The sequence below is a fragment of the Astyanax mexicanus genome, chromosome 12 (genome assembly GCF_023375975.1).
Source record: "Astyanax mexicanus isolate ESR-SI-001 chromosome 12, AstMex3_surface, whole genome shotgun sequence".
Taxonomy (NCBI): Eukaryota; Metazoa; Chordata; class Actinopteri; order Characiformes; family Acestrorhamphidae; genus Astyanax; species Astyanax mexicanus.
Window position 1 is genome coordinate 34,998,145 of NC_064419.1, and position 104,104 is coordinate 35,102,248.

The 104,104-nt window shown below is 37.8% G+C and overlaps 2 protein-coding genes across 2 annotated transcripts; one reads left to right on the forward strand and one right to left on the reverse strand.

Moving 5' to 3' along the window:
- Positions 1–5,625: 5,625 nt before the first annotated feature.
- On the forward strand, positions 5,626–42,350 carry adra1aa (adrenoceptor alpha 1Aa). The gene is made up of 3 exons (XM_007247208.4): positions 5,626–5,955; positions 25,260–27,197; positions 39,018–42,350. Exons 2-3 carry the CDS (start codon positions 26,276–26,278, stop codon positions 39,533–39,535), a joined length of 1,440 nt encoding a protein of 479 aa, XP_007247270.3. The 5' UTR covers positions 5,626–5,955; positions 25,260–26,275; the 3' UTR covers positions 39,536–42,350.
- Positions 42,351–62,709: 20,359 nt separating this feature from the next.
- On the reverse strand, positions 62,710–103,879 carry dpysl2a (dihydropyrimidinase like 2a). The gene is made up of 14 exons (XM_007247209.4): positions 103,488–103,879; positions 82,632–82,720; positions 80,485–80,669; positions 77,893–78,057; positions 76,395–76,456; positions 73,732–73,812; positions 73,562–73,630; positions 71,892–72,012; positions 69,847–70,003; positions 68,671–68,812; positions 68,339–68,509; positions 66,935–67,114; positions 65,309–65,474; positions 62,710–65,186 (listed from the first exon to the last, which is right to left on the reverse strand). The coding sequence occupies exons 1-14, from the start codon at positions 103,527–103,529 to the stop codon at positions 65,095–65,097; spliced, it is 1,722 nt and encodes a 573-aa protein (XP_007247271.3). The 5' UTR covers positions 103,530–103,879; the 3' UTR covers positions 62,710–65,094.
- Between the last annotated feature and the right edge of the window lie 225 nt (positions 103,880–104,104).

Consider the following 104,104-nt stretch of genomic DNA (forward strand, 5'->3'; position numbering starts at 1 on the left):
AGAAAAAACAAAAAACAAAAAAAAATAACCAGACCACTATTTTTTGTTTTTAGAATTAATATATTTGGCTTTGCAGGGTTAGACACAGAAGCGCATTGATGCCACAATATTCTTTCCCGTTCCAGTCAGTAATATTTCTGCTTTTGATTTTAAGTTTTAAAACTTAAGAATGTATGCTTTAAGCAATACTATTGTAATTGTAATCTTTTTAAACATCTACAATCAACCCATATGTTTTTAACATAAAATAATAAAAACAACATTTAAAGAAACTCTTCAATCTCCATGCTTTTTAATTTCCCATACAAACCACACAACTGCAACTAAGAATGACTTTCACCGCTGAGAAATATCCCGACTGGCATGAACTTGAAAGCACAGTGAGCCCAAGGTCTCTTCTCAGTCCAGGCACGCCTCTGTTTACTACTGTTGTGCTTTCTCATTTCTCAGACCCCCTCTATCCCACAATGGCGGGGTCCAGAAAGTTTCCCCCTTTCTCCCCCACCCCCATGAACAACAGGCCCAGTTGTCCTATCTAACATCTCGAATGTATGTAGCAGCACATTTGCTACTCCATCAGATGATTTATCTGGTGGATCTTTTTCTCTGTTTGATCTGAGTGCCTCTCTTTAATCTTTAATCTTGATGCTAAACTTGTAGTACTTTAATCATAATTGAATTATATCCGGTGTGACCCACAGCAGGATGGCTTCTTCTTTTGAGTTCCTCTCTGTTTCTGCAGCTCTTGGGAAGTTTTTCCACCACTATCACTATTGCTTACGCTTACATCAAATGCATATTATGGTCTGTAACACTGCTCTAGGTCAGGGTTTGTTGTGAAAAGTGCTATATAAATAAACAGGAACTTAAATGAATATGTGTAGGAATTATGAAAACAGTAACTGTAGGGATCCTTCCTTTAAAGCCTCAGGGGAACTGGAATCTGTGTTTTCACTGTAACTAGGTTAATCATGCTTGCACTGGACAAAGTGTACACATGGAGAAAATACACCCAATGAATAATGTTCTAACAACCAATAACTGATGCATAGACTGTATAAGCAGTATTTCATGTTGCTTTAAGATATATTTCCCCACTGTTTCACTCTGTTTATTGAGAGAGAATTAAAGCTAACTAGCAAGCTTAAATGTCCCGGTTTTCCCAGGACTGTCCTTCTTTTTAATATTTGCTCCAGAAAGAAAAACATTTAATGTCCCATTTTTCACTAGATTAGTTAACTGACTATTTAGACTTTTTTTGCCTGCATTAAATCTGTATTTTTTTCCGTTGACATGCACCATTGTGCGTCGTTGGTGCTGGGGGATCATGTGACTTGCTCTCTCTCCTTAACCTTTTTGCCAAGAGGGTTCAAAAGCAAGCACAAAAGCAAGCACACAATAATCACACCAGAACTTAAATCATTAGGTAAGCAACAGTTCCTTCTCATGATTTTTAATGTATTTGAAATATTCATAGCTTTGAACGACCCTACTTCTTAAAGCCATCTCTGATTCTGTAACATCAACCGTATATTTATGGGCAGCTGTCTGTATGAACCCTGTTTTTTTGTTAGACAAAGGTGGCAACCCTAAACCCAACCCAACTTAAAGAAGAACTCCGGTGTAAAATGGACTTTTGGTGTAATAAAAAATGATAAAAAGTCCTTACCTTTGATGAATAGCACACCTCCGTTCTCCCATCATGTTTTACTATATTAAAAGTCTATTTTCTCCTTTCTCCTTTTCCTCAGTTCTCCTTTAACAAATCTCACTGTTCCCCCTTCCACCAGTCTTCTATCCAACTGCCTGTTCTCCCAAATGACAAATGTCCATAACCCATGGGCGTTAATTAATGCTGCATTGGCCAGTGGGTGTTTTTTTTCCAGAGTGACTCTTCTGTTTGCATGCACAGTTCTAGCCAGATGCCACCAGTCACGATCAGTACCACCCACTGTGCTGTCCACTCTATGTGGTAATGCCTCCTATGAGACATTTCTGGTACACACATGACACTGTGGATCAAGGAATGCAAAATGCCGGCAAAATTTCAGAAATGAAGTCTCCTCCCATCAATTTCACACAAACTTCACATCTACTTGCCATGAGCACAGGTGTGGGTGTTCCCAAGCTGCTACCTGTGGAGATGCTTCATACATATTGCTATCCCATATTTCCTTCTATAGTTCCTGCGAGTCAATCCTACATGTTTTACACAGTCTGGTCAGCTGTTTTTAAACACAATCTGCAAACATCAGCAAGACTATTTATCTACAGAATTGCTCTCTTCCATCTTGTGAGGATAAAGGTCTCTGTGTGTAAAAGATTCATATTACTGTTTTCATGATTTCACAAGTTTTAAAGGTCATTATACACTGATCAGCCATAACATTATCACATTTCCCAGGTTGACATGAATATCATTGATTATCTGGTTCAATGGTGAGGAAGATATATTAGGCAAGTGAACAGCCTGTTCATAAATGTGAAAGTGAGTTAAAAGCAGGACAAAAGGGCAAGCATAAAGATCTGAACAAATCTTTGATGTTCTAGATGACTTGGTAGGAGCATCTAAAAAAAAAAAGGCAGGTATTTTGGGAAGAAAGGGAAACCAGGTAAATGACAAAAGGCTCATTGATGCAATCCATGTAGATTCCACCTGATAACTTATAACTTAAAGGATATGCTAGTATTGTCTTGGTGCCAGATACCACAGTACACCAATAGAGGCCTTGTGGAGTCTATGCCTTAAATGGTCTTTCAACGGTCATGGTCTTTGTTGTGGCAGCACATTGGTGTAAACTATGTATTATAGGGTTTATACACAATCTGGAGCTTTCTACAACTTAACATAACCAAAAAAGGGACATTGATATACAAAGCTGCTGTTTGACCAAGCTGTGGATGAATCAGTCTAATCAGAATAAATTGACAAAGTCTTTAAAGTGGATGGAGTGTCTCAGCATTTTCTGGGTTAGCCACATTTGACTGGAATGAACCTGTAGATGACCAATCAAAATACAGCTGACAATTCTTTCCAGTAATTTAACTGAATCTCCGGCATTATACACAAAGAATGACAGCCATTCTGTACTCTTGAAAGCCCCCATAATTCCAGTCTTGACCTTCCCAGCAGTGTCACCTGGGTGATAGTTGTGCTGACCACTGCACAAAATGACTGCAGCTTCTGGACTGCAACGTACTCTTCCATTGATGCAGACAATTTATTGCTTTTTTTTTTACTTTTACAGTTCATTCCAAATGGAAGTTCCGCTGATAATAACAGGTGAGAATGAGGTTTGCAGCAGCTTATGGCTTTAAATAGAAACTGCATATATGCTAAAACTGAAATTAGATCTCATTTGGTCAGACATTTTAGAATCTGGCCAAAGAATATCTGGATACGATCCAGGCAAAATATATATATATATATATTATATATCTCCGAATGTGGTCTGATCACAGAGCATCTTGTGTGTTTACACCTGGCTTTTCATATAGTCAAGGGAAATCTGATGGTAATTTAATCACAGAAAACACATGTTTATGCAAGGGGAAAACAGCATCATCAAGGCACATAGTGTGATGTGCTGCACCTGCTCTTGTACGTACATCTGCTCCAGAGTCTCTTCTAACTGGAGGTCCACACAATACCTAAATTCACCTTACTTAAAACAAACATCAAATACAGAATTATTGGATTTGACAGTGTTGACAAAAACATCAACAAAATATACAACTTAAAATAAAACTTTTGTGAAGTTGGTGTTTCCTACATTTACATGCATAACTTTTATTTTACTGCAGACAGCACAAACCCAAGATATCTGATATGTTTTTATATTTTAACATTAGTCCACTTGTTAATATATATCCATGCCTGCATTTCAGAACTGGGCAATTTAGGCCTAGCAATGATGATGTGATTTCAAACAGGTGACGCAACAGGTGAGTGCTGGCTCAGATCAGGGGATTGGTCATGGTATAGGATTGTGTCAGTACATTAATTAATGGCAGCATTAATGCAGAAACGCACAAAGAGGTCAAAGAGAGCAACATATGATATCTTCAAGACCACATTTTTTCCAAGGATGCTCTTGTGCTTCTCAAAAAGATCACATGCAAAACCACATGCTGCATAAATTACGCAATGAATTTTGAAAACCTTAACTAACATGCGCTTACAGGAGAATGGGTCAAAATAACACCCTGGTATTTTAAGTGGCAAAACATCTTTTAAGTGTTGTGAGAATGAACGGCAATATTACACATTAGTTAACATGTTATTGTTTAAAATTTTTGGGAGTGTGAAGGAACTTAAGTGTTGGAATGGATGAATAAAATGTACATAAAATATAATGCAATATTAAATACTATCCCAACATTTTCTTATTCAGGGTTACACTACAGCTATATGGTTGTTGCTAAATCCACCTGGATTTAACTAAGCAGATGATCAGGGGTTGCTGTAGTTGGTCAGGTCTAGCTTCAACAACAGTATGTGCTGAAAAAAAGAGGTCAGCTGACTACCTGAATATACTGAATATAGACCAGGTTATTCCATCAATGGATTTGGCTGACCACCGAATTATTACAGGGTGTAACCTTTTTTTGGTGGCGACTTTTTCTTTGGCCAGGCAGTTTATCATGGTATACAGCTCTGGATAAAAATTAAGAGACCACTTCAGTTTCTGAATCTGTTTCTCTGGTTTTGCTATTCATAGGTATATGTTTGAGTAAAATTAACATTATTGTTTTATTCTAGAAATTACAGACACCATTTCTCCAAAATTCCAAATAAACATATTGCCATTTAGAGAATTAATTTGCAGATAATGAGAAATGGCAAAAATAACAAAGAAGATGCTGAGATTTCAGACCTCAAATAATGCAAAGAAAACAAGTTCATATTCATAAAGTTTTACGAGTTCAGAAATCAATTTGGTGGAATAATCCTGTTTTTTATTACAGTTTTCATGCATCCTGGCATGTTCTCCTCCACCAGTCTTACACACTGCTTTTGGATAACTTTGTGCCACTCCTGGTGCAAATATTCAAGCAGTTCAGCTTGGTCTGATGGGTTATAATGGGTGATAATTCATCTTCCTCTTGATTATATTACAGAGATTTTCAATTTGGTCAAATCAAAGAAATTCATCATTTTATGTGGTCTGTATGTGGCTTTATATTTTGATATTTTGATATCTGTCTGTTCTTCAACCACAACATCCTCAGGAAGGTGTATTGTTTCTCAATATTGATAAAGTAATGATAGATTCTGCTACTTTTAAAAACATCTTTGACAACATAGACAAAGTAAGGCTCAAATACCTGCTATAATCCCACTCCCCTCACCTCAACTCTCATTACAAGTATATTAATATGGACAGGTCTAGCAGTTGGAGCCTATTTCGGAAACCTGCATTTGGAGACTTCTCACAGTCGCTGCCAACACTTGCCAACAATTTCAGAGAAATGAGTGGGCATCTGGCTATGCATGCAATGAACGCATTAGGGACTTCAGCGTGCAGTTCCGACCAGCCTCAGATATATTGACAGTGACAGCCTTCACCCTCCCTTCTCCCTCCCTTACCTCACATTATGTCACGCAATAATAAGATGGAAAAGTCCAGCTTTTCTTCTTGGTGCCTGTTGGAGATGGTGGTGGTGCAGCATGCCCATCCCTGGGCCACCTGCTGGGCTGTGGTTCTGTGCGTAAAAGAGGAGGGGAGTCTGACAGTGAGTCAGTGTGGTGTCACCGTGCAGGAGGAGCTGCTTTTCCCAGACATCAGCACTATAACAGTCCCAGCAGAGCGCACCACACCACTACACTACAATCTGCATCTGCACGAGCGCACAGCGTTCGCTTCACGAGCACCAACTAACAGAAGAACACGGCAACACGGATTCAGTACTTCAGAGCTTTTGGACTACAGGACGCAGAGACGCACGCATAAGGTAAAATCCTTTTTTATTTTATTCATATATCTGGACAGAAGCCAGCAAACCACGAGGTTCCTAACTTATCTTTTCGTGCGCACATGAATCTTTCAGTAGGGTAACGATAAATTGTTGGCTAAAACATGGCTAAAAAAATTCACCTGTGACTCACCACGCTTTATTTATTTTGAGTACCTAGACTAGATAGCTAGCCTAATGGAGATCCTTCTATACTCTGGAAGGAGGTTTTTTTTCTTATAGCTTATAGACTAGGTTTATTAACCACCTGACATTCACTTGAATATAGGTGAATATGACTTAACGTGACTGAAAAACTGAAAATTACTCCGGATTACATTACATTTAAACATATTTAATTAGTTAAATCCTCATTTTCATTCATTGTTCATCATTCAATCCCCTCAATCAACTCAAGCTCATAGTTTATGGCATTATATTCGCTAGCTAGCATGCTAGCTATGTCTTTATGTTTGGTTCTTTTGATAAATGTGGAGCACAAACACAGACAGACGCTCATTATCAATTATCAAATTACTGTCAAAATAAACCTGTTCAAGCTGGTTTGGTTTAGCTGGTTGACCAACTTAAATTGTATCCTGACCAAGTATGACCAACCTTGACGCTACACTACACTGGCCAAGAGCTGGTTAACCAGCTAAATAACTAGTATATAATATGTTTTTGCATTTTTTTTCAACCGCCTTGACCCTCCAAAGACCAGCTTTCAGTAAAAGCCAGGTTTAACTGATTTTTTTTTTAGCAAGGAATCCAGTGTACAAATATTTAAACACTCTTTCTCAATTTCTCTTTTACTACCTGAAGATAAAACGACGTTCAACGTTTAATCTATTCTAATTGTGAGAGATAATTAGTACATTTCACGCTTAATTAATTAAAAAGCTCTAAAACACAGCCCAGGGCTCTGTTTCAGTCAGCATTGTGTAGTAATAGGCTACAGATCGCATCCATGCCACCACGAACACCATGTCATTATTCATGTCCACGCGCTGCAGTGAGGCAAAAAATCGAAAAACTCTCTGTTTTAGCACCTCCAGCACTTCGTAAATGTCATCTTCTTCCAAAATTGTCGCTACAGAAAACCCCGTTTACCTCAGAAACCCGCCGAATCTGTTCACAGGTGTTTCGAAGTGTCCTCCAAGTGTTACATATGTATGAAACGACGGAACCGTGTGGAAATATCTGGATTGGTTGTAGCCGCGGAATGCTAGCGCTGAGGTGCTCTTTCAGCTCTTTCAGCTCCACGCTGTCTCACACTCTTTACAAATCGCTTTGGCTGAGATTACAGAGGTCTAGAGCACTTGGTAAATGGAAAGTTTTGATGTGAAGTCCAGCAGTGACCGAGCATTTTGTCCTTTTATGAATATGAGCTCATTCTGTGCCTCAGTGCTTCAGAGAGGAATTTGTAACCCCAGGACCAGATATCAGATTAAGATCTGGAGTGACTTTCAGCCTTTCAACATCACTCATACTTTAGTAAAACTGTGCCAGCCTCTCTTAAATTAGGTTAAAAAACAGTCTGGAAATGTTTTGACAGTAACTGAGCGCATGGTAAGTGCTTGTATACAGCTAAATAAAGAGATCAGTTTCTCGATTTTGCTATTTATAGTTATATGTTTAAGTAAAATGAACATTACTGTTATTTTTCTCCCAAATTCCAATTAAAAATATTGTCATTTAGAGCATTTATTTGCAGAAAATGAGAAATGTCTGAAATAACAAAAAAGATGCAGGGCTTTCCGACCTCAAATAATGCAAAGAAAACAAACAAAAAATGGTGTAATAACTGCGTTTTTTATCACAGTTTTCCTGCATCTTGGCATGTTCTCCTCCACCAGTCTTACACACTGCTTTTGGATAACTTTATGCTGCTCCTGGTGCACAAAATCCAAACAGTTTAGCTTGGTTTGAAAGCTTGTGATTATACATCTTCCTCTTGATCTTCCAATTTGGTAAAATTAAAGAAACTCATCATTTTTAAGTGGTCTCTATTTTTTTCCAGAGCTGTATATTATATGTTGGGAAACACCCCCTAAATTGTCTATACAAAATAATGTATAGTTTATTACAATGTGCACATATAGTCACATTAGATTGGAAAATGTGCAATGTCACATTAAGCAAATTGTTCCATATGTCATGCTTGCTGGATGCAAAAGGAACACACATTTATTCTCATATAACATGGTTCATCGACCAGATTTTCTACCATCTACCAGATTCAGATTATATCTGTCCAATATTATTTATTATTAATTTCATCACAAGTTGGATTACTGGGGTCTGGAGACAACTGGTTAAAAAATCCTATATTTTAAATATTGAGATGTTGGGATATATTGTAGAAAAACAAAATATCACCATGTCAGCAATGTCAGTTTTCAATATCATGCAGCTCTAAAATGCAATTTATTGTGTTCATTGCGTATCATTCTGTGAGACCTCTGACTTATCTCTGTTGTATCTGGGCTTAGAAAGTTTCAGAAGATCATTTAAATCATTTATTTCTAAGGTGGATCTGCAGCTGATCTGGCTTGTTTTTGATCACCCAATGGGCACAGAGGGCACGCTTTAAAAAGAAAACAGGAACATGCTTTAAAAAGAAAACAGGAAAACCTCTTTCCTTTTTTTCTCTCTTTAAACTCCTGTTCTATTGTTTGTCCATTTTTGTTACTTCAGTAGTAGACAAGTGTAAGCATGGGCATTCCAGTATGCTAATCGATCTGCAGCCATACACAGCCCCATAAGCAGGGAGAGATGACTAGCCATCATTACAAATCTCTATAATTTGCACCACAGTAGCCATTCTGTTCAGACCAGACTGGACAGCCTTCACTGCCCTCGCACCTCGATGAGACTTTAGCACCCGTCACCTTCTCTTCAGTACATGGTTTGTCCTCAGACTACTATCAGTAGATCTACTGACTGCAGCTGACCAAATACACCACACACACACACAGTCCGCTGTTTCTGAGATACTCAGACCCAATCTTCTGACCACAATGATTCAATTCTTGTTAAAGTCACTCAGTTCTTCACAGCTGCCGATTTCTCCCACTTCTCACACATGTTGATTATAAGAATTGATTCTCAGCTTCAGTTACATATTTTCCAGACTTTTATGTGTTGTTCAAAATGGAGATATTCAGCATTATTAATTTCTATTATATATATATATATATATATATATATATATATATATATATATATAATGAAAGAAGGGGGTGAGAAAGAAAGGTAGATATGTACTGTCACATCGCACACACATGTATATACGTATACATGTGTGACGTGTGTGACAAGTGGTCATGAACTCTGTCTGTTGTGTATCTCCATTTTTCACACTCAGTTTCACACACGTATGTCTACATAAATAGACATACAAGCACACACGTTTAAATAATACATTTTATATTACGCTTATATACGCTCATATTTCCATTTTGCAAAAAAAAAAAAAAAGTACTTTAAGTGGAAGTCAGTGTAAAAAGATGTTATTCCAAAAAATGTTACACATTGATGTACTAAAATCTTAGCAAAGTAGTTCACTGTACCTAGAAATTAAAGTAGATAATTTAAGTCTTGTAAGTTATGAGGCTGTCCACCTGATGTAAAATATAATGGTACTTATCAGAACAGGCAATCTTCTTTTTCAATCGCTCCAAATTCCTGTTCACATATCCTTTTGCAGCACTTTCAAGAGTGGACAGGGCTTAGCATAGGTACTCTCACTCACACTCACATCCACTCTCACCTTTACTGCCTGGCAAAGAAGGATAAATGCATCATTAGGATCACAGAGCATATCCCTCTCTCCGGAGCTTGCAGAAGGAATTATCCTGAGAGCCAGAGACTCGAGCTCTGAATGTGAAAATGCTCCCCTGTCTGACTGTCAGCATTGTGTTTATATTAAATCCCAGTATAAGCATATTCTGTATTTATCATTGTTCCTCCTTATCATATCACCCAGGTGGGGTCAGTTAACATTTTGCTTCCTCTCTCTTCGTTAAAGAAGTGAAGCCCATTCTTTGTTTACTATTGATGTCAAATCGTACTGTTACCATCCATTTCTTGGCATTCTTAAAAGACAGAGAAGGCAGCAGCCCTGGTCGCTGTGCACCCTGACGGAATGTGATAAGCGTTCAGCACAGAGAGCCAATTATGATTTCATCTCAGTCAGCGTGACGGCAGACCCCGCACTCGAGCTTTACAGGCTTTAACGTGATCTTTAGGAGCTACCTGCAGACCCCGGAGACCCTCCCATCTGCAATGGAGAAAGTAATGAAGTAATTAAGTTAATTAAAATTCACATGAACGAAACATGCACCTCATTCCCCATTAATACATTATATTATATTATCATATAAGTCAATTAAATGCGTTAAACAGGGCTATCTATGAGATTTCTTACCTTATTTACTTTTAGATTGTTTTTGCCACTGTGAATTATATAAGTAATTGAGAAATCATCCATTATGTATTTCAATTAATTAGTGTTAACTCAGGAGATGGCTTGACAAGTTGTAAGTTGTTTTATAGTGAGTGAGGTTGAACACTGGCAAGCGTGTTCATGGCAAGGCGACATGAATTGTTGTGTGAGGCCTAATAGTTGGATGGATGGATGGATGGATGGATGGATGGATGGATGGATGGATGGAACTATCCATTTCCGACCAAGAACACGTCATACAAGGCATTACCACCCACACAGCTTAATACAGTGGGTAATAATAATCATGACCAGTGCCATCTGGCTAGAATTGTATATGCAAACACATAAGCAACCCATAAACGTAGCTCGCTGGTAGGTGCAGCCTTATTTAGCATTTCCATGGGATGCGGCAAAAGTAATTTCTGGTTTTATCATTGTGTTGGGTAAGGCATTCTCTGAGGCAACCCCCACTTTTCATTTTTGTTACATATAAGAGTTTTCTTTTTATAAAAAAAAGCATGCTATTTTGCATAGGTCACTGTTTCTTATTTATTTCTTGTTTATTATTATGCAGCTTGTCAAATAATGAATCTAGCTCACGAAGTAAAACATTTAAATTGATATTCCGTTTTAAATTAAGTACTTGAGTCTTTTATTCAGTGTGTGCTGTGAAACCAGGCGGAATCTTCAGCTCTTCCTGACAGGATTAGAAGCCAATCTCCGAAGCTTGTCTGAGTGCTCCTCAAGATTGCCATTTCCCCCCTTCTCCTCTCTGTTAGTGGCAGCTGGACTGAAAGAGTAAACGTTTGGCTCGTTTTACTCACAACATTTATGGGGGTCTAAGCCAGCTAACCTGGGGTCAGTCAGTAATGGTAGTCTGCTGGCTAATGCAGATCACCCGCCTGTCGCTGCTGTTTACTGCTCGCCGCAGAACCCGGCTTGAACACGTCTGTAGCTCCTATGAGGAATTCCGCACTGCATCTCTCTCAATCATCCATCTTTCAGAAGTAATGGAGGATGCAGAGCACATGGGTTGCTTGTATTCCCACATCTTATTTTTTTCATTTGCCTCTGTGCCACAAACCACACCCCCACCTCCCCAGACCCTGGGCATGTCTGTTTGTTTGTTCATGCTCTGCGAAAGCGTGTTAGGTGTAGTGACTCAACGGATTCATGAAATATTTAAATTTCATCTGTAGCTTAAACCTTTACTGCTGCATTTTACTGTATTTGCTGAAATAAAACATGAAAACATATTTTCAAAATGAACAGCATCAATTTTTTTTACTATTAAGGCATTGATGATTATATGCAGCTAATGTCTAGCAGTCTAGCACAAACATTCTTGCCCGTTTTGCTTGTTGTAACACCACATTTTATTAGAACATACAGCTATTTACCTGTATATACTTGTATTTGAAACCTATTGATTCAAAATGTGATTATAATCATGCTGGAGCAAGTGTTATTTGATCATGTGAGCTCACACGTTTAATAGCGTCAGGATAACAGATGTTAATGCAGCTACATTTAAGCTTGAATTTGTGATTGAATCAATGCTATTGATCTGTTACACACTCACTGAGCAATTTATTAGAAAGACCTGTACGTTCAGGCATTAATGAATGTACAGATCAGTCATGTGGCAGCAGTGCAGCGCATAAAAATCATTGTGGATATGGATCAGCAGCTTCAGCTTATGTTTACATAAACCATGAGAAAGGAGAATAGGTGATCTCATCGAGTTTGAGTATAGCATGATTTTTGGGTGTCAGATGGGTGGGTTTGAGTATTTCTAGAACTTCAAATCTACTATTGAACGTTTAAAATCTAAACAAATACTTAACAATCAATTTAGACTACAGACTGTTGGATTTTTCATTTTTCATTGATTTTTCAAAGAGATTTTTCAAATCTCATACAATTAGACTGATTTTAATTTAGATTTGCTGGGAGTCTGAAAGAAAAAAATACCCAATTTTGCATTGTTGAATTTTGTTAGGTTGGCTAATGTTGTCTTAAAGACGTACATAGTGACCATACTTGTATTAGGAGCATAGATAAAATTGGGCCTCCGCCTTAAACTGTACTGTGAACACTGTACACTGAATGCTCAGTGAGCAAATGTGCCCGGAACTGTGGGCATGTGATGCCAGCCTCCCCTAGCTAAATGACTGTCTGTCTTCCTTGCTCAGCAACGCTACAATGGTAGTGTCGCTATAAAGGTGTTGGCATTGCAACCACGCTTGCTACATCTGGCAACATCTACATGGTGAACCAGCTAGGTAGAAGTCTCTAACAGAGTGGACAGTGAGTGGACAGTGTTTAAAAACTCCAGCAGAACTGCTGTCTCTAGTCCACTCGTACCAGCACAATATACACTAAAATACTAAGCACCACCATGTCAGTGTCACTGCAGTGCTGAGAACGACCCACCCTCCTATTCTCTGCTCTGTGGTGGTCTATACTCTGAGGTCCTGATCATTGAAGAACAGGGTACAAGGAGGATAATAAAGGATGCAGAGAAACAGATGCAGGACTACACTGTACTTATAGCAATATAGTGGACTCCTATGTGCTTATGGGGTATAAACAACGAAAAGGTCATAATGTTATGCTTGGTTGGTGTATATCGTCACCGTCCAATGAAAATAAGCATCTCCATATAACAGCAACTTTACAGCAGAGAGATAAAACCTTCTTGATCTTCAATGGAAGTCAATATAAAATAGTTTATTTCAGGTAATTTTGGAAATTTCTGTTGATGTATTTATCAGGAAATTGCAACAAAGTGAAAAGGACAGTTTGTGTGTTTAAATTATGTAGTAAACTAAACTATTGTCAAAAAAGCATATACTTGTTTTTCATCGGACAGCAACAATATGCTCTGAAAAAAATAAAAGACCACTTAAAAAAAGGATGAGTTTCTTTGTTTTATCCAAATTGAACACCTCTGGAATATAATCAAGGGGACGAAAGATGATCAAAAGCCATCAAACCAAGCTGAACTGCTTGCATTTTTGCACCAGAAGTTATCCAAAAGCAGTGTATAAAACTGGTGGAGGAGAACATGCCAAGATGCATGAAATATGTGATTAAAAACCAGGGTTATTCCACCAAATATTGATTTCTGAACTTGAATATGAACTATGAATAAAAGCTTGTTTTCTTTGCAGTATTTGAGGTCTTAAAAGCTCTTCTTAATAAATGCTCTTAATGACAATATTTGGGATATGTTTGTAGTTCACAGAGTGAAACAACAATGTTCATTTACTAAAACATATACCTATAAATAGCAAAATCAGTAAAAGAAATTGATTCAGAAACTGAAGTGGTCTCTTAATTTTTTTCAGAGCTTTATTTAAGGGCATCACTATTGTGATAATAAAAATCATTGCTATTGTGATGATAAACAGCATCCCTATTGTTGAACTGCCATTGATGATTCTATGCTGCTCACACTGCAATATTAGAACATACAGCTTGGAGGTCTATTTACATATATACAGTGTATAAATGGGTGGTGATGTAGTGTAAAGGCATGCCAGGTTGAGCTGTTGTAGGGTAGAGAGTAGGGAAAAAGAGAGATGGGGTCAAGGGGTGTGCAGCGGGTGTAGCGGGCGAGTGAGCGGGCTGGTGTGAAATGCGGCGTGGCAGCTGGAGGCAGGAGTCAGGCTGAGGCAGCTGAGCACGGGAGCAGCTGCTGTGATAGTGCACAAGCAGCTCTGCTAGCTGGAGAAACCTAAAGGTCAGGTGCTGGTTAATGCTGTGATGGGAGGATCAGAGAGAGTGAGGAAAGGAGAGAGAAAGAGAGACGGAGAGAGAATGCCTACCGGCTAACACCCCCTCTGTCCTTGGACTATAATTATTATGACGCTAAGACCTGCCGAACAGAGGCATGCGTTCTATTTCTTTCCGCTGTATGTATAGAGGGGAAGAATGAGAGTAGTATTTAAAGAAGAACCTCCAGGAAATCTGTATTAGACTGCAATATAAAGCGGAGATGTGAGTCAGGGCCTGACGATATACAAGTACATTCTGCATGAGTATCTGTATGAATAAGAGATTTCATGCAAATTCATTCCAGTCAAGGTCAAAGCTTTCAAATGAATGCCTTTAGGGACAGTGTCACAAATATGAGGCTTAGCTCAGTCCTACAGCAACAGATCATTATCAAAGAAAAAAACAGTGAGTGGGTTTTACTTTGTTAAGTATTCAATGATTGGGCTGTACATTAGCAAGAACTTGGCGATGCGATATGATATAGTGGTACCTGGGTTATGGTTCAATGTATCGGAATGTTTTGCGAAACTGTGATCTTGCAAATATATTAGAATTGTTTGAGTACATTTTTTGAAAATAATTCTCATAGGATAAAAACAGGCTTTTCCTATTTATAAAATCTCATCAGATCAGAATAGTGGGATCTAACAACACAAAACAAAACTGCTATCTATTGCTCAATTCAATTCAATTCAATTAAATTTTATTTATATAGCGCTTTTTACAACAAAGGTTGTCACAAAGCCGCTTTACAGGAAAACAGGTCCACGCCAGGCTCAGGGTTTAAACACAACCCTAACCTACTACACTTCATCTGACACCAATCCTAACATGTAAAATAATAATTAAAAATCGATACAGTGTTAAAAAAAAAGATACAGCATTGCAGAGCTAAGTATCACGATACGAATCAATATTGATATTTTATTACACCCTTATTCAGTAGTGTATAAATTAGCTTTCAGTCTTACACAGATCACCACAGAGACAGGGAAAACCTGTAAATATCTAATCTATTTAATTTTTTTAATTTTGCAATATGCATGACTGTAAAATGAGTTAATGCCATCTTAATCTATCTCCTACTTTAATTGTAGGCAAATGAAATAGTAAAATTAAAAAAAATAATACTAGGATTAATTAAAAGCAAAAGTGGATTGTCCAATAAAAATGAGCACAGTTTGTTGAAAGAAAAAATGAGACTTGCTATGTTCCACCAAAAGACCTCAGTGAACAAATTTGACTTTGTTAAACATTCAATAATGTATTGATAAGCTTTTAGTCCCAGGCAAATCACAACAGAGTCAGGAAAAACCTGTAATTATCTAATCTATTCAATCTAATTGCCACCTGCATGACAGTAAAATCACCTTAATGTCTCATGTTTACTGTAGGCAAATAGAATAGTAAAATAATGATGATACCAGTTCTTACAAATGCAGTACTGAGATTGATTGAGAGCATAGACATTAATCATCTAAACAACACATTTCATCTAAAACCTTTAAACTGACTCATGCCGTTACCTTAGGTGCCCTTTAAGTGTGGTTATTTAATTTTATGAGCTCATTTAAAAGTTTTAAAAGAAACAGTCTGAGTTGAATTAGCAGCCCAAGGGTAACAGATGAGCTGTTAAACTGGGTTCATTAGAATTAGCTTTAAGTTCATAATTGTGTGAAAACACCTACTGATTTCTCTGAATCACTACTGCCTGTTATACTGCGTTATACACTGGATTCATCTATCCCTCCTCTATGACTGAAATAGCACTTTAGTGGTAAGGTCCAGCACTGAGTTTCTGAAGTTGTGCATGCATTTAACATTTCTCTTACCACATTTTCACATGTTTAGTGAGAATTAGGGCTGTGAGGTTAATCAAATTAATTTAATTAATCGATTTAATGTTTTAATGTGATTTTCGAAATGGGATAATGGAGAGTGTACATCTTTACATATAGATGCTGCCAGAGGGAATATCAGTAGATAGTAGGGGTGTGACGAGACACAAATATCACCAGATGAGACGAGACGAGACACAATACTGGGTTCATGAGAACGAGATGAGACGAGATATAAAAATAAAATTTTAAAGAAATCGTCAAAAATGATTTTTTTTTTTTTTAGTTTTTTTTATTTGACAAAATCATATAACACAAACTTAAAAAAAAAATAAAAATAAAACTTTTCTACATCTTATATAGTGCAAAACAACAGTGCAAACCACAACCAGTCATATTAAGCCTATGGTTTGTGTTTGTGTAATTTAACTATGCATAACCATAACCAGTTGTATTAAGACTATGCTTGAAGTGGAAACAGAGACAGAACATTTTTTTAAATACAGTACCGAGCTAAGGGATTAGTACAACTGCCCATGAAACGGTCACGTGTAGGATTAACTTACAGTATTTATATATGGTTTGTGTCTTGTTGGTCACTCTGTTACTGTTTATTGTTTCCATTGGAGCCAAAATGCAGCCAGACATACAACTTAATAGTAGCAGAAGCATCTTCTATACAAATGCCCGAATTTTCCTCTTCTGCTGAGAGCTGCTCTCACTGCTCAGCCACCACACTCGATATTGTGTTGACAGATTCCGCTGCAAGACAGGTTAAAGCTTGACAAGAAATATTGTCAGGTGTGAGATCTCGTCACACCCCTAGTAGATGAAAAGAACTATTTTAAATGGCAGTGATTTGCATATTTTACACTTTTTCTCAACTGAAATACGGGGACATTATGTTTGCATCATGTTTAATATAAAAGCTGCATGTTATGTTGAAAGGGTACTGTTGCTTACTATTTGTATATATTTGTATATCATATATTTGAAGAATATCAAAGTTTATATTTTTTACAATATTACCCTGCCCCAGTAGGAATACATAGAAGGATTTTTCACACACAGGGAACAGTGCGCTGGGTGGTAGTGATCGTGACACAAATCAGAAATTACATCCACGTTTAATGCAGGAGACCCCAAACCGCATGTCCTGTAGTTCAGTGCAGAGTGGCTGTTCTTTCTTACAGCCGCTGAGCGAGAAACACCGAGTTAGACATCTCATTTAACATTTCCAGCTTTAGCTAGAGCATAACCAAGGAAACAATTCAGTGATCATCTTATTTTCCATAGGACTGAACCCAGTGCCCTTATACTAGTCTAGGTATTTCCATTTCTTGTTTTATTTTTGTACAACTGCTCAACCATTCCCGTTAGGAGTATACATTATACTGTACTTTAGTCAGGGTTGTCATTTTTTTCTGCAGATGTGAAATGAACCTGATAAAATGAAAATTTATTTGTTTATCTATTTAAAATCCATACAATGCAGGACATTCTGCAGAAGTCAATGATCCTACATTTTCCTATATTAACCCCAAGGAGCCCTTTAAATTATGTTTTATTAAGATTCTACATCCTTACATATAGAATCTGTCAGAGGGAATCTCAGTGGTTTATAGCTCATGTTTCTGCCATAATTAAGTTAATTTAGCATTTTTCTCAATATAAAATGCTTGTAATGTTGGAGGGAACTACTTATTGTTCTTAAACTTAAACTGTGTATGCACAGTTCTACAACAAACAAAAAAATATATACATGAAAATGTAATAGCTCCTAAAGGTGCTAATTCCTGGTCCTGGGTAACTATCACACTGGCTAAAATACCTGAGTCTAGAATGTTCATGTCGCTGATGGTTTTAATTACCTGGATCAGGTTTGTGAAATTAGGGGAGGAGGTAAACTCTGCAAGATGTTTTTTCTCTGAGATCAGGATTGTGCCCCCTTGTAACGGATCACCCAGAAAGGGAATCGAACCCAGGTCTTTTAATTCACAATCCAACCTCCATAATAGGACCCAAGAGCAGAGTAGACAAGACTGCAAGCAGATTGTGTTGGACTAAATAAAAGCTGTGGTTTTGTTGTCAGACGAGCGCTCTACCGCTCGTCTAGCAAAGCAGGTGTGGGGAGGTATTGTAGGGATGATTTTAGAAGAGGTGGGTCCAGAAAAGATGTAGAAAATTAAGGAAAAGCCAACACCTCATGTGGGCATTTTGGCGGGAAAAAGAGAACAAAGGATGCCAGGAGGAAGCTGGCTTTCCCAGGGAAAAATAGTTAACCAAAACAAAATGGCTCCTCCAACAAAATAAGGAAACTGAAAACAAAAATAGGAAAACAGAAAAGGAAAGGAAGGCACAGCCTTCCTTCCACAGTTCAATTATTTGTTTATCTATTGATATTTCTTTTTTTTTTTTTTTTACTTTTTTTGTTTGTTTCTTTGTTGAGAGGAAAGAAAGAAGGACAGAAAGAAAGACGGTATCTCAGGGACTCGAGACCTCAAAAATATAGCAGCCACTTGGCTGCTCACACACACACACTCACTCACAACAAAGACACAGCAACTGCCTCTTTTAAAAGCAGGCCACAGGTGTGCCTGATTAGGCCTGATTGGTACCAGAGACTGCCCGTTGCACCCCTCTGGTGGCCGGAGGATGTCTAGCCCTGGAGCCAGCCCTTACACCCCTTGCTTTAAATTGTATTGTTTGTTCATAAACAATAAAACTGAACAAGACTGTCTTTTGGTTGTTATGTTAAAAATCAATTAAATTGTAATTGAAAATCACTAATATATTTGAAGAATATTAGAAGAAGTTATATTTTGTTTACTTTGTGTGCTTTCAAAGCGAGTCATTGTTATGGACGTGCAGCTTATTTGTGTTTCTTCCAGTGATGTAACAGTGCAATATTACAGGATTCATGTTGGAAGAAGTGTGTTTTCTGTCCTTGTGTGTGCCCTCAGGGTGCAAAAAAGCAAGAACTCTCACTTTGGAAAGGCGAGCTTCCAGCTGGGTGAGCTAGGAGTGATTTAGTGTTTTCACACCCTGGCAGAGTCTTGGCAGAACTTTAAGTTAGAGAGCGGAGAGCCAGAAGGTCACTTCCATTACTTACTAACGGGAAGAGCTGATCAATATTGGAGATTAATATCAAAAAAGGCAAAAAGGATCTGAGCGGGATTGTAACGCCTGCATGGTTTTTCTTCGCTGTGTTAATCGATAACGGCGTAATCTGATGTTCGTTATACATATTTGTTGTAATCACGGTTAATCCGCAGAGAAAAATGGCATTACTAATGAGAGAATATCATTCTGCTGTCTGTGGAGGAGAATGAATCAGAGCCGAAAATGTTAATGGCTTTTTACAAGTATCACCCTTGATGGCTAATCTGTCATCAGGCATGCATATCGCTGCTGAAAACCTTACAATTCCGCAGCCTGTGGGGATATTCAAACACTTTCACCGCATTTCTACCCATTTTCTTTTCAAGTGCATTTGCCTTGACACTCACAGAAATGGAGAAGAGAGGGATAGAGCTGTAAATATGAACTCTTATTCCACCTGTTTTACTCTGACACACTCTGTGTTTTTAGCAAGGACATTTTAAAAATCATTTCTGTGTCAATATGCAACAGAGCAAGATAAGTCAAGGACAGGAGAGCCAAAAGCAAATGCAGAAATAAGAGTCAATGCTGTTTTTGTTCAAATACAAAATAAATAATACTAAAAAATACACAGCATACAAAGTGTAGTTTCTAAAATCAACTTTTTTCTTTTTTTCTTTGTGTAAAGCTCTATAATTTGTCTACCACTACACTAATTTGTCTTTGTGTAAAAAAAAAGGTACAGATGATTATTCACAGCATAATTTACAGTGGCTTTCAGAACAGTTGGGCACCCCACTCAAAAACTCTTGTTTCTGTGAATATTTAAATGAAAAGAAGATGAACCCAGTTGATGACAAGCATCTTATCATTAAGAACATTTTAACACAGAGAGAGAGTGCTCAATATGAAGCTTGCTCGACCAACTAAGAATCATCTTAGTGCTAAGAACATTTTAGAAAACCTACTCCTGGTATCTAAAAGGCGTAAAGTTAAGAATAAAACACTTGTTTCAACATAAAAAGAATAGAAAGGACAAAATTTAGACCACAAGAAAGTCTCAGAGGTTTATTAGCTCATTAAAGCTATGGCTTGTTCACAGTCGTTGTTAGGAAGGGTCAGGTAATGCAAATTTTAAAGCTTTATATATAATCTGACTCCTGAAAATTAAAATAACTGATACCCACAAAACAGAGGAAGACTAACATTTCAAGGCATTTACAAGTAGCTGCCTCCTCATCTTATAATCTAATTAAGAAATGACATTTAACAGGAATGGTGGAGGTCAAGTGTAGGCCTGGAAGACCAAGAAAACGTTTTTGAGCTTATAGAATTGATGCACAGACAAATCTAAACTGCTTTTTGACTGCAATAGAAATCTTCAGCATTTCACAGTCTTAGTGTGCAGCAACACTTCCCTGCATCCTTTCCACAAAATAGAAAAGCGTGGCAGCAGTGAGTATAACAATTTATTAAAACATTACTTCTCCAACTGTTAAACATGGGGGTGGATCAATCATGATTTAGGCCTGTGTTACAGCCAGTGGTGTATGAAACATTTCCCTTGTAAAAGTAAGAATAGAATTAGTCAAATATCAGCAAATGTTTGAAGCCATTGTCACACCTTCTACACAAAATCAGATGGCTTATTTATCTTAAAAATTATTCTAAATATTATTAAATTTGAACTGCTTCAAAAGGTCTAGGCTAAAGGTTTTGTTACTCTCAAACATTGTCAAAAATCTGTGGATACACCTTAGAGTAGCAGTGCAGGAAGATGGCCAAGAAACTCACACAATAAAAGTCCTTTGCAAAGAAAAATAGTTGAAAATCCCCATGCAATAACTGAAATACTCATAGTTGTCTATTTAAAATATTTTCCAAGGTGTGGTATTTGCAAACTTTTGGCAGTTTGTCATGGATTGACCCAGGCAGGGAGATGAGGAGACGGACGCAGTGCAGGTAAGGGCGAAATAAATAATTTATTAAATAAATAACAAAGAAACAAGTAAACACGTAACAAAGATAATAAACCAAAATGATAACATAAACAAACTAGAGATAAAGATAATAATAAACAAACAGGGAATATATACAAGGGAATAAACTAGAAATAAACAAGGAAATAAACTATAAACGTGAAAACAAGACATAAACGAGAAACAAGGGATCTATTTAAAGAAACAGGAAACACACTAGAATCGGAAACAGCTGGGGAAGGGGCGGAGCTACAAATGAGAAAAACGTGGTGGAAAACTACTGACAAGAGACACAGAGGAGCACAGGTCACGTGGGAATAACACACAGAGACATGAGACAAGACCAGGACGTGACACAGTTTTCCTTTTTTTGGTTGTTTTGAAACAGCGGCTGGAAATAGTACTCTTGTCTAAAATATGAATTAAATATGTACAAATGTTGACCATTTGTTCTAAAACCATTGCATGCAACTCTAAAATGATAAAATATTAAAAGTAAAAAAGTTTTTTTTATATATATACTTTATTTATATACTAATGTTTTTTTTTTCACTTTATCGCAGTCTCAGTGGACAAAACTGTAAAACAAATACAATATTGAATAAAATAGGGGTACAATAGGTAGTCGAAATGAGCAAGGTCAATACCAGTGCACAGAAACCAGAGAGGATAACATAATATAAATGAAAATCAGTCAAAGGGTCATACATAGTGAGGCAGTAACAAAGGGCAGGCAAAAATCATAGACTAAAATATACAAAAACAGGAGAGCTAACACAGACAAAGGTATAAATGTTTTGTAAAGAGAATAACCATCAACACTCTGCAAGGAGTGAGTAGAGTGAAGGTGTCTATATAGGGAGGTGAACAGGTGTAATCAATATTCTGGTGATGAACTTTGCATTGCCTTCAAAATAACTCACCTTCATTGATGTGTTGTAAACTGCCTGCAACAAAAGTAAACACCTAAGTGAAAATGGCCAAATTTTGTGGCCATCATTATTTTCCAGAACTGCCTTAACTTTATTGTGCATAGATTTCTCTAGAGCTTCACCGGTTACCACTGAAATCAGCTTCTACTCCTCTATGGTTACATTACAGAGCCGGTGGACGTTAGAGAACTTGTGCTTCTACGCCTTCCGTTTGAGGATGCCCCGTTTGAGGATGATTGTGAGATACTGTACATAATAAATACATTAAAAACATATTTAAATGAAGTCGACATACCAGCTTAATTACGTTAATGGGATCTCCTGTAAAATAATATTAAAAAAAAAAACTTGGTGATCAGATAGAATCCTGGTATTTATAAATTAGTGGCATAAAATATATTTACAAATGATGATAAAATCGTTTATCACTATAATTATATATACTATAAATGTATTGTCCATTAAAACAGATCCTAGAACAGACCAATAGAAATTATCCATTTTGGATGTCCATTAAAGGCTTTGTTTAAGGCTTTGTGCTCTTTGGAGATATAGCATTTTTATAGTTATATTGTATTTTTTATAGTTCTATAGTATTTTTTGTAGGGATAGAGAGGATATGTATACAAAATGAGTAGAATATGCAGCACTAATGAATTACTAAATTTCCTTGAAAGTATGTAATTATGGTTATTTATTAAGTGTTATTCATTTTCAGAGTTGGCTTGTTGTCCTGCTCTGTGCATTTACATCATCTTTATGTTTATCAGTGCATTATGAATTTATAGCTGGCAAGTCTCAGAGGACAAAGTAATGGACTATTAAATACTAAATTAAGTGGAGAGATGGAGCAGAGCATGGTCTGAAGGTTTGCTGATGGCAACCCACTAACTGCCAATAATGACTCTAAATCCCTCTGGGCTCGGATCCGCAGGTCACTGTCCTTGCTCTCTTTGCTGCAGATATTTTAAGAAAGGTCATGTGTGAGTGACGTAATTCGTTTGCCACTTTTCTGTCTGTTACTGTGTGCTGGATCAATGGCTCTGAGGTGAACGAACTCCCCATTGATCTGAGACAGGTGAAAGTCTACAACTTGGACACATAAAAATGGGATGTTTTGATGGTACAGACTGGCTGATATGGATTTGCTAGGATGAAGAACAAGTAATGTTTTTTGTTTTTTTTTGTGAGGCAACCTTTTGTACAAGCTGTTATTCACACCTACAGATTACATTACACTTTTTCTGGGTCTGTTTTCTACTTTTTTTTATATTGGTATTTGAGCATATTCCCTGACTGACTTTTTCTTTATAGACAAGAGACTGTTCTATCACTAGCCAAAAAGTGAAAGTTTATTTTATTACTGTTACTTCTATGTGGGCAGAAATGAGCAAAGGTATGTATTAGAGCTGTAATATCTATTAACTCGAAACAATGAAAGTGCTGCATATTAACATTGTGAGTAACTGCTAACTCAAATTGCATTACATGCATGCAGCAACAGAGGGAGCTCTTCACACTACAAGCCATGCACATGTGACATAACAAGGCTGGAGGTAGAGTGAGGTAAAGTAAGGTTAAAGTTCACAGTTAACCTCCGACCAAACTACTTTTTCTTAGCCTAAAAAAAATAAGTGCATCCAATCAGAGTGCCAAAAAACATTTAAGGAGCCTAGAAACGTATATCCAACTGTGAAATTATACATCACATTTTTATGTCCATATCTGTATACCCCTAGTATGAATGGAGATGAAAAAAACATCAGCATATCATAAAAAAGACTGTTAAACTGTTAAACATGGTGGTGGATACGTCATGCTTTGCAATGATTCTCATGGTTTTGAGGGAAAGGTGGGTCTTTTCTAGTGGTCAAAACATTTTTAGTAAATATTGTGTATCAAGAAAATCTCTTTAAATATTATGATCCAGGATACATCACACCCAATAAATAACATTTTCACTTCCCATGGGTCTGGTCTGTACTCTCTTTTTGAATACAGCTTTTAAAATATTGGAAATTGGGCACCTTTCCTGAATAGCTTTTTGTCTAAATAGACTAGAGGCTGTTTTATTACTAGCCAAGAATTGTAAGTGTTTATTTTATTCCTATTAGCCTAATTTAAGCGTCTCTTGACAAGATGAATTGAGTGTTTGAGGGGAAAGCACAAATAGTAGTGATAAGACTAACGTTCGCTTGGACAAAGATTCACTGGAGGAGAACACATTCATTTATAACAGTCTGGGTTTGTTACAGTCTGTGCTTAAATGTGCAACTTTGATGATGTCAAATTACTAAATATAGAAAAGGAACTAGAACAAGAACATTTATCACCCAAATTCTGTGACTGAGCAGCCAAAATATCCATTATAAATTAATTGGTAGATAGACAGATGGATAGAAATGTAATTAATCACAAGGAAATTTCCAGATAAACTGAGAGTACAAGCGTGAAAAATAACAGACACACATTTATTATGACACCCACATCCACATAACACTGACAGAATTTACAAGATTACAATTAAATAAAATGTATATTTTTAACACTTCTATCTAACTAACAACACTATATAACCAGAGTATGCTTGAGTGAAACAACATATTTATATACATAATGTAAATTAATGTCATTCATGAGATTTTACACTGCATTTTGTAGTCTAGGTATTGTTCCAAAAGGATTATGTAATGAACAGAACAATGCTATTTTGTTCCTGGAAAAGATGCAGTCCAGAAGGCAGCATATGTTATTCTAAGATCTTTGTGTTCTTTTCTTCATTGATCCTGCATCACAGAATTGTACTGACACAATGCTGTACCATAGCATATCCTTTTTCCGAAATACTGATTTTTTTTTTTTTTTAAAGAACACTTTTCCACTGTGTGATCCCAGATACCTCAGAGTGCAGAGAGGTCAACATCACTTTTGGGCATGGTTAATTTAAGACTTCTGTTTTGCACAGTAAAGATATGAGTGGCATTAACTAGATTTTATGGATACTGCTTTTGCTCCAAATCATGATAACTTTTTTTTGCCTTGTTATTACATGCCTTGTTACCCATGCCAACCTTGTTACTACCCATGCCAATTTCTTTGGAATGTCTTGCAGGCCTGAAATGCAGGAATGGATATGTGTTTACAAATGAAAATAATTCATATTAACAACTTTTTTATTTAGGTATTCTGCTGACTTTTGTCTCTTTGTGTTTTTCAGGGAGAATCAACTGACTGGCATCATCTCTATTACCATGCACCTTAAGAGCCTCTTGCTGGAGCCGTGCCCAACTCTATGAGACTGAAAGTGACCTGTTCTTCGGCCAAAAATAACGGTCTCAGCTCCTGCCAAAAGGCTTTTAGTTCCGGTTTTATTATTCAACAATAAGCATGTTATCTCTTTTCCGCCTGTAGCCAGACAGGATTGCACAGTGGGCGGAATTCAAAAGCAGCTCCGCGCTGTAGATTTGGACCATGACTTGGACGATTTGCATCACTACATGTCAAGAAAATGTTCCTTCAATCATGCGTACGGCTTCACATTTGAGGACAGACGAGAAGTCATTAACACGGCAATAAAAAAGCAAACAACTCCTTGTGGAATTTCACAAGAGGGAGCGGCGCAGACCATTACAAGTGGCGTCTCTGAGTACCCTCGTATCAGCGAACAGTTCTAGAAATTGATGGATCTTTAGGCTTGACAAGATGATATTTCGCGAAAAACATTCTAGAGGACATTGACATGCAATTGGATTACAAGCGCATTCTCCCTTCAAGTTCAAAAGTGAACTCGAAACATGCAATTTCTCTTCACCTCATGTTGTCCTACTGCGTCCATTCGTGAAGAATGTCAAAACACTTGAGACAAATTTATGGCTTAGCCCTGCAGTTTTATTGCACAGTTGAAAGTGTGTACCCGTACAGCGTACAGGATGTTTAGTTCCTTTTGTGAATTTCCTTGTACACATTTGCTTGTTCTGAGGGCAGATAGTTAAAAACTCATCATTTTGAGGTTCCGTCCTTCATTGTGAAGAATCACACCAGGCTTCATCAACTTCATCACATTCCTAATAGCTGTCAGATGGAGAATGAAATGTAAATGCACTGATGCCCTCGCAGAGGGTAGCTATCTGAGCAACTGACATTTAAAACCTCCCTCTTTTGCGGACCATTGAAAGGAATCTTGTGAGCAGAGAAGTGTGAGTGAAGTGTGTTCATCCATCAGACCATCACCAAATGCCCGAACATCGTGAACAGATGGTTCTTCTTGGAGAGAACATGACCCCAGGGATTTCTGCCCAAAACTGCACCAACTGCAGCCAAGTCCTCGTGCCAGAGTTGAACGTCACGAAAGCTGTTGTTTTGGGCATCGTCCTGGCCATCTTCATCGTGTTTGGGGTAATGGGAAACATCCTGGTCATTCTGTCTGTAGCTTGTCACCGCAATCTGAGAACTGTCACACATTATTTCATCGCAAACCTGGCAGTGGCTGACCTTCTCTTGAGCTCCACCGTGCTTCCTTTCTCTGCTATCTTTGAAATGTTGGGCCACTGGGTCTTTGGCAGGGCCTTTTGCGATGTTTGGGCAGCCATGGACGTCCTGTGCTGCACAGCATCCATTATGAGCTTGTGTGCGATTTCTGTAGACCGTTACATTGGGGTCAGTTATCCTCTACGCTATCCAACTATTGTGACAGAACGCAGAGCATTGCTGGCACTAATGGGAGTTTGGGCTCTGTCCATCACTATTTCAGTCGGGCCACTCTTTGGCTGGAAGGAGCCGGCGCCTGAGGATGAGACTGTCTGCAAAATCACAGAGGAGCCTGGTTATGCCATCTTCTCAGCGGTGGGCTCCTTCTATCTTCCCCTGGTGGTGATCCTGGTTATGTATTGCCGCGTGTACGTCGTGGCCCGCAGGGAGACACGAGGCCTCAGAAAGGGGCAGAAGACTGAAAAGTCTGATCATGCGGAAGCGGTGACCTTACGGATACACCGTGGTAACACTTCAGCTTCAGAGGACGAGGCTTTGAGGAGCCGAACTCACTTTGCCCTCCGACTGCTCAAGTTCTCAAGAGAGAAAAAGGCTGCCAAGACTCTGGGCATCGTGGTTGGGTGTTTTGTCCTCTGCTGGCTACCGTTCTTTCTGGTGTTGCCCATTGGTGAGTCTAAACTTTCTTTTATATCAAATCAAATCTAATTTATATATATATATATATATATATATATATATATATATATATATATATATATATATATATATATATAAAACTCATAAAAATTGGTAACTGATGAATTCATCCTTTGCAACAGAGGTAACTCTTGCTCTTCCTTTCCTCGAGTGATCCTGATGAGAGCCAGTTTCATCATAATGTTTTTAATTGTCTTTGCGAATGCACTTGAGGATACTTTCAAATTTCGTGACTTTTTCGGATTGTCTGATCTTCATTTTTTAAAGTATTTTTTTCTTTACTTAGTTGAGAAGTCTTCCCATATTATGGATTAGAACATTACTCAAATGGGGCTATTCACTGAATGTAACTCTACCTCTTTACAACTTTACAACTGATGCTCTCAAACACATAAAAGGCAAGAAATTTGAGTAATTGACTCTTGACGAGTTCAGCACAGCTGTGAAAGCCAATCCAGGTGACTCTACCTCATAAAGCTGACTAAGAAAATCCCAAAGCCAATATGTTTCAAGCTGTCATATAAGTAAGAGGTGCTACTTTGAAGAAATATAAAACATATTCTGGTTTAACCTTTTTTTGTTCACTAAATAATTTCATGTTTTATTAATAATTTGGATGACTTTATTAATAATGCACAATGCAGAAAATTTTAAAATAATGAAAAGACACTGAATATGAGGTGTGTCCAAACTTTTGACTGGTCCTGTATGCGCAAATGCAAACATACACAAACAGCTTGTTTACTCCTTGAAGAGCAGTAGAAGTACTGCCAGTATAATAGAACACTCTAGAACAAATAAGCATGAAACCGTGGGCCTAAAACCAGAGGTGGGCTAGATGCATTAAAGCCACAAAAACGTTTGGAAGGGATGAGTTGATGAGTTGGGGATGAGCTGGAGAAGCAGTACTCAATATTCTGACCTCACTGAATGCAGTCAAATGATCACAACAGGGTTTCAAAATTTTAATTTTTAATGCTCTGATTACAGAAGAAACACTGAATCAGCAAGTGTCCCAATATTTTTTTATATGGCATGATACTTAGGAAAAAACAGGTGCCAAATGTTTAAGAAAAAAACACTGCAAGGTTTGCTTTTCAAAATTTATGTTAATCGTTCATCATGAATTATTCATACAGTGTAAATGGCAGTGCCAAGTTTCCTTTTTATGACATGATTATAGTATTTGGGATTTTACGTGCAGCTCATTACACTGGGTCTGCTATAAATACAGTATTTTTATTGCTAGTTTTAGGCACTTGAGAAAAATGATTTATTTTGGCAGTAAGTGTTTATTTACATACAGTAGTAATATATATATTTTTATATAATACAGGACGTACTCATTTTAGAGTTCAGCTTCACTCACGGGCATTCCAAAACCACCCCCTGAGGTAACACATAAAAATCTATTCACATGCTGATATCCCATGACTTTTGGCATGTCAGTGCATTTTTGTCTTTTTAATTTTTGCTTTATTAAAAAAGAACACAGTTATACAATGTTAATTTCAGTATCATTATCAGTATCATTTAGTACATTTAACAAGGCAGGAAACACAAGAATAAAAACCTTTTTAAGCAGTGAGACCTGAAATGTGTCAAACACTAAACAATCAGTATCATAAGCAGAAACAATTAACTTCAGAACATTATTCAAAAAATAAATAAATAAATCTTAAGAAGCAATTTAAGAGCACAAGGAATAAAAGAGAGTTCATGTCTTTTATTTCTGCTTACGGGTAATACATATTCCCACTGCTGACAAAGTAAGTAAGTGGTTGTAGGGGCTGTAGGCAGGAAGCTATGTAGAGGAAATGATTTGTAATTGAGTATGTCAGTGAGGATGCGCAGGGTAGCCTCATCACGCCTTTCACTAAGTGGTGGAAAAGATGAAGATCGGATGCCGATGATCCTGCAGCATCATTTTGTATAAATAAATATGGATAAATGCATACAAATGAAAAAGAAGGCATTATAAAATTTCTTTATAGAATAATTTATGCTGATTTGGGTGGTATGGTGTCTTGGTGGTTAGCACATTCCAGGTGGCCAGTGGTTTCCGGTTGAGAGTATGCTGTGTGCGATTGGCTGCCACTTCTCACCGGAAGTGTGTGTTGGTGTAAAGTACTGTGTACATTGCCGATTGTAAAGCGTCCTTGGGCTGCTTGAAAGGCGCTACATAAGTGTACCTTTACTCATTCATTCATATATTTATAGATACAGTATACTCCAACCAATAAAGATTCACAGAGTACATTGAGTTCATAGAGAAGGCAGATGACAGCTGAGAATATCCAGGAGAAGTGTGAATCCTTTTGATCCAAGCCTCTGTTCTTTAAAATGTATTTAATACATTTTTTATAGGTTTGATACCTTCTTAAAAGAAATCAAATCAAAGTATCAGGATTTATTTGTATTTCTATTAGTGCTGTCAAATGAATAATAAAAAAAGATCAAACAATATTCTGTGATTAATCATAATTAATTATACCTGTTCTTCTTAAGACTTAAGCGTGTAATAATAGATATGTGAACAAAATAATGAATGTGGTGTCAATTGTTTAAAAATATTTATACTAATCACAACACTATTCTGTGATTTATCATAAATAAAAATCATCATAAAAATAATGCTGTCATTTTAACAAATAAGCAAAAAAATTGCTTTTTGAATTATCATAGGCACTCATTTCTATTTTTTTTTTTATTGTGGTGTAATCAAGTAGTCCATTCCAAAGAAAGAAGTAGGTCATTTTAGACACATATATAAGAGTCTGGGATGTGTATTAGGTTTTCCAGACTTTGTGAACTATGGGGATAATAATTATGGTAAAGTGAAATAGGTGGACAGGCTTGGAGCCATCAGACTGGTAAATTATTCAGGCCACATGCTTCTGTGATGTGTGAGCCTGTTTTAGATTATATCCTGACATTCCAGTCTGGATTCAGACAAGACTTGTCACACATCCACACACAAACACACACATCCACACACAAAATCATCCATTTCCATGGTGCAGCAAAAGCATTGGGAAAACTACTGGTTGTCTCAAAGTGACTCTTTGTGTTCTTTCACTTAGAGTCCCTGATTTCTCGTGGACAAATGGAACATGTTTGTTTATGCAATAAGCTTTTAGGATAAAGCCCTGAATTTTACTCTGCGTTCTCTGAGTACAGCAAATAATGACTATAACACATAGCAGAGCTCCTCCATATTTTCCATACGTGGAATATGGCAAATGGTTTCTTTCCCACCACATAAATATTTCTGCTCAAATCCCTGTAAAGACTTTTCTACTGAAGGTTAGGCACAGTTGAACCAAAATATATTAGTATAACTTGCCACAGAAGAGCACAAATGCAGGAAATGGGATTAACGTATTACTGGAAACCAAAGAAAAACAAATAAATTGCTTTATGAATTAGCATAGGTCTTTGTCCTCTCAAGAGGGCATAAATATTTACTTTATACTTTGTTACAAGACTTTTTCTATGCACACATTATGAATCCCCAAACAGACTCTTTATTTAATCATTACAGAAACATATTAGCTAATTAGGAGGAAATTAATGATAACGTAATTGAACAACAGCTCTGACAATGCCTAAGGGGATCATCTATCTGCATGTCTCTCATGGGGTGCTGATAGGCCAAAGCATAGAAAAATAAACAACAACAACAACAAAAAATACTATAACTTAGAATGCATCAAGTATTTTTTAAATTTTAGCAATAACAATAACCTTTAGCAACTCCAGAGTCAAATGATTATAATTATTAACCTAATTTTAGTTTTTTCTAATAATATACAAGCAGATGGGGTATGCATATACAGGACTGTGAACAAGCTTAACTTAGTTGTTTAAAACCACTTATTTCTTAACTAAAGGCATGGTTGTATTTGCATGAACACTGTAGTACAGGCAAACATTTATGCTTGTTTCGGAATGCTTCTTGATTTTCAGGCAGTAGCACATTCAATACGATTAATGAAGCATTTATTAAGGGTGCCAAAGTATTTTTCTTTTTCTTTCATGGATAAATAGAAATTATGTGGCACTGGATGTGGTAAATAAAGCTCAGCTGTCTCTGATTTAACACGCTTATATACAGCCCTGTTACTTTGCCTTAGAATGAAACAAGCTGTTTTTCCTTTTATGGTGGGCTCATGAAAAAATGTGCATAGTTCCACTTTCATTAGCTGGTTTATGGCCAATCAAAGTGGTTTCATTGTGCCCAAGTTTAAGCTGAGAAACAGTGGTCACAAGGCCTGGTTCACATAGCAGCCCATATTCTCCTTACCAGCAGAATCTGAAGGTGATGTGCTTCTCTCCAGTATCAACAACACCACGTTCACTATTTAACTTACACTATATTTTTTGTTAAATTAGGTTAGCCTTTAGGCTATTAGTTGGCTTGGCCTCAAATATAGATATATATACAGAAAATAATCCAATAGCATTCAGTGCAGTCTCTTTGAATCCTACTATACTGTCAAGAAGACAATCTGAGCTTTTCAGTGAGGCCCCAGATATCGCAGATATTATGTTTATTTTTTCTACTAATCCAAATGAGATTCTTAACTCATATTTTAACCATTTAAACCACAGCTCTTATTTAGTGTTCTCTGCAGTGGACAACTAAGACCAACTGCTTCCAATTTTTAGCTACTTTTCATACTTTAGGGCTGAGTTAGGCCAAAATGATTTTCCTCAGAACTGTGGAAGGGGAGTCAGACTTACAGCTGTCAGGAGATGAAGTGTAGTAGTGCTGGACTGTGGAGCAGGAAGGTGAAAGGTCAGAAGAGGACCCATAAGCTTTCTGGGAGCCTGAGCTGAAAATGATGGTCCTCTGATTACTCCAAACGACCAGGTTTCAGGAAGAAAAGTTAAAGCCCACAACCAGCCAGGAGGTGCACAAATCACTGCGTATATACAACATTAAACAATTGTTTTCATTACATTCATGGGTATTAAGATTAAATTTTGCCCTCTGGAAAGCGTCTACATCATAATCTTCCTTTAAAACATTGCTTCTTATGACAACTCCAGTTCCAGAAGAACCCAGAGGATGAATGCAGCCATTTCACGCCTGGCTGAGTTTAAACCACATTTGCTGCTTTAAGGCAGTGCATGCAGTCCCACTGGCGGCAGGGCACTCAACAGTTTTTCAGAAGTTGGCAGAGTTCAGAAATATGAATTCCCAAAGTGAAACTGAGAGGCTTTATTGTGGTATTTGCAGCAGTCTGAGATGTGTGAGTGGATACAGTAGTCGGGAGCATACCAACCATAGGTATTGAGCCCAGGCCTTATACGGCATGTTCACACTTGTGACAAACGAGTCTGCATCAATTTAAAAAGTGATTATGTGTTTTAGTCAGATGAACTAATATTATCATGGTGAGTGAACTTACACTCTATTTCAGCACAATAAAAGGAATTCAAAGAACTTAAACCTGAAAACGTAAAAATGTTTGTTAAGTCAACGAAAAAAAGGGACGAGGATCTTTCATCAGTGCTGGTTTGTAAAAAATACATATTTACCATTGGCTCTGGACACCATATATTTGCATATTGGGTGTGTCCTCACACTTACTTCAGTGTATATTTTACTGTATATTGGATAACTGCCAGGTCTCCGTGTTGTAAACTGTAAGAGCCGGTTATCTTTATTGGGTGAGAGTCACCACAGGATTATGCTGTCAGTATTGGCAGATTTTTAAAAATATAAAAGTAAAATAATATATATTTTTTAATTTTCCCCAATTTAGCTAGGCCGATTGTCCCACCCATTCAGCTGTTGCTCAACTGTTACTAAGTTGTATATCCCCCATCACTAGTGATGCCACAACACCAGGAGGTTGAAGCCTAGCACATGCCTCCTCCGACACATGTGATGTCAGCCACTGCCTCTTTTCGAACTGCTGCTGATGCAGCATTGCAGAGTAGAGTCACAGTGCACTCGGAAGGAAGGCGCAGTGACTTGGTTCTAATACATCAGCTCACAGATGCCTTGTGCTGATCGACATCACCCTAGAAGTGATGAGAGAAAAGAGTGTCATGCGCCAATTGTGCTCTCTCAGGGCTCCGGCAGCTGAAGGCAAACTGCATGACTGGGATTTAAACCAGCTGCAGTAGACCACACTAGAGTGTGCAAGGAGCCAAACCAAGACCACCGCTTATGGGAAAACCGTAAATCGATACTCTGGATACTTTCCAAACAGATTTTACACTGGACCAAATGTAACAAACTCACGGATATGCACTCAAGGGTCCAGAAAAAAAGACTAGTATGAAAAACACGCTAAAACTTGACTTTGAAGTATCACTGGCACTTCAGCACCTCTGGTCTCACCAGCAGCTGAGCCTCTGGAGAATCTCTCTCTCCCCGTCCATCTTCCCCTGTGTCTCTCTCACCGTCTGACACTCTTGTTGACTCTCTGACATCAAAGCTGTGCTGGACAGACACGTGTTGCCAAACTAGTCAGTGACTCATATTTCAATCTTACACTTGAGCAATCACCGTGCCACTAAGTCGTCGCTGCCCACTGACTTGTCAAGTGATGTTTCAAGGGAAAATATGACTTGAGTTTCTACAGCACATTTCTGAAAGTTGTCTGGAAGCCTGGGAAAAAAATTATGACATGGTTCACCAATCTCAGCTGGGAAATAACGACCCAAACGCTGAGAAGGTGGAGGTTATTAGTGCTCGCTCCATCTCCTCAAGTTCTCGCTCTCCTTTTCACCATGCAAACCTCTTCCTCTGACATCTCCAGTCTTTCCAGTCAGGCGTTGAGGAGAGCAGACAGAGCTGTGGAGGCATCTTGAGTTGCATGAGGAGAATCCAGGATTTAGTGTAGAATAGATGGACAGTTTCCTTTCTGTAGCACTGGAATCAACTCAGCAGTTTGTTTAATTGACGCATTGCATGTATGTCTTGCCACATTAGTGTCACATATATGTTCAATTATTTTAAATAGTGCACATCGGGCGATATTGTCTTAAAATGTCACAATATTTCAGGGTACTTTTCACAATTATGGTATTGATGATGACGGAAATATATTTGATTAATCTCAAGAATACATTAATGCAACAAATTAATGTGTCTATTTTGTACACAGTAACTTAATTTTGGTAACAAGATATTGTATGAAATAGTTATGATGTAACCAAATGAACAATGTAACTTAATAAAATCTAATTCAATACCAGTGTATAATATTTAATAATTTAAACACATTTAAAGCTTTACAGTAATTAGCAAAACAAATATTGTACAAAATAGACTGCCTTCAAGACAAAATACTGCTAATAGCCTTATATATATATTTTTTTTTTTTCTCCTTTCTTCTTCTTTTTCTCTATTCTTCTGTTTTAATTTATATTTGAATCTGTTTCTTATTGTATTGTGTTGTTGCTGCTGGATGCCTAAATTTCCTTCGGGATAAATAAAGTATCTATCTATCTATCTATCTATCTATCTATCTATCTATCTATCTATCTATCTATCTATCTATCTATCTATCTATCTTTCTATCTATCTATCTATCTATCTAATATCATGATAATCATTTTCTATCATTTCAAAAGTTAAAACTATATTATTGTGTAGAGCGCAATACATCACACCCAAAGTGACTCCTCCTAAACCTCATAAGAACATGTCTAAATAGTGGATTCATAATTACAATCACAAAATAAAGAACTAGTATTGCAAAACAAAAACAAATATGTTTAAGGTAAATACTGTCAGATCCTAGAGGTGGGCATTATAACAATATTTTATTGTATTGGAAATGTGTATTATTTGACAGTATACTAAGCATATTGAAATGATCATTAGTGCTTAAAGAACATTGATCCAACTCCACATTTCAGTACAGAGAGTATAAAGCATCCTTTTTAATCAGATAATTAATCTCCCACAGCGTTAAATATTGTGATATAATATTTTTACCATATGGCTCAGCCCTACGAGACGGTTTCAGAAACTTTCAGTAAAACAGACAGTGAATATTTATCTAGAGTGTACTGACTAAATGTTATGAAATAAAACACAATCCAAGGTAATAATCCCAAGCTATTTCTTCAGTTCTCTCTGTATCGGATACATTTTAATAGTGTGAATTAATTTGTAACACTTTCTGATGGGTTTGAGACCCGCCACAGCCCCCGCTGATGTCAGCATGCCACATTCTGCTAACGAGGCCGCGATTCAAGGACGCCATTGTAATAACAAGTATATACAGAGGACGTGACGCTCCAACAGGATCCTTGTGACTTGATTTAGTGGACGCAGTGCGGAATGCCTGTTTATTTTTGTTTTGCCGCGCCGCTCCGTAAGGGGCTGGAGTCAAAAGTGTACCTCAGCCCAGCTGGCTCGTACGCTTTGCTGGAGTTTGACCCGCTAGGGCTGAACAGATAGATTCACTTGCATTATTTGTTGTTTTTATCTCTTTTTGTATTTCATGAGAATCATTTGCTCCCTTCCCTCCTGCTGCTCTCTACTTTTAGACTCGCCTTATGGAGCAAATTGGTAGTTTCTCCACTGGGGAAATACAGACTGCAAAAAAAAAAAAGAAAGAAAGAAAAAACACGCAGTCGCTTTTCATCATTTTATAGTCATTACGTTATGGGTGCGAACACAATCGGTGCCGTTTTCTCATTTGCTTTATTTCAGTTTAATGCACCATTCCTCCATCCCTCCGGCCCCCCACTATTTACACTCCATCGTCTCTCACGGAGCAAGATGAATAACAAACCATAAATCATAACAGTTTTTGGTTTTAGTGCCGTTTTTCCTTTTTTATTCATTCTTTTACACCTAAATCCACCGGGTCATGATGAATTTTAAACAAAGCAATTGGGAGCAAATGTGGTCGTGTGAGTTAAGATATGACATTACCTGCTGTGACCAGTGGAGTACACTTTTCAATTGTGTGAATGGTGCAATAGAATTCCTGCCCCCACTCCTCTGTTTCCCCCCTGGGGCAATAAAATGGAATGGTGAGATGGTGGCTTAGAGAGCAAGAGAGAGAGCGAGAGAGAGATTTCCCTTTACAACTTTCTCTGCCTCTCTCTCTCTCTCTTTCTCTCTCTCTGTCTCTTTCCCTCTCTCCCTCTCTCATCTCTACCCAGCCCACGCACACGACCCCCGCTGGAGTTGCTCATAAAGTGTGTTATGAGACAGCTCTCCGCCCTCAGCTCTGAGGACGGACGCATCCGTTAAAGGCTCACCAGCTTCCTCGGACACTTTCATTCTGGTAATGGGAGAGAACCCAGCCACTGTTAAAGAGTCCACGGGTGCACCTAAGGTCTGAGGTGGGCCGGACATGCTGGCCTATACGCTCCGTCTATTTTTGAAAATGTGAAAAGGCCCCCTAATCAGCTTTATTACAGATGTCACAGTTTTGTCAGTAAATTTTGCAATAAATTAAATGTAGTTAAATTACTAGGCTAATTGTTTTTTTAGGCGCAGTGATACTGGACTACAATAATAAAACTGGACTCTTTAAATTACATTTTATGTCACATATATAATATAATATAGTATAATATAATATATTATAATTACACCATGTAAAAAGAACCAGTTACTCTTAATTATAATAAATATTCAGATACTGCAGTTGGAATATGATGTAAAAAAAACATATAAACATAAAAATAAAAATACAACAGCTTTTTAGCAAAAAACGAAAAACAGCTTATTTATGGTAATTGGCTCTAATTGCTAAAAAAAACATAAAGGGTAATATATTGAGGTCAACAAGAATAATTGAGTTCATGTTCATATATTGTACAATAAGTACAGTAACAAAATTATAATTACAACCTTACCTACGTTTAGCTTATTAAAACTAAATTAAGTTCAATTTAGTGTTAATGTTATTGCTGTTACTGTTTAGTAAATCCTAAAAAAATATATAAATTTTATTTAAAAGAATCAATACAGTGCATACAGTTGCACTAGTGTGCGGACACTTCGGACACACACATCACTGGTATGAATATAATGGCAGTATTGAGCTAATATCATAGATTTATATCTATATATTATTTTTTATGTACTTCACAATTGCAAAAAGTTGTGTTGCTAATATTAATAATATTGGCATTGACTAGCAATTCCCACACCTGTCCATCCTCAGTGTTAACATGATATAATGAAATAATGAATATGTAAATGCAAATGATAAAGATTAGATTTAGATTTAAGTACAGCATGCCTGACTGGTCTCACTGATCTGTATTTATGGGGGTGGTTTGAAAGACAACCATTAACCTCGATCAAGAGATGAGCACCGTGGAGCATAGAGGATAATATAAAGAGAATCACGATGTGTGACGCATAAGGCCTTTATGTCACAGCAGAGAAACGTGTGTGCTTTGCTTCCCTCAGTAACGTATTTCCGTCTTTCAGATTGCTCTGATCGTCATTTTCTTTTCTTTTTTTTTTTTGCTTCTCGTTGCTCGTTTCTCTGAATGCAATCTATTACCGCATAGACTCATCCAGCCAATATGAGAATTCAATCAGTCTCATCATTCACAGCACTTTTCATCTCTTCCAGAACTTCGCAGACATTCTTTGACCACTGTGAGACAACGCTGTGTAATGCAAAGCCTTTGCAATCAAGCTGTGATGTATTTTAGTCATTTCTTACTGCTTGACGAAAATTTCTTAATTAGAAAGCGCCATCTATTAATGCTGGAACTTCCTCTCTACAAGGCCTATAGAGAATTAAGTTTCTATTAATGTGATTACTGTTTGAAAGCCTTCAGTTTAGTTCCTCAAAATGTACGACCAGAGACAGTGTATACAGAACAAATCTGGTGGCATCACAAAAAAGGTACAGCAGATGACCAGGATATTTGCTGCATACAATAAAATATAAAATGAACTTTTCAAGCAATAATTACATGCATTTCTTGTCCTTTTAATGTGTTTGAGAGCACCAGTTGTAAAGTTGTGTTTGAGGTAGAATTGGTATACAGTGAATTGTCCTATTTGAGTATGTTCTAATCTATATTATGGTAAAAACTACACAACTAAGTAAAGACAAGAAATGAAGGTCAGTCAATCTAAAAAAAAAAAAACCTTAAGTATCCTCAAGTGCAGATGAAAAGGCCATCAAAAACGTTCTGATGAAACTGGCTCTCATCAGGACCATTCCAGAAAAGGTTACCTTTGATGCACAGGATAAGTTCTTCAGAGTTACGAGCCTCAGAAACCACAAGTTTCAAACAGCACCTCAGATAAGAGACACCTAAATGCTTCACCGAGTATTTTGGCTTCTTTAACACTTTACTACAAGTTTACTACAAAAGCATAAAATCGGTATCAGTATGTCTCAGTACTAAATTAGCTAAATAGCTATATTTCCAGTTTTACCTTAAATTGTGCAGCAGTTACAGTACATTGTAGCCCCCTAGGCTGCTGCCTGATTTAAGGTGGAATGGGAAAGTTCATACAAGATGCTAGTGAATGGCTTCTTGTTCAGCTCCCTATCACACCGGAATTAATATTAATAAATAATTGGCACCTCCCCCCCCAGCTTTTAAAAGAGATGTTTTTTTTTTTAATATATCAGTATCTTGAGATGTCCGATTTCTTAGGGGGGGGAGTATGTCAACCACTTCTACTTGTAACTTAGTAGGCTAAAACTCAAAAACAAAGGGCTAGGGAAACAAATAAGAAATGAGTTTGGGTTTAGAGTGATTATTATGGGTGGTATGTGTTACAGTATTAAAGTCTCTGTTCTGTGTTTTTTTTGTGTTGCTCCAGGCTCCATCTTCCCAGCCTACAGACCCTCAGACACAGTCTTCAAGATCACCTTCTGGCTTGGCTACTTCAACAGCTGCATCAACCCCATCATCTACCCCTGCTCCAGCCAGGAGTTCAAGAAAGCCTTCCTGAGCGTGCTGGGCGTGCACTGCCTGCGCCGCACCCCCACGCCCACCCACCACCTCTACCAAGGCCACGCTGCCGGCCACGGCCAGTCGCAGCTCCTCTCCTTGAACCTGGAGAGCCGCCCCTACCCGTCCCGCCTCAGTCACTCCTCCTCCATGGCCCTGTCCCGCACACCCTCGTCCCGGGACGGCCGGGGGTGGCAGGCGCCGTCCCGGGCCTCCTCAGTGGGGGTGAATGCCGGGGCTAAAGTGGCTGGCGTGTGCAGTAAAAACCTGTTGAGGACGTGCTGCTGCGTAGGAGCGGAACAGACTCGGACTCAGCCTCCCGGCGGCTCTCTCCCCATCATTAAGATCCATCAGCTCTCTCTGTGTGAGAACGGGGACGCAGTGTAGGCTGTGGAGTGTGAAGTACCTTCTGTCCCACCATAAATATTCAATGAATACATGCACAGAATATTTTCAAAAATACGATAGCTGATCTTAAGTGTATCCTTTAATGCTCAGCATAATATACATTTGGATTATTATGTGATTTTAGGTTATAATAACAATTATAATATTCAAAATTCTGTATTTAATACAGAGTGAATTATGAGTATGTGAAGTATATTATGTTAAATAATTAAGATATCTCCTTTTCTATTAATTAACACATACATGGTATTAACTGAACGTTTACAATAAGCTATGCCAACTCATGTTTATATAAGTTTTAAATGCTTTTTTCCATCACTGGTGATAAATGTGACTTTTTAGAGTTGTTTTTCACAGTATGTGCCTATTTACCTGTTTAAAGAAAGAGGAAAATCAGTAAGTCACATGATAACAAAGAAACAACCTTAATAACAGCACTATAATTATTATTATTTTTTTTTTATTTCTAATTTTTACACAGCCAATTACCCAACCCACTCATTAGGACTCCCCCTATCAGTAGTGATGCCCCAACACCAGGCCACCACCTTTTTTCGAACTGCTACTGAAGCAGCATAGCCGTGTAGCAGCACAGCGCACTTGGAGGAAAGCGAAGCGACTCATTTTTTAATACATCAGCTCACAGACTTCTTTGAAGAGCACCATATACACACCCGGAGAGAGCAAGGCCAATTGTGCCCTCTCAGGGCTCCGGTAGCCGATGGCAAGCTACATGAACAGGATTCGAACTTGTGATCTCCTGATCATAGTGGCAGCACTTTAGACCGCTGGACCACTCAGAGCCCAAAAAACAGCACTATTAGAGAAGTACTGGTACGATTGCTTTATACAGAAAAGTGTTGCTTCAACATACCGGTTACTGCCTATATGGAAATTATAGTTGTAATAAGCCTATTTTGAGTACATTATTTCCCTGGTCTTACAAAAAAAAAAAAAAAACTCATTTTCAAAAGCTCCACCTATTCAGCCTACCACAGTTTAGCCACTTCATACTGCAGCCCAGGGGTGTAGCTAGCCCTTTTTAGGGCTGCTCAAAACAAAAATATTGCAGTCTCCCCTTGCTACACAAATGGTATGATCCATTTTTGTCTCTCCATGCTGCTATTCACTAATTAATGTTACAGAATAATAGAAGAGATGAGACGAGATGAGGTGATATTTCACTCCCAATGTGTGTGTGTGTGTTGCTTCCTACTTTTATCTATTTAAATTAGTCCAGGTAATGAACAGTGCAGCAGTGAGGGGAATGTTTAATAAAAATACATAACAATGTGTTCTTGTGCCCAACAGTTTTATCTTCTGGTGCTGGGTTTGATGGGGACCCAGCAACTCTAAAACTCTAAAAGAGTCCTGAAGTCACCCCTGCTGCAGTTCTCAGGAGTGTATTAGCTTTGAGTCAGATCAAATCAAATCAAATTTATTTGTATAGCGCTTTTTACAACTGGTGTTGGCACAAAGCAGCTTTACAGAAAACATGATCACAGGACAAACAATCAGGCAAAACATTAAACATAGAAAATACAGAATACAGAACCCCCAATGAGCGCTTATAGAATACTTATGGATTGAGACGCAAAATAAGAGTTTAAGCAATCAGAACAGAGTTTGTTCCTCAGTTTGCATTCAATCTTAAATAATATAATGCAGCCTGTTTAATTCTAAACGGTTTAAAAAATGTACAATTGAGTTTTTTGGAACATAAAATCACTTGAAAATCACAAGTGGACCTTAAGGAAACAATGTTATGCAAGACAAATGTAGGATATGGGTGCTTAAAAATATTCTGTGCATATCTTCTGGGAAATGTTATGGTGTAATTAAAAGGCTACTCTGTCTTGTTTGGGGAGACAAACAATCCAGGCTCCTCAGATGCTCGGATTGTGCTCGGTGCCAATTTGTAAGACAATGTGACGGCCACGCGGAATTGATATGGAAATGCATAAACACCGAAAAGCCTCTGAGTGTGACTAGTCCGCTATCAAGATCAACAGCGGCGGCAAACATTGGCAACCGTTCAATGGAGACGAGGCTGTTCACTCATTCAGAGAGGAAGCGTACAATGCACGTCAGTGTTGTTCAGACAAAGAGGCTGTGGGACCACACTGTGTATCCAGGGACAGGGATATGGGTATACTATCAATCAGTTTGATTGACAGGCGGTTCACATCAGCTTTGCACATTTGCACAAAAAAAAAGACTTAAGAAAATAATTGTCATTTTTGGTGTAAAGATTTACACTTGCCTGAAATGATACATGTGTACTGTTTAAAAATTTGTAACAATTGTATAATGAACAGGTATGCCTATGAATTGCTGTGCTAAGTACTGAAAATAACCTTTTTTTCGATTTTTACAGTAAAAGATAAAGCAAAACCAGGTTTTTATACCTTACCTCACTTCACCTCATATTTCATGTTGTTGGACGCACAAAAAAAAAGAAAAGGACTTGAACAGAACCGCAGCTCGTCTTTGATTGATGTGCATGAAAATTATATATTGCTCATAACATATATTGCTATATATGGACATTTAACATAACATGGGACAAAAAACTGTATTTGGACCACAGCCTGGGATACGCACAAGCATTCACATGATATGGATAACTCTTATTGTAAGGGTATTCTAATGTAGGAGTATCTTTCTATGAACGAGACCAAATTACATTTAATTATTTTTTTTTTTTTCATTTCATCACGTTCCAAGACTGATTGTTAATTAAATGTTTTATTGGTGAATGAGATAAATGTAATCATAAACATAAACTGTCACACTTCTGTCGTCCTGTGAATGCTGTGAAGCTTCGTGTCAGCCTGCCCTGAAAGCGCTTTGGGAGCAGTTTTGGAAAAGTACCTCCAAATTTCTCCTCCACCCCCAGTCAGCAGATTTCGGAAATATCCCACTGTGAGAATCGCTCAGACGTCCCCTGATGTTCCAGCGGGGTCAGAGTTCAACTATTCCAACCAAATCCGATGATGTTAACACTTGGGAAAATGCCCCGTCTCAGCATGTTAGATATTCCAGTCAATTATGAGAAAAGTCTGAAGACGTTTAGAGTTACAAGGTTGCAATAAACCAGATCGGCAGCCAGTTTTAAACCCGTGTCTGTAGACTGACTGATTGGAGTTTTTTTCTGAACAGTAAGCAAAGCTGCACTCTTTCATTTTCCAGGCTTCTTCAGTCTTTCCTCTTTAGGGAAACAGAGGATTATGGGGGGATATGGAAAGGGCTTTTCAGTAGCATTTTCGCTGCTGGTTGTCGGAGCTTGTGAATGCCCTTTTGACCTCTGAGGCCATCCTGAACGAGACGATCCCGCTGAGAATGTCCATATGTTTTCAAAACACTGGGATACACACTCTCACACTAGCTTTTATACAGTTTCCGAGTACATGAGGTCATACATTTAACCCATATGTACAATATACATACATATATACACACACAGCACAGTGTGAAAGGCCCAGACTTCAGAGAAAATGGTAAGTGATGTTGTTTACCTGAAAGAGTAAGTGTACCTTGGTTTTGAAAAAAACAAAAAACTTTCTTATTGGAATAAATACAGATAAAACATCTCTATTAAAAAAAATACAGACAAAACATCTCTATCAAAAAAATATATATATTTGATGTGCATGAGTGAGTTAACTTTTTCATGAGTGGCTTTTTTTTTGTTCTTTTTGTGGAATCTGGTATGTACATATACCGTCAGTACCTTGTTTATTTAATCAGATAAAGCGTGCAGTTCCTGCATTTCTGCAGTAAATCCATACAGTGTCTAAAGTCAAAGTCAACAACCAGACCTGTGACCATCTTGCTGTTATTTTACCCTACATATCAATAACTTTACCATAAACAACCCTGTCTTTATGCTTTATGCACAGCATTGAACAGTGTACAGTAAAAATTGCCAGTGTTAAATCTACATTTATAGTATTAAATGAGCTCTCCTTGTGTTAAATCACCACTACAAGTGGTAAATTTCAACACTCACTGTTAATTTAACACTAGAACTTATTATTGGACAATCAACAGTTTATGTTGTTGTGTATTCTAATGGTATACAGTGTTGTTGTTTAGGCACAAACACAGCTTTCTAGACTGCCCAAGGCCTTTCAGCCTATTAAATTGACACAAAAAGAACATAAGCAGTCCGTTTTGTTAGACCTAAAGTTGTAGGTTATTGCTGTTTTTCTGCACTATGTATTAATAATAAAAACTAATTTATTTAGGTTACTGAAGTAGTGCACTTTATACGGGTTTGTGTAGTTCCAAGTATATAAAAATGTAAAAAAAAATAATACAATTAATTTGTATGTTCTTATTAAATTTAACTGACATGCCAAAAGTCATGGAAGTGAAACTACTCTGACCATGTCTGATTAAAGCCAAAGGTTGCACTAAACCAGAGGTGGAAAGTAATTAATTACATTTACTCAAGTTACTGTAATTGACAAAATTTTATGAGTAATTTGTCATTTTTAAAGTAGTTTTTAAAATAGGTAATTTTACTTTTGCTCAAGTACATTTTGACACAAGTAATTTACTTTGCTACATTGGAAAACTCCCAATTACTGAGTAAAAAATAAAATGCTGGGGGAAAAAAATTGTCTGAATTAAAATAAAATTGGCACGGATGCTCGCACGTGTCAGCTTTCAAAACTTCCACATCAAACCTGAGAAAGCATGTGGTGTAAGTACTTTTATCATTAAACTAAATTAAATCTGCTTAAATGTTAAAAAAAAACATGTAAATAGCAGTTAAAGCACAGCAATGGCAAGTTAAAAAATAATAATGAACTGTAAAACTATAAAATTACAGTTTATAGTCACCTATATGAGCATAACCTTTTAATAGTAAAGAAAAAAAAACAAATACTGCCTGAAAGGTCCAAATTATTATGTGGAATAATAGTTAATAAAAAACAATTTAATTTATCATCAAATAATTAAAAGTAACTATGTAACTTTTACTCAAAATAAATTTTAAATTGAGTACTTTTTTACTTTTACTCGAGTAGATTTTTAGATGGGTACTTTTACTTGAGTAGAATTTTAGCAAAGTAAAGGTACTTTTACTCAATTTCAGTACTTTTTCCACCTCTGCACTAAACACACTAAACACTGTAGGCAGTGCATGGACAATTCAAGCCAAACACACCTCAAAAGGTATAGAGGTGGGGGCCTTCCCAAGCCGTCCCCTGGGGTAATACATCATGATCATTCCCATGACTTTTTGTTTAAGGATTTTTTCTTTAAGTGCACAAAGTCGGAACACTGTTGTGGTTTGTTCAGGGTCATTTAATACTCACAACATGCACCCACACACAGCGCAGCGCTCGCAAACACACAGAACAATTTAGCTGGTCAGTTGCTGAGGCTCACACACTCATACACACAGACGAAAAAAGAAACATCCTCTAAAAACTTGTTGTGGTCAGTAAGAGCTCAATAAATCCTCTCATGGGCAGCTGTGATTTATGGCCTTGCTTAGAAAAGTCCAGCTTATGGGGAAGCTCGTTTCTGAGTGATTTAACCAGAAGATAGAACTGCTACTACTACACACTCAGATGATCTTACCGAGCCAGCGCCTTCCTCCCTGCCATCCAGACTGAAGGAGGGGGTGGGGAGAGTGATGAAATGAGAGAATGAGGCAGAAAGAGAGAGAGAGGGAGAGAAAGAGCAAGACTGAGTCAGGCTTGATCAGGACACTACAAACGGAAAGGTGAGACACCCACCTGTGTTCTCCAGTGATATTCTTGGAGCCTGGGGTGTGACGTCAATTCATCTTCCTGCAGTCATCTAGACTTCAGATTCGTCTCTTGCTCTCTCTCTCTCTCTCTCTCTCTCTCTCTCGCTCTTTCTGTTTCACTCACTATGAGTGTAGGCTCTGGTTGCAGGCCAAAAATATATTTAAATATAAATGTAACACAGCGTCAGTCTACGAATAGGAATAGAAATGTTGAATAGATAGTACTGTACACTCATAGTTGCAAATAGAAAATAGGCGCACCCAGAAGAAAGCGTCAGATTGCAGTGCTATTTGTGAGGAAGATAAATGTTACAAGCAACAATAAACGGGTAAATCATAAGACTAATATGATTCGGCAGCTGTTGATTTTATTTATTGAGCTATACACACAGAAGTAGTACATAACGCATGTGTGGAGTTGTAGAGGTTCCTAATGGTGTTCTACGATAATACATCATGGAGTTTGAATAATTTTAGGTTAAGGTTAAAAAGCATATTTTTATGTTTTCAGCTCTGAAATGGGGCTGACCATGGGCATAGATGGCAAAGATCTTGCGATGGCAGCAGTATGCGCACATGGTCCTGTTGGAATAGTGCATACTGAAGAGTGTGCATTAAGAAATGGTAAGACCACTGGTTTCAGGACCTTAATAATGTAAATTTGTGCCTAAATTACATGTTCCTGTAATGAAAAACACAGGAGACCTGGCATTGTATGGAACTGCACACCAAACCCCACACATCTTGGTGCTCACCCAAGTGCCTCCACACACAGATTCATTGGTCGTCTCTACCAAAACAATAGCAGGAATCACTGCCATTCTGAACCTCACCGTGAAAGTCTGGCATGAATACCCACCAACTGGATTCCATCTGGGTGAAAATATCCTTTTTTGGCACTGAATGTAATAACTGGACAATTTGAGACCAGTGGATTCCACCAAGAAATATGTGGTAAGAAATCATTATGAAAAGGCCCTGCCCCCACAAGAGAGCAATGCTATGACTTACTTACCTCACAGTCTTTGTATTCAATTCTGGGGTGTCCCAGACCAGAGATACAGAGAGAATTAATGTTTCTGAAATTAATGTTTCTAATCGAAGTTAACATCTCCAGGTCTCAGGGGAGTGAAGAACACACATTCGGCATTTCAGCAATTTGCAGCAGAATGAAAGGAAAATCATAGCAGTGTCGTTTCGTACATGCCTTCCTCCAGTTTGTCATTGGAGTGACACCCCAAGGTTGCAGGAATCCAGACAAAGCACCGTTCTCACAAGACTGAAAGAGAGATGCTCCAGTCGGCCTTCTGTGAGAGCCACTCTAAACATAGAGCCGATGAGAATCATTACAGCCCACAACGACTCTGAAAAATGACTGTGGCTACCTTTCTCGGCCGACCATATTTACCCAATACGTGAAAACAACCCCACATTGAACGCTTCAGTCCTCTGAGATGGCCGATCCTGTTCCACGGATCTCTGATAGTAGCGCGCATGAGCCAACAGACTCGTATTTCTTGTGAATCTCTTCTGAAACAAAAGACTCTGACCCTGGCAGCCCAGTTCCCATGAATCAATGAGGCGACACACTGATGTTTGTCACACACCCACACTCAGTTCTAAATTATAGTGCGCGATTATGGGCAAAATAATGCCAATGCCTCTACTTTACGGTCTGCCAGATCATCCGTGTTAAAATCTGTAAAACATCTCTGTAATGTCTGTGAGTGCAGAGTTCAAAAAGAAGGGAGTAATTAGCTGTGCAATTAGGTAAAAAAAAATTGTTTGTGATGTCATAGCTTCTATGAGATATAAGGCAATAAAACATTAAATGTGATAATATAAATATTCTGAGACACTCTTTTCCGAGGTGGAACTTGTCACACCTTAGCCCGTGTCTGTCTTGTGCTCTTTTAAGCACATGGCCTTGTTTTCTTATTGTTCTGTCATCGCCCTAGCCCCGCCTTAGCCATTAGTGTTCCTCACCCTCCTCGTGTATATAAGCCCCTTTGTTTCACTGTTTCTTGTAGAGTCTTTTCTGTGTCACCATGCTGTGTTTGTGAGTCAGGTTTGTTCTTTAGCTGAGTATTCTTGGTTTATTTGCTTTAATCAGTTTTTGTTCTTGTCTTTGTTAATTAACTTTCCCAGTTTTGTTTATTGTGTTTTTGCTACCCATTCTTGCTTTCTGTTCTGCTTTTGTTTATCCTGTTTGGTTGTTTTGAACTTTAAAATACACACTCTAATTTAGAATCTCTAAAACGTTGTAGGAGCCTGTGATGATTCAAAGCATCCTTTAAAATTTACATTTACAATTTTTTTAAATCAATTTTTTATTTTTTAGTAATGTTGCGTTTTGTATTTTTTTATTTTGTATTATATAGTTCTTGACACTTCTGTTCTGCCCTCTGCACTGGTGTAATGTTATGAATTTCCCCACTGTGGGATTAATGTAGGCTTATCTTAATTGAATTAACTCTGACCTACTATAATTCACAAAATACCATGAAGAAAGTGATTGCTTACACTTTAAGGTTTCTGAGTGGCGCATGCGCTTGTAAAATTACCATATTTAGCCTGAATAGTGCAGTGTATTTTCTCTGACTACATACCAACAGTGTAGAATCATCCGTTACACTCCTGAATCCTTATCTCCTTTGGACATGTTGAACTGTGGTATAAAATACTAGAATACAGTATGTTTGCTCCTCTCAAGTATGAATGAATGCAAGAATGAATAGGCGTGTACAGGCATACATTCACATACCTACACCCACACACACATATGTGTACAGCAGGCCGATTTAAAGCAATTTAAAGGGCAAATTAGCCTGAACATCATGATGTTTTTGGATTGTGGGAGGAAATTGGAGTCCCCAGGGGAAACCCATACAAAGGAAAACATGCAAACTCCACCCAGATTGGGACTTGAACCCAAGAACCCAGTGCTGATAGGCAAGCTAGCTAACCACCAAGCCACTTTCACATGTTAGTAAAGTATTGATAAAGTAGACGCCTATTGCAATCATCCTATCAACTTTTTTTTTTACGGACCTTAAAATGTACATATTAATTATGCCTAAAAGGTGGCTAATATTTCTTGGCAATAAAGAATGTAATGTTATGCAACCTCTCTGACACACACATTGATCTGTAATGCAGTGTTTATCTGACTTCAACTTGATGCGTGTGTGAAGTCTTCATTAAAACTTCAAGGAAATTAACAGACACAGACATTCCAGCACAGGCAGCGGAGCCGCTGTCGATATTCTGACCCTAAATGGACACCATGCTAAACAAACCCACAGACTATTGCTTGACTAGTGAATAGCCACAAATCAGTCGATAGAGTGTCACTAAATGATTAATTCAGAGGCTAAGATGGAGAAAATGCGTAGGAGGTCAAAAGGCCAAGTAAAAGTTGCCTGTATTTCAGCCCTGGTCTTTGCGGAGGAGGACACGGCTTCAGACCCTGTATCAGACCCTGTTTAGATATGTGCTGCTATGAATTTGTGGGGTTTGCAGTGTGTGGGCAGCTGTTTGCCCCCTGTGCTCTCCCTCTCTCCGGCTCATAGCAATTACAGTGCCCTGACTGGCCACCTGTGATTTAATTGGGCATTTATTGTATTTCTGCCATAAGGAGGAATCCAACACCGAGATTAACCGGTTCATGCTGTGCACATTTACGAGTCACTGCTCCTGCCCTGTGTCCGAATGTGCATGTTAAAATGCTCCCTACTGAAAGAGTGCATATAATTAGAAAAGCTTTTCATCTTCAAGACATTCCCATGTTTGGAAATCCTACATTTAAAAAAAAAAAATACTTAATACTCAATACTTAAAAGCTAGGCTAACGTAATGTGTTATAGTATAGAATTAAACATCAGCTAATTCAGAATGCTGCAGCCAGGGGCTTTACTAAAACCAGAACATTTTATTACATTAGCTCATATCTGTTAGCACTGCACTGGCTTGAAATTAAATTCTGTATTGATTATTAAACTCTTCTATTGACATATAAAACCATAAACACTCTCAGAAGCACCTGCGAGACCTCATATCCTAACATAAACCTTCACAAGTACTTAGATCACAGAGTGATGGTTTCCTAGTAGTTCCCAGAATTCTGAAAGCTTCTCCAAGGTAGAATTGCCTTCTTTTATAAAGCACACAGTTCCAGATAATTGTTGGGACTCATCCTACACATTTAAAGAAAAAAAATAAAAAAACACTGTTTTATGGAACAGCAGCAGTCAACCAGAAAATGTGCAGTACAATAAAGATATTATAAACTGGGGGCTTACATAAGCTTGAAGACTGCATTTGTATGGTTGCATTACATTGCATTTGTACATTTATATACAAGACTTATAAGTATGAAGTGTAGTATCATAGTGACTTAAAAGCAATATGTTCCTAGACACTGATTAAGTCTAGATTAAACAAGGTGGTCAATGAAGCAGACTCCAAAAAGAATTCTGAGGCGACCCAGAATAGGAATTTCTAGGGGGACTCTGAGTCAGAATTGAAAAGATCTCCATGTTGCTGCTTTACTGATATTGACCTTGCTTTGTTTGACCACTTCTTTTTTGTATACTTTATTTCGTCACCGTCCAATGAAAAAAAATCTCCAAAACAGCAACTTTACAGGAGAGAGAAAAATCCTTGTACACTTTCAATAAAAGTCAATGTAAAAAGAGTTTTTTTCAGGTCATTTTGAAGAGTTTCTATTGGTCCGTTCATCCAGATTTTTTGGTACAGTATAAAGGACAGTTTGTCTGTTTAAATAATGTAAATAACTAAAATCTACAAAAATGGAGATAAGTGTTTTTTTATTGGACAGCGACGATATAATAAGGTATTCTTTGATTTGCATCTGCACGTGTCTGAGACCTGCTCAACTATGACAATAGACTTCAGAGAGACAACTCTTAGGTGGGCTCTATGATGACCATTCAAAATCAAATAATATAAAACATTAAAAAATACTATAGAAGAACATGCGCAGCAGGTCTAGAACTTAGTGTTCTATTAAGTTGCTTTATCTGTACTTCTGCACAAGGACACTGTGTAGACATATACCGGAGACATTATCTCACTGAGGTAAAAATACATTTTCATTACTGCTGGTTTACATTACAACATTACAGCAGATCTTAATGCCTTTAATCTCCACTGGATATAAGAAACCTTTCACTCTGCTTCTAAATTTACTCGCACCCGTCCCTGTTTACATTAGCCAGATAATGTTTACTCTACATTGGGTTCACCTCTCTCCTCCTTTCTCTCTCTCTCTGTCACTTTTTCTCTCTTCTTTGTGAACAAATTCTCCATTTTAGTGTTTGCTAATCAAACATGATGTAATTCCAATGCCAATTTAGTATCTTCACCCACCTTCATATTTAGAATCTTTAAAACATCCAGACATTAACCATGATTAATTCCTGACTAATTCATGCCCCCTCTCTCGTTATAATCGAATTGTTTGTGAGTGAATGTCACTGTGACTGTGACTGCAAACTGATCGATCTAGCTATGACCCTTAATAAACAATCATTTTGAAAATGATATGTTTGTATATGTATGTATGTGTAACTGCCTGTCTGACCTTAGTTACTCAAATAAAAAAAATAATAATAATTTACATTCAATCTGCAGTTCATTTTCATTTTATCTGTCTACTTTACTGCAGTACATTTTTGAGCAGGTAAAAAAACAGCTCCCTGTGACCTGACATTTTTGACAAATACCTAACCCAATTTGTCTGGAAAACCGTGAACCTGCCAGTTAAGTGTAAATGACAGAGATGGTGAGAGTGGGTCCTCGATTTACTCATCACTGTCAAACTGAGCTCTCACTGAAGCTGAAGTTGCTTCTCTCACAAGTCTGTGGAAAAAATCTTCCCTAATGAGTTCAGTAGCTTCTGAGGGTGGATAGAAGTGCATTATAACAATAATTTAACACATTTCCCCCCCCCTCCCCCCATATTATCCCTACGTTTCTGATTCTCCCTGATCACTCATGTGGATTCACCTGTTGACCAGCCCTGCCTACTGAGAGCATGAGCTATAGGGAACACATTCAGGAAAAGAAGATTTGTCAAACAGTGTGATAAAGAATGAAGAGGTGGAAGGTATTTGCGTGGTAGTGCAAAATAATAAAAAACATAGTGACATAATAAAAACATAGGTTTTAGAACAGGGATGTCAGAAGCATTTTTTAAAGTGGCACTGAAACCTATAGCATATTTTTTTCATTAATAGCTGAAATGTTATAAAACATACCAGTGATGCTAAGGTAAGCAAAATTAGAGTCAGCAAAACTAGAGAGTTACCCTTTAATGTGGGGAGACACACTGGGGGAGGGTGTACATTAGGGGGGCCCATGAGCACGTTTTTTTTTAATGAATTATTTATGTATTAATTAATTGATTTATTTAATTGTAATATACTGTAGAAATAACATCACTTTATACAACCCAAAAACACATTGACATGACAGTAGAATATATTCATATGACATTGGGAACACGTCATCACCAGATTTATTGGCGGGGTCGCCCATGTTTTAGAAGCAGGTAGATATTACTGGATTTTCCTTTTAATATGGTAGATTTTTTTGTGTTTTTAATTTATGATGAACCTCCCATGGAAGGAACCAGGGATGGGTTTGGGGATGCTGTTGCTCTCCCTAGGACAGTCATAGCACCCCAAGAAAGTTCTGTAATTTATTTATATAGAGTTTTTATTTTTAATGTGTGAATACCATATTTAAATCAGTTCACTGACAAAACACACTGGTTATTTAATACTTAAAAAGCAAAAAAAAAACATAAAGACAACACGAGGGTTCTTAATAGGTGCAGCACGCATTGAACCTTTGACCTTACGTTCATTTCCTGTTAACCAGAGCGCAGTGTTTGAAGCTTAGTATCTGAGAAGCATTACTAAATATCACAACGTAGCGCTTTTACTTCAGAAGTATCCAGAGACTCGGACAGAAGGAAATGAGTGCTGGTGAACCTGCGTGGGGCTTCAGGTGATGTTAATAGGTGTGATGAAGTTTTCGAGTATAATCCTTATGGGTGTGCTCCCTTTATGATTTGAAATAAGTTAACCCTTCAAGAACCCTTCAAGCGACCTAGCTGCTGGGTAACTAGCTAACCTTAGGGCATTCTATGTCTTTAGAAAGGTGGCGGGTGGTGCAGAAATTCATTATTATTGTCCATTCCTTAATTCCTCTGTGATGTGGAGCTGAAATTAGCTTTTATTAGGTTTTATTATATTTTTACATTTTACCTTAAATGCTTGCTGCAGCCTCTGCCGTCTGTTGCACCATTTAAGGTGGAACAGCAAAGTTAGCTAGGTTAGCTAACAACTAAGACAAACTACTGGCAATGTTTGTTATGCTTTTTATGTAGACACTACAACAAAGTAGACATTAAATTATGGTAATATAGTCGTTATTGTATTTTTAACAAGGAAAATACTCAGATTTGTCAGTTTCACTGGTCATTTCTGCCGCTATGTTGCTTATTATCTATGGAGTGAATTTTGTGCCAAAAGTTTTACACCAAAAAAATAAATCCGCAATCAAAATGTTAGGAATCAAAAGCAAAAATTGTATGTTACAAATTCAAAAGAGAAAAAATATATAGCAAATATATATTTTTAATATACTTGGTTATTTTATTATCCTTTGCAGTTATTTGAAAATTATTTCAGTTTGGTCTTTGCTTTTATTTTTGTGTTTTTGTGAATTTTCTGTGGATTTTTTTGGATTTTTCTGTTAAAGACTTTTGCTTCTGGAATCCCTCTTTTGCTTCTGCTTCAGTTTTTTTGCTTCTGAGTTTTGGCACAGTTTTCACGGGTGGGCGGGGCTTAGAAGAAGGGGTTCCCCTTGAATCTCCATTGGTCAGCTGGTTCTGGACTGGCGGGTTCCCTGAACCCTCGTCTGAGACTGACCACGCCCCCAAACACCCGCCAGCTTCAAGCGTCCTTCCAAACACGGAGTGAACAGCAGCTTCCAGCAAACAGCAACAGCAGCAGATACTTTTACAATTAAATATTATACAAACGTTATGTTTAATGTTATATTATGTTATATTATTCTCTGTTTCACTCCATTTAAAAGCTCACATTAGCAAGATGTGCTAAATATTCACGCGCAAATTATGATAGTTACCTAGTCAATGAGCTAGTGAGTTAGCTAGTTACCTAATCAGTGAACTAGTCAGTTATCTTAGTCAATGAGCTAGTGAGTTAGCTAGTTACCTACTCAGTGAGCTAGTGAATTACTTAGTCAGTGAACTAGTGAGTTACCTACTCAGTGAGCTAATGAGTTAGCAGGTTACTTACTCAGTGAGCAAGTGAGTTACCTAGTCAGTGAACCAGTGAGTTACATAGTAAGTGTGCTACTGAGTTAGCTACTTACCTACTCAATGAGCTAATGAATTAGAATGCTACCTAGTCAGTGAACTAGTGAGTTACATAGTCAGAGAACTAGTGAGTTACATAGTCAGAGAACTAGTGAGTTAGCTAGTCAGTGAACTAGTGGGTTAGCTATTCAGTGAACTAGTGAGTTACCTAGTCAGAGAACTAGTGAGTTAGCTAGTCAGTGAACTAGTGAGTTACCTAGTCAGTGAACTAGTGAGTTAGGTAGTTACCTACTTTCAGCATGAATATTTAGCACTCTCGCTAATGTGACTTGTGAACGTTTGTATAATATTTAATTGTAAAAGTATCTGCTGCTGTTGCTGTTTGCTGGAAGCTGCTGTTCACTCCGTGTTTCGAAGGACGCTTGAAGCTGGCGGGGTGTTTGGGGGCGTGGTCAGTCTCAGACGAGGGTTCAGGGAACCCCCAGTCCAGAACCAGCTGACCAATGGAGATTCAAGGGGAACCCCTTCTTCTAAGCCCCGCCCACCCGTGAAAACTGTGCCAAAACTCAGAAGCAAAAAACTGAAGCAGAAGCAAAAGAGGGATTCCAGAAGCAAAAGTCTTTAACAGAAAAACTCAAAAAATCCACAGAAAATTCACAAAAACACAAAAATAAAAGCAAAGACGAAACTGAAATAATTTTCAAATAACTGCAAAGGATAATAAAATAACCAAGTATATTTAAAAATATATATTTGCTATATATTTTTTCTCTTTTGAAATTGTAACATATAATTTTTGCTTTTGATTCCTAACATTTTGATTGCGGATTTTATTTTTTTGTGTAAAACTTTTGGCACAAAATTCACTCCATAATTATCATAGCCCTCTCTGTTGAGTTCGCCTGTTTTAAGTGATTGTCACATTAATGGGCAACACCAAGTTATAAAGCAACCATGCTGGAAAGTCAAGTGACCCCACAGCACCAGCTAAAGAAAATCTCTGGAACCAGCCTTTATAACATGACCCAGCACATACTAATAATAATATGAGGGTGACTGTAGGAACCACATGGGCTCACATGGTTAAGCCTTATCCAGCTTTAGAATAAAGCCACATACACTCTGCGGAGAAAATCCCTTTAAACAGTGGCATATTGTCTGTAATGGGCTACACAATCTGACCATAAGCATTCATAATTCCAACCAGCACAAGCCCAGAAATATTGGGCACTTTAAGCTATATAAATTTTATAATGCTTAAATATGCCCGAACAAGCTATAAGCATGCATCCCATGTGGCGTCTTATGAAGCTGCTTTAAGGGAAAGACAGGAGAATGTAAAGCAGTCCCATACATAAAAAAAATAAATCATAAAGCAGTTAATAGGGCATGCACTCCATGCTGGTTGACCAGCATAGCAGCATTCAAAACACTACATGACTTCCTTTGCCACTTTATTCTGTTTTATTGTAAAGAGACTGCTTAAAACGTATATGATATTTAATGGATATATAGTATATATTATAATTAATGGGTTATTATTACTAATGGTGACAATTGATAAAAGAAATACCCGATTTATCGCAATAATATTTTTTCTTCTTTTTAAGAAGAAAGATTTTAATAGTGCATATTTAGCTAAATATAAATACAATAATAATTGTTAGACTGGCAAAATAAAATGACATGTATATTAATGGTGTCAGATACTTAAAATAACTATTAATCACAATAATTGTCTGTGATTAATCACGATTAAAATCATGATTTAAAAAAATATGCTGTTACTTAGCTGTATTTTTGGAGGGAAACAAAATAATTGGATTCCTTTATTTTCATGATGTGTTCAAATTTTCTGATTAATCGTGTGGGTTAATATGTTAACGTTAACAATACTAGTTATTACTTAGTTTAAATTTGTTTATTTTTATCTTACAAACACTATTTTCAGAAAAATGATATGTGGATATAAGACAGTGGCAAGACAATGTAAGTTATCAGATTTTAGGTGAAGCCAATTTGTACAGGGATTTAACATTCCTCAATCTACAGTGTCATACAAGTACTGGCTATATGTAAAGCATTACCATCCACAGTGGGCAGTTTAATGACTACTAATCGTGACATTGACGTTTGTGTCAATGCAAAAATATATAAATGAACATTGATCATATTAATTAAATGGGCAAAAAAAGTTACAAAAATTAATATACTTCATTCCATAATGTTTCAAAAGTGCAATAGTCTGTTTTTGTCCCAACATTTACAAAGTCTAATTACAGGCAGCATATAATGAAAATCTAGTCATAGCTGAACAAGTGTGTGGTACATAGAAGTGACATATTGTGAACTTTATGCTCTGTTGTTTTCTCATTAATAATGCAAAACCTGCTTCAAAAATAGGACCTAAAAATGGACCAAATCCAAAATCATGCAGGGTTTCATAACAATATTGATTCACTATATTTACACCCCCAAAATTTACATACGCCAGCGATCTTGCCCTTGTCCAAGACATCCCACAGCAGGCAATTCCTGAGCATATGGTGCTTTTGTTAAATTTGTCTTGTAGTTTAATGAGTCATTCTCAAGACGTGCATCAGTAACACTGGTGAGCATGCATATCTATGTCTAAGACTGTTGTACATCAGAAACTTCTGGAAAAAAACAACCTTGTATTGCTACAGAGAACGCTAAAAACAAAAGGGTGGTGATACCAATGTTATAATATTAATTATCCCTGAGCCTTTCATAACTGAAAAATGGGTGATGTGATATAGTGTTGTAAATGACCATGTAAAACTCCACATTGGCATTTTCTCATCCCAACCAAATCACATACCGTCATGGTAGACAGCTAAAAAAAAACTTAAAAAATACTGAATAGATGCAATTTAAGTAATCTTTAAGTTGGTGATTAAAAACATTGAAAATATGTTGTTGATACACTGACATCTCAAGACTAAAGAACAGGAACTGGTATTGTGTCCCATGGAACCTAACGCTGCACTGTCCTGTGGGTTACATGAATGTGGATGTGATTTCTGCCAGAGAGATGCTTGTCTGTTCGCATGGCTACGTTCAAGTGACTCAAATCTGATTTTTTGCTCAATGTGGCTCAGATCTGATTTTTTTATGGCTGTGTGAACGTGCTAAATCTGAGCATGTACTTCAGACCAGCTGTTTGCTCTCCACTCCAGCAAAAGATGCTCCACATATGAGCTGCTAACGCATCCATTTCCCTTTCTAAAGCTACGAGTCATCTCTGAAATATGACGTTTTGTTTTTTTTGTTGGTGAAGAAGCCGACGTTTATACACATTAATGTGCCCATGTGCAGCGTTTCTGGGACAGATTCGTTCACATTACGCACAGGTCACTTATATTTGTAAATGTGAACCATCAAGATCATCAAAAAGTTGGACTTGAGCAATATGGCTTTTAATGTGAACGTAGGCTAATTCTTTCTCTACATTTTCAAATGAGGAATGTTAAATTCCTGCACATATTCAGAGATGGAATATCCCATCCATCTGGCACCCTCTATCAGGCCTCACTCAAATTGTTCAGTTTTACTTGCAAGATAGCACCTCACAACTTATACAGTTGTGGGCAATTAAGTCATCCCACAAGGTAACTCTTCATGGTCAATTTACATACTGCTATTTCATAAGGTTTGACATATTTTTGTAGATGTTTTTTTTTGTGAAATGTAGGCATTTTTAAAACATTAGACTCTCCTGTAAATACTTCTGATTGAATATTATTTAAATGGATGAGGAAAAACACAGAATAAATGAACGGCAAAACATAACAAGTGCAAATGCTCCCAGACAGGTGCATTATACAATTAAGCAATTAATTAGCATCCCATCATGCTCTGCTGCATGCATAAACACTATGAGCAGGTTTGTTTGACCTTGATTTCAGGTCTAAATGGAAATAGGAAAAGATCAATAAGACTGTGAAAGAGGTTTCATTATTGGGGCACAGATTGCAGGAGCTTTAATCACCATGACTGCTCAGCTAGACATTGTTTCAGTAGGAAGAACGACTGAAGTGATCTATGCTTTTAGATCTATGTACCTTCACAGTAAATGCAGGTTATTTTAACCCAATCCCATTAGAGTTTCTTAATGCAGAGTATTAGCTGACACTGATCTGATGTTTGCGTTTGTATAAATAATGCAGCCAAAAATTTATGCTGAAGTAAAATTTATGTATTTTTAGTAACAGGTTATATAATGAGACATTCTGGACTAATTCATAATTTATTTATTGGACTTTATTCTGACGTTTACAATATATTGCCATTCAAATTGTTGAATTCAGGTGTTCCAAAGAGACCACTTCAGTTTCTTAATCAGTTTCTCTGATTTTGCTATTTATAGGTATATGTTTAAGTAAAATGAACATTGTTGTTTTATTCTATAAACTGCAGACAACATTTCTCCCATTAAGAGCATTTATTTTCAGAAAATGAGAAATGGCTGAAATAACAAAAAATATGCAGAGCTTTAGACCTCAAATAATGCAAAGAAACAAATTCAAATTCATAACGTTTTATCAATATTTGGTGGTGTAACCCTGGTTTTTAATCACAATTTTCATGTATCTTTACATGTTCTCTTCCACCAGTCTTATACACTGCTTTTGGATAACTTAAGCCACTTCTGGTGCAAAAATTCAAGCAGTTCAGCTTGGTTTGATGGCTTGTGATCATCCATCTTCCTCTTGATTATATTCCAGATGTTTTCAATTAGGTTTAAGTTAAAGAAACCCATCAGTTTAAGTGGTCTCTTATTTTTTTCCAGAACTGTATTTATTAATGTTCTTTATTTTTTTATTTTGGCCTCATATTGTACCGGTCATATAATGGTATAGTATTAGATTTCATGAGGATTTTTGTTAACATGTCATTTCATCAAGAAAAACAGGAAACATAAAAAACAGGAAGAGAGGAAGGAAACTAATCTGAACACTAAAAGGCTTCCTTCAGAGATATGTGTTCTTAAATATGTCTGAAAATCTGCTGCACACTTCTGAATAATACAGGCCAATACTGGTGCTCTGAACACTGTAGTTAAAACAATGAGTCATATAGTTTTCCTTACCTGTATATAGGAGTCTATGTCTGTCTCAACTCTGATCCCCTGAGTCACTGGGTGGGTCAGATCAGGGCATGCCTAGTAAATAGGGTTTGAATTGTATTGAAAGCTCCCATTCTCTGCCTGTGATGCTCGAGAATTAGTATTGATATGTGAGGAAAAATGAAAAGAATAGCAGCTGTTCCTCCACTGTCTGAAAATGTGAGGGCAGGACTGCCTCAGATTGTCAGCTAGAATAGATTGTCCGCAGCCACACAGAGAGGGATAATACAGTACAGTTGCAGTAAATAAACCCCTCATTACAAACACAAACGAGGTTCTTGGAGATCTGTGGTGTAAAATCACAGGCATTGCTGGACAGAGTTGTGAAAAAGTAATATGATCAGATGAGTCATCCTTCATCATGTTCTCCACAAATGAGGGGCTGCGTGTGTGCCATATAACGAGAGAACAGTCCAGACACAGTTATCAGCACAATGCCTGACCCCGACAGAGTCTGGCCTGCTGTGGGGGGCATGCTGCTCGAACGATTTGAGTCCAGTTTCCTTGTTCTAATGGGAAGGTCACTACAAATCAGTACAAAGCTTCTGATCACCTTTATCTGATGAACTGTGCTGATGGGAGTGGGTTAATCTTTTCCAGGAGGATCATGCAGAGTGCACAACGTGTCACTGAGTCACTGGTTTCTTCGATGAATGTGAGAAGTATAGGCGCAGCTTATAGGATTGGGCTTAGGTGGTCTGCGGCCACCTTTCTTTCTTTTTGGGGTCATTTATTGAGGTTTATATTATTTGAGCAAATGAGATTAAATTGTAGCAGTTCTGTAGCAGTTATTCACACTCTTGGTGTTTGATTGGAGGGTGGATAAGGGTCTCCACTGGTAAGCTTTAATTTTATGATCCATCATGGCAGCCATTCAAGCACTATCTTGTCCATAGAAAGTTGGTTCAATATTATTATGGCTTGGCCTCGGTATTACAATCCTGCTGCAGCTGAAGATGTTTTGGCTTTTGCAGGTCATGAAATCTAAAGTCTATCTGAACCCTTTTTCTTTTTTCTTTTTTTTACAAATTTTAGAGTGGCATAGATGACGTTTCATGAAAATGAAATCCCCAGTATAAACCCTAATGATTTAAGTGAGCATCATTACATTTTATTTGAGCTGGAATAACATACTGATATTGTAATCTTTGGTAGGTGTGACACTATGGGCCCTATCTTTCAAATTGACCAAGCAAAGCTGTACACCCCAACAACAATCTTTAAATAGCTCAAATAAACGGCTAGCAATGCACAAACCCAAAGCACCTATGCAAACTTTTACATTTACAATAAACAGAATGAACAAACCTGAACAAGCAAGCCAGTCTCCTCTGCTGAGAAGCATTGGACATGTCCAGGTAACTGCGCCCCTGAAATAGCAATCCACCAAAGTCAAAGTGCACCTGGCTTCTAAAGGGAATGGCAAGTGATGTGCTGATTGGTTTATTTCATTAACTCACCCGTGATTAATTACGAGAATTAGTAAGTGGCTTTTGTGTGTTTTGTGCTGTACAAGGCTTATTTTTCCTGATGTTATGATAGCAAAGACAAACTGACACAACCTCAAGCAAGTTAAACGATGCACAGTTGACTGCCCCTCCTATAGATCACTAAAAGAGATCCCATTTTCACCAATCAGTAACATTAATTGTTCTCTTAATTTCCAGCGAGACTGGTCTTAGAGCCTTTTAAAAAAATCTGCCAGTAAACATGTGATTATGTTTCCATGTTACTGACCATAAAAGTTAGCTAACAAGAAACAATACTCAGGAGTAAACAAAGAGATAACTTGTTATCTTTCAGTTAAGGCCAGGTAATAGCCTGGGGGAATGAACTACACATTAGAGGTGTGCTGTATTGTATATAAACGTAACAATATAGATTATGTTGTACAATAATATTGACAAACATTTTACTCTGTAAAAAACACAGTTTTTGTTTTTACATTACTTTATATTTATTACATATTTTATTTTTTGTTACATGATTTCATGTAACAGTCTTGGTTATTTACTGTTTATGAAATTAACATTTCTAGATTTATTATTTGTACTGAATGTATGAAACTCGTTTATACTATATAAACCTTTAATATTTATTTAGTTGCAGTAGTATATTCTTAAAATGAATTTAAAATAAAAAATCTGTTTTGTCATTTTGACAAGAATATTGTTATCGCAAAAATACCATAAAATATTGAGATATTATTTTAGGGCCATATCGCCCACCCTCCCTACACACTGAAGGTGACTAACGCGAGGACACACCCATTATGCAAATACATAATGGGGAAAAGTGTCAAGGTTGATGATGACTCATCAGGGTAAAATAATCAATGTCACCATATTACATATCACTTAAACAACTCAACAACTGCAGCATTACTATATAATATAAATTCACATTATCTCAAAATATATCAAAAATGTGAGTGTGTAGGCGCCGAGTGGTCCAGCGGTCTAAAGCGCTGCCACTGTGAGCAGGAGGTCGCCGGTTCGAACCCCAGCTCATGCAGCTTTGCCATCAAGCTGCCGGCGTCAGAGGGAGCAAAATTGGCCCTGCTCCCTCTGGGTGGGTAGATGGCGCTCTCTCCCCACATCACTCCTACGGGGATGTCTGCAGCACAGGGCGTCTGTGAGCTGATGTACTGGAGCCGAGCCGCTGTGCTTTCCTCCAAGCGCGCTGGCTGCTCGGCAATGCTGCATCAGCAGCAGCTCGAAAAGAAGCGGTGGCTGACTTCACATGTATCGGAGGAAGCATGTGCTAGTCTTCACCCTCCTGGTGTGTTGAGGTATCACTAGTGATAGGGGGAGTCCTAATGAATGGGTTGGGTAATTGGCCGTGTAAATTGGGGAGAAAATGGGAAAAAATTAGAAATAAAATTAAAAAAAAAAAAAAAAAAAATGTGAGTGTGTATCTCAATTATTAATTGTTTATTTAGTTTTTCAACATTTATTTTGTGTTTAAGTTATGGTAACTTAAGTAATTCAATTAATAGTGCAGTTAGATTTTACAGTGCCCTCGAAGTCAGGTTCCACTGCTTTAGAGACTCGTTAAAGTAGACCAACACTTACATGACTGTATATGTAAAAGTATTTATATGCATTTGCAGCGCCCCTATTTTATAGAATAGTGGCGCCCTCTAGAGTTCAGATCTGGGACAGCAAAAGCATTGCAGGTCACTACTGAAAACCAGTTGAGAATGATGCTGGAAATGTTCCAATTTTAGACTATGCAAAGGGTGAGTAATTCTGGGCTTTAAGGGCTGGATTTCTGCACAGTGCTGTGCTTTTCTTCTGAATTGCACCTTATTTAATTTACCATTTAGTAACTTAGTTTAGGTTTAGCAACTGTAAGGTTTGTTACAAAAGGGAAATCAGCAAATCACTGAGTGGAGAGAAAAATGTTATTCATAGATATAGGTAATGCATATTTTATGTTTATGTGTATATAACTAAACGAAGAAGAAGGGGACCGTTTGAGAATGCCCACAATTGTATACGTTGTGAGGTGTTATCTGTATAAGTAAAAGTGTAAGTGAGTGAGACAGTGAGTCAGACACTGGCCAGTTTTCTTATAGCAAAGCAACATTTAATATTACTTATATATTATATTACTTACCGTCGCATTATGGAACACATTACTACGGCCAGCAGTGGACCCTACAGTAGGTTGTAATTATTGTGATTACAGGTTTATAGTTAGAATTGTTCATGATCGAAATCACATCCACATTCAATGGAGGAGACACAACACAAAACATGAATCAATTAAAAAAAGTAATAATACAAGATAGTTCCTTTGATAAAGATGATAAAGTAGTTTACACACACCATTACCAATAAATCAAGACAGAAGACTTTGTTTCATTTGTTCCATTTTTTTAATACTTAAAATCATTTCATTGAACACCTATGAGATGCAACGCTTTCCAAGAGAGAAACCAGTTGCAGATCCCAGTAGCCTACAAAACATACACCGTCAACATTTTTTACCTTCAACAATAGATGGCAAAGGGCAACGACAAGTCATAAAAATGAAAATAAAATAAAAAAGACACTAAAAAATACATCCCCCTCTGAAATCCACAGACATTACAACTAGCAGAAATTCATATCCTTAGATGACAAGGCATGGAAGTTGGAGGAGTGTAGTGTTTTGCTGTGTGGAACTGGCACCCAATTATCCCAGCTCCACCCAACTATTAGCATATAGCACTGATATACAAACAGGTGTGTGTGAGTAGTTAACCGGAGAGATGGGACGGAGTTACTGCTTAGGGTGACACTTCCCATGTTCCCCCATCCATGTGTGTAAAAGGGTCGTCTGTGTAAAAAGATAAGGGGCAATACTGCGTAACACTGAGTGTGTGAGGGATATCTAGTGTCGACATGGGTGTGTTAAGTCTTTTTTTGAACATACTCCAGCTAGCTCAGACTAATTAGAATCTCTGGTATCATGGAAACGTTGACATCTGAAGTCAGTGCCTTCAACCACTAATGCTTCTTCATTATAACATTAGAATGGACGAAACGAGGCAGAGGGAGGACGGGTTCTGTACATGTTTTTTTCTTCTTCTTTTTTTTGCATGAGAAATGCTTAGCTCATTATAACAATACTCACAGACAGTCATCATCAAGAACTGTATCATCTAGCGAACAGGCAGGCAAGTGTGACATTAAATAAAAACGAACAGCGTTTGAGAGATAAAATAAAAATAATAAAAAAACATTCTTAGTTCTTTTTTTTTTTTAAACAGATAACTCAAATCAATCAACACCTTATCTCCACAGGATCAATTCTACACATGCCAGACGAAAATCATTTTTCTGAGATCACTATGTTTGATGCAGAAGCCACGTGAAAAATATCCCTACATTAACGACAGGGTGGAGGGGATTTATCCTGTTAGCGATGGTTAAAGGAGGGGTCAGGGTTTGGCGATGACTAAGCAAGCGCACCCCTGTGGGTAGAGGGGGGCTGTTGACGACAAAGTGGTACAGCAGTTGTGGTCAAAGCAATATAAGCTCTAATACTGTGGGACAGACGGGCTTTAGCTATTCCCACATCAGCAGTGCTGATCAAATAGCACCTGGTGTAGACAAGGGGGGGGCACTGCTCACCCACAGCATGGCTGTCATGTCCAATAATCAGCCGTGCCAAGTGTTGATGGGCAGTGGGGGGGTTGGGAGTAGAGGAGAGGAGAGGATCTGTAAAAGGGGGCAAAAGCACTAAAAAGGGATTCTGTCTTTTTTTCGTGTTTTCTCGTTTCATTCAGCCAAGATTTGTCCCCAATGAACTGAACTGTGTCTATGGTGACCCCCTCCCTTCAGCCCCCAACACCCCACACAGTGACAAAACAGTGAGAACAGTGGTGAATGGTTTAACCCTAAAACTGCACAAAAAAATAGCAATTAGGACTTTCACAGCGAAGGAACCTTATTTCCCATGTAAAATTACATTACTGTTTTTTTTTATTTTATATCAGATAATAAAACTAAGTGATGCTTTAAAAAAGGTTTAAGAAACACAGGTAAAGAAGTGCAAAAAATGTGAGGCAAGAGGAAGACTGAAGTGAATGTTTCGCAAGAGCTCTGGCAGCACAGTAAAAAAAACACAAAAGACTGTAAAATATTAATATCTAACTAACTGAAGTGCTAACTGTAGTAACTAACTAAAGTAAAAAAAATCCCAAAGACCAGGACAGGATGTGCTGATTGATGCTTTGATGTGTTGGACGGAAAAAACTGACTGTAAATGCATAATGCATGTGTATAATAATCAGCAAAAGGATCCAAATCTTTTCCTGCATTATTTGTGTCCCTTGTTCTGACAATAAATAAGGAAAGAAAATAAGAAGAAATTCCATTTTGATTCACTTGAATCTTCCTACAAAAAATATTGAAAATATGCATGTTTGAGGAGGAGTGCTGAGAAATACTTGAAAGACTTAATGCCATGACTGTGTTTCTTTTCAACTGAACTGAACTGAAAATGAAACATTAATATTAATAATAATTTTCAGAATCGAGCCTGAATGGGAGGAGAACAGTGGAGTGATGAAGAGGGTGAGGAGTGAGGAGTGGCATGGGGGAGCTGGACGATGCATAATATGGGGCAGCGGATGGGTGTGCTTGCAGGGACCTGGTGGGGTTCTGGTTGGTAAAAGTGGTACCAGAGCTGTTGCCCATGGTTTGCCTGACCCCCCTGACACCCCATCTGTAAGGTTTGGGTGAGCTGAGAATCTAACCCAGGCTCGTGATGTTGGCCCTGCCACCCGGGGGCGCCACGATGCGCTGGGTGGTGCGGCGAGGAATGTTGTCGTCAACTTGAGCTCCTACAGGAAGAGAAAACAAGCAAAACAAATTTCCAGATTAATTATGATTTTTTTATGAATATCAGAAAGTTTTTTTATGATATCTGAATAACATGTAAAGCATAAAAAATGGTGTTACTGACCAGACAGGCTGAATCCAGACTGGTGCAGGTTGCGGACGGGCTGAGGAGTGGGTTTGGCTGGAGAGGCCTTGTTGGAGGTGACAGGGGTCATTACTTTAGGGGTAACAGTGACTTCACACACTGGGCCATCGTACAGACCACGCGGGACCCCTCGGAGCTCAGCAAGCTGAGAATAGAGAACATGATCTTAATACCAGATATTAATGAATAACGATGATGCTGCTTAATCATAAAGGTGTTAAGCCCGTTTCACACTGGAACTGAACATGACATGGGTATCATGGAGTTTCTGTTTTATCCGGGATGGGAATACAAGCTACAGGTGTTGTCTTTGCTTTGTTTGTATGTTATGTTATACACATATATTTTGTGTATACTAAACTGGACCATAGATTTTCTTATAAGCTGTGTTACATGTTTACATGTATACATGCACACAATCAGTATGAAAGCCTAACCTAATTACAGTGACATGCCAAAAGTCATGGGATCGGCTTGTACAAGTTGTGAGGGGTTATCTTTTAAATGAGGCTGACCACTGTCCACAGAAACAGACCCGGTGTCAATTACAATGGACATCACGTATTTTTGTTGCACGTAACAGTTATTGAGGCCTGTTGTTCATCATAATAGAACATGAAACACCCAATGAATAAGTTTACCAGCCAATGACACAGCAGCTTACTGTACTGGAACACACAAAAACTTATAACATTAGGGCATGGCAGCATTAGAGCCAACGAGGCAAAGTAAGAGCTAATTTTTACTAATTTCATGTGGTTAAAAACACTTTTTATAATGTTTATTTAACTGTTTAGGGATGGTTTGTGACATGAAAAAGGTTAATATCAAAGACAAAATGAAATGCCAAACAATGCAATGGACATTAAATAGCAATTAAATATTTGAGTTATTTGGATTTAATTTTAAATATTTTAATGTTAAAATATTACAGTCCTGTTTTGTGTCCTGCATTTTTATATTCTTATATTTTTCCCTCACAGAAATATATTTTAGGTCTGAAAGGGCTAAGTTTAAGGTCTGATGGTGGGTGCCAGATGGATAGGATATTTAATTTTTAAGGGTTTGAGAGCATATAATATTTCTTATTTCTCAAGTGCTGTGTTGAAGAAGGCACACTACTGGATTGTAATGATTGTGACCAGCAGAACTGCATGCATATTCTGCAGGTAAGTGCAGTGTTTTTAGCTCTATTGGGACATGCAAAAGGTAATTAATGACACAATTCTTCTTTCTGTCCCATGACATGTGGCATGTCAGTGTATGTAGAAACCAGTGGATGAATCCATGACAGAACATGAACAAAAAAGGGCCTTCATAATACTTGGTCTCTATGGCCTTTTTCAGAGTGACTATTTACATCTTGCAGAGCCTTCTGCAATATTGCTTTATAGCTTAACAAAAAATACAGTGTGCACCCCACCCTACGGCATACAACAAAAGAACCCCACTGGATGCACACTGTTGTGGAAATTCTGTGATATCAGTCTGTATAAGTATCATCAACTGTGCAGCCTTGATCTGTGCACTCCAGTGTATTTGTTTCTATATAGTGATACAAAGGATTTGGAACGGAGCCATGAGAAAAGCGAGATAGAGACGCACCCTGCTGCGAGCCTTTATCCTCTTGTAGACGTAGTCGGGGAAGGGCTTACGGGTGATGTAACGGCCCGAGCCTTCAGTGGTGTGGAGGTTTCCATCCTCCAGTACAATCTTCCCCTGACTGATCACCACCAAGGGAGACCCGCGCACCTCCACACCCTCGAAGATATTATACTCCACTGCCTGGGTAGAGTGAGAAACAGAATTAAAAGAGACAGAAAAGATAGGCCCAATCCCATTTCACCCCTTGGCCCTATCCCTTACCCCTCTTTTTTGCCGCTTGCATGCCGAGGGGTAGGGGTGTCCCGATTCTCATTAGCCCTTCAAACTGAGATTTTAGATGCACACTTATAAGAATCACTGGTAAGAAACCCACAAATGTAAATATTTTCCTTGTTAAAAATGAAGATTAGCACTAATTTACCATCATTTATTGTGTAGTTTCAATGTTTTATGGCCAAATTCTTCATATCAAGCATAAAAAAGATCGCTTGTAGTTTGTCTCAGTAGATAGTTAGCTAGCTAACTTTCTCATTCTACCTTAAATGGTGCAACAGACGGCAGGGGCTGCAGCATTTAAGGCGGAACCGAAAAATAAGATAAAATAAAAGCTAAAATTTCAGCTCCCCTTAATTAAGAAATTGACATTATTAAATTCATTTCTGCACCCCCCCCCTTTCTGATGACATACAATGCCCTAAAGTTAACTAGTTAACCAGCAGCTAGGTAATTGAAATTGATGACATATCAGGTAAGTGGTAGGGCCAAGGGGTGAAATGGGATTGGGCCTTAGTCTTCTCTAGCCACATTCATCCAAAAACCTCCAGGACTCCAGATATAAACACATAACTGCTTCTGATTAATTGCTAGCCTGGATCATTAACTTAATTACAGTGATGTATGCATTTTTCAGTGCGCTGTACATTCATGTGCTAATTCAGTCTATCCGTATTTAATGGAGTCTGCATTTCAACAGCTCAGAGCAAATGAAATCACTGAGTGACCGTCAGCATCAGCCTGACAGGCGGATCACAGTGGACAGGGACGTTGATTCAGCAGGATATAACAGAGGCCAGTGGAGAGAGAGAGAGAGAAAGAGAGACAGAACCATGGCTGACCTTATGAGGCTAACAACATTAACGGACATCGAAGAGGGCCCAGCTAACAGCATGTGACCCACTGGCCAGCTGTCAGGAATGAAAAGAGTGCTTGTACTTCTGTGCTGATGTATGGCTTTAGGGGAAACAGTGGCGGAAGGCTTGGACAGAGTATTGATGCAGTGCAGTAAAAATAGTACAATTAGTCCCTTAGACTACAATTAACCCTGCTTATGGGGTAAATCTGGACCTTGAATGCAGTTTCCAATCCTGGATATTGTATGAGTGAGATGAGTGTGAATGCCCTTACCAGGTTGTGACTCTTGGCAGAGATAATCTTGGTCACATCAGGGTCCCACAGCACCAGGTCGGCATCAGAGCCCACAGCGATGCGGCCCTTGCGAGGGTAAAGGTTGAAGACCTTGGCTGCGTTGGTGCTGGTCACAGCCACAAACTGATTCTCATCCATCTTACCTGACACCTGTGGACAAGAACAGGATTCTGCTACAGCAATGTGCATTCTACTCAACTCCAGAGTAATCTAATTTAAAAGTAATAATAGAGGAGAGTCCTGATAGATCCTGATAGATTCTCTAATAGATTCATTACATTCAGGATGTGCAGAAAGTGTTGCATGCTCACCACACACTTGTCCCAGACGATGGACATCCTCTCCTCAGTGCCGTTAGTGCCCTCTGGAATGAGGGTGAAGTTGTCTTTGCCCACGGCACGCTGAGAGGTGTTGAAAGTGCAGTGAGAGCTGCCAGTTATCTGCAGATCCCCACTGTATCCAACAGAGACAAACAAACAAAACAGAAGATTTACTTTCAGCTTAGAAGAACCAGGGAAAATAAGATAAGCTAATATATTTTCCCACACAGCCTTACACAGCACCAGAGGCGTCTGCTTCACCAGACCTTTATAACCGAGCATCAACTCTACAGAACAATAAGAGCAGACTTATGGCCATTTGGGTGGATGTTTTAAAAAAAAAAAGATCAAAGATCATAGATCCAGGTCCTGTCATGCCTCTTGGAAGGCAAAGGATACATTTAAGGTATATGGTGCCCCATAACACCCTGATCTTTTTGTGTTGTGTTCGAAAATGTAATAACTGTGCTCTAAATAGCTCTAAATAATGTAAAATATACAGTTGGAATGTTACATTAGCATAACTAGCCAGCAGCTACTTCAGACTAAACCATTTCATGTTCAATTATTGAAATTTCTAACAAAAAGGAGTAAGAAACAAATATTTAAGAGTAGGCGAGGCTGAATAAAGGGGATATACAACACTAGAATATATACTAATAAACACTAATAAAATAATATATGAGTTTAAAGTTTAGTTTCTGCACCACAGCATCTTACATTGCCCTATAAGCAGACTTTACTAAGTTAAGTATACATGAATAAACTACTGATTTCTTTATCCAGTTTTTGGATGGTAACCAAAATCATGGCACTGCCTTGGGGAGCAGTCTGTAAATGACAAAAAAGACAATTTACTCTAAATTTAAATAAATGTGTTTTTGATTATTTAATACCTAGAAAAATGTCTTAAAACACACATTTCTGTAAAGCATGAAATAATTATGAGTTAGATTTTGTGACTTTGTTTTGTCAACCTGTTCCAGGACTCTTTTTCTTTCATATTTTCACTTTTTTCTTTCATATTAAGATCAATGTCTCCCTCTAGTGCTCGGCACTTGTCCTACACCGTCACACCCCTTGCATCAGCAGTCTTTGTTGATGCACACCGCTGCATTTCTGACTATGACAGGGGCTGGAGAAATGGGGCAAGTGTGCAGCACGTACCAGGAGAGCAGGGAGTTGAGATAGTCTGGGGTGGTGGGGTCTGGGCTGAGAGGTGGAGATGTGACATAAGCAGCAGCCTTGGCCCAGTTTTTGCTCCAGTAGTGAGTGCCGTCCGTGCCCAGGCTGGCAGTGATGGGCTCCCCGTACACTACGGTGCCTGTTAGAGAGAAATGACAGATGACAAGCGAAGAAATTTAGCAGAAATTCAATAAAAAGTCGAGGGCCACTCATATCTAAACACACTTTAGAGTGAAGTGCTCTTGGTTGCTTGTTTTTATAGTTTAAGAGGAAACAAGGAATGATGTCATGTGAATGAATTTGTGTATTTTAAAACATTTTGGTGATCCTTTTATTGAGGCTGCAGTTATAGTACATGTATCCAGTGCCTTGTGGGGGTCAATGCCAATGCTACAAAATGCTTTTGTATAAAACTTTAAAGGAGAAATGGACTTGGGGTGTAGGGACAAATTATAGTCAACTGAAGAGCACACATGAATAGGTAGGATAGGAGAACAGCTTGTAAAATAATTTCTATGAAAATGCATGAATTCCAGCTGTTGCTGAAAATTTCCACTGAATTACTATCTGTTTGAGGTTCTCAGTTGACTTATCATGACTTAATTTCAGATGTCAGCGCCTGGAGAACTCCCTCAAGGTACTGTGTATAAAGTGTTTATTTAATAATCTATCTCTATCTGTGCACTTTTAAAGTTTTTAGTGCCTCATTTTAAATGTTGGGGCTCTCAGAATTCTACTAAAGTGTGGAGCTGCTTTCAGCTTGTAAATGGTGTAAAAATAATGATTTCTTTGCAGAGACGTGCAGACGCTATGGCCCAATGTGCTTGGGCAACTGCCCTTTTGCCATCCTTGGCTGATATTGCCCTTCTGAGGAAAGGGGAAAAAATAATATAGGCAAATATGATTTCATATTTAAACAAGATTTTCTTCATGATTCGTAATTTTCACTAAAGTTTCGTAAAATAAAGTTTTCAGAGTCAATCATTCAGATTCAGACACCTCGAGAGGTGCCCTTTCTTCAGGTTAGAGCAACTGCCCTTCAAGATTCCTGTGCACGTCCCTGTTTCTTTGCATGGGCAATGCTATGCCCCTATTGCTAGCATTGTAACCCTGATGAGGGCATCAGCTAAAAGTGCTGTATTTCAAAATGCTGGGGGTGAATGGAGTTGTTTTTTTTTTGACAAAAATCTGAAGTCACTATCATGTTTCACTACATCCCATCTATTTTACACCAGATTTTTCCATAATGTTACAAAAGATAAAAAACCTTTAAAACTGTTGCTTGCATAGTGGTTGGATTGTTCAAAATTTCAGTTTTGTGTAAAGTTGTGTAAAGTGTACACTTGCTGTATTCAGAATCCAGTCAGCTGGAGCCAAGCTTAGCATGACTTGCTAACAGCTTACAGCTACTGTATATTCTTAGTATGAGTGCATGCACCAAAACATCCACACTGATAGTACAGAGTCAATTTTATGTAGCTGCATCTCTACTATATAATATGTAAAAACTAGAAGTTAAATTATTAGCATAGTAAAAAATATGAAAAAATATATATATATATTTTTGGGTATATATTATGTGTAGCAATGAAGCAATGTCTTAAAGAAATACTGTTTTACATCAATATAAACTGATATAACAAGTTAGTCTTATAACTTACTTATAGGCTTAGTCAATAGACTTAGTCAATACCACAGTAATTGTAATCACTCCTGGTTAAGAGTAACCATAACTATAATCTTATGTCTATACACCATTGGTTCAATAGCTTTTTTGTTCTTTTATTAAAATGTCTTGCAATAAAAGAGAGACAAGATATCAAAGGAGATGGTTCATACAACCATTTACCCTCCCAAAGCAAGTAAAAACTAATTACCCTGAACACTCACTGTATGACAATAGAGCGGCCCCCTTTGAATAATACTGTATAATTCATACTGTGGAAGTTTCATTTAAGTGCAGTGACCGCAATCATGCCTGGAAATGAATCATTGTTCTGTCGTGAAAGACTGAAGGGTGGCCTCACCTTTTTTCCTGGCCTGAGCGATGACATCAGCAGCACTCTTGCTCATCACCTTGGTGACGTACAGGGGGCAGTTGGTTTGATTGGCCACCGTTACTGCGCGATTGACTGCCTCGGCCTCCACCTATAAAAACAGCATGAACTTATTCACCAACATTCAAACTGAATTACAACCTGAGCCCTGCACTAAACCTCGACTCAGCATCTGCCAAATGCTGACTGTGCTGTCTGCAGGCCAACTGTCTGATCTAAATGCAGCTCAAACTGTCTCAGTGGGGTGATCAATGGGCCTGCATACAAAAAGAAAAAAAAGTGGAAGGATTTCAACTGAACACGTCTTTAACTCACATATCAGCATTTATGTTTTTGGACAGGGAATAAATGTGGTATTTATTTATCTATACTGGCTTATATTTCTTACTTTTTTCAGATTTGTATATTAAAATGTATCCTTAACCTGAGAACAGTGGACGCTACACCAGGCTTTAGTGGTTTCCCAGACAGACCAAGGGCACCCTGTGCAAGACGTGTCCCAATGCTCATTGCTATCTTACACTCCGCCCAACATCTATTTTCATGCCTTGTGAATATATCTACGCTGATGGGCATGGTGTTCTGGAAATGGGGTGTGTTCAGGTAAAATTTTAAATTATGGCGTATTGCTATCTTGGCAATGGAAAACAGAGGTGCAGCAGTGACTAATCAGATGTCAACTGTCAGATGTTCATTGATATTGTGGCAGTGAATATATCCCTGCTTTTTACACACACATGGACATGCAGCAGTGCACAAACCCATAGTGCGTGCCTGTTGGCAGCTATGCTAAACTTTTACATCAACAATACACAGAATTAACAAGCGAGAACGAACAGATCAGTCTCCTCTGCTGAGAAGAGCTGGATACACTGACACACCCTAATCCAAGCTGTGCAGCTACAGTGTATAGATCGGTAAATTATGTTTGAGCAAAAACAAGCGTTATGGGGGACTCAATTGAGCATTTTGAGGATGATTTAATTAGTATACAATGATCACATATGTACAATACATTAAAAAAAATACAATTTATAATGAAAGGAGTTTTAAGGAGCCCTAAAACAACATACAGCTCTGAAAAAAATTAAGAGACCTTTTCAGTTTCTGATTCATTTTCTCAAATTTGGCTATTTATAGGTATATGTTTGAGTAAAGTAAACTACAGGCAACATTTCTCCCAAATTCCAAATAAAAATATTGTCATTTAGAGCATTTATTTGCAGAAAATGAGAAATGGCTGAAATAACAAAAATTATGCAGAGCTTTCTGAACTCAAATAATGCAAGTTAACAAGTTTATATTCATAAAGTTTTAAGAGTTCAGAAATCAATATTTGGTGGAATAACCCTGTTTTTTACACACACACAGTTTTAATGCATCTCGGCATGTTCTCCTCCACCAGTCTTACACACTGCTTTAGAATACTTCATGCCACTCCTGGTGCAAAACTTCCAAGCTGTTCAGCTTGGTTTGGTGGCTTGTGATTATCCATCTTCCTCTTGATTATTTTCTGGAGGTTTTTAATTTGGTAAAATCAAACAAACTCTAATTTTTAAGTGGTCTCTTATTTTTTGGTCTTTAAATAACAATCTTTAATTCTACTACCACTACTACTAGACATTTTACAGGTTGCTTACCTCTTCTGGGCGACTGAGGACGTGTCCCTCTGGCCCAGTGATGCCAAGATCTAGGATCCTTTTCTGCTCCTGAAAGCATTAACACCAAGACCATTAGAGGGAGGCCAAGTCACAGACAGACAGCAGGATGGATGGTTTTTATACACGCAGAAAAAACTCTGCAATGTTACCTCAGCAATGATGTCACCATTCTCAGCATGAACTTGTGCGATGGCACCCAGGTCACGGATCACGCTGAACACCTCGTACATCTACGCAGGAAATACACAAAGTCGGGAATTGTTATGTGCACTGACAGACAGCAGTAATGCATTTGCTGGCAAGGATGCAGTGACACGAGGACAATGATCATAAGACTGGGGACACGAATCAAATACTGTTAAGGCATATTTGGCAACATGGCAGATTACTAAAGCTATAATGGATGACAGCAGATATTGCTGCCAAACACCAGGTACAGTATAGCTGCTTTACAAGAGTGAGAAAAATGAACTCTCAAGGTCTGTTCAACCCACTGCTGACAGCAGCTCGCATTCAAACTGCCGACAAAAGGTGGCTCTCATCATCTGTAGTGAATCTAGCTGGAATCTACAGCTGCAGGAAATAGAGGCTTTTATTGCATGCCGGTTGATTCCTTAGAGACTGCCAGCCAAATATACACAGCCCTCCTCTCTCCTCTGCAGAATGAGACTGCTACAGGGCTTTCTCTTAGCCAGTAAATTAGCTATGTAAGACACAGTACCAGTCAAACGTTAGGAAACACTTTCAAATTCAGTATTTTTTCATTATTTAAAAATGTTCTGCATTGTAGATTAACACTGAAGTCACCCAAACTATAAAGAAAAACACATGGCATTATTTAGTAAACAAGAAAGTGTTAAACAAACCAGAAAATGTTTTACATATTATATTCTTCAAAGTAGTCACCTGGAATGACTTTCAGTTAATAGCTGTGCTGAACTTGTCAAGAGTTAAAAACTTAATTTTTTGCATTTTAATGTGTTTGAGAGCATCAAGTGTAACATTGTGAAGAGGTACAGTTGGTATTTAGCGAATAACCCTATTTGAGTAATCTTCTAATCTATATTATGTCAAGAACTACAACAAATTCCAAAGACCATTAAAAACATGATGATGAAACTGGCTCTCATCAGGACCGCCCAAGAAACGGAACACCAATAGATACCCCTGTTGCACAGGATAAGTTCATCAGAGTTACCAGTAATTTAGGAAAAATTAATTAAAAAATAAAACATTCAATAAAAAGGTGTACCCAAACTTTAGCTGGCCCTATACATTATGTTAAATATGAAATATTCTATAATATTTTGAAGGTTTGTCTGCAAATAAACAATTGATAACTTCACAGAAGAAGCCAAAAACATTTTTAACCTTTTACTGCAGATCCATTTTTTTGCTCATTTTCATGAGATTTGCACTACTATGCTATCACACTGGATATCTTAAGTTTAACATATAGCACAATGACCATTCAGGGCTTAAACTGAAGTAGACACTTGGGACAAAACAGTAATTCACTTCCAAGAGGGAATTTTCATTATTTAGGTTCTATTTGAGAACATCAAATGCAGAGGAAAAAGCGCCTGTTATATTTGGAGTTTATAGTGTGTGTATGGATGTTGGTGATGAATAGCCAATTATTCTCTACATTTCCTGGTTTATTAGGGTCTTGACAAAAAAATTACAAAATTTGAAAACATTATATGAAAGCACTGAGAAATTACACTGCATTATGTAAGGTGTCCACCAGGCGTCTCCAAAGGCTTCAAAACCTCTCCAGAGCGCCCCAGTCTAACACAGAGATAAATCTGTCTCTATAAAACAACATTTTAATATTTTTTTGTTTCTTTGTGATAAAATAAATTAATGTAAGTCCATCTCAGAGGAATATTAATATTTTTTTGATGAAATGACACATAAAATCACATGTTTGCGCGCTGTGTGTGCTATGGAGTTTGGCGTTTGGAGTGTTTTTTTTTTTTGGTGACAGCGCAACACGTGGACTATTGGTTGAAATAGGTGTCAATCACTTTTGTGACGGTGGAGAAAGGCTATGACCTGATTTGTTTGGACAGCCCTGAACACCAGCGCGATCCAGCGCTCATGCCATTGGATTAAAAGACAGTGGTTTGTAGACCAATAAAAACATAGAATCTAGAAGAAGACACCCTTAGCTTTGTATTCATGTACCACTTTACGTGAAAATATTACATTGTGTGGTCGCTAGGAGCTTGAGAATATGACGTTGCGGCTGCGCTGAAAATAAACACGTGTTTGTGAGGAGAAGTGAGCAGGCGAAAAAAGGACTTTATGGATATCTTATCTGCGGTTCAGTGCTATACTGTGGATGCTGTGATAGTAAGTGAATTTTCTATAATATAATCTGATGTTATTTTACATATTAATAATATTTTATAAGGCTATTTTTTGGGGAGGCGTGTTCCCCATGTTTTCAGTTGGAGATTTCTGGCCACTGGTTTCATTTAGATGGTTGTAAATTTGCATGCAGGTAGTTAAAGTAGTACTAAAGCATATGAGTTGGTTAGTTGGTCGGTGTGTTTAGAATATTTGACGCTTTTAAGCATTCTACTTCACATAGTCAGAACGGGCCAGCCGGCGGGCCTGCTAGAGGGCGCTTCTGCAGTAAGAGGAATCCTACTGATTTTGTAGCATTACTACGTGTTCACACAATGTAAAGCACATCTGATAAGATCAATTCGTAAAAAAGAAAAAAGAATATAGAAGATACGTCTTCTGCAGTCAAAATGTTTAAAAACCATCATATTATATGTTAAAAGCTTCACAGTCATACCTGGGAATCATTAAGCTGGAAAACATCCTTATAAGCCAAATAGACCAGGAAAGAGTTTACACCTAAAAGGAACACAAAGAACAATGATTAGATACAAAAAAACAAAGACAATAATACACTGAAATGCCAAAAGTGATGGGATAGCAGTATGTAACTTGATCAAGAAGTGATAAACCAGGGGATGGCTTGAAAACACCCACACCTGTATATGTTGTAAGGTGTTATCTAGGGCTGCAGCGATTAGTCGGTATAATCGACAGTGCCGATTATTTAAATTTGTCAACTACAAATTTTGTTGTTGATTAATTGTTCATTTGTAACAGTACCGCATTACACAAAGTGCTGGGGACAGAAACACAGTGGTAGATGCGTAAATGGCTCACTTACACACTTTTAAATCTCATGTTCAGCTGTTTCTATTGTTTTTAGAGATGGAGGACATGGCAGAAATAATCGCTGACTAGTCGACTGATTGAAAAATAATCATCAGATCAGTCGACTACCAAAATAATCATAAGTTGCAGCCCTAGTGTTATCTTGTGAGCAATGTTGGACACTAGCCAGGAAAAAAAGCAAATAAAGTAAATAAATAGTAAACAAATTAGGGGGAGTAAATTAGGGGGAAAAAGCACTGATTTTTTAAATGTATTAAATGCATTCCTCTTATATTAGCAGCCAAATTTCAGAGACACTGTTTAGCAAAAAGATATAAGGCAAACATTTTAAAATAAAATGGCTTTAAAATGCATTTACATCAGAAGAATACAAAAGAAGATACATAGTTTTAATAGATATGGTGGATAGCAAATGAAATGGCTATATTTGAACTGGAAACATTATTAATTCTACAGTGCTTACAATACTTTCATCACCAGTTTAGCAATCTAAACAACTTTGTTTAAATCTCAGTATCTGAATTAGGCAAAAAAGGCAAAAAACACTCTGCTGGAATTTCCCTTTAATTCTTACAAAAACTTTTTTGCCCTTTAAGAATGCAACCAAATTCTGCAGTGTATGAACTACTAGGGGTGTGCGATATGGCCCTAAAATAATATCACGATATTCCATGTTATTTTCGTTATGATACTCTTGTCGATTTGACAAAACACTTTTTAAAAAATATATTTTATTATTGCATACAATATAATTCTGAACACCCCTAAGTGAGATATTACAAAATACAAGAATTTAATCACATTTGTAACAGAAGTCAGTGATCCAGAACGTCATGCTACTAATAAAACACTCCAAATATCTTTATATATCCAGGATTAAAGTAAAATAAATGATACTGGACAGATATAATCTGTCTCTAGTAGATATATAATGGGAAATGGGATGGGTGATATGACCAGTATCTTAGGGTATAATATCGTTCATGATATTAAATTTTTTTAACAATATTATCGTGTACGATACGATATTGCACACCCCTATAAACTATACTTGTGTCAGCAAGTTAAACAGTTCATTATATAAAGAAGTTTGTGATTGGTACCATGATCTTTCACCAGGGTCTCCATCTCCTCCTGTATGCCCCCATGCCACTCGGTGAGGTCAACATGGAGAGAGTAATCACAGCACGACTTGCTGTCAGCCCACTCCCTCCACTGGTTAAAGGCTGATATGAGGCTAACTCCAGGCTCTGGCACCACATGGTCAACTGTGAAACACACACACACACACAAACACAGTGTCAGCATTGTGAATAAGTAATACCAATACATCAGTGTTTACGTTCACCCCTTACTCTGTTAACTTTCACAACAGTGGCAGTCACATTCTAATCTCTCCATCTCCCTCCCTGACCTCCCAAACAAGGGAAATCAAACACTCCATCCAGCAGCACGAGAGAACACCAGCAGAAACAATGTATCCCAGCCGCCCTGAGTGGGAGAAAGCATGAGGGAGTGCAGTCCTGGGAGAGCGCCAGGAAACAGCTAATTGGCAGCCCTTACTGAGTCCTGCTCATTTGGGCTAGCTGAAGCTCTGCTGTCGCATTCTGCACATGCCTGGAGCTGCAACGCCGGGCCCGACCGAGTGGACCGAATCTCACACACATACACACATGCGCTCTGGCCTTATGGTCTTGCACTCACCAAATCATCTCACACATCCACCCAGACATGACATCTGCTGCAGCCTACCACATACCAGGCAATCCTATGAGAGCTCAGCAAGTGAGCAGAATTAAAGGAGGGAGTCGGAATTCTTTACTATTGTAAATTACATGTAATTGTCTACTACACTAATTGTCTAGCCTGTTTTTTTAACCCTTAAACAAAATTCACCTTCAAATTGAGTATTTTTTCATTATATAAAAATGTTCTGCATTGTAGATTAACACTGAAGTCATCCAAACTATAAAGAAAAACATATGGCGTTATTTAGTAAACAAGAAAGTGTTAAACAAATCAGAAAATGTTTTAAGATTTTAGATTCTTCAAAGTAGATTCCTTAAAGTAGTCACCTGGAATGGCTTTCAGTTAACAGCTGTGCTCAACTTGTCAAGAATAAAATACTTGAATTTTTTGCATTTTAATGTGTTTAAGAGCATCAAGTGTAAAGTTGAGTTATCTTCTAATCAATATTATGGCAAGAACTACAACTAATTCTAAAGACCATTAAAAGAATTATGATGAAACTGGCTCTCATCAGGACCATCCCAGGAACAGCAGAGCGATAGATACCTCTGTTGTACAGGATTAATACCAGCAATGTAGAATTTTTTTTTTTAACCCTTAAACAGTAGGAGTACATCCAGCTCTGCAAAAAATAAGGGACCACTTATAAAAATCTGGGTTTCTTTGATTTTATCAAATTAAAAATCTCTGGAATATAATCAAGAGGAAGATGGATAATCACAAGCCATCATTTTTGCATCAGGATTGGCATAAATTTATCCAAAAGCAGTGTGTAAGACTGGTGGAGGAGAAAATGCCAAGTTGCATGAAAACTGCGATTAAAAACCAGGGTTATTCCACCAAATATTGATTTCTGGACTCTATGAACTTTATGAATATAAACTTATTTCCTTTGCATTATTTGAGGTCTGAAAGTTCTGCATCTTTTTTTGTTATTTTAGCCATTTCTCATTTTCTGCTCTTAAATGCTCTTGATTACAATATTTTTATTAGGAATTTGAGAGAAATGTTGTCCGTAGTTTATAGAATTAATCAACAACTGTTAATCAACAATTTTACTCAAACATATACCTATGAATAGCAAAATCAGAGAAACTGAAGTGGTCTTTTAATTTTTTTCAGAGCTGTATATTAGATCATTACTGAAACATAGTGGAACACCATAAGTGACTTGTATGCATTATATTTCAAGTTTGACATCTCTTGACAGCAGCACTTCAGCCAGTATGTTCTTCTTTGACTTTCTGACCTGAGCAGAAATTGTTTTACTGCCCATACCCCAGTCCAATTTTCACACCCCGGGTTGACATGTATGAAACAGAACAGTGTGCTACAGCCTTGGCATCTTTTTAACAGCTCTGTAACCAGTAAAACATGAGAATATATTGGAAAGAAACAAAACAGAAACACTAAAAAACAGAGGCAGATCTGGTTATTTTCTCCTAAATTTCAACATTCAAGTTCTTGTGCGGCTGGGTTACAAGACATATTTGAAATAGGTAAAGTGAGCCAGACTAGTTCTGACCAACGCAGTCATGCAAACGTCAACAGCTATCAGTCACAATGGAGGAGCAGATGGGCCACAGCTGTTTACTACCTCAGCATCAACCAGCTTGACAAAAATCGAAAGTTTGACTCTTTACTGACTCAACCTGTGTAAGCTTCGTGTCTGGGGAGGAGAGGCTGGGGCAGATAACTGTCTCCAGTGTTTTAAAAATGGCCTGCAGTAGTCATTTTACACACCTGCTCTCATTTATTTTCCTATTGATTCCCTGTAGCCTTTGTGCAAATATGCACATACACTATTATATATTTCAGCTCAACATACTAACAACCTTACCATACTAGAGAGACAATTCGGATTAAAAAGAGAAGGTTACAGTACAGGATATCAATGTAATCAATGTATGTATTTAAAAGTTAACTCTTGTCAGTTTGGCACATACTGATCATAGTGGTGCCTCCAGCTAGAGCGGCGCGAGTGCCCTGGTAAAAGTCATCAGCGGCCGTCATGCCCCGATCAGGCATTTGGAAGCGGGTGTGAACGTCGATGCCACCAGGAATCAGCATCCTGCCATGAGCATCGATGGTTTTCACCCCACCAGGAACGATGAGGTTCTCCCCGATTTGCCTGACAGAGTAAAAAAAAGAGAGACAAAGACAGTGGGTGGGAGTGGGAGTAGGATAACAAGACAAGAACATAACAGTAAGTTATATTCTGATTCCAATTATGTAAATATAATTTACATCTGTAAATACATCTTAAATTGTTGGCTTTAATTTGATTTAATTATATATACATATATATACAGCTAGGGTTGCAGCGGTAACGGTTTCATGGTATACCATGGTATTAAAATGCACGGTTATCATACCGTGTGTGTTTGCTTAGTACCGGTAAAAGGCAAGCCAGCGGAGAAACTCACCCGCGCATGCGCAACTCTGCTCCGCTTCAGCTCCTCAGCACACAGCGGTGAGAACGGCAGAAAGTGCATCAGACTAAACAAATCTCCGTCCGCCTAAAAAAAGGCTAAACTAAAATCAGCAGTGTGGGACTATTTCGGATACCCGCCGAACACACCCGAGGATGGTTATCCGATTTGTAATCAATGTGGCCGTAAAGTCACAGCTAAAGGTGGACATACGCCAAACCTGTTCTCCCATCTCCGAGAACACCACCCCGCTGTGCAGCGCAAAGAATATGTTTAGTTTATAATTTTACTCTGAACCTAAATAAAACCTCTTTGTAGTCGTGCACAACCCATGCGGTAAGCGCTCGCAAAAGCGCTGAGTTATCCGAAATTTGGGCACGCAGGTACAGGCGTATAGTGCGTGCTACGATGGATTCACGTGTCCGTGTAAAGGTCCTGGCCGGACTGGATGTGAAAGACGCCATTCATTTACATTCGTTCATTTTCAAATTCTGACGTGCCTGTTTTTCATATGTTAAAACCAGACTCGCTGTGAAAGCCTTAAAATAGAAATCTCTATTGTGAGGATCATGTCAGAAATAAATCCCCTCTTTCTGCAGTATCTGGTTATATACCAACTTGGCAGTAAAACGGACGTTTACAACAGTTGTTGATCAGACACTGACCCAGGCTCAGTTTATCAGATATTAAATAATTTAAACTTAAATAATTGTACTGAATATTTTAAATACAGGACCATTACTTTTTAGAGTACATGTAATGTGTGACACGTGTGTGTGTGTGTATGTGTGTGTATATATATATATATATATATATATATATATATATATATATATTTTTTTTTTTTTATATATACACCCTTAATGCCCTTAAGAGTAGTGGAAAAACCTGGTTTCCTTCACCTAATGGTGTACAGCTTATTTTTTTAAGGAGACATTATCTATATAGTTGTTCCAGGTTTCTACAATAAATAGTTAATTGAACAAAAAACCTTTGTTGTAATTTCTTTAAGGGTCAGTTTAATAATATATGTAACAAACTGTGATACCGTGATAACCGTGATACCGCGGTATTTTCTGAGACGGTTATCATACCGTGAAAATCTCATACCGTTGCAACCCTATATACAGCTCTGAAAAAAAATAAGAGCCCACTCCAGTTTCTGAAACAGTTTATCTGATTTTGCTATTAATAGGTATATGTTTGAGTAAAATAAACATTGTTGTTTTATTCTATAAACTACACACAACATTTCTCTCAAATTCCAAATAAAAATATTGTAATTTAGAGCATTTATTTGCAGAAAATGAGAAATGGCTGAAATAACAAAAAAGATGCAGAGCTTTCAGATCTCAAATAATGCAAAGAAAAGAAGTTCATATTCATAAAGATTTAAGAGTTCAGAAATCAATATTTGGTGGAATAACCCTGTTTTTAATCACATTATTTCATGCATCTTGGCATGTTCACCTTCACCAGTCTTACATACTGTTTTTGAATAACTTTATTCCACTCCTGGTGTAAAATCGAAGAAACTCATCATTCAAGTGGCCTTTTAATTTTTTCCAGAGCTATATATATATATACATATATGTAAAATAATGTTTTATGTATATGTATAATAATGTTTTTCCTGATTGTTCACAAAAACTCCCACTTACTTAATGACTCCATCTTCCATATAGATGTCAGCATGGAAGGACTGGTCATCGTTCACAATCTTCCCTCCCTTAATGAGGAGACGGTCACTCTGTGAGAAAAAAAGAAGAAGGAGAAAGAGACGTTAGATTTGTGATAGCGCTCTGCTCAGACTCGCAGTGCTGCACAACAGCTGTGTGCACCTGTTAATTCAGCACCACTACAAATCTCCTGATGTCATCCACCGCATACCAAGCTTTATATGGAATCTCACGGTACCGGATTAAATGCAGAAACACTTTGTTCTTTTATGTTTCATTAGCAACAAATGTTTGCAACCACTTGATATCTGTGTGGTCTAGCTGCTTCTACTGCAACTTAAACTTTAAAGATGTGGGTTTTATATTTTATTTATTACAATAGAAGATGATAAAGAGCATGTGCTGCATTTTTTAATGCTTTAGAGGCTAAAATCACCATTACAGTCTGAACAAAGAATTCATATACTCACGGACACTTGGTTCACTCTATGCGCGCAAAATCTTATGATTTTTATTGATACACGTAACACTTTTTTTGCAATAAGTTGTCTACTCGAAATGATATTTAATTTATAATCTAATTAACATGAATTTATTGATGAAATATCAAAATACGTTTTTGGTGTGTGTTCTTAATTCAATCAATTTAACACCAAAAATTAAAATATTGCTTTTAGCCAAGGGTGTCCAAACTACGGTATTTTAGAAATAGAATGAAAGTTGGCCCGCTGTTAAGCAGGTTTTTATAATGTGAGATTCAAAGTTTAAACGCTAGGTGTCAGAAACGGGCCAAAGAGTCGGAGAGAGTGCGCATTTCTAGCGCAGAAAAACGGGCAAAAGAGTCTAAAAGCGGAGAGAGGGCGCATTTCTAGCACAGAAAAACGGGCTAAAGAAGTTGCCATAATTAAGGAGTTTTACATTAAGAGACATCATGAAATTAAACATCAATTTGAAAAATCTTAGTTTGCACAACACTGTCAAAGATAAAGATAGTTAGTCGACAAAAAGAAAGTTAGCCCCCAACAAAAAAAGTTTGGACACCCCTGCTTTAGAGCATTGTTTTGCAATAAAAAAAATACCTTGGTGTTAACAGATAAGCTCTGTTTATGCCATTCCAAACCTTTACCTAAACTAGAGTATAAAAATTTCAGTATCAAGAAAAAATATAAGAATAATTTACAGGCTGTAGCAATATGCTGTTTGGCTCACTCATACATAGCCATTAAATGAAACTGAAAAGTATGCAATGGGAGGGTAACAACATTACATAATGCACGGTGCCACGTTGCTTACTACATTAATACATGCACTTCTAATGCAGGCACTTTACTTGTAACAAAAAATTTAAATGATAAATCATGTAGCGTGCAGTTTGGGACAACAGCACCTAGACCTGCCACAATATATATTTTTTGTGGACAATATATCGTCTAATAAATAATTTCAATAAACTCTATTGTTGTTATTTTAAGACCATTAAATGCCACAGATATATAGATATAATATAATAGCATGCATTACAAAGCAATTATACCCTTTTTATTACAACAGAATGTTTATTAATTATAATTTGGAATATATATATATATATATATATATATATATATATATATATATATATATATATATTTCTTCACCTACTGCAGTCACTGCACACTGTGTTTATGGAATCACAGTTATTGAAACATTGGTCATTATCGTGACATACCCAAGAGCGCCCACATTAAAAATGTATTGACATTAACATCTGTCTAAAAACTCCACAATCATTTAATACCATGTGGGGACAATGACAACCATTTATTCATTGGTGAAATCACCATTTTGTAGTCACCAATCTATTTTGTAGGCATTCTAGTAATTTATTTTATATATGAAAATTACATAATATTCCAGGTTTCACACTGGTAAAAACCCTTATATTGCAATATTAAAGGAAAAGAAACACAAGACGTCACTAAAAGTTAAAGATCCAACATGTCATGATATTAATAAAGGACCCAGTGAATCCAAACTAGAGTAAAATAATTGACATTGAGCAGATATGATAAATATAAAAAAAGTGCAAATTTGTCTTTTGTATCAAACAGCAAAAAGTTTTACCAACATGATTACATTAAATCTGTCTTACATGACACAGCACATCCTGCAGTGCAGTATTTGCACGTGCACGAATGATGACGATGCTGAAACAACATACTGTGCAGCACTAAAGTGCTTTAATCATTTCGTTCAGCTGAAAGTCATGTGGTTTAGAATATTGAACAGACCCAGAGTAAACGGTAACAGAAGGACTTGACAGCTAATTTTTTCACAAAATTTACCTAAATGCTACTCCAAGTAAAACAATCAGAATGCCAAAAGAGTATTAAACCATACACATCAAAATGAACTCCAAGGCAACAGATGAAAACATCAGCCTCAGGCCTGTAAATCTCAACTCAATCACAGCTACAGTAAATCCCCCAGTGCTGAATGAACTACACTGAAGTCCATAAACACTCAGACAACACTATCAAAGAGTGAGCATGCAAAAATAATTATAAGTTGCTTTTAATGTTAATTTAGCCAGTTTTTTGTTACTGTCGTACAAAGATATTGTTATATCTACAAAACAGCAACTTTAAATCCGGGAGTAACTCTGTTACTTTTTTCAGTAGCGAGTAATCTATCTAATTACTCTGACTGTAACTACACCTTACCTGCTCGTTACTTTAGCTGCTTAATTAACTTTTTTTTTAAACTTTGCGCATACAGACAAAGTGTGTGTGATTCACAAGGGACGGAAGGATGCCTGTGGGTTTACGTGTGGTTTGGCATGGTGAAGTGAGTGCGACGATTTGCGTGCTCTAATCAATTCAGTGATTGCTGTTGTAGTGTTGTGCCGGGGTCTGAGGCCTTCATTTGGTTTCTGCTGCGCATCTCTGTTGCTTTATCTCTTCCTATCATCACCATTTCGCTGTTCCACGGCTTTACTCCAGGTAGGAATATTACTCTCTTTTGTTTTTTAATTATTAGATATTTGTAGAATTTGTAGAGGTTAATGAGAGAATTGTTTTCAGACGTGGACAAGCCAAATTCCGTTTTAAGGACATTAAGCTCTCTTTAGCTGCTCCGGTGGTGCTGCTGTTTTCTCTTTTCCTCCTTGGTGAAGCTGTTTGATTAGATTCATTAGATTGTTGTTTTTGTCCATTCTTTTGTTTTGTTTATATATACATTTTTCCTTTGAGTGTGGTTTGGTTTGTTTAATTTCATCCCCTGACGCATATTGTTTTTTTCCGTTTTTTTCAGTATTACAAGTCTTAGTAATTTTCTTTGGTCGTGTAAAGTTTTTTGTTTCTTTTTTTTTTTATTAGTTAGATTATATTTTTGTCAACATTTTGGGTTTATTTTCGTTTGTTATTTTTCTAATAATAATAGTAATTACATAATTTATTTTCTACTTAATTTTTTGGGGGGCAAATAACACAGAAGTAACGCAATAGTTAATTTGTAGTGGAGTAACTCCGTTAGTAACTCAGTTACAGTTTTAGTTATAGTTATAGTTTTTTGGAGAAGTAATTAGTAACTATAACTAATTACTTTTTCAAAGTAACGTGCCCAACACTGCTTATGGAAATAAAATTGGATATACATACTGACTCTGGGCCTGACGATCTGGGCCTGTATGATACTGTAAAAACCTGACATTGCCATACTGTTTTCTGCTAAATATATTGCAATATTAAAAACTACGAAAATCATCACCAAATTTTACACCAAATTTACACACTTAAAACCCTTTACTTTTCCCAAAAATCGCCAGTGCGCCTTATAATCCGGTGTGTCAGGTAGTAAGGAGCAGTAAAGGCACTCCACTGTAGTACAGTTATACAGGAGTTTCAGTGAAGTTTCCCCAACACAAAGGCTGGAGCAGTATTAGCATTAGCCGCTGACCATGCTAAGCGGTAACTCTTTTGCCGTTCAGAGGTGAGTATATTTGACTGTAGTCTGCGTGTTTACCGTGTTAAAACAAGCTACTTGGGAAGAACAACATCTCAATATAAGCTTACTGTAAATAAACGGAAACGCTTTACTCACCAAAATAAAAGATTTTAGGAGAGAAATCTGTGTAGATTAACATCCAGCACTTGTTTAACTTTTTTTTTTTGAGGAATTACAGTTTTGTTTACTTTTTGTGTGCCTTATGGTGTGAAAAATATGGTACATGAATAAATGGCCATAGTCTAAATTAAACAGATTTCATACCACTATTTGTTTTTCTGTTGCAGTTGCATGTAGTTTATGATGCAAGAGGGAACTTTACCTGCATTACCTGCGTGTGGCAACAGAGGGAGCACTTCACACTGCACACTGTACTCATGTGACATAACTAGGCTGGAGGCAGAGTGCGGTAGAGGCCCACAGTGAACGCACACACCAAACTACTTCTTAGCCTGGGAACAATGAGTGCAGCTCCAAACCAAATGCAGAAATCCCTTTAAGGAGCTAAAATAATTTATAATGTTCTACATAAATACAGGATATCCAACGCTGACTTCGCACATGCATTTTTTATCCATATCGTGAATGTCGTGAATCCCTACTCTGGAGTCACCACATCATCCCCACCTAATTTCCTGCACTATGTGTGGCTGATGCTTATAAATGTAGACACTGAATGGAAGAATGGAAGAGAAAAGTGGTGTGAAGTCATCAAAACCTCACTGAAGAGCGTCCAGCCTTGGGCACGCATTCCATTCTAGATCAACACCAGAGGACACCAGCCTGCCAACATTTTCCCCAGCAGAACAACCACACACACACACTCCAGAATAGAAGGGGGCTAGTGAAGGAGCTGGGCTGCTTTTGGATGCATCACAGCCCGTAATTAAGCGCTGACAAGATGAGATAATTGCTGAATAAGTGTTAATCTATGGCTGAACCGGTGCAAATAAGTAGCTATCGTGTGCTTTTCTCTAGAGACCTACACAATAGCACTGAAACTCACGCACAAACCCTTACACTCAAAGAAATCAGTGTTTGTGTGAAATAAAGAAGAGTATGCTATTTTCTTCTCTCAGCATACTAAGAGACTCAGTAGAAGAGTAAAACCTTATGAACAATCCCCAAAAGCTCTGTGCTCACACAGTGTCTGACCCTGGTCTGTGATGTCAGCCTGTGATATCACCATCAGCTGCTACAAGTTAAAGACTGTAACGGACATCAAAGCAGCATGAATACTGAACACTGCTCAAATTTAATACTGTAATCTCTGTGGTGGAATAACTGGCCCTTTGATGAATGCTGAGGTGTTGCACTGCTATGTAGAACCAGATGTAACAGCAGCAGGACTCACTGAATAAAAGCTTCTCATCAATAAATAGTTTGGTAAATAATCAAATATTCATGATTCTCCTTTTTCCCATCTGAAACACAGGACATGTTTGATGTGCAGTACATTCTTTTCGCTTTGCACTATGTACAACAATAATGCACCAAACACCAAAAGGAAAGTCAAACCTCATAATTAGAGCTGAACAATATATACATATATATATATATATTTGAATATTGTGATATAATGTTTTTACCATATCACCTAGCTCTATCAGTGCTCTATTAGTGCATTCAGATTACATACACCAAGGGTGGTCGCTTTTATACCGTTCATATCGATATCGGAATTGTATCATATCAACTGAAATTAAGAAATGGATCATGACATAAATTTTTACCATATCATTCTGTCCTATTTATAATAAACGTTAATCACAAAAGAAATAAACATATTAAGCATTAGCCTCAGTTTTGAGCTGATTTGAGCTATACATAACACAAACAATTAATTTGTGATTTCACATTTACATGCCCATTACACTAATCAAGCCCAGTTAAGTTTAAGGATCAGATTCATGCCCCTAAAATTACTTTACAATATTTTTTCTTAATTTTCTACATACAAGTCAATTTAACTCACATAACAGGAGAGTATGTTATTTTACTTCCATTAAAACATACTAACGCATATCTAGTCATATGACTCTGCCCCTTTAAGCCTTGGACGTGGAAGCAACACATACATACCCCATTAAAGCCAGTGTAGAAATCTCTAATCTCTAAGTGCTGAATGTTTAATTCAAACCTTTTAAATCGAAATATGGGTCAAAACCATATCATCTGTCAAACATGGTGAAGGCACTGTAAGAACAGAGATGACTAATGACCCAAAACTACCCAAAATCAAGCATGCTTTTTACTTACTGAAGTCAAACAAGCAGTAACTGAAAGCAGCTGCAGTAAAGGCCTGACAAAACATCTTAACAGAGGATGGCTGCAAATAATTATTTATTTATAGTTGTTAATTTGTTTAATTACTATTTAGCTTGTGAAAGTGGAGGGACTATGTAATAAATTCCTAAATGGCCACTGCAACCTTTGTTAAAATCTCTTGAATTAAAGATGAAAGTCCAGTTTGGACCTCCAGACGGATTATGAGGTAAGTTGAAGTCACTGTTAAATTGTTATGGACTAGACTGCATATAAATACACTGGTTTACTATAGAGCACAGCATAGCATGGCCTTGCACATGCATAGTAGTCATTTTGCAGAATGTGCAGTATTCATTTTGCCCCTGTTCTCATTTTCCTTGACATGTCCACCAGTGGCAGGTTATTTGTGCCCAATGAAATTAGTATTACTCTGATCTTAGATATACTTGTATCATTAATATGGATTAGTGACTAGAATATGAAATTTTTTCCAGTATTGTGTATTTTAAAAATATTGCAATATATATAACCGAACAACAAAATATTACAATGTCTCATGTTTCATGTCAAATTAGAAATCTATGAATGAGACATTCAGTTTAAGGGGTATAACGGTAAGTGTATTTTTTTACGAACCAGCACGGTACAAGGGTCACAGTTCAGTTCGCGCAAATGCACGCAAACTACACGGCACAGGCAGTCTATAGGAGACTTGAAAGTACAATTAAAGTAATGCATAACTAATGTTCATAGGGTTGTTGCTAGAAAGTGTAGCTATAGCATTGTACCGAAAACATACTGAAGGTGTGAACTAAACCCTCTATACAGTTTCCAAGAAACGTGAACCATATTTTAAAAGCTCTGCAAGGCTTTGTCTGATTTACTGGACAAATGGGATGCTCTGCTAAAGGCTAACCATAGCCCGGAAAAGGGTTATGTAGTCTCCATTATAGCACTGTTCTAATGGGTCTATGTAGAGCATTCTCATTTCCAACAATCAGACAACAGACAAAATCAATGCCCTATATTTATACAGTATTTATGTAGTACGTTTGAATGCAGTAATGGAGCGCATGGTTCCGTGGGACTGAAAAGCACAGGAGAGTTATGATCTGCCAATTACTCAAACTGAACGGAGACATCCAAGAGGAAATGGGTTGCGAGGGCTCGTCTTCACTAAAACAAAGCCTCTCTGTTTGCTGTGCAGCTTTTCTACAACACACACACACATACACACGCTCACGTAAAACCGAATCCAAATCCAGCCCTTATATAGTGTCACGGTTGGCTGTCCCACAGCACTGCCACTGATGCTGTTAGCAGAAAAACATCTTGTGAACATTCAACCCGCCCTAACTTCGTTAGTCACAGCTCTGGACGGCGATACTCACAGAGCACCGGCATCTGAGTTTGCAATGTTTTCTTTTGGGCAATGTTTTGATTCTTTTTAAACATTCATAATTCAAAACAAATCAGACTACATCTTTTGTGCACATACACTATATGTCCAAATGTTTGTGGACACCCCTACTAATGAATGCATTCAACTACTTTAAGATGCACCCAGTGCTGACACAGGTGTGCAAACGACACAGTAGCATGTATGATTCCAGTAGAGAAACACTGGCAATAGAATAAGGGACTCTCTGGAGCAAATAAACATAATCCTATTGGCACTATGCCCAATACCAGGCATGGGCTTGATAGCATTGAGCTGTGGAACTATGTTGGAATGTTGGTGCTCCATCTAGTAGTTGTGAGATATGGGAGTTGGAAAGTTAGGAATGATGTGGGTGGTAATCATCTCAAGTAGAGGTCTGTACTCTACCCGTCAAAATATACTCATTCACATATACAGTGGAGGATGGACCGACAGACACACACAGATAGGACACACAGCATCTCCAATTCACCTTACCCAATAACAATATCAGCACAAAAGCTGATTTTTGCTGCACAGACAAATTAATTATTTTTTTCCGTTTCTGATTATATGAGGGGCCAGCTTTACTGAGGTGATGCCCTTTGTTTGGACTGTGGTAAGCAATGGCACAGCGCTATCCAGTGCTGTTTTGCAGTTTTAATAAATACATAAGTACATTTTAAGCACTAAATTTAAGTAATTTATACAGGAAGTCTTCCCCCCAGACAGAAGATGTACATGATAATTTACTAATCCAGTAATCAAAGAATATTTTAGTAATGATTATTAAAAACAAGCTCAACATTTTGTTAAGTCATTTTTTTTTTTATAATTTAAAATAACAGAAAAGGTCAAAAAATACATATAAATGGTTGTCCTAAAAATCATCATAGTACTTGTGGATCCTCACGGAACAGCCCTGTTTAGATTCTGAGGCTAGTGGAGAATGCCCTGTTTACACTTTTCTGTGCCCAAACTCCAGGCTTCCGGTAACTTGTATAACAACTTATTCAGGACCGACCTGATCACAATCTCTCTCTGTCACTCAAAGTCAGCCCACTTGGCAGGCCTGTTCATAACAACTTGTCGTGACTGGTTTAAAAGGATAATGTCTGATTATAATGAAGTAGTGACTCAGTTTCAATGAAGAAGTCAGTGGATTGGAAGGCTATTTGTTTATTGTTCTAATGCATGTTGGCCTGCTGGTGAATGAATGAGACTGGCACTGTTCCCATATTATGTAATACATATAAGGTCCTGTTAGGAGAGCAGAATCAGGGATGGAGGGCAACAATGAAACTTTTATAACCAGCATTTTCACAACTTAACTAATACAATAATATAATAATGTGCTTACACAATACAGTATGTGAAACGCTGCAATATGCAAGCCTTTTAATAAACTGCAGAATGTTGTGTCAGATGTGGGTGCACTAATACTTTAAGAAAAGTATGTGATTAAAACAAACTTTTAGTATTCTGGTTTGTTAAATTAAAGTTTTACAGGCACAAGTATCAAGTTTAACAGTTCAGTTCAAGTTTAACAAGTTTAAAATCTTCCACCAGCAGTGATATATTTGAATAGTTTTGGTGCTCTGTATTAGTGACACTGTGTTTACACACTGACATGCCACAATCATATAAAATAAGCTAAAAAACATCTGTTCAAATGGACAATGTTAGTCAGATACCATCAGTCACATTCATTACCACCCACTGCTCTGTCCACTACAGGTGATAATGCCTTCTACAATGTAATCACAGTACATACATGTACACACAGTACATACAAATGTGGATTGAGGAATATTAATGGGACTTCAGAAATGGAATGTTCCATCCATGCTCCACTATCAAACCTTTCCTTGAATCTGATAATTCATGTGATTTATGTCGAAAGCACTTTTCTAGGTGGTTCAGACTTTCTGACCAATTACAGGAAGTTGATGTAGTCTTTAAAAAAACAATAGGAAAAAAGAAATAGGTGCTGTCCTGAAATCCGACTCCCCTTGACGTGCAGTCGCGTCACACAGAAGCATAGAGAGAAATGTTTATACTGGGAATTCATTTATTTACTGTAAGAGTAGATTAACGCTTAATGTAAACAAGAAAGGAATTTGAAGATAATCTTTTACACTCATTCTGCTGCGGGGGAGTTAAGATTCTGAGAGCTAGAATTCGTCACAACACCTGGCAAAGCAACTCACCAAACTCATAACACTCTACAAACCAATTAATATGAAATATAGAGAGACAGTATTAATAAAAATAGTTCAAGGACTCTTAAAATGCTTTCTTTCAAAAATCTCTTTTTAGTATCATGCAAAACGCATAACTGTTGCAGGGAATCCAGGCCACATACAGAAAAGCATGCTTTCTGACAGCTGTATTTAAAAAAACAAACATGCAAGAATGTGAACCTTGACCTTGAGTTTGACTGAACTTTGACCACTGAACTTTTTACCTCTACATAATTCTCAAACCTGAAAAAGATTCACTGCACTGAGAAGCGCAGATGTGTCTGTCATTTCCTGTTACCCATCTGTGCTGAACTGAGAGAGGTCACTACCATTGAAGGTTATGGCACACTGTGACACTAGGCTGGTTTAACTGCATGGCCCAAATGTCTGCTGGCGCTCTGCTGACACATTTGGATGCTCTGGTTCCAGAATACATAAGCTGCAAAGAGGGTGTGCTACAGTCTTTCTCTAATTCTTTGTAACGGTTCAGATTTTTTAAGTTCAGGAGTTTTCTGCTGGTGATACGAGATACTTTCACTTTCCTAAAATATACAATTGTAATTACATAACATAAAACTTAGTTTTGTTTACACTATTAAACTATAATTGGTTCACCCATTTAAACAAAAACATTTATTACATGTGGGAACAAGCAATTAAACTGGGTTTATTCAACACAAAATGACTTCTGCCACAGATATAAAATTTTATGAAACAATTACAAAACTTTGCAGAGGGCGTTTTTTTTTTTTTGCAGAGAGAAAAACAGATTAACCAGCTAACGCTAAGCTAGACTGATTATACATCTGAAAAAAATGATCATAATGTAACATGAAATCTGTGACATATCGGCACTACATGCTGACACAAGCATGCTCTTTATGTCTCCAAGCACTGTTCGATTTCTTTACATGCCACAACACTAAACACAGCATTGTGATGTTACTACATTACATTAAAGCCATTTTAAGACTCCAGAAAGCTACTATACTAGTTTTGTACAGCTTGCATGTTTAGTAAACAGATGCTAAAGTGATACAGAATGCTTTATTTTATTTAATTTATGCAAGTAGAACATTAAAAAAATTATCGAGATGTTTAGCAGCTCTACAAGCTGGTATTTATTGCGTGCAATGCACTGCTACACTACTGGGGGGGGGGGGGGGGGGATACACTTGCATCGCATTGTATGCGTCACACTGTGGGGCTATGCTGTAGGGCAGTAGAGTGTTTGAGTAGTTTCAGCATGGTGGCCTACTTTTAAATGTGCTTAAATCTTGAGTGAAATGCTTTAATGAAAAAAAATCACTTTAAAACTTAATAACACTAAACAAAGAAATAACACTGGATCAGTTTTAGTTTTAGTTGCTAAAGATTTCAGTATGATTACTGAAAAAAGTAAAAGCTTTTAACATAATTTCAAATGGACAACCAAATGTTTAAAGGTATTACAGGTCTTTTCTGGGTGAAATAGTGTGCAATTTAATACATTTAGCTGGCTCCACCAGTCAAATGTATAGCCAGCCGTAGTAATCACAGTAATCCGCTGAAGGTCTTGAGTGCTGGCTTAATGAATCTTTACATAAGAGTGGCCGCCTGAACCCTGTTCCTCAGGGCAATGACTTCCTGTTTCTGGAGAAAGCTCCTGTCACATCCCGAGCCTGGCCATAGAGATAAGATTTAAGCAAAGGTTTCACCAAAATAGCATCTGATGTGTTTCTGCATGCCCCAGCATTTTCTTGGAGATAAGACTGCATATTTTCTCAAAGCACTGATATTTGGGCTTGATAAACTTTTGAAATAAGCTTTTGAAATAACCTAGAAATACATACATTCACTGATCAATTCATTCTAAAAAAATAAAGGGCCTGTTTTTGCTTTTAAACAGCTTTAAATCTTTGTGGCGCTGTGGCTTCCACAAACTGTTGGAAACATTCCTTTGAGATTCTGGTCCTTGTTGACATGATTGCATCACACAGTTCCCGCAGATATTTCAGGAGCAATTTCATGCTGTGAATCTCCCTTTCGACCACATTCCAGTGAGATGGGATGTCACTGTGTCACAGTAGTTGTTAGATGATGGGTAAATTGTGGCAATGGCACATGATCAGCAACAATACTCAAATAAAATGTGGCATTCAATCAATGATTGATTTATAGCATGTTAATGGCCAAAAGTGTTCCAAGAAAACATTCCCAGTGCCAGTACACCAGCTGCTGTTGGCACAATACAGATTGGGTACTTTCTTACAGATTTTCAGGTGGACAGCCACGCTGTTAATCTGGAGTTTTTATTACAGTTATGTAACAGTTACACTAGAGACAGAAAAAGTAGGCAAATGCATGGTGATCAGCAGTTACAGAAGTAATCAACCAGCCCTTCTGGCACCAACCATGATGACACACTCCAAATCACTAAGATCACATTTTTTCTTATTTCTGATGCTTGATGTGGTGTGATCTGCAGGCAGATATTTGGTTTAGATTGGCTAAACAATTGCATAAATTAATAGGTATGTATGCATTTCTAGTAAAGTGCTTAGTGGGTATTTATAGGAATGCACAATAACATCGGAAGCAAATCATTAACTGGCCTATGTTCAGTTTACCTTTATTTAAAAATGGTATTTAATTATGTATTTATTTTATATTGAATATTTAGATCAGAGAGCTACTATGCTATAAATATCTATACTATGTTTCACAGTAATGCCAAGCAGGTGGATTTAATTCCACCTTCCACCTTGGCTGACAAAATAATATTTTACATGAAATACACTTTATATCAGCTTTGACCCAGAAATGCCATTTCTTATATGCACTGATAGAACGCTACGCTATATAAGCATTTTAAGAAGTCTCAAACCTCTAATTCGACCATGGATTCTGGGTGGCCTAACTCAAAATCCAAAGGCTGATTTCCTCCTCGTGCAGTACAATCCACAAATCTTCATTGTGGTTTTGTTAGCAAGCAAAAAAGTAGCACATATGAATCACTCAGTATATTTTTCTTCACTTTTCTTCACACAGTGCACAAAGACAATATTACAGTTTTCATTATGTGACCACTGTGCATCAATCAAATATGCCATCACTCAATACATCACTTCCAGTTGTGGCTACACAACTGCATTAGCTTCCTTCCTTCAGGGGAGTGTTAATAGATCCCAACTGAGCTCTTGCACAGTATGTGGACAGCGAAAGTGGTGGTAAGTGGCGGATGAAGATGTGCTTGTAGCTGCCCTCTCTTCGTCTTCAGCTGGACTTCCTGTAGCTCACTGCATCGTAGCTGGCCTACTTCACGTTCCACCCTCTCTTAGGCAAGCCTCCCTTGGGAACGTGGGGGGTTGCTAATGAGGGCCTGCAGAGAGTCTCCCATTCTATACTCAAACCTTCTGTGCCCTACTAAATGGAAATCTTGCAGCAGGGATGTCCTTAACCCATTCAGAAACATGAAAGTTATGAAAAAAAAATACTATAGAAAGGTAAGACATACTTCTGGAATCAGGGCGACACAACTTGCTATGGGCAGCAGCGGTTTGCGATTTGATGTGATCTCTGAGAATGCCAGGCCACTAACTAGGTCAAGCCCTTCAAGATTCCTGAACGTACAGTCATCCTGAGCACTGATGGATAAGCTGCAGAGGAGCTCCTGTGGCCGATCAGAGGGAAAGCTTTAATGGACTTTGTCTTTTGCGTACGCTCTGAGGCATTCCTCTAAGGAATAGCACAAATCTTCTGAGGGCTTTGTGTTTCCTTTGCCAGGTCAGGCTTATTCCTCCTTCTGATACATTACATCGTATGGCCGCGTCTGGTTTTGTTGTTACAAAGGGATCTGTAGCATGTCCTCGTCTCTAGACAAAGTACAGAACTTCTGGCCATCCCACGCACATGTCCACTGACAAATTAATGTCTTTAACAGCGAATGTTTAAACAACCGCAAGTCACTCTTTTCCTTTTTTGTAGGCTGATATACTGTAATTTCCTAAACGCTCACTCAGGACTGTAATTTACGGAGCATGCACACTTAGGACACTGAAAGTGTATGACCAGGTGTCCTGAGATAACGGTAGAGTGTGTGTGCTGATCTATTTCACAGTTAAGGAACATTCCCAGTGAAGCAGCGGGGAGTTCTGGGAAAAACTCCAAAGCAGGTTTTGGTTGTTTTCCCATCTAATAACTTTTAGATGTATGTTTTATCATTGCCATAAGCAGGATGAGGGAGTCATGCGACTCTGCAAGTCCAGGCGTAATCGGCGGATGTTTACACTGGCTACATAAAACTGAATGCATGATTAAAGAAGCTAACTGGCAACCCAAAAGACATCATCTCAAGGGGAAACGGGTATTTTGAATTCTTTTTCTAAAAGATCATGAAATCAGAGATCTCTAACGAAAAGCACCCAGCAACAGAGACAATTTGTATAGTGGAAAAAGATCATCTGCTAAACCACTTTTTACCACACGCCGTAATTAAGACATATCCGTTCCTAATCATTGCGGTTGGTTCTTTGGTAGAACAATTACAAGATGGAAAATATCCTCGTCACATCATAAAAGTAAGGGAACTCTTGTAAATCAAGGGTCGGCTAAAACCAGGCACAGGAAATTAGGTCTTCCTTAAACTGTAGCTGTTGTTTTATAGCTTAGTAGATTCAGAGGTGGATGAATAAAAGTGTAAAAATAAACTTAAACATGGTATTTCTAATCTTTTCCTGCCGGCATTCCATATAGCATGCACTGTTGCAGGCCTGCCAATACTAGAGAAAAAAACTTTAGGAAACAGTGATCTCAGAGGAATTGTGTATCAGACTGAGGTTTAAAAGGTTTATCTATACCAATAACAAAATTTAAACCATAAAAGGCAAACATGTCATCCTAAAGAAAAAGTTCTATGGAACTTACGCTCGAGTAAAAAATCACAGACTGAAGCGTTTTAAGTATAACCTAACATATATGATCCTGTAAGTTCTTCCTAAATAATGTCAGACTGAATAACCGCAGAGGTAGCATAAAAGGCACATGCTAGTCATTTCTCAGGGATAAAACTCTTGGCTGAGGAACAGAAGGTCTCTATACACTTCTTTTTTCATAAAAACATGATCTCAGCTTGTCTAATTGTGGAAAGTTTGCACTGCTCCTCACTGAGGTAAAATTTTTCTTCAGTGATGAAGGTTGAGTCAAGTAAGTCTCCCTTCTCTCCTGCCATGCTTGTACAGCAAGCATGCATTATCAATAATAAACTAGAAAAATGCATTTCTGAAGGAACCGCAAGATGGTCGCGAAGCAGAATGAAAGAGACAAGGGATGAAAATACTAAAGATGAGTGTAAGTCAATGTGAGCTGCTCTTCAAGAGAACATGTAGTTTGGTGACTGGTGGGCAAATTAAACCTAAACTTGACCTAAGACAAATATGAATAGGAGTGAATAGGAGAATCGAGTAAAAATAAATTACAAACAGAGGTGCCTGGATTACTATGTCTGTGGATAAGATCTCTGAGGGAGTAAACAATACTCCATGCCTTGGATGTGTGGGAAAACATTTGGGAGTGAATAGGAGAAATGAGGGATTCAAAAATTGCAAATAGATAAGTGCTGGGTCAGTATGGTTGTGGGTTTAAGCTTGAAGAACTGCCCCAAACGAGTTCATTCAGTTTGGTAGCTGTGAAACAAAAGGGAGATTGGGATTTGGTAGTAATAAAAATGAATGGGAGTGAACTGGAATAATGAGGAATAAGAAGAATGTGACAAACAAGAGATTGGTTATCTGAAATTGTGTATTAGTTACGCAGAAGTACAGTAGATGTGTGCTTAAAAAATGAATGCGATCCTTTATGGGTGAACAAGTACACGTATCCAAAAACTGTATACAAGCCCACATCACACAATTAGATTAAGCAATCTGTAGCTGGATCGGTGTTGATATCTTAATACCTGTGGGATGAGTTTTGCTGCTTTACAATGTGTCATAATAAAACCATAATAATAAAATCAATATGTTATAAAGGAGGGAGGATTACCTTTATTAGTGTATGGACATTTTAAAGTTTAAAGTGGGGGCGCAGAGTGGTCCAGCTGCCACTATGAGTGGGAGGTCGCAGGTTTGAACCCCAGCTAATGCAGCTTTGCCATCAAGCTACCGGCGCTCAGAGGGAGCAAAACTGGCCCTGCTCCCTCCGGGTGGGTAGATGGCGCTTTCTCTCCCCACAGCAGCACAGGCCGTCTGTGAGCTGATGTACCAGAACCGAGCCGCTGCGCTTTCCTCAGAGCGCGCTGTGATGCTGCTCGGCAATGCTGCCTAAGCAGCAGCTCGAAAAGAAGTGGTAGCTGACTTCACATGTATCGGAGGAAGCATGTGTTAGCCTTCACCCTCCTGGTGTGTTGGGGCATTACTAGTGATAGGGAGAGTCCTAATGAGTGTGTTGGGTAATTGGCTATTTAAATTGAGGAAAATGGGAAAATTTTGATATAATATATATATAAAAAAAAGTTTAAAGTGACCGCCTGTAAATTTTAAGGATTTAGAGACCTCTCTGTCAATAATGTGTAATTGTACAGAGCATGTAGAAAAGTATTTTAATGTAAATAAATTGCTGTCTGTTAAATTATGTGTTACGAAACACTGTCTAAACAAAGACAGGAATTACAGCCAACAAACCTACAAGACCAATTTTTAGAATGAATATATAAGATGTTGCAGGGATGGTCGTTCCTGGACACTGACACTATTAATTAGAATATTTTGTCCTCTCTCGATTCAGGAAAAATGTTAAATGTTAAATGTTAAAGAAAGAATCTGAAGGACTGCTGCTTTAATTTCAGCACACCAAAATAGATGTATCAACTCCTGACTGACATCACTGTCTGATTTGTCTGGCAGAGACAGCTGAGAGAAAAAGCCATATAATTACTTTCAAATACTCTGCAATTTTATTGGTCTGTTTCATTAACTCAGCTGAGGTCTCTTAACCACTGTTACGCTGATATGCCTCACTATTTACCGCAATAGGCTAGCTTCTGATTAGGTGCTACATTCCAGTGGTCGCATTGCTCAAAAGGTTCACACACCACTCATGGCTTGTGTTGAGGTGAGCTGTGGTTACCTCATTGGGCCCACTTTTACTACTCTGTATTTTAACTGTCAGGCACCAGAGAGAGCATGTCATTAGAAATTGCAATGTCTGTTGTTCACCAAAACTGCTCTTTAATTTGTCTATTGGAAAGAAGTACTATTAGATTTTGATTTAAACAGTGAGCTCAGATGGTGAATAAAGACCAGATCATTAATATTGCAAGAAAAAGGAACTGGTCACTGTTGATTATGTAGTTAATTGCAGATGAAGTCAACATTGTTGGCCTTGTGGAACAGTGTCTGGGGCGCAGGCTTACACAGACTGGCCTCAAAAAACATGCCTAAAATGTGGGCCAGGGGTGTGTGTAGTGTCTGTGTGTGTGTGTGTGTGTTTAAAGAGTGAAGGGCAGTGTTCAGGCTGCATTTGTTACTGTGTTACAGAGTGACACCATCAGACACTGCTGAGACAGCTGAGGGCAGAAAGAAAGACAGGCAGAAAAAAGGAGAGACAGAAAGAGAGTGATACAGAGACAGATGAGAAACAAAAAGAGATGGAATAGAGAAAGAAGACCGAGGCAACAAAAAAATTTAGACCAGTTCAATTTTCATTTATATTCTTAAAAATGTCTTTTCAACTCTAGCATTACAAATGAATTTAACAATTAGGTTTCCATGTGCTAATATTAGCAAGTTTAAAAAAATCTTCTCAGTTTTAAAAGTTATTCTGCCATATTGTTGGATTTTACTAAACACTAAAAGGAACTTCAAATTCAGCAGGTCTCACTGCTGGGTGGTAGTGGGGGGTAGCTATCTAAGTAAAGTAAAGCTACGCAAACAAAACTGTAATAAAAAAGACTCTATTTTAAAGTCATACGAGTGCCGGATGTAAATCTACACAGATTTCTCTTCTTAAAACAGTTTGTAGTAAGTAAAGCACTTTGTTTATTTAGAGTAGGCTTAGATTCCCGAATTTCTCCACCACTAAAACTTGAGCATTAGCATTGGTGGCTAACCACTAATGTAAATTGTTTTATAATACTGTGGAAATCTTACACTTACTGGACAAACTAGACATTTACAGTAAAAATTCTAGGTGGTCTATAAGATGTTTTATCTTGCAGAAGAGGGTGGGGCCTACCAAATAAGTAGACAAGTCTGGCTCTAATTGCAAATCTGAAACATGGCTTGATTTCTACAGAACGTAAAGAAATGAAACCATGGTGCTCATTCTTACACAAAGTCACTGCCATTATCGCTACACAACTTTTAGATGAATATGGAGTAATATAATTTCAGCGAATGCTGCCTATGACATCTTTTTTTAAACTTTTGATTCATAACCTGTTTTTGAACTCTTTCTGTGTTTCCTGGTGGGATTAGGCCTTCAATAACATACTGCCTACTCTAGTCTAATTACAGTTAAATGTATTATGTATTAGTATGTATTATGTATGATAATACCTCTGCACATCATCAAGCAGTGACTCATTAGGATTTGCATTAGGATTTGCAATATAGAGACTGTATCACTGGCAGATACCTGCTGAGGAGACTCAACTCCAGGCCTTAAGATGGCAGAAGCTTAGCTGGGTGTCTAAAGGCTGTGGGCAAGATTTAACAGCACAAGCCTAGAAGCCGTTCATCTCCCTGTCCTTTGTCACTCTCTCTTTCTGTCTCTCTCTCTCTCTCTCTCTCTTTATCATTCTGTCCTATTTCACAACCTGATCACCATCGTGCATGTTATGCATCCACATTTCTCTACTAAGAACAATAGAACCAAGACATTTTCAGTCTACTCAGATCAGTCCATCACTGTGCTGTGTGTCTGTGTGGCACCAGCTAGTCACCATAGAGAATAATGCTGTTCAGGCTGCCGCTCACTCTGTGCGATATAGTTCACATCCATTGACCTACTTTTCCAAAGAGGATTTTCATTCATTCTATTCTAGAGACGGTTTTCTCTATTTCACAGGGTTATCAAAGCGGCGTGACAGTTTTTCAGCTGTGCTGGTAGTGGTGGGGAGGGTTTGTACTGGGGGGGAGTGTTGAGGGGGTAAGAAGCAGCTTAAAGGAGCTTGAATTTTAAATACATGAAAAGCAACCTTCTATCTTTCATAGGTGGATGCTTCAAGCTCACACACAACCTTATATGCCTCTCAAACCTCTCAAGGATTTTTCACTGCTGCAGACTCTTATGTGGCAGTGATTTTTACATTTTACACTTAACCTTAACTGAAATATGAGAATGTTATGTTTTCAGCATGTTTAACATAAAAGCCTGAAGGAGGCTGCTTATTATTCATAAAAAAAATTAAAGTAACTTTTCCTAATTAAATGTAGAGAAAACAATAGCATCATTGTAATGTCTCTTGTTACGCAATAACTAAAAATCTAAATCGTAATTGAAAATCACTTATATACTTTTTTTTTTACAATATTTCCCAGCTCTACCTCTCATTATCTTTGGGCTCAATTAAGGGTATGTCATATTGTATCATACGCAATAATACTGCCAACATTTTTGTATCTTGCCATACCACCCACCCCTAATTATCACATCAGGGTATATCTACTAGAGACAGATTATATCTGTCCAGCATCATTCATTTTACCTTAGTCCTAGATATATGGAGATATTTAGGGTGCATTATTAGTATCTTGACATTCTGGATCACTGACTTCTGTTAAAAATTTGATAAAATTCTTTTTTTTGGATTTTTGAAAATCTCAGTTAGGGGTGTGCCATATCATATTGTATACAATAACAATTTTTTTTTATTTTTATTTTGTTGCAGTAGTGTAGTGTTTTATCATATTGCCAAGAGTATCGTTATTGTGAAAACACAATGCAATATTGTGATATTATTTTAGGACCATATCGCCCACCCCTAGTCTTAATTCAATGTTTAACATAACATGACTTAATTTTTGTATTTTGTGTCAATATAACAAAAGTAGTAATGCAATAGTAGTAATGCAGGAAACAAAAAACACTGACATAAATTGACATGTTAAATTATCATCATTTTTTGGGATGTTCATGTTGCTGGGGAAAATTGCAAGTATAAATGGCTTTAGTAAATCTGTGGATAACTGGAGGGTTGCATTATCATTATACATATCAATGGCATGAACTGCCAAGAATCTTAAAATGACAATTATATTGTGGGACGATATACCGTGCACAACAATTGGCCTATACAAGACAATAAAAGAGGCAATTCCACCAGACAGCACACAATTAAGGGCCATTTCTTCAAGCAATGCATTGTATTCCATTGATTCTAGACACCACACTATGGTGGGCAGCTGTTTTAAGGCTTACCACTGGAATAAAAATGCAAAGGGACAGCAGGCCTGAAGGAGCTGAAAGAGGGCATGGCTGTGAAATTGTAAGGAGAAATAAATCTTTCACATAGCTCCACAATTGAGACAATTCTCCTGACATAACTGGACTAAAGAGGAGGTAAGCAGTGTAGACGATGATAGCCATGACACTAGACAAGCTCAGCTAGGTTATATATTCCTCACTGAGAAAAAAAGACACAGCAGCTTCAGACAGGCATGTCCGTCCATTCAGAGGCTATGTGTGTGTGTGTGTGTGTGTGTGAGCTCTGGCTGTCATTTTGGGTTTATTATTTAAGCTGGCTGTAAGAGACATTCCCAAACCACCCATCTCTCTCTCTCTATCTCCATCTCTCTCTATCTAACGTTATCTGTACTGCTGTCCTCAGAGCTTAATCCCCCTATAGCGGTCTCTCTCTCTCTGTCACACCACAGACCGGGGGTTCGGTGACTGTATTCCCGCTAAACCCCGCTGTTTCACGCTCTCAGTGCTCCGGGTACTCACGGTGATGCGGGGGATGTTCTTCTTGCCCTGGTATCCGGACATGTCGGCGGTGGTGGCGGTCGCTCCGGGTGTATTGTTCGCCGCTAGCCGTGCAGGAGCTGATGCTCAGCGTCGCCGCTTCTCTGGAAACACGCAGGAATAATAACGGACGAGCCCAAACGCGGGGTCTCTCACAGACGCGCTCGCGGTTAATAAACAGGTGAAAGGATAGAAACGAGCCCCTTCAGTTCCGCTGCCAGCCCTTATTCCCCCTTTCTCCCTCCGACCAGCTCTGCGACAACGCGACTCCGACTCCAACCGAACGCTTCGCCGACGAGCAGAGATTTGCACGGCGGAGATTTTCCAGCGCGCATGCGCAGCGCCCCGCCCTGCTCCGCCGCTTACATTAGTTGTAGTTGTGGAAGAGAGGAGAGCCGTAGAGCTGCTAAATCCTAAATCCTCAAACCAGCCCCAGGAATGCTGCTTTAACAATTAGTGGAGCAGACTCTGACCAAAAGAGCCGATTTACACTCATTTACCGCTCGAGTTAACTCCAGTCTGCTGCTGTGTGTGTGCGCGCGCGCGCGCGTGTGTGTGCAGACAGACAGCAATGTGATGAAAGGGCTGAAGGATGCTGG

What these genes read in the sequence shown, in the direction of transcription:
- adra1aa (XM_007247208.4), top strand. Translation starts at nt 26,276, where the DNA reads ATGCCCGAACATCGTGAACAGATGGTTCTTCTTGGAGAGAACATGACC. An exon ending in CTTTCTGGTGTTGCCCATTG is followed by an intron (nt 27,198 to 39,017) that starts GTGAGTCTAAAC and finishes GTGTTGCTCCAG; the next exon opens with GCTCCATCTTCCCAGCCTAC.
- dpysl2a (XM_007247209.4), bottom strand. Translation starts at nt 103,529, where the DNA reads ATGTCCGGATACCAGGGCAAGAAGAACATCCCCCGCATCACC. An exon ending in GACCCTGGTGAAAGATCATG is followed by an intron (nt 76,457 to 77,892) that starts GTACCAATCACA and finishes TGTTCCTTTTAG; the next exon opens with GTGTAAACTCTTTCCTGGTC. An exon ending in TCCAGCTTAATGATTCCCAG is followed by an intron (nt 73,813 to 76,394) that starts GTATGACTGTGA and finishes TTTCCTGCGTAG; the next exon opens with ATGTACGAGGTGTTCAGCGT.